Source organism: Neofelis nebulosa, chromosome 5 (assembly GCF_028018385.1).
Source record: "Neofelis nebulosa isolate mNeoNeb1 chromosome 5, mNeoNeb1.pri, whole genome shotgun sequence".
Classification (NCBI taxonomy): Eukaryota; Metazoa; Chordata; class Mammalia; order Carnivora; family Felidae; genus Neofelis; species Neofelis nebulosa.
Window position 1 is genome coordinate 52,821,916 of NC_080786.1, and position 123,193 is coordinate 52,945,108.

At 40.5% G+C, this 123,193-nt stretch overlaps 1 protein-coding gene across 1 annotated transcript; it reads right to left on the reverse strand.

Moving 5' to 3' along the window:
• Positions 1–3,401: 3,401 nt before the first annotated feature.
• Positions 3,402–62,599, reverse strand: RARRES1 (retinoic acid receptor responder 1). Its single transcript, XM_058732514.1, has 7 exons — positions 62,444–62,599; positions 60,413–61,114; positions 42,858–42,920; positions 39,960–40,143; positions 35,798–35,934; positions 4,789–4,851; positions 3,402–4,225 (listed from the first exon to the last, which is right to left on the reverse strand). Exons 1-7 carry the CDS (start codon positions 62,597–62,599, stop codon positions 4,076–4,078), a joined length of 1,455 nt encoding a protein of 484 aa, XP_058588497.1. The 3' UTR covers positions 3,402–4,075.
• Between the last annotated feature and the right edge of the window lie 60,594 nt (positions 62,600–123,193).

The following is a 123,193-nucleotide window of genomic DNA, read 5'->3' on the forward strand; positions in this document are numbered from 1 at the left end:
CCTCTTTTGACCACAATCTAACTGAAATATTCCAGAGGGCCCACGGAACATTTCAGAAGATCTGTTCTCCATATAAAAAAGTAGGTATTAAGCTAATTGGGCTTATTTATCATGTTCAGTTACATTGGAAGAATTGTCAAAGAAGTGATACTAAACCCTCTTAGATTATATTTGTGTAGATATGTTATTAAAATGTTTTAAAAGTTGAATGCAATCTTATATGTGCTAGTATGTTATTATCTTGATGTGTTAGTTGTCACAGCAATAACCAAATTTATTCGTCAAATGCATAATTCATTCTAATCAGATATTTTACCATGGCCATTTTTTTTCAACATTTTTTTAAATGTTTTTATTTTTTGAGAGAGAATGAGAAGGGGAGAGGTGGAGAGGGAGGGAGACAGTGGATCCAAAGCAGGATCTGCACTGACAGCACAGAGCCTGATGTGGGGCTCAAACTCACAAACCATGAGATCATGACCTGAGCTGAAGTCAGACACTTACCAGACTGAGCCACCCAGGTGCCCCTCATCATGGCCATTTTTAAATATTCTCTCATATACAAACAATTCTACTTTTACTTAGATGCTTTTACAAAAGCTTCCTGCAGATGGGTTTCATCTTCAGTGAGACTTGTGGAAACAATTCTGAGTACAGGTTTCTGATGACCTTAAGATTACAAAACTGAACTGGGTAAGAATTTCTGGAACTAGTGGAAAAATTGGATTCAAGCAGAAGAAATAATAAATAACATAAGCCTGAATGAACTGAAGAGGATGATTATAATTTCTATGACATTTTTATTAGAACCATTAGTGATTTTTTTTAATGTTTTGGGGTTTTTTTTTTTTCAAATTTAAGGGAAGTTTTTCTCTTACACTATGACTTACAGCAATTTGATAAATGTTTCAATTTGTTCACAAAGGTATATTTTATCTTTTTTCCCCCTACCTGATTGTTCCAGAGTTCCTAAACTCTCAGTGCGTATTCTTACATTTTCATAATAATTTTTATTTCCATAAGTTCAGTAAAAATCTGTTCTCCTTGTAACAGGACACAATTGGAAACATTGGTTATATTACCAAGGTTTTCACTGAAATGTCATATTTGAGGGAGACATGCATAGACTCAGACATGACCAGAACAGCTTTAAGGTTGACTGTATGGAATAAAGCTCCTTAGAAAAAGCTGGATACAGGTTTCCCAAGCAGTCTTTCTAAGTAAAGAAGGTCACTTCGTTGCAGGTGCAAGAACCTCAGGATTCTTTGGGGACCTCAAGAAGACAGGACTTAACCCCAGACGATAGGTATTACAGGCGAGGTCTGATGGCAAATATTTGGCTTGGCCTCTGGGCCTTCAAAGGCTGTTAAAAGTTCAGTCAGAGATTCCTTACAAAAAGTTTAAGCAAAGCAGATTTAAAAGAGCCTGTATGATCCATCACTATTCTTGCTGTACTTCTGTAAATAATCAAGCCAAGTTTATTGAAACTATATTTATTCTGCAAATAAATTAGCCTTACTCTGGTAAAAATAAGGGTGAATATAGAGGGAAGAATTTTATTTCACTAACACACCTTTGTGTAAATTAGATTCTAATACAGTTCATTATAAACTGGACTAGATCCTGATTCCTTTTAGTTTCCTCTAGTGCCTGGCTACTGCCCTTCAAATGAGCGAATGAATGTCTTCTGTTTTTTTCCCATCCTTTTGACTTGGAATCATTTGAGAATTAAAACTTCTTTTTCTTGAAGCCCTGCCAACTGAATAGCAGATCACCATAACAGCTCATATATAATCTTCATGCCTGTTGTTCTATGGGCCACACAAAACCATCACCAGAAACATGCAAACTACAAAGAAAATCTGTCACATTGCCAGACCTGCCCTAAAAGCATCTATCTGAAGATGCTTTAAGCCTGCATCTAGAAATCCTCTTGACTAGCTACCCTCAGAACTCAGAAATGGGTTCACAATTTGGTTCAATCGTTAACCATTGTTTTTCTTTTATTTCCATAAAAGTGCCTCTTATTACATGATTATTTGAACCATAGGCTTAACGTTGAGAAGACACCTGTGTTCTGAAATGAGTTTAAGTTGGTTGACCTATTGTCAGTATTAAGACACTGATTCAACAAGAAGGAATAGTCTACCAGCTCAACTTGTAATGTGTGAAACTTCTAGGGAAGCTTTGGTGGAAGGAACTGTAGGAGCCAAGGGCAGGCCGCCCCAAAATGTCCTACTGTGGTATATTATTTTAAGTAAAAATTACTTAAGACCATCCAGGAGAGACACTGGGATCCCCTTCTGTCTTCCTGAAAGCAGGAAATAAATTCCCCCATGTGAAAAGGAAATAAATACCCTTCCTATATCACAAGGTAAAGAGACATCCTTATCAGAGATAGGAAATTTTTTTTTAAATTTTTTTTTTTTCAACGTTTTTTATTTATTTTTGGGACAGAGAGAGACAGAGCATGAACGGGGGAGGGGCAGAGACAGAGGGAGACACAGAATCGGAAACAGGCTCCAGGCTCCGAGCCATCAGCCCATAGCCTGACGCGGGGCTCGAACTCACGGACCGCGAGATCGTGACCTGGCTGAAGTCGGACGCTTAACCGACTGCGCCACCCAGGCGCCCCGAGAGATAGGAAATTTAGAGCAAAGAAGTCTGTACAGAAAACGTGTGTTACTTGTTACTGACTACCTGAACCCAAATTGTTTAGAATTCCTTATTAATTGGGGTGCCTGGGTGACTCAGTCGGTTAAGTGTCCTACTTCAGCTTAGGTCATGATCTCACGGTTCGTGAGTTCAAGCCCTGCATCTGGCTCTGTGTTGACCACTCGGAGCCTGGAGCCTGCTTCAGATTCTGTGTGTGTCTCTCTCTCTCTGCCCCTCCCCTGCTCACACTCTAACAGTTAAAAAAAAAAAAAAAGAATTCCTTAGCAATTGAAACTCCCAAAGTTTTCTTTGTCCTGTCAAGTCCTTATAGATTTATACTCTGTCTTTAAAGGATAAAAATTGACTGCCTTCATTTCTTTAGGTCTCAAGTGCATTATTGAGCCTCTCTGCACATGTAGTAAAACTGTTTTATTTTCCTGTTTACCTTCCCCTTTAATTCTTAGACCAGCTGGAAGAACCTTGATGGGTATAAGAAAATTTAAATTCTCCCCCTACAAAGGATAGGAATTTTGAGAGGCAAATGATGGCTACGTTTCCTGGATCACTTCTTCCTGCCTTGGGAGGTACTCCACTGAATTTGATTACGGTACATATTATATTTACTTTTATAAATTAATTTAGGCCAACACTGGGGTGCAAATTGTCATTATAGATGAAAATTGTACATATTTGATAGAATTTCAGTTACATCACTATTCCATTTAATACATTTGCAGACACTCCGCTTTATCCATGAAACACTTTATTTATAAAATTTGAATTAAGCAATATTAAGAGTTCATTTAATTCAGTTTAGCACAAATTTTGCTTATGGATACAAATCTCTATAAACACACACTGAACACATTTTATATAGAAAAGTAGATATCAAAAAAAAGAATACTTGAAATGATAAAAAAAAAATTAAAGTTTGTTCTAAACAGGTATTATTTTCCCTGCAATTTGCTTTCATTGAACTATATTATATTTTTTATATACTAAGTAGAAGGAATTTAGCAACAGAAAATAGTTGGCTTTGCTATGTTCAAAGTAATGAGAAATACAGCTTTAAAGGTAAGACCATCAATTTTTGTTTTGCTAAATACTTACTGATCCAATTACAGTATATACCAATTGATTGTTCTTTTACATTTTAGGGCTGAAACCCTGAGAAACCTGTGGAGTAAACTGTTTAGCGCTGAGCAGAGTTCAGTATGCCTGTGTTCCCAGAATTAACAAAATAAACCAAACCAATCAAAAAACAAAAACCCCAGCATCTTTTAATTGTTAAGTATTATAATTGCAGACTTTCTAAAAAATATTAGAATACTTTATACCTTTCCTATTTTGCCAGAATGATTTACACTATTTAATAGAGTCATTTTGTTTAGAATTTAGTATAAGCAGACCTTTTTTCTTTTCAGAAATTATTGAGCTCTGTTGGTGCCACAGCTGAACCTTCTTCAGTTCCAGAGGCTTCTTCTGGTGTCTGTAGCTCTTGACAGTGGTACTTCACTTTAAGTGGTTTGCCAGGGTACCAGACCAAGTGAATACGACAAGGAATGATTTCCTGGAAAATAAGAGTTCTAAAGTACTATGATCTGCAAAAATTTCTGGCAAAAGCATTTCTGTATCAGAGGAGTGCTGACAATACTGACTCCGTCTTTGACCCTCCGTCTTGCTCATGTCTGTGCACTGACCTCCCTCAGGAACATGTTCCAGGCCCCTTGGAGGTAATATGCCCTGCCCCAAGTGCAGGAAGGCTTGTCTTGATCTCCCCTAATGTTTTGGTAACTAGCAGAGCTTGCCTAGTGCCCATGCCCCCAACCCTGATGGTACCACGAGGTCTGTGAAAATATTAGACCGCTGACCTCACCACAGTGACCTCTGCACATCCCCTTGCTCTATAAAATCTGTGCACTAACAGTCCAGACTTGGCAGAGAACAGCTGCGCAGCGCCTCGGTCATCACCTGCCGATCCTCCCGTCAGTAAGTCACCCTGACTAAAACTCCGTGTAAACTGGGTGCAGCTGCCTGCTGTGCTTTTTGGTCTCCAAGTGCCTTCTCAGTTTGTACGATACTTTACTGTTTCCCTCCTCTACCTTCTAACCTACATACAATTCTGTGTTTTACCTGTGTTGAGAATTCATGGAGTAGAACGGTATAATCAAAATCAATTGCATCGTCATTTGTTTTCTAGAGAAAGAAAAAGAGAATTAGTGTAATAAACGAGATTTATATTAGTTCAGAGTTTGGAGGGCTTCTATCATTATAAATTCTTGTTTGGACGAGTGCCTTGAATCTCCTGCTGCCTCTTCAATCCTAGCCTCAGCTCCTTTAGTAGTAGCCTGCAGGCAAATATGAAAGCCAGGGTTCCTTACTGTTTTGTCACCAAGTTAGATGCAAATCTAGTTGACTATCTTACTATCACTTGTTCTAATATGTATGGCTAAGTCCTGTGGGAGTAGGGAGAATCTTTGGACAGCCTTTGGAGTCTAAATACTGTAGATGCACCTGCATTTGTATGTCAACACCAATATGCCAGACACCTGGACAAGGGGCAGGGGCAGGGCAGGTGGCATTCTAAAATGCCACCATGGACCAAGTTCTGTGCTAAAAACTATACATTCGTCATGTAATTCTCGGTCTTGTAAGAATATGTACTGCGAGCCTGGCTTTACAGGGGAAGTAACTTGAGGTTACAGCTGGTAAGTGAAAAATGGGGATTTGAACCCTGATTTACAATTTTCCTTTTAATTTAAATTCAGGTTAGTTAATATATAGTGTAATAATGGTTTCAGAAGTAGAGTTGAGTGACTCATCACTTACATAAAACACCCAGTGCTCATCCCAACAGGTCCCCTTCTGAATGCCCATCACCCATTCATCCCACCCCACCCCCTTTTCCCCTCCAGCAACCCACATTCCGTACGCACTGCTTCTAAAACCTGTATGCTGGATATTTATAGGTAGGCAGGCAGACTATTTACCAGGTATTTGTATAGTTTAAAAATTGGTTTTACTTATAAACTTGAAGTATTTTCTCAAGCCAATACCTTTTTATTCTGTTTTGGAAAATAGTAACCCTGAAGAAAATCCTAGCAGTGTCTAGAGTTTAGGCAGATCCTGAAACGATGAGTTTCCAACTTAATTTTATAAACTCTATTGCTAAATACACAGTGTTACATATTTTTTAATATAAAAGTTTGGATTATTATAATGCTTTTAAACCCTGTACCATTTAATTAAGACCTTCCTCAATAACATTATTAAACCTTTACAGTTTTGGTTTTATAGATTCTGCCTCCTCCAGGAGGAAGCACTCTTACCTCAAGCCCAAAAGCAGGGCTTATTAAAAAAACCAGAGAACGGGACACTGCACATCCCAGCCTGGCAAAGTATTCCCGGGTTGGGCTGCACCCACCAAGTCAAGCTCTGCCGAGAAGTAGTTATTTTTAATGTTATTCAGATATAATCTCCTTGGCTTCTATTCAAATTATCACAAATGCCAAAGCCTTATAATCCAAATTGATGATTTCCTGTCACATTTTCCAGTAATTCAGCACTTTCATCTTCCTAGAGGCCGACTGGAAGTGTTTTGTTTGTTCCCTCTTCCTTACTCGTGATCTCCACCACAACCAGTGTGGTTTTAGTTGAGTCAGTAGGCTTATATTATTAGTATATGCTATCCAAAGTAGACTTCTTAGTCAAATAAATAAGGTAGATAACAAGGTTTCTATAATGCACCCTTGGCTAGCGGGGGCCTCTAGGTAGGGGAAGGCCTTGGGCTGACTGCTAGTGTGCGGAATAGTTTGGGGTGCTGATAGTGATTGGTATGGACAGATAAGAGTTAGAACAATGCTCACTTTTCCTTTTCTCAATTCATACTTAAAGGTTAAGCGTGTAGGGAAAGTCCTCATCTGTTTTGTCTTCCTAGCCACCAAATACCTCCCTTGCCCTTGGCACGGTCCTTATGGCATTAGGAATAACAGTACTTTGGAAATGAAGAGCGGGTAACTGTGCCAGTCAGATGGGTCTTACTTCGTATCTGTATTTTAGTCATTACCCCCTCTTCTTTCAGGCCTTGTTCATTTGGAACTGTGAGTTTGTAAGCCTGCACTTCCTTACACTGTTGCATTAAAAGGAGACTTTAACCCTGAGTGTAAAGGTAATAATTCCCACCCTTTAAAAAGCTTTTGAAAAACTATAATCTCTATACTTTGCTAAGCCACAGGGCACCTGCAGTCACTTCCTGCCTCTGTGTTGTCTTGGCTTTATCAGCCCCACCACCTTCCTGTAGCTCGTCTCCTAGAACAGTATATAGATCTGATCTCAGTGACTTTTTAAACGCTGTTTCTTGTTTTGCTTGTTGCTGCGTTGCTTCTTTTGTGCATTGCTTCTTTTCCTGAGAGATCATGAGAATCCTTAGTGGCTACCAAACAGCAAAATCCGAACATCTATGTGGATACGTGCATACTTTTCTTTAAGGAAACTGACAAAACAGGAAAGAGTATCCAGTGGAAAAAAGAAAGTGTCTTCAGCACATGGTGCTGGGAGAACTGGACAGCAACAGGCAGAAGAATGAAACTAGACCACTTCCTTACACCATACCAACCTCAAAATGGATGAAAGACCTATGAGACAGGAAACCATCAAAACTCTAGAGGAGAAAGCAGGCAACAACCTCTTTGACCTCACCCACAGCAATTTCTTGCTCGACACACCTCCAAAGGCAAGGGAATTAAAAGCAAAAATGAACTATTGGGACCTCATCAGGATAAAGGGCTTCTGCACAGCAAAGGAAACAATCAATAAAACTAAAAGGTAACCGATGGAATGGGAAAAGATATTTGCAAATGACATATCTAAATGTGTATCAACTTTGAAATCAAATTTACCAAGTGATTCAGTGATTTAGATTTTTGTTAATTTCAAAGACTTCAGTAAATTTGTTAATCCTCACTTAATAGGTCCTAAGAGTTGAAGTCATCTGCCTTGGGTGGCACAGCAAGCCAGTAACATTACTCAATTATTAGTTGTCTAAAACCAAAATCCCACAGGGTAAAAAAAAAAAAAAAAAAGGCTAAATTTCCTACTAAGTGATGGTTCTCCCTCTGCATTTAAAAAAAATTTTTTTTTAATGTTTTTAATTTATTTTTGAAGGAGAGACAGAGACAGAGCATGAGCGGCAGAGGAGCAGAGAGAGAGGGAGACACAGAATCTGAAACAGGCTCCAGGCTCTAAACTGTCAGCACAGAGCCCGACGTGGAGCTCGAACTCACAAACTGTGAGATCGTGACCTGAGCCGAAGACGGATGCCCAACCGACTGAGCCACCCAGGCGCCCCCTGCATTTTTGTTTTCTTAACTCTACAATTACGTCGGTCCCAATTTGGGTGAGTGATATTAATGGACACATGATAGACATCAAAGGCCAGCTACAAGACAGAAATGGAGCTGCTGTATCTGGTGATACTGTGTCCCGGTGGTTGTTAGTTTGGTAGTGTGTTATGTACAATGGCAAATGAAAAGAAAGCACTGACATTAAAAGATCCTAAGGAGCGGGGAAGATGCCAGAGTGGGAGGACCCTGAGCTCCCTAATGTCATGGACACACCCAAGCAACAACCACATGTGTTACAGCTCACTCTGAAAACAACCTGAAGCCTGCAGAATAGAGCTTCCACAGCTGGTTGTAGAGAGGAGGCCACATCAAAAAGGCCAGCAGAGGGGTGCCTGGGAGGCTCAGTCGGTTAAGCATCTGATTTTGGCTCAGGTCATGATCTCACAGTCGTGATTTCGAGCCCCACGTGGAGCTTGCTGCTATCAGTGCAGAGCCTGGAGCCTGCTTCGGATTCTGTGTTTCCCTCTCTCTTGACCCCTCCCCTGCTTGTGCTGTCTTTCTCAAAGATGAATAAATAAAAATAAACAAAAAAAAAGACGAGCAGAGGTGGAGACACAGTTGGGAAGCAGACCTGACATGACTAAGCACAAATGACAGGGATATCACAAGCACAGAAGGGTGAAAGGATCAGACCCCACACCAGGCACCCCTGGCCCTGGGCATCCACCCTGGAAAGAGTCTCCATAACATTTACCTATGAAATAAGTGGGGCTTAACTCTGGGAAAGATGGAGGGGCCACAGGAAATAAAGTTTCTGCCCTTCAAGAGCCAAGATGCTAAATAATAAGGCCAAGACATAGCACAAAATGAGCACTTTGCAAAGCACCTGGCATATATGTGAAGGGGATTTAGTGACTGATTTTAGGACATGGGCCAAAGGGACAGGGATCTACAGAAGATTTCTCCAGGAACAAAAGTGGTGGGTGTCATTTTCTTGTCCTCCTCAGCCTAGACAGTCAGATGCTTGTGGAAGCCAGTTCTGATCCTTTCCATCTACTTCGCCAGGACCATGTGCCCAACCTGGAGTTCCTTTGTAGACCCACCCAGCAGGCAATGCTGGTGAGGACCAGTGCCCCCTCAAAGTGATTCCTACCCTGGGGAGGGGAGGCAGAGATAACCCTACAAACCAGCATACCCACACTTCCTGGGGCTGGGCCTCTCATCTGTGCAGGGAGAAAGCCCCTCGCACTTTGTGTGCCTACAGCTTGTGCAATGGCTAATTGCATACAGCCATGCTGAGGGCCAGCCCTGCCCACTAGTGATCCCACAGCCACTATAGACAGGACTCTCAACAGCATGAAGAGCAAACCTTGACCAATGTGCCCGCAATAGGCAAAACAGGTCACTGCACCAGCTGGGCTGAGGGCCAGCCCGGATCACTGGCATGCCTACAGCAATCACATCTTGGCAAAAAACAGGTGTGCACACAGCCCACACAGGAGGACATCCCTGGAGCATGTGATTCTGAAGATGGGTTGGGGGGATTGTGCTACAGGATATCACAGGACTGCTTCTATACAAGGCCACTACGTTCAAGCCCCAAAAGACTTAGACAAAATGAAGAGATAGAGGAATATATCCTAACTATAAGACAAAAATCACAGAAACTTAAGTGACCATCAACTTAATACAGCTATATATAATGTATGTATAATATATATATTATTTATATATTTATTTATTTATATAATATATATATTACATAAAATATACATTAATACCACGGTAACCACAAATCAGAAACTTGTAATAGATACACAGAATGAAAGAGAAAGCAATTCAAGCATAATACTAAAAAAAAACATTAAACCACAGGGGAAGAGAGCAAGAGCAGGAACACAGAGAACTACAAAAACAACCAGAAAACAATAAACAAAATAGCAATAAGTACATGTCCATCAATAATTACTTTAAATATAAATGCTCTAAAGGCTCCAGTCAAAAGATAGAGAGTGACTAAGTGGATAAAAAAGCAAGACCCATCTATACTCCACGTACAAGAGACTCACTTCAGACCTAAACACACAAGCAGACTGAAAGTGAAGAGATGAAAAATATTAAACGCAAATGGAAGCAACAAAAAAACCAGGGTAGCAATACTTAGACAAAATAGACTTTAAAACGAAGACTGTAGCAAGAGACAAAGAAGGACATTACATAATCAATTCCACGAGAGCATAAAACATTAGTAAACATCTATGCAACGAATATAGAAGCATGTAAATACATGAAGCAAATATTAGCAGACATAAAGGGAAAACACAATAATAGTAGGGAACTTTCACACCCCACTTACGTCACTAAATGTATCATCCAGACAGAAAATCAATAAGGAAACAGGTTTTGATCAACATATTAGACCAGATGGATTTAAATTGTTGAGATTTGTTTTGTGGCCTAAAATGTGGTCTATACTAGAAAACGATTTGTGTACATCCAAATTATGTTTTTGGATGTAATATTCTGTGTACACAGAACAAAGCTCAAAGTCATTAGAAGGAAATAAAGACTAGATGGAAATAAGAAAAAAAAAATAGAAAAGATGAAGCCAAGACCTGGTTCATTGGAAAGATAAACAAAATTCATAAACCTTTAGCCAAGCTCATTAACAAGTAGAGAAGACTCAAATAAATTAGAAATGAAAGAATAAGTGACACCACATAAATACAAAAGTTTATAAAAAAAATACTAAGAAAAATTAAATGCCAACAAATTGAACAACCTAAAAAAATGCGTAAATTCCTAGAAAAATACAATCTTCCAAAACTGAATCAGGAAGAAATAGAAGTCAGAACAGACTGATAACTATTAACAAAATTGAATCAGTTAAAAAAAAAAAAATCACCCCACAAGCAAAAGTCCAGGACCAGAAGCCTTCATAGGTGAATTCTACCAAACACTTGAAGAAGAATTAATACGAATTCTCCTCAAACTATTATAAAAAATAGAAGGGGAGGGACAACTGGCAAGTTAATCTGAGTCTAGAATTATCCTGATGCCAAAACCAGACACTACAAGAAAAGAAAACTATAGGTCAATATTCCTGATGAATATACATAGAAAAATAACAAAATATCAGCAAACTGAATTCAACAATACATTACAAGGATCATTCAGGGGGAGGGGCCAAGATGAAGGAACAGCATGGAAGTTTTTTTTTATGTCTGTCGTCCCTGAAATGCAGCCCAATCAACACTAACCATCTTGCACACCTAGAAAACTGATTTGAGGATTAACACAATCTGCCCAACCTGAACCACAGAACTTGGCAGGTACACACCATGGAGAGGTGAACTAGGGGAAAGAGAAGCCACGGAGGGCAGGGAGCTGTTTTTGCTTGTGGAGAGAGGACGGAGATGGGGAGAGTATGGGAAAAGCTCTGCCCACACACACCCAAAAGCAGCTGGACAGAAAGTGGAAAAGTGGAAATAGCTGCAGGGACTGAACAAAAAAAAAGAAAGGAGAGGGTCTAAATTCCATTAAGACTCTACAAACAGGGGGAGCACAGAGTCTGAAACTCCACAGCTTGATACCCAGTGGTGCTCTGCTCCTGGGGATTCGCCCTTCCCACCAGAGAGTGAGGTCCAAGGGGTCTTTGGGCCACACAGGGGAGAGGCAGTTCCCCTGCTGGGAGGACATTTGGTAAAGGCTGTGTGGCTACCCCAGAGGCAAAGGTCCCAGCGGACCCCAGAGAACCACCATATTCATTGGTGCTAGAAGAAGGATGTTAAGGGGAAAGCCTGGTGCCAGACATGTGTTCTGATTTTCCATAAACCCTAAAATGCTTCTGCTACAAGACCACACTAACTTTTTCTACTGGCACCCAGCTGCAGTCTCTGGGCATTGGCAGCAGTGCAGTCTCGTCAGTGTTCCTGGGGGTGGGCCAGCACCTGGCCATTGCTCAGTGAGACCATCCCCCAAAGGTCTGAGTGGGTCAAAGCCGCAGTCCCTTGGAAGTGAGGGTTTGGGAAACAGCCCATTTGAGATAAAACTCAGGAGAGAGGTGCTGTGTGGCAGGCTGACTGCTTGGTCACAGACAGTATAGAAGTGGGGAGTGGACGGAAGCTGGAGACAAAGGAGGGATGCCCGATTGCCAGTTGTGGAGAGCACAGAGTTCCAATACTAGAGGCTGGGTAGCTGGGTGACGCCATTTTCACTCCTCCCGCACATGCGCATACACACCTACACCCCCAGAGCAATCCACCCCAGTAAGCTGAGCAGTGCCATCTAGTGGATAATGGAGTCATTACACTAAACCCCATCCAACTTGGCCAACAGCACTCTTGACAAAACAAGTCTCTCTGCCTGCTTAGTTTATGGGCTATAAAGTGCTTCATAGCTTGACTTCTACGGGAAACCTGCTGTAATTTCAATTGTATTTCATTGTTTGCTGGTCCTTTTATTCAACATTTTTTCTTATTCTTGAATACAGAAAGAAAAAAATATATATTTTTATTTTCCATTTTTATTGAAAAGATTTTTCTTTAATTTTTTTCTACTATATGTTTTGTAAATTTTTAAATTCTACTTTGCTTTCATCATTTCATTTTATTATATTTTATTGTAGTCATTTTTAAAATTTTTCAAATGTTTTCCTTTTTTCTTTTCTTTTCTCATCTTTCCCTTTATCTCTAATCTATCAAGCTTCTTTCAACAACCAGACCAAAACACACCTAGGATCTAGCATCCTTCATTTGATTTCTTTCTGTTGTTTTTAATTTTTAATTTTTTTTACTTTATTAATTCCTTTTCTTCCTCCAAAATGATGAAACAAAGGAATTCATCCATAAGAAAGAACAGGAAGAAATGACACCCAGGGACTTAACACAGATACAATCAAGCTGTCTGAACCAGAATTTAGACTCATGATAAAAAGAATACTAGCTGGGGTTGAAAATAGATTAGAATCCCTTTTTGTGGAGATAAAAGACATAAAAGCTAGTCAGGATGAAATAAAAAATGCTATAACTGAGCCACAATCTCTAATGGATGCCACAGCGGCAAGGATGGATGAGGCAGAGCAGTGTATCAGCAATACAGAGGACAAACTTATGGAGAATAATGAAGCAGAAAGAAAAAGGAGACTAAGGCAAAAGAGCATGAAATAAAAATTAGAGAACTCAGTGACTCATTAAAAAGGAATAACATCAGAATCATAGGGGTCCCAGAAGATGAAGAGAGAGAAAAAGGGGTAGAAAATATTTATGTGAGCAAATCATAGCAGAAAATGTTCCTAACCTGGGGAGACACAGACATCAAAATCCAGAAAGCACAGAGGAATCCCATTAGATTTAATAAAAATCAACCATCAACAAGGCATATCATAGTCAAATTCACAAAATACTCAGGCAAGGAAAGAATCATGAAAGCAGCAAGGGAAAAACAGTCCTTAACCTACAAGGGAAGACAGATCAGGTTTGCAGCAGACTTATCCACAGAAACTTGGCAGGCCAGAAAGGAGTGGCAGGATATATTCAATATGCTGAATTGGAAAAATATGCTGCCAAGAATTCTTATCCAGCAAGGCTGTCAGTCAAAACAGAAGAAGAGATAAAGAGCTTCCCAGACAAACAAAAATTAAAGGAGTTTGTGACCACTAAACCAGCACTGCAAGAAATTTTAAGGGGGACTCTCTGAGAGGAGAAAAGATGGAAAAAAAAAAAAAAAAAAAAGACCAAAAGCAACAAAGACTGGAAAGGACCAGAGGATACACCATAAACTCCAACTCTACAAGCAACATAATGGCAATAAATTCATATCTTTCAGTACTTACTCTAAACATCAATGGACTAAATGCTCTAATCAAAAGACATAGGGTAACAGAATGGATAAGAAAACAAGACCCACCTATATGCTGTTTACAAGAGACCTACTTTAGACCTGAAGATACCTTCAGATTGAAAGTAAGGGGATGGAGAACCATCTATCATGCTAATGGTCGCCAAAAGAAAGCTGGAGTAGCCATCCTTAATATCAGATGATCCAGATTTTAATATAAAGACACTAACAACGGATAAAGAATGTCATTATATCATAATTAAGGGGTCTATCCACCAAAAAGACCTAACAGTTGGAAACATGTATGCTCCAAACATGGAGGCACCCAAATATATAAATCAATTAATCACAAACATAAAGAAACTCATTGATAATAATATCATAATAGTAAGGGACTTCAACACTCCACTTACAGCAATGGACAGATCATCTAAACAGAAAATCAGCAAGGAAACAATGGATTTGAATGACATACTGGACCAGATGGACTTAACAGATACATTCAAAACATTTCATCCTAAAGCATCGGAATACACATTTTTCTCCAGTGCACATGGAACGTTCTCCAGAATAGATCACATACTGGGACACAAATCAGCCCTCAACAAGTACAAAAAGATCAAGATTATATATACCATGCATATTTTCAGACCACAACGCTATGAAACTTGAAATCAACCACAAGAAAAAATTTGGAAAGATAAATACTTCGAGACTAAAGAATATCCTACTAAAGAATGAATGGGCTAACCATGAAATTAAAGAGGAAATTAAAAAGTACATGGAAGCCAATGAAAATGATACACCACAGCCCAAAACCTCTGGCACGCAGCAAAGGCAGTCATAAGAGAAGTATATAGCAATCCAGGCCTTCCTAAAGAAGGAAGGTCTCAGATACACAACCGAACCTTACACCTCAAAGAGCTGGAAAAAGAATAGCAAATAAAACCCCAAACCAGCAGAAGACAGGAAATAATAAAGATTAGAGCAGAAATCACTGCTATTGAAACCAAAAAAACCAAAAAACAGTAGAACACATCAGTGAAACTAGGAGCTGGTTCTTTGAAAGAATTAACAAAATTGGTAAACCCCTAGCCAGTTTGATCAAAAAGAAAAAGAAAAGGACCCAAACAAATAAAATCAAGAATGAAAGAGTAGAGATCACAACCAACACCGCAGAAATACAAACAATAATAAGAATATTGTGAGCAATTACAGGCCAATAAAATGGGCAATCTGGAAGAAATGGACAAATTCCTAGAAACATATACACTACCAAAACTGAAATAGGAAGAAACAGAAAATTTGAACAGACACATAACCAGTAAAGAAATTGAATTAGTAATCAAAAATCTCCCAAAAAACGAGTCCAGGGCTGGATGGCTTTACAGCATAATTCTATCAAACATTTAAAGAAGAGTTAATACCTATTCTCTTGAAGCTGTTCCAAAATATAGACATGGAAGGAAAACTTCCAAACTCTTTCTATGAAGCCAGCATTACCTTGATTCCGAAACCAAAGACCTCACTAGAAAGGAGAACTATAGACCAATTTCCCTGATCCACATGGATGCAAAAAATCCTCAACAAGATACTAGTCAACCAATCCAACAATACATTAAAAGAATTGTTTACCATGACCAAGTGGGATTTATACCTGGGATGCAGGGATGGTTCAATTTCCTCAAAACAATCAATGTGATACATCACATCAATAAAAGAAAGGACAAGAACCACATGATCCTCTCAATAGATGCAGAGAAAGCATTTGACAAAATACAGCATCTTTTCTTGATAAAAACCCTCAAGAAAGTAGGGATAGAAGGGTCATACCTTGAGATCATTCAAGCCATATATGAAAGACCCACTGGTAATATCATTCTCAGTGGGGAAAAACTGAGAGCTTTCCCCCTAAGGTCAGGAGCACAACAGGGGTGTCCACTCTTACAACTGTTATTCAACATAGTGTTGGAAGTCCTAGCCTCAGCAATCAGGCAACACAAAGGAATAAAAGGCATCCAAATCAGCCTGAAGGAGGTCAAACTTTCACTCTTTGCAAATGACATGATACTCTACATGGAAAATCCAAAAGATTCCTCCAAAAACTGTTAGAACTGATCCATGAATTCAGTAAAGTTGCAAGATATAAAATCAATGCACAGAAATCTGTTGCATTTCTATACACTAATAATGAAGCAACAGAAAGAGAAATCAAGGAATCGATTCCATTTACAACTGCACCAAAAACCATAAAATACCTAGGAATAAATCTACCCAGTGAGGTGAAAAATCTGTATACTGAAAACTATAGAAAGCTTATGAAAGAAACTGAAGAAAACACAAAAAAATGGAAAAATATTCCACGTTCCTGGATTGGAAGAACACACACTGTTAAAATGTAGATACTACCCAAAGTAATCTACATATTCAATGCAATCCCTATCAAAATAACACCAGCATTCTTCACAGAGCTAGAACAAACAATCCTAAATTTAAAAAATTAATGTTTTTATTTATTTTTGAAGGAGAAAGAGAGACAGAGCATGAGTGGGGTAGGAGCAGAGAGAGAAAGAGGGAGACACAGAATTCGAAGCAGGCTCCAGGTTCTAAGCTGTCAGCACAGAGCCCGATGCAGGGCTTGAACTCATGAACTGTGAGATCATGACCTGAGCCAAAGTCGGACACTTAACCGACTGAGCCACCCAGGTGCCCCAATCCTAAAATTTGTATGGAACCAGAAAAGACCACGAATAGCCAAAGCAATCTTGAAAAAGAAAACCAAACCTGGAGGCATCACATTCCCAGACTTGAAGACATATGACAAAGCTGTAATCATGAAGACATAAGATACTGGCACAAAAACAGACACTCAGATCAATGGAACAGAATAGAGAACCCAGAAATGGACCCACAAACATATGGCTAACTAATCTTTGACAAAGCAGTAAACAATATCCAATGGAATAAAGACAGTCTCTTCAGCAAGTGATGCTGGGAAAACTGGACCACTTTCTTAACACCATACACAAAAATAAACTCAAAATGGATGAAAGACCTAAACGTAAGACAGGAAGCCATGAAAATCCTCTAGGAGAAATCAGGCAAAAATCTTTGACCTCAGCCACAGCAACTTAATCAACATGTCTCCGGAGGCAAGGGAAACAAAAGTAAAAATTAACTATTAAGATATTAACTATTAATATAGTTAATATAGTTAATTAACTATTAACTCCTGTGTCTGCGAGTTCCCAAACCCAAGAGCCAGAATTTTCATCAGCCAGCCACCTGGAGAGTTCAGGGTTTAGACTTGTCTTGAAGGGCCACCTTTAAGTACTTCCTACCTGGTTCCGGAACTTTCTGCCGAGCAGCCACCATCTTTCAACACAGCCTGGTGCTGTGCATCTGAGCAGGACCGCTCAGCTGCTTTGTGTGATGTGCCCCCCGATAAGTTAAGATGTTTGAGTCATTGTCAACAAAGACCCCGCGTTCGGGCAACACCAAGACTCTGTAAGAGTAGTGATGAATAAATGTCTTCTGTCAATAAAAAAAAATTAAAAAAAAAAAAAAAAAAGATCTCATCAAAATAAAAAGCTTCTGCCCAGCGAGGGAAACAATCAGCAAAACTAAAAGTTAGCAACTGACAGAATGGGAGAAGACATTTGCAAACGACATATCAGATAAAGGGTTAGTATCCAAAATCTATAAAGAACTTGACAAACTCAACACACACAAAAACAAATTATCCAGTGAAGAAAAGTGCAAAAGATGTGAGCAGACAATTCTCCAAAGAAGACATCCAGATGGCCAACAGACACATGAAAAAAATCCTCAACATTAATCATCATCAGGGAAATACAAATCAAAATGACAATGAGATAACACCTCACACCAGGCAGAATGGCAACATTAACTCAGGAAACAACAGATGTTGGTGAGGATGCAGAGAGAGAGGATCTCTTTTGCGCTGCTGGTGTGAATGCAAATTGGTGCAGCCACTCTGGAAAGCAGTATGAAGGTTCTCAAAAAAATAAAAATAGAACTACTCTATGACCCAACAATCATACTACTAGGTATTTATCTAAAGGATACTGGTGTGCTGTTTTGAATGGGGCACATGTTTATAGCAGCTCTATCAAAGTACAGAAAGAGCCCAAATGTCGATTGATAGATGAATGGATAAAGAAAATGTGGTGTATATATACAATGGAATATTACTCAGCAATCAAAAAGAATGAAATCTTTCCATTTGCAACTACATGGATGGAGCTGGAGGTTATTATGCTAAGCAAAATTAGAGAAAGACAAATATCATATGACTTCACTCATATGAGGACTGTAAGAGACAAAACAGATGAACATAAGGGAAGGGAAGCAAAAATAATATAAAAACAGGGAAGGGGACAAAACATTAGAGACTCTTAAATATGGAGAACAGAAGGTTACTAGAGGGGTGGTGGGAGGGGGATTGGCTAAATGGGTAAGGAGCATTAAGGAATCTACTCCTGAAATCACTGTTGCACCATATGCTAATGAACTTGGATGTAAATTAAACAATAAATAATTTTTTTAAAAAAAGGATCATTCATCACAATCAAGTGGGATTTATTCCAGAGATGCAAGGGTGGTTCAGTATTTTTAAATCAATGTTAACACGTTAACAAGAGGAAGGATAAAAACCATATATTATCACTCCAACAAATGCAGAGAAGATATCTGGCAAATTCAACATCTGGTCATGATAAAAAACCTCAACAAAGTAGGCTTAGAGAGAACATACCTCAACATAATAAAGGTCACATGTGAAAAACCCACAGCTAACATCATACTCAACAGATCAGGAAGAAGAGAAGGATGTGCAGTCTCACCACTTTTATTCAGCATAAAGTCACATGAAGTCCTAGCTGCAGCAATCAGGCAAGAAAAAGAAATAGAAAGCCTCCAGCTTGGTAAGGAAGAAGTAAAACTTTTGATATTTTAAGATAACCTGATACTCTATATAAAAAGACCTTACAGACTCCACCAAAAAACTATTAGAACTTAGAAATAACTTAAGTAAATTTGTAGGATACAAAATTAATATACAGAAATATGTTGCATTTGTCTACACTAATAAGGAATTAGTAGAAAGCAAAATTAAGAAAATAATTCTGCTGATGATTGCACCAAAAGAATAAAGTACATAGGAATTGATTTAAACAAGATTTCAGATATACTCTGAAATCTACAAGACATTGATGAAAGAAATTGAAGCTGTAACAAATGGAAAGATATATATCTTCATGAATTGGAAGCATGAGTATCATTAAAATGTCCCTAATACCTAAAGCAATCTATAAATTCAGTGCAATCCCTATCAAAATACCAACAGTATTTTTCACAGAACTAGAATAACCTTAAATTTTATTTGAAACCACTAAGGACCCCAAATAGCCAAAGCAATCTTGAAAAAGAACAAAGATTTAAATATCTCAATTCCAGATTCCAAGATATGCTACACAGCCACAATATTCAGAACAGTATGGTATTAGCACAAATATAGACACATACATCAATGGAACATGATAAAATGCCCAGAAATAAACCCACACTTATATGGTCAGTTAATCTACAACAAAGAAAGCAAGAATATACAATGGGAAAAAGACAGTCTTTTCAAAAAATGAAGCTGGGAAAATGAGATAGCTACATGCAAAAGAATGAAACTTGAGCTTTTCTACACCATAAACAAAAATATATTCAAAATGGATTAAAGACCCAAAAATGTGAGACCCGAAACCATAAAACTCCTAAAAGAAAACATAACAATTAACAAAACAAAAAGGCAACCTACTGAATAGGAGAATATTTCTACATGATTTATCCAATAAGGGGACTCATTCAACTCAACACCAGAAAACCCCACAAAATACAAAACAAAACAAACACCTCCAACATTCCAATGAAAAAAATGGGCAGAAGAGGGGCATCTGGGTGGCTCAGTCTGTTAAGTGCTGGACTTTTCATTTAAGCTCAGGTCATGATCTCATAGTTTCTGACTTCAAGACCCATGTTGGGCTCTGTGCTGATAGCACCCCCCCTCCCCCAAACATTTTTTAAAACTGGGTAGAGGACATGAATAGACATTTCACAAATAGACCTACAGATGGCCAATGGACACATGAAAAGATGCTCGACATCACTGATCAACAGGGAAATTCAAATCAAAACCACAATGAGATACCACCTCCCACCTGTCAGAATGGCCAGTATCAAAATGTTGGTGAGGATGTGGAGAAAAGGCAACCATCACGCACTGTTGGTGGGAATGTAAGTTAGTGCAACCACTGTGAAAACAGAATGGAAGTTCCTCAAAAATTTAAAATAGAAATACCATACGATCCAATAATTCCACTCCTAGATATTTACCCAAACAATATGAAAACATTAATTTGAAAAGATAAATGCACCCCTATGTTAATTACAGCATTATTTATAGTAGCAAAGATATGGATACAACCTACGTATCCATCTATAGATGAATGGATAATAGAACAGGGAACTTTACTCAGCCATAAAAAAGAATGAAATTGCCATTTGTAATAACACGGATAAATCTAGAGAGTACTATTGTAAATGAATTAAGTCAGGCAGAGAAGGACACATACACCATATGATTTCACTTATATACGGAATGTAAAAAATAATGAAACAGATACATAAATACAGAGAACACACACTGCTCATTGCTAGAGGAGAGGGAGGTGGGGGCAGTAGGGAAATAGGTGAAGACCATTAAGAGGTACAAACTTCCAGTTGTAAAATAAATAAGTCACAGAGATGGAAAGTACAGCATAGTCAATATAGTCAATATTAAATTCTGTATTTTGACAAATGGTTACTATTCTTATAGTGACAAGCAGTAACATATAGCCCTGTTGAATCATTATATTGTTTACCTGAAACTGATGAACACTGTACGTCAACTATACTTGAATAAGTAAATAAATCACTTCAATAAAATAGTGTTTGAAAAAAATTCATTTTTTCCCTCTGTTGTGTCTATATTGCTCTATTATTGTGTTTTTGTCTCACATTCATTAAAATTTGTTCTAAATTATCTTGGCATAATTTTCTACACTGTAAACCAAAAAGTTTCCCCTAAACTTCCAGTTAAGGTAAAAGTCTCTTGTATATATAACCATTGTGAGGAATAAGCTTAGGAATTCCCTGAGCCTGCATTGATGGGTTAATAAGGCATAAAGAATTACAAAGCCATAGGATGCTCACATCCAAGTTTGGGTAAACAACATTAGGTAAATAAGTATAGAGAGGGGGGGCAAAGGCCCCAATACAAAGGTATATGAGGTAAATAAGATTAGGTATTCAGGGCAGATACCCCCCCTCCCCAATTTAGTACTATAGCAGAAAGCTGCTTTCACAGGAAGGAAGAACCAAATTAGGTAAACAGGTAAATAGGGCTATAGACTGCTGAAGGGTGAAGCTGCCCAGAGCAGAGCTAATTAGCAAAAGAAAGGTGCCTTGCTGACCCTGAGGTAGCATGCTCTGTCTTATCCCCTAGGCTAGCTAAGATAAACAGATGAGGTGCCTCATGGCCTCATGTCTGCCATTAACAACCATCTGCCTGGCGCCAGGATTTTGTTATATATTGACCCAATTTTAATAATTAATAAACTGTATTTCTCATTGTCTGTTTTACAAGTGGCCCTTGAACAACACACCAAACTTACCATCGTTAATAATGCTTACTTGACCTTGTGTGAGGGTCCAGTATGGCAATGTGGGAAGACACTGAACTCACCTCCTCCATGGATACACGGAGTCAACACCCATATAGAGAACAATTCCTCTTAAGGAGCTTGAGGGGTGACTGAACAACTTATATACAACAAAAGATAACGGGACCACAGAGAAAATGGCAGGAGACACGGTAACCTTGGGAACCCCAGCTCCAAGGCTGCAAAGTGCAGTGAGAAGGGATAATACTGATGGACTGGGAACAAATTCATCTGCCCTGAGCCACAGGAAAAAAAAAAAAAAAAATCCACAGATAAAGAGTTCAAAGACCGTTCTCTCCAGACTGTAGAGAAGAGTGGATGAACTTAGTGAGATCTTCAACAAATAGAAAATATAAAAATAGAACTAATCATAGTTGAAGAATACAATAACTGAAGTGAAAAACACACTGGGGAGAATCAACATCAGATTGGCAGATGCAGAAGAATGGGTCAGTGATCTGGAAGACACGGAAATGATAAGCAACCAAGCAAAACCGCAAAAGAAAAAAAAAGAATGAAAATAATATCAGGACAGATTAAGGGATCTCTGAGACAACATCAAGTATACTAACATTAGCATTATAGGGATTCCAGAAAAAGAAGAGAGAAAGGAGCAGAAAACTTATGGGAAGAAAAAACAGGTGAAAATTTGGCTAATCTGGGGAAAAAAACAGACATCCAGTTCCAGGAAGTACAGAAAGACCCAAACAAGATGAACACAAGGAGGTACACCAAAACAAATAATTAAAATGTCAAAGATTAAAGATAAAGAGAATCTTAAAAGCAGGAGAAAAGGGACTAGTTATGTCCAAAGGAAATCCCATAGTTATCTGCTGATACTTCAGCAGAAAATGTGCAGGCCAGAAGTGGGTCATTCAAAATCCTGGGAGAAAAAAACCTACAACCAAGAATACTATATCTGACAAGGTCATCATTCAGAATAAAAGGAGAAATAAACAGTTTCCCAAACAAAAGTTAAAGGAGTTTACCACTGCTAAGCTGACCTTATAAGAAATGTTAAAGGGACTTCCTTAAATGGAAAAAAAAAAAAAAAAAGGTACTAAGTAGAAGAAAAACGTAAAAGGAAAATATTCATGAGCAAAAGGAAACTTACAATAAAGTTTGTAGACCAATCACAGGTAACACTAGTACAAAGGTTAAAAGACAAAAGTAATAAAATCAATTATATCAAAAAAAATTAGTTTAGGGACTCGTAAAATAAAAAGATGTAAATTATGGCAATATATACATAAAATGGGGGAATAAGACTATAGTGCTTTTAGAATGTGTGTGAACTTGAGTGACTGATGAGGGAGCAGGAGGTAGGCTGAGAACAAAGCATAAGCTTAGCACACACCCCACCCCCACAGATGGGATATGTGTGATATTCCTTGGACACTCCCAGCTACCCAAAAATGGGAAAGGACAAAAAAAAAAAAAAAAAAGTCAAACTGCAAAACAGTCTCTACCAGTTTACAAGAAAAAGGCAGTATCATCATAGTTTAAAGTCCAGGAAGTCCCTACTGTCTTAATGTTAATGTCTTGCTGGAGGGGAAAACAACTTTAGCTTAACAATAGCTAGACCTCCAGTAAATCTTTAGCAAGTGAAAGTCTCTTTGGAAACTCCCTCTTGATCCGGACTCCATAAAACAGATTGTCCCCCACAGTACAGCTCTTCCTGCCCAGAGGTCCTGTCTCTGTCCTTTAATAAAATCACTGTTTTGCACCAAAGACGTCTTCAAGAATTCTTTCTTGACAGTCAGCTCCGGATTGCCCCTATCACCTCAAAACTTCGTCAAGACCATCAATTAATAGAGACTACTATATATTTAGATTATATATGAATCACATAGTAAACATATGTGAAAAACCTGTACTAGATAGCAAAAAAAAAGAGAAAGGAATCCAAGCATAACACTAAAGAAAGTCATCACAGGGGCACCTGGGTGGCTCAGTCAGTTAAGCATCCGATTTTAGCTCAGGTCATGATCTCAGGGTCCATGGGTTCCAGCCCCGCCTTGGGCTCTATGCTGACAGCTCAGAGCCTGGAGCCTGCTTCAGATTCTGTGTCTCCCTCTCTGCCCCTCCCCTGCTCACATCCTATCTCTCTCAAAAAATAAACATTAAAAAAAAATTTTTTTTTTAAGTCATCACAAAGAAAGAGAACAAGAGGAATAGAGAAGAAATACAAAACAACCATAACAATGAACAAAACTGCACTAAGTACATACCAATTAATAACTTTAGATGTAAATGGCCTAATTGCCCCAATAAAAAGGTATTTTTAAATCCAGATTAAAAAAAAAAACCCATCTCTGTGCTACCTACAAGAGACTCACTTCAGACCTAAAGACACAAGCATACTGGAAAAAATATTCCCATCATTCAGGGACCATCAAAAAAAAAGATATTCCTTCCATGCAAATGGAAGCAACAAAAAAGCCATGGTAGCAATACTTTCATCAGACAAAAAATACACTTTAAAACAAAGACTATATAGCAAGAGACAAAGAAGGATACTACATAAAGATAAAGGGACAGGGGCGCCTGGGTGGCGCAGTCGGTTAAGCGTCCGACTTCAGCCAGGTCACGATCTCGCGGTCCGTGAGTTCGAGCCCCGCGTCGGGCTCTGGGCTGATGGCCCGGAGCCTGGAGCCTGTTTCCGATTCTGTGTCTCCCTCTCTCTCTGCCCCTCCCCCGTTCATGCTCTGTCTCTCTCTGTCCCAAAAAATAAATGAAAAACGTTGAAAAAAAAAATTAAAAAAAAAAAAAAAAAAAAAGATAAAGGGACAAATCCTACAAGATGAGGTAACAATTATAAATACCTATGCAACCAATATAGGAGCACCTAAATACATTCAACAAACATTAACAGATATAAAGGTAGAAACTCACAAATATTAAGACATAAAGGTAGAAATACAGTAATACGGTTGGCCTGAAACACAATATATAATCTTCAGTTTGAAAAGTACCTGGGGCTACATGAAACACATGTATTTACTAATCTAAGAACATGCCCTGGAGGAATAGGGATCTTCAGGAGATTTTTCCAGGAACAAAAGTGCTGGTACTGCCATTTCTCTTCCCCTCCCCCAGGCTAGATAGTAGGACACTTGCAGGAGCCAGTGCTAATACTCTCCATCTATCTTGCTAACATGATATGTCCTGCCCCAAGCAACTCACCAGCAGCAGCAGGTGTCCCTCCAAAGCAGGTCCTGCCCTACCACACCCTGCAAGCAACTCTCAGCTGGGACGGGTACCACCACTCCAAAGTGACTCCTGCCCTTGGAGAGGTGGGGAGACAACCCCACACACTGGAAAGCCTACAGTTCCTGCAGCTAGTCCTCTTTGCTAGCTGCCCATGGATCAAGTCTTGCCATGTTGGGTATGCCTGCAGCTGTGACAGAGAAGCAGACTGAAGACACCTGGTCTGACTACTGGTCCCATCCATCAGTGTGCCTGTGGCGGCCTCAGAGAAACCTCTCAACAAAAAATATGCTGCAGGTGCGGAGCCTGCTTGGGATTCTCTCTCCCTCTCTCTCTCTCTCTCTCTGCCCCTCCCCTGTTCTCTTTCTCTCTCAAAATAAATAAATAAACCTAAAGAAAAAAAAAAAAAGACAAAGGGTGATGGAATGAATAAAAAAGCAAGACCCATCTCTATGCTGCCCACAAGGGACTCATTTCAGTCCTAGACACATGCAGACTGAAGGTGAAGATATAGAAAAAGCATTTATCATGCATATTGAGAGAAAAATAAAGGATAGCAATACTTATATCAGACAAAATACTTTTGAAAACAAAGACTTTAACGAGACAAAGAAGGACAGTATGCAATCAATCATAAAGGGAACAATCCAATAGGAAGTTATAAAAGTTGTAAATATTTATGCACCAAACATATATAAACCAGCTAATAACAAACATAAAGTAAGTAACTGCTAGTAATGCAGTAAGAGTAAGGTACTTTAACACCTAACTTACATAAATGGATAGACCATCCAAACAGATAATCAACAAAGAAACAGTGGCTTTGAATGAAACATTGGACCAGATGGATCTAACATATACATTCAGAGTATTCCATCCCAAAACAGCAGAATACACATTCTTTTCATGTACACATGAAACATTATCCAAAATAGATCACATTTTAGGCTACAAAATCAGTCTCAACAAATTCAAAAAGATCAAAGTCATACCATGCATCTTTTCTTACCACAATGCTATGAAACTAGAAAGCAACCAGAAGAAAAAATCTGGAAAGACCACATACACATGAAGGTTAAATATGCTACTAAACAATGAATGGATCAACCAAGAAATCAAAGAGGAAATAACAAATACATGAAGACAAATAAAAATACAACAGTCCAATATCTTTGGGATGCAGCAAAAGCTGTTCTAAGGGAGAAGTTGATAGCTATACAGGCCTACCTCAAGACGCAATAAAAATCTCAAACAACCTAACCTTACACCTAAAGGAGTGAGGAAAAAAACAAAACTCAAGCCAGTATAAGGAAGGAAATAATAAAGATTAGAGCAGAAATAAACAAAATAGACACTACAAAAAACAATAGATCAATGAAACCAGGAGCTGGTTCTTTGAAAAAAATCAACAAAATTGATAAATCTTTAGTCAGACTCATTAAAATAAAGAGTGAGAAAGAAGACTCAAAAAGAATGAGAATTAAAAGAGGAGGAATAACAACTGACACCACAGAAATATAAAAGATTATAATATTATGAAACATTATATGCCAACAAACTGGTCAACCTAAAAGAAATAGATAAATTCCTAGAAACACGTAACTTCCCAAAACTGAATCAGAAGAAAATAGAAAATTTGAACAAACTGATCACTAGCAATAACATTGAATCAGTAATCAAAAAACTTCCAACAAACATAAGTCTAGGACCAGAAGCCTTCACAGGTGAATTCTACTAAACATTTAAAAAAAGAGTTTATACATATTCTTCTCAAAGCTATTTCAAAAAACAGGAAAGGAAAGAAAGCTTCCAAATTCATTTTATGAGCATTACCTTGATACCAAAACCAGATAAAGATGCTACAAAGAAAGAACTAGAGGCCAGTATCTCTGATGAACATAGACACAAACACCCTCAACAAAATATTACCAAGAAAGAAAGCTTACAAATTCATTTAATGAGCATTACCCCAATACCAACACCAGATAAAGACACTAAAAAGAAAGAACTACAGGTGAATATCTCTGATGAACAAAGATGCAAATATCCTCAACAAAAATTATGGAACTGAATCCAACAATACATTTAAAAAAGCATCCATCACAATCAAGTGGGATTTATTCCCGGGTTGCAAGGGTAGTTCAATATTTGCAAATCAATTACGGTGATTCATCCCATCAAAAGAGAAAGGATAAAAACCATATGATCATTTCAATAGATGCAGAAAAAGCATTTGACAAAGCACAACATACATTCATGATAAAAAGCCTCACTAAAATAGGCTTAGAGGGAACATACCTCAAGACAATAAAGGCCATGTATGAAAAACCCACAGGAAACATCATACTCAGTGATTAAATACAGAGCTTTTCCCCTAAGATCAGGAATAAGACAAGGATGTCCACTCTTCCCACTTTTATTCAACACAGTACTGGAGGGTGTACACAGCAGCCAGACAAGAAAAAGAAATAAAAGGCATCCAAACTGGTAAGGAAGAAGTAAAACTTTCACTATTTGTAGTTGTTTTTTTGTTTTTTTGTTTTTTTGTTTTTTTTAATTTTAGAGAAAGAGCATGAGTTGAGGAGAAAGGCAGAGGGAGAGAAATAGAGAATGTTAAACTCCATGCTCAGCACAAAGCCCACCATGGGGTTTGATCCCACGAACCTGGGATCATGACCTGAGCTGAAATCAAGAGTTAGATGCTCAACTGACTGAGCCACCCAGCCACTCCAAACTTTCACTATTTATAAATGACATGATACTACATATAGAAAATCCTCAAGACTCCACCAAAAAACCCTACTAGAATTGATAAATGAATTCAGTAAGATTGTAGGGTACAAAAATCAATGCACAGAAATCTGTTACATTTTTATACACTAATAACGAAGCAGCAGAAAGAGAAATTAAGAAAACAATTCCATTTACAATTGCACCAAAAAGTATAAAATACCTAAGAATAAACTTAATCAAGGAGGTAAAGTTCCTATTCTCTGAAAACTATAAAGAATTGATTAATGAAATCAAAGATTACAGATAAAAAAGTAAAGACAGTCCGTGCTCATGAATTGGAAGGAACAATATTGTGAAAATTTCCATACCACCCAAAGCTATCTATACATTTATTGCAATCCCTATCAAAATACCAACAGCTTTTTTCATAAAACTAGAACAAATAATCCTAAAATTTGTATGGAAAAACAACAACAAAAGACCCTGAATAGCCAAAGCAATCTTGAAAAAGAAGAACAAAACTGGAGGTATCACAATCCCACAATATATCAAGATATATTACAAAGCTGTAGTCATCAAAGCAGTATGGTACTGGCACAAAAACAGACAATGGAACAGAATAGAAAGCCCAGAAATAAACCCATAATTATATGGTCAATTAACCTTCAACAAAGGAGGCAAGAATATACAATGGGAAAAAGTCAGTTTCTTCAACAAATGTGGTAAGAAAACTGGACAGCTATATTTAAGAAAGAATCAGGACCACTTTCTCACACTATACACAAAAGTAAACTAAAAACAGATTAAAGACCTAAATGTGAGACCTGAAAACATAAAAATCTTAGAAGAGAACACAGGCAGTAAATTCTTTGATATTGGCCATAGCAGTATTTGTCTAGATATGACTCCTGAGGCAAGGGAAGCAAAAACAAAAATAGGGGTGCCTGGGTGGCTCAGTCAGTTGAACATCCAACAGAATCAGGTCATGATCTCACGGTCTGTGAGTTTGAGCTCCGCGTCAAGCTTGTCTCTCTTCTAAATGTTTTTAATTTTAAAAAAAAAAAAAAGCAAAAATAAACTATTGGGACTACATCAAAATAAAAAGCTTCTGCACAATGAAGGAAACAATCAACAAAACTAAAAGGCAACCTATGGAATGGGAGAAGATATTTGCAAATGACATATCGGATAAAGGGCTAGTATCCAATAATAAAAAGGACTGATACCACTCAACACACACACAAAAAACTGAATAATCCAATTAAAAATGGGCAGAAAACATGAGCAGACATTTCTATAGAAAAGACACACAGGGTGTGTGCCTGGGTGGCTCAGTCAGTGGAGCATCCAACTCTTGATTTTGGCTCAGTTCATGGTCCCAGGGTCATGGGATGGAGCCCTGTTTCAGGCTCTGCACTGAGCACGGAGCCTGCCTGCTGGCTCGCTCTCTCTCTTTCTCTCTCTCTCTCTCTCCTGCCCCTCTCCCCTGCTCATGCTCTCTCTCTAAAAAAAAAAAAAAAAAAAAAAAAAAAGACAGAGAGAAAGAAAGACATACAGGTCAGCCACTGTGGAAAACAGTATGGAGGTTCCTTAAAAAAATTAAAAATAGAATTACTATATGATCTGGTAATTCCACTACTGGGTATTTACCCAAAAATATAAAAACACTAATTTGAAAAGATATATATACTCCTATGTTTACTGCAACATTATTTACAATAGCCAAACTATGGAAGCATCCCAAGTGTCCACTGATAGATAAATGGATAAAAAAATGTGGTATATATACATATAGTTGAATAATAGCAATAAAATCTTGCCATTTGCAACAACATGGATGGAGCTAGAGAGTATAATGCTAAGTGAAATAAGTCAGTCAGAGAAAGACAAATATCATATTATTTCACTCATTTGTATAGTTTAATGAATGAATAAAGAACAAAAGAGACCAAAAATAAAAAGATTCTTAACTATAGAAAACAAACAGATGATTACCAGAGGGGAGGAGGGTGGGAGGATGGGTGAAATAGGTGATGGGGATTCAAGCACGTACTTATCATGATGAGGTAACGTACAGAAATGTTGAATCACTATATTGTACACCTGAAACTAATATAATACTGTTAACTATACTGGAATTATAATTTATTTATTATTTATTTTTTTAATGTGTATTTTTGAGAGAGAGAGAAAGAGAGAGCATGAGTGGGGGAGGGGCAGAGAGAGATGGAGACACAGAGCCCGAAGCAGGCTCCAGGCTCTGAGCTATTAGTACACAGCCCTATGCAGGGCTTGAACTCATGGACTATGAGATCATGACCTAAGCCAAAGTTGGACACTTAACCAACTGAGCCACCCAGATGCCCCAGCTATACTGGAATTATTATTTAAAACACACAAAGATATTTCAAAGTAAGCGGACTACAAAGAATGCCTGCATAAACAAACATCTGAGATTAAAAAAAAAAGAGATACCAATTGAATTTACGTTTATTTATTTATTTTGAGAGAGAGAGACAGAGAGAGACACAGAGAGAGGTGGGGGAGGAGGAGAGAGAGAGAGAAGAAAGAGAGAATCCCAAGCAGCTGACAGCACAGAGCTTGATGCGGGGCTTGAACTCACAAACAGTGAGATCATGACCTGAGCCAAAATCAAGAGATGGATGCTTAACTGACTAAGTCACGCAGGTGCCCCCAACTGGTATCTCTTGAATAACTTTTCCTGAAAGAAGGGATTTATTTTGGGGGTTAATAAAGTCAAGTTTGTTTAGTGTTATCGAATGGCATAAAGGAACTAACAAAATGTACAAAAGGAATGTCACATATTCTTTAAAAAGTTTTGTTAAATTTTATTAATCAATTTAATACTGATAATAAAATAACAGACATCAAAACAAATGATGAAAAAAAAAAGAGGAACTTCATATGGAAAATAGCTTTTTGAAGGAACCAATGATAAAAAGAAATACAAATCTCAAACAACAAGTTTATACCTACAGGAACTAAAAAAAGAAGAACAAACAAAGCCAAAGCTAATAGAAGAAAGAAAGAAATATTAGAGCAGAAAGAAACGAAATAGAGACTAAAAAAACACAAAAAAACAAAAACCAGAAAAGATCAATGAAGCCAAGGGCTGCTTCTTTGAAAAAATAAGCAAAATTTATAACTCTTTAGCCAGAATCATCAATAAAAAAAATATTGATCTCAAATAAAATCAGAAATGAAGCAGAATAACTAATGACACTACAAAAATACAAAAGATTAGAAGAGAATATTATGAAAAAGTGTGTGCCAAAAATTAGACAACCTAGAAGAAATGGATAAATTTCTAGAAATACAATTCTCCAAAACTGAACCAGGAAGAAATAGAAAATCTGAACAGACCAATTACTAGTAATAAAATTCAATCAGTAATAATAAAAACTCCCAACAAAAGTCAGAACCAGGCCGGCATTACCCTGATACCAAAACCACATAAAGACACTACAAAGAAAACTAACAGGCCAATATTTCTAGTGAATATAGATGCAAAAATACTTAACATTATTAGCAAACTGATATCAACAATACATTAAAAAGATCATTCAACAATCGAGTGGGATTCATTCCAGGTATGCAACAGTGGTTCAAAATTCTCAAATCAAGCAACATGATACATCACATCAACATGATACAAGGGAAAGGATAAAAACCATATGATCATCTCTATAGATGTAGGAAAAACATCTGACAAAATATAACATCCATTCATGATTAAAAACTCTCAACAAAGTAGGAAACATCCCTCAACATATGAAAAGCCCACAGCTAACATCATACTCAATGGTAAAAAACTGAAAGATTGTCTTTAAGATCAAGAAGTAGACAAGGATGTCCACTCTTACCACTTTTATTCAACATAGTACTGAAGTCCTACTTGCGTCAATTAGACAGGAAATAAAATCATCCAAATTGATAAGGAAGAAGTAAAACTTTCACTATTAGCAGATGACATGATACTGTATGTAGAAAACCATTAAGATTTTACCAAAAAATGATCAAAGTAAGTGAATTCAGTAAACTTGCAGGATACAAAACTAATTACAGAAATCTGCTGCATTTCTATACACTTATAATGAAGTAGCAGAATGAGAAGTTAAGAAAACAATCCCACTGACAATTATGCCAAAAAGAATAAAATACCTAGGAATAGATTTCACCAAGGAGGTGAAATACTTAAACTCTGAAATCTATAAGATACTGATGAAAGAAATTGAAGACAACACAAACAAATGGAAAGGTATACCATGTTTAGGAACTGGAAGAATTAATATTGTTAAAATGTTCATACTGCCCAAAGCAATCTACAGATTTAATGTAATCTCTATCAAAATACCAATAGTATTTTTCACAAAGCTAGAACAAACAACGCTAAATTTGTATGGAACCACAAATAGCCAAAGCAATTTTGACAAAGAAAAACAAAACTAGAAGTATCACAATTCCAGGTTTCAAGATATACTATAAAGCCACAGTAATCAAAACAGCATGGTACTTGCACAGAAATAGGCACATAGATCATTGGAACAGAACAGAGAACCCAGAAATAAACCCACACCTAAATGGTCAATTAATCTATGACAAAGTCAAAACTTTACAATGAGGAAAGGCAGTTTCTTCAACAAATGAAAGCTGGACAGCTACATACAAGAAGGAAACTGGACTACTTTCTTACACCACACACAAAAATAAACTTAAAATGGACTGAAGACCTAAATGTGACACCCGAAACCATAAAACTCCTAAAAGAAAGCACAGGCAATATGCTTTAGACACTGCTTTTAGCAACATATTTATGAATATATCTCCTGAGGCAAGGGAAACAAAAGCAAAAATAAACTTTTGGGACTACACCAATATAAAAAGATTTTACACAGCAAAGAAAAACATCAACAAGACAAAAAGGCAACGTACTGAATGGGAGAAGATATTTAAAAATGATTTCTCAGATAAGGAATAAATATCCAAAATATATAAAGGACTCCTTCAACTCAACACACACAAAAATTCAATCAACACACAAAAAAATTCAATCTGATTAAAATTGGGCAGAGGCCTGAATGGACATTTCTCCAAAGAAAATATATAGGTGGCAAACAGACACATGAAAAGATACTCAACATCACTCATTATCAGGGAAATGCAAATCGAAACAACAATGAAATATCACCTTATACCTGTCAAAATGGCTAAAATAAAAAGACAGGAAATAAACAAGTGTCGGCGAGGAGGTGGAGAAAAGAGAACCCTCACACACTGCTGGTGTGAATGTGAATTGGTGCAACCACTATGGAAAACAGTATGGAGGCTCTTCAAAAAATTCAAAATAGAAATACCACATAATCCAATAAGTCTACTATTTGGTATTTACCCAAAGAAAATGAAAATACTAAGAGGAGAAGATATATACACCTTTTGTTCACTGCAGCAATTAACTAACATACGGAAGCAATCTAAGTGTCCATCAATAGATGAATATATAAGAAAGATGTGGTGTGGTATTGAATGGAATGGAATATTACTGAGCTATAAAAAAGAAGAAGATCTTGCCATTTGCAACAACATGGATGGACCTAAAGGGTACTATAGTAAATAAAAGTAAATAAAATAAGTAAGGCAGAGAAAGACACATACACTTATATGTGAATGTAGAAAAACAAAACAAAGAAAACAGACTCAGAAATCCAGAGAACTGGTGGTTTTCAGAGGTGGGGAATGGGCAAATGGGTGAATTAGGTGAAGGGGATTAAGAGGTATAAACTTCTCGTCATAAAATAAATAAATTGTGGAGATGAAAAGTACAGCACATGGGGTACAGTCAATAATACTGTAAATAACGTTGAATGGTTATAGATGTGCTAACAACAGTTTTTGTGGTAAGCATTAGCTAATGTGTAGAATTGTCCAATCACTATGTTGTGCATCTGAAACTAATATAATATTGAGTATCGACTATAGTGAAATAATAAAAAATTTTTTTTTAAAAATGCTTATTCGATGATGGGCAAATCTTTGTGCTCAGAAGATATTCACTGACGATCCATCCATAGGTGAATCTATGGCTTCATGCATCCATGAAGAAAATGGATTTTAGAAATTTGTACTTAAGGTTATCTGAGCTTGCCTCTCTTGGAGTAGTTGACTTTGTTTACTGTGCAACTGCCCCTCTCTCTGTCTACATCACACTTGCCTGACAGGAACCCCATATTGGGCTACATCCACCTCTGGCCTACTCCATGCCCACACCCAGACATCTCGGCATGACTGATCCTCCTTGAAATTCACAGCCCAGATCTTCAAGGGGCCTGCAGTGGCACACAATGCCAGGTCCATGCATCCCCCACACTTCCAACACCTCCGCTCTTATCCTTCTCCGACCTGATGACTTTGTCTCTTTCGCTGAGAGCACAGAAGCAGTGAGAATTTCCAGGGGCTCCCGCCAGGATATCCAGCCCCCTATCAGCAACTATGCCATTGCTTGTCTGCCCTCCCTTCGGGTGAATTCCTCACATTCCTGTCTAAAAGCAGCTCCTAGATTGATCCTATTCTCTTGCCTACTCAAAGATAGGAACTCCAACAATTCTTCCTTTGCTTTCCTGTAAGTCCTACTTTGCCCCTCTCGACTGGATTTTTCTCAGCACCACATAAATATGCTGTTAAATCTCCCAGCCTAAAAATACAACAGAAAACAAACTCTCTTTCAACCCTATGCTCACCCATTGATCTGGCTGTATTTCATGGATGTGAGACACACAAAAAAACTTCCATGCTGTTCTGCCATCTTGGCTCCTCCGCCCCTTGCTTTCTTATACTCCCCTTTACAGCTAAATTCCTTGAAAGAGATGGAATGTCTATTTCTCTTTTCCCAGTCTCTCCCAACATATTCCGCTCAGGCTTTTGCCTGCAATGTGCCAGTGAGATAGCTCTTGACAAGCTCTCCAATGACTTCTGACAGCCTAAATCAAATGGTCAGTCTCAGGCCTCTTCACACACAATTCTCCAGCAGCACTGGATACAGCCAAGCCTCATCCTTAAAACACCTTCTTTTCTTATATCTTCAACCTCTAAAGTTACAAGTGTAGCAGGACTCTCTCAATACAGACCTTCTTTTCTCTATCTACACATTCTCTGTGACGTCATCCACTTTTGTGGCTTTAGATACTACACATGTGGTAGTTTAGTAGAATTTAGAATGCCCCAAATCAAGCTAATTTCTTCCCAGATCTGTTCCTCCTGCAGTCTTCCCCAGTCAGTAAATGAAGACTCTGTCCTTCCAGTTACTCAGGCCAAAGTTGTAAGACTTTTCTCATTCTCCGTGACTTTTTTCTCCGTGACTTTTCTCATTCTCAGATATACCCACATCAACAAATAGGGTTGGTCTAACTTCAAAATATATAAAGAATCCAAACACTTTTCATCACCTCCATGGCTACCACCCGGTCCAAGGCACCCCCAGACCTTGCCTAGATTTTTGCAATACTTTGCTGGTCTCCCTGACTCCACTCTTGTCTCTGTGTGGTCTGGTGTCAACATAGCAGCCACAATGATGGTATTGTAAGTCAGATCATATCACTCCTGGGCTAAAAACCTCTGAAGAGTAAAATACAAGGTCCTTCCACTGGCCTGCGAAGCCTTATAGGAGCTGGTCCTCTCCATTTGATTTCATTTCCCAGTACCCTCCCCTTGCTGACTCTGTTCCAGCCACAGTAACCTCACTGCCATTTCTCCAACCCATCAGCCACATTGATGCTTCAGTTCCCTCTGCCTGAAAAAAATCTTCCCTTGTGGAGGCTTGGCTCACTCACTTCTCCCAGGCCTCTGCCCCACTGCCACCCTGCTCAAATTAGAGGGGCCTTATTTTAGACAATATAAGTAGTAATTCTAACAACACCTTGCATTCCCTTCTCCCTTACTTTTTTTCTATAGCAATTACTACCACCTTTTGATACATATTAATTATTTATTAGTTCACCATCTTTGTCTTCTCTCACTAGAGTTTCAATGAGGGCAGCTACACTGTGTTTTTTCTTCACTGCTATGTCCACAGTCTCTAAAACTATACCTGGCCCATTGCAGGCACAGAAATATTTATTGAATGAATGAAACTGTTGGCATAAAATTAGAAGTTCACATTAATTTAGTTTTAGAAAACTGCATTGGTTGTATCTCTTGTGACATAAAAATGACTTTCAGTTTTTTTCTTACCCATTGGTTAACGCTGCTGAGCTGTGCCATGTAGTAATGTAAAAACTGGGTTGTCTTTTCCCACATCACATAAGAGCCACCAAGAAAAGCCAAATCCCAAATGGGTCTCAGAGAGGGATCAATATGTCCATGGCTATCTGAGAGAAAGAAAACGAAAACACACTTGTGTTATGACATTTGGGGACAAAATTTCAAATGTTTCAGTACTGAAATAGGGGCGTAACCTTAAGTCACATCCGTCATCTCTTACAGCAAGGCCTTGAGCTGGACACATGACTTGTTCTTACCTGTTTCTACATCATATGAAGATTTATGTGCTTCAATTTGTCCTACTGAGTAAAGCTACTATAAAAATCTTATTTGCTGTACTATATTAATGTACTATATTAGTACACTAGTATAGTATACTAGTACAAATGTATGATATTAATGCAAAGTAAGAGCTATAATGATACTCAAAGTTGAAGTCTTGTTAGTTGAGAAGCATCTTTAAATTAGATGGAAAAGTCTATCAATTATTTTTGCTACATTACCTTCTGTCTGGGTGTACAGTCAATGCGATGGTCTTTGCCAATCTCCAAATATCTTTATCTGATCATTGGCTTTAAAGCTAATCAATGAATTGGTAGTATTTCTGTCAGTGATTTTGAACACATGCAGAAATCAAGAGGGTTTTTTCTGTGGTATTGTTTTTGGAATTGCAATCTTTTTATTTCAGCAAACACTTATAAAAACCTACTTAACTACACTGCTTGAGGTGGGGTTAGTACATTACATTAACACATTACTTTTTGTGACTTTTAGGAACTCAAATTTTAGTAAGTGATTAATTTATGAGATAATTCATGGACCAACATTTCATGAAAAATGGTGGAGATATTCTTAGCTTAAATATAAGCCCAATAATAGTATAATATGTAAGGAATAAGAACAAACTTACTAGGAAACTAATCCTTGGTAAAATAATCATTAGCGTAAATTCTTCTCTGTACTGCGGAACTTGGCTGGTTTGTAATGGTAATCAATTCAAAGATCATTCACAGACTCCAGGGGTGATGGGAGGGACACGAAGATGGGTCCCTACCCTCTACTTGTCAACAGTGCAGAAACACAGCTGATACCTTCCGCAAGAGAAGGAGGATCAAAGATCTGATAGAGCACACGGAAGGGAGAGGGACCTTTGGGCTGGAGAGATTTGGGGCAAACTTCACAGGGATGAGATTTGAGCTGAGCCCTGGATTCCTGTTGTGTAGGTAGGGATGGGGGGGAGACAGTGAAAGCTTCCTTCATCCAGCTCCCCATCATGTGATTCATCTTCCAGTGCCATTGTGAGTTCAACAAAACCCGTTACTAGAAAGCAAGCCGGTTACCCCAAACACTGTGAACAGCGTGGACAATTGAAAGTATAAATGCTGGCAGTGCTACTATAGAATCACTCAGGTGACAGGACTCTGGCTGGTTGTTCCCAGGTCTTCAGTCTTTTCCTTTGTAGAGTACTTGGGCTCATGTATAGGAAGTTCGTAAATTCATCAGAAAAAGTGAAAACTGTACTCATAAAAAAAAAAAACAAAAACACAAATACCTTTTTTGGGGAAAAATAGTTTGGAGCAAGGATATCCTGAAATGGATTTAGATAGCCTCACCTAGCAACTGTAGAGCAAGCTGGACTACAAAACCCCAACGTCCTGGAGGAGTAAATGCTGAATAAAAGCTGCTGGGATTTGAACTGGTGAATCCGAGGAGATTGCCACAGTTTTGACTGACTTTTGTCTAAAACCGAGCCTTTTCCATTTTAATAGTTTTACAGACAAGCTATAAATAGTGCCATCATATGCTTCCGCTGAATTTAAAATGACAACAGAGGGGCGCCTGGGTGGCTCAGTCGGTTGAGTGTTTGACTTCAGGTCATGATCTCGCAGTTCATAGGTTCAAGCCCCATGTCAGGCTCTGTGCGGACAGCTCAGAGCCTGGAGCCTGCTTCAGATTCTGTGTCTCCCTCTCTCTCTGCCCCTCCCCCTGCTCATGCTCTGTCTCTCTGTCTCTCAAAAGTAAACATTAAAAATAATTTTAAATATGCTAACAGAACTTGTAAATTCTGTTAATAAAAAGGTGCCCTCTATTAAAAAAGTTTTTGGAGCTTCAAGCCACATTAAGTTACATTGTTACAGAATGATTCTTGTGGGCACATAGGACTTATTAACTGAACATAATGCAGTTTATCTGCACTATCATAAAGTGTCCAGGTCGCCTGGGTGGCTCAGTTGGTTAGGCATCCGACTTTGGCTCAGGTCATGATCTCATGGTTTGTGAGTTTCAGCCCCGAGTCAGGCTTGCTGCTGCTTCAGAGCCTCTGTCCCTCTCCCTCTGCCCCTCCCCTAGCTGCGCATGTGTGTCTGCGAGTGCACTTTCTCTCCCTCACAAAAATAAGTATTTCCAAAAAAGAAAAAGTGTCCAAAAACTAGGGATCCTGTAGCAAATATTCAAAGAAAAGGTCCTATACAACTTCTAAAATTTGTGTTCTGAGGAAGATATATAAAATCTTATTTCCCCAGCCAATGCTAAAAGAGAAAAAAAAATCCCTAAATAACTGTAGATTTTAAGCATTAGTCATTAGCCCATTTATTTCAGACACTACTAAATACACACAAATTCTACCACAATATAAGATTTGAATTGTTCCTCATAATTCTTTGGAACAGAATTCAAGCGCAGTTGTCAGAGAATTACTACGAGAAACATCCTGAAGCTTCTGAATGTTAGAAAGGTAAGGAGCAGTATTCTGCCTGCAGGTTTTTTTTTTTTTTTTTTTTATGTTTATTCATTTTTGAGAGACAGAGATAGAGCATGAGCAGGGGAGGGGCAGAGAGAGAAGGAGACACAGAATCTAAAGCAGGCTCCAGGCTCTGAGCTGTCAGCACAGACCCGGATGCGGGGCTCAAACCCACGGACTGTGAGATCATGACCTGCACTAAAGCCGGACGCTCAACCAACTGAGCCACCCAGGCGCCCCTGCCTGCAGGTTTTTAAGAACACTTGGTCTCCACAAATGGACAGAGCACGGACGCACTCAAGAGTGAAGACCTCCGTTCCTTCCACGTTGACACGGGTCTGTTGTAGTTGCTGGGCAAATGAGTGAGCTGTGAGAGAGTGTGGGATGGGGGGGGGGGGAGGGGGAGGCGCGGTGCTAGAGCGGTCATATGTCGAGCTCAATACCCAAGCACAAGTCCAGAGATGACTTTTGTGGTTTGGAAAATTGGATTTTCCAGTAAGTGCAGTCTCAACGGCCGCCCACATGCTCTCCTGAGCGCCAGAACAAACGAGCTGTGCTGTGCTTCAGCTGAGTCACTTCAGAGGGCAGGGCTCATTTCTTATTAAAGACGGCACCACTGCCCATTAGCTCTTGACCTAAAAGGAGATAAACTTGATTCCACTGCAGCCTCCGAGCAAGGCCCTGAGACAGGCTGGCTCTCCCAGGCCTGGTGTGGAAGTCTGTGATGGGCACAGTGGGGGTCTGGAATGGTGTCTAATCACTTAAAATTTCCAAAGCCGCTACCAGAAATCTTTACAAACGTTGCCTCAGGCTCTGGGCTCAACTTGGAAAACTGCACCCCTACGTGCATATCCTATTACAAAGACCTCTACCTTTTCTTTGAAGATTCAGCTCTTGCCCTGACCCTTGTCTAGGATGGGAAGTGGGGAGATTAAAGGGGTACTGATAGCTCTTGAGGGCGTTACTATAGCTTCCTGGAGATAAAGAATAGGAAAAGGATACCTCTGCATTTTGTGTCAGTAACAAGATCTACCACATTCTAAGATGAGTTCAAGTGCCACTATGGGGATAAAAATTTAAATGATCATTCTTTTTCTTTTTAATTTTTTTTTATGTTTTTATTTATTTTTGAGACAGAGAGAGACAGAGCATGAGCAGGGGAGGGGCAGAGAGAGAGGGAGACACAGAGTCCGAAGCAGGCTCCAGGCTCCGAGCTGTCAGCACAGAGCCCGACGCGGGGCTCGAACTCACAGACTGTGAGATCATGACCTGAGCCGAAGTTGGACGCCCAACTGACTGAGCCACCCAGGCGCTCCATAAATAATCATTCTTTTTAAGATTTAGCAATTATATACATTCCTTAATATAGAAATTCCAGACACTGATTCATACCAGGTATGCTGACTACATCCAAGGGGGTTTTGAGTTGCTTCATGTGCTTGTAAAGCAGGTAATCCTCCTCTTGTCTTTTGTTCTTCTCAATGAGTCGTGTACAAGTCACATTAATGGCCGGTCTGGGTTTCTGATTCCTGAAAAACACTCGAGCGGAACATTTCCCCAAACGTTCCTCACCTTCCTGAAATAAAGATTTTGGAATTAAACACAATGGCTACTGATCCCTCCCCACCCACTCCAATACACAGATACATAAAAGACTGAGAAATTCCCTATATGTGGCAGGATGCATTGGCATTAATAGATGCAGGAGTCTTGGCTTTGTAGAAAGTGATTTGTGTGCTCACAACTGAATACAACAGTCCTTCACTATTTGCTCTTAAAGTGATTTCTGACAACCCCCTTACATAATCATGCTGGGCTTACTCCAAAGAAATATCATTGTTGTCTATTGAGTACTGCTTGATTCAAACCTCAAGGACAGTGGGTACTTTATTCTCTACCGTGGACCAACAAAATGCTTAGCTGGACCTCAAGCTTGCTAAGTCAAACTAAAAGATGACGCTGTCCCCATTAACAAAAATGACAACAGCCTCATACTGCTTTATGAAGTCGGTCCTCCTATTCCAATTTTACAGAGCGAGACACTGAATCTAAAGAGGAATTTACTCCATGTCTCACAGCTAGTAAACGGTAAGCCAGGAATTGAGCTCCTGTCTGATGCCAGAGCCCTGCCTCTATACTAATTCCATCTCTCTACTCCAGGATCTCATCTGAAAGGAATGTAGGCAGATGCCACCCAAATGGGACTAATTCAAGGGATGTTTTTTGCATTCACATTTAAATGCAGACATCTGAGTATTCTGGGATCATCCCCACTTGGTTTCCAATCCAGAGACATCTGGATCTGGACAACTGGGTGCTGTAAGTAAACATCAAATGTAGGACTCAACTGTCAGACAGTCCTTCTCCATCCTTACAGGTCACAGATTCCTTACCCCAACAACAAAAAAGCCAGGAACCTATTCCCAGAAAATTGTATGTATGCTCAGAGCATCAACACTGGGCCTAGAATTTGAGGAAGTTTGTGGCCACTAGTCATGGCCCCACCCAGACCCATCCATGGGCCCCTAGTCAAGAACTCCTGTTACAGAGTGCTTGGTTGAGCAGTTCACGTCTTTGTACTTTTACAGCTGCTTACACTGGATGGTCATTTAACCAAAAAAGAAACGCCAACCAAAACTATTTTTTGGTTTCAACCAAAAAAGAAACAAAAAAGCACAAACAAATTTCAATCAAAATTGGATCTGCTTAATAAGCCCATTTCTAGCAGAGTGCTAACTCAAAAAAACTGAGGTATGCTTTCCAGTGGTTGACTCCCCTCTCCCCCACCCTGAATCCCCTGAGTGCTAGTTTGAATGAGAAGGAGCTTTGGTGGTACATTAAAATCTGAATTATCGGCACAACATAGAAAAAAAGGTGAAGGGGGCATCTGGAAGAGGCTTATGGAAGGCAGAAGAAGAGAGGGCTGGCACACAATCTCCTTTGATGTCTAAGCCGTTTCCAGGGAAGAGAAAAGGAACCAGTTTTGTTTTCTTTTTACTTTCCTTTTTGTCCCCTCAAAACAGCTCCACAGAATCAAAGCAAAGCACTCTCATCCTCTGAAATGGAACATTTCAATTAGCTAGCTATGCTCTTTACAGAAACCTATTGCCGGTCAAAATGATCTAGGAAATGTTTTCCCTTTAGCTTTAATCTAACACTTGCAGTTTGCAACGCTAGAATCAAAGGGGTCTTCTTTAAGCTTTAAGAAAATGCTTAATTCTTAGGTGAAGTAGCAAAGTCAGAATACATTGTTATTTTGTTACAACTTGTTTCTATAGACTGATAAGCATTCCTCCAGAAGACTCAGTCTGGGTTGCAAGGTGGGGGGTCCTGCCCCCCTCACCCCCCAGGAAGGAAGCTCTGCCCCCCCGGGACACTTGAATGTGATGCCGCCTGCTCTGACTCAGCACCACACAGAGAGCATCTGGGCTGGTCTTCTCTCCACCCATGTTCCAGCTGCTGACGCCCAGTTTGGCCCAGCACATGGAAGTTCATCTGGCTCTAATTTCTGTGTGAGTCTTCTGTTTACTCCCTTCCCAAGAATGGACGGGTAAAGGAAACTTGGCAAACCTGGCCTGCTCAGTCAGGATTGTAGGGACTAATAATGCCTGTGGCATACGTTGGTACTGCTCTGTGTTTTACAGAAGACTTCTGTATGGAAGCTCCTGCGTTGGCCTCGTGCTAAATCGGCCCGCTAACAAGAAATGTCACCAGCTGACAGGAGGAAGGCAGGTTGACATTTGAGAGTGAGTCATTCTAAGCATTCAGAGGTGCTAGAAGAGACACCAAGGGGACTGTGAAATTTCCTCCCAGGGGCAAAGGAAGGAGGTGATGGTGGCTCTGTGGGCTGTTTTAAAAGTAGCCCTGCATAAGGCCATGACGTCGAAGGACTTAAATACTGAGTTCCTGCCCAGCTCCGTTCTCCAGTTCTGGAGAATAGAAAACGAAGCAGAACAAAACAAATGCAAACTTCCGGGGTCACTATATATTCAGATTTTCACCTTTTGTTTTTTAAAAAAAATTTAACATTTATTTTTGAGAGAGGGACAGAGTGAGCTGGGGGAGGGGCAGAGAGAGAGGGAGATACGGAATCCAAAGCCGGCTCCAGGCTGAGTTGTCAGCACAGAGCCCGACGTGGGGCTCGAACTCAGGAGCTGTGAGATCATGGCCTGAGCCAAAGTCAGATGCTCAACCGACTGAGCCACCCAGGCACCCCCAGATTTTCCCCCTTTAAAAAAATAAATCCATAGGAGTTGCTAATTGGATACTTCACCAATTATGGCAGCTTACCTCTGGGTTATAGCGATCTGTGGTAAACACCAGGTCAACCTGACATTCCTTCTTTGGATTAACCTGAAACATAGAAACCGAATCTTAGCCTGTTAGAAGTTCTGTTAACATCTTCCTATCCAAGAATCACTCTCTTGGGATACCATGGCATGCAAATGGCAGCTATAGCATTTATGCTGGAATAAAATCAATGACTTTTTAGAAGGAGAGAATATCTCAAATTTTGGTCTCATCATGACACTCTGGTTGGTAGTTTGACACCTACAAAGGGGGGTTGAGAAAGGGAAACGGTTGTACTGAGGCAGCCAGGTGACTTTGTGAGAGCAGCTAGATGAGAAACAGACGCGTGCATGCGGGTTGGGGGTGAGCACCTCTCCATGGCCTTCCCTGGGCGCAGGGCTGCAGCTGTGAGGCAGGCGGGGGCGGCAGGGGTGGTCAACAGGGGAGCCAGGAACAAGGTGTACCCGGTAATAAATAAGGGGTTTTCTGATGGCGAGAAGTGAAGACAGAGAGGTGGGGCAGGAGTGGCTACTTTCTCTAAGGCGGCTGAGGAGCTGCCCTGAAGGGGGCCTCAGCTGAGCTGGAAGGGACAGCAGGGAAGCAGCTGCCCCCAGACCCAGCAGGCAGACAGGACCTGCCAGCGAGGCAGGAAGTCTGGGACAGGATGGAGTACCGACCCTGACGCTGAAAAAGTCCTCAGCTGTATGCCCTCTCCTTCCCCCAGCAGCTTTCACCAGGAGGCACACTTCTAAACTTTGGGAATGCCTGTTTAGCCTTTTAGACTTTGTAATCACTTCCAATGCCTATTTTTAGAGTATACAAAGCTATATCACTGAGGCAGTGTAAATGGTTTAGAAGAGCTTTATGCTATTTGCCATTAACCTTTTTTTTTTTTTTTTTTCAGAGAAAAATGATCATTCAGTACAAGGAATATTTTCTAGAGGACATTTCTGCTGCATGGAGCTGAAGTTATTTCATATAGTCTTAAGGTAGACTTTGGAAACATTGATTTCCTTTGAATCTTAGCCCAGGAACACAACAACCAAACAGGACTGTGATTTTAAATAGGCAGATATCATCCACTCCTAGTTCAGATCCTTACAAAATTCTAGAAATCTGGAGAATGGAGGGATAGGATTCTCTGGCAACTGTTTGTGTAAAGAATATTTAAACATGTGAAGGTATAGATGTTCCTGGGGCGGAGGGAGCCCCAAGAGCACTACACAGGGGCAGTTTTCTTAGGGCTCATTTTCAACCTTGAACAAGTTCTGGTGTAAGTTGAAATATTGATTTCAGTTTACAGAATTCATACACACAAATTTATCTTCACTCTCTTTCACTGTTTGCCGCAGACCATGCCAATCACAGGGTGGGGGTGGAGTGGGGAATGGGATACAAAGAAATACAACATCCAGTCCAGCCTTACCAGAGACCTACTTCTTGTGTGGGAACAGGCAAGTCAAGAGAGACATAGAGTGCTCATCAGTGTGGCTGACAGCTGCACAGGTGCAGGGTGCTAAGTGCGGAAGGCTTTCTATGGCGAGTAGGGCCTGAACCAGTTCTTTGAGGAAGAGGTACTGGCCAGGCAAGGGTGTGGGAACAGAATATAGGGGCTGCCATTCCAGGGGAGGCAATGAAGCTAGAAAAAAGGCTGTGTGGGGAGGTTGGCACAAGCTCATGGAAAGTCTTTTTTTTTTTTTTTTTTTTTTTTTGAGAGAGAGAGAGAGAGAACATGCAAGCAGAGGAGGGGCAGAGAGAGAAGGAGAGAGAGAGAATCCCAAGCAGGCTCCGTGCTATCAGCACAGAGCCTGAAGCAGGGCTCCAACCCATGAATCGTGAGGTCATGACCTGAGTCAAAATCCAAGAGTCGGATGCCTAGCTGATTGAGCCACCCAGGCATCCCTTACTTCTTTTTTATTTTTTTTAAATGAAGAGAATTTGGAACTTCATCCTGAACTTGGGGGTGTCCCAGTAAACATAACTACAGTAGTTAGAGTGTTGGGAAGCCTAAGATAGGGTATTAAAAGGGCTTAGTGCCTGGGTCAGGGTAAAAGTTTAGTGTATGTTCACTTATCGTTAGTAAAATCTATAGACGTGAAGGAGAGAAAAAAATCTGTGCTAGAAATGAGAGTCTGGCCACGTTCCAGGCTACGGAAGAATGTCAACACGGTCTCAAGGTTGCTTTTACTTTGGTTTACTCCTGCCTGGAGCTCCCTGTCTCCAAAACTCCAGAAGTTTGGGGTCTTTGCTGCCCAAGTTAAAGAAACACAGGGAACTGTGGGCTTGCTGCCTGTGACTCCCACACCACACCGGCACCCACAAAGAACCAGTCCTCACAGAAGGCAGCACCTCTGCTTGCCAGCAGGTTCTATGCCTTGAATCATTTGTCGCACCAGCCCTGGGGCCCTCTCCCCAGCTACATGGGGGACCTTTCATCTGCACAGAGGCCCTCTGAGTGCAGCCCTCCTGTACAGGAGTCAGGGACCCCCTCAGGCTGCTAGTGGGGGGATGGGTGGGATGGGCAGTGAGACAATTCATGAGAAAAGCAGGAGGAGGCAGAGTTGACAGGTACAACCTTTGGTTCCCAGGAACATGGGAGAGGAGTCCGAGGGCAGCTGAATGTTACAGAGGTAGATTCAGTGGAGGTAGAGTGGGTGAAGCCAGGGAATTGGATGTAAACCCCCAGGGGAGACATACGTGTACACAGAGAAGAATCCTGAGGACCACCAACCCTCAGATCAATAATACATTAGGGCATGCTTATTCACCATACACAAGGATTCACAAAGGTCTTTCTTATCCTTGACACAACTGTGCAGATTTTAAATAAACTACCCAAGATAGTATTTGAAAACAATTTTTTTTTTTTTAAAACACATGGGGGCAAAGTGAGGTACATACTCTTTGTAGGGAAAGAAACAACTTGATTAACAAAGGCTGCGAGCTGAGTCAGAATGGAACCTGTCCATTTGAAGAGTTATTTTCCTTGCTGATTTGATTTCCTTAGTTTGTTTTAATGAGGCACTCTTAAAAGCATCTACGTTTTGTCCAAAATAAGATTTTTATATTTTGGGTTGGACTTTATCATTTATCAAGACGCAGCGCTTTTATCTCCCAAAAAGGCCTCTCCCTCCTCCCTTGATGAGTCACGAGCTCCTCTGAGGTAGCTTTGCCGGTCCTCGTGAGATAAGGCCTATGGGCACCAGCAGCAGGAGCCAGTGCCTTCTCTATCTGGGACAGTGTCTCGTGCTCCTCTGGCCTGGCTGCTGCAGGACTGTGTTTCACTCTGGCTGTATTTATTTTTTTGAGAGAGAGGGCACGAGTGAGGGGCAGAGAGAGAGAGAGAGAGAGAGAGAGAGAGAGAGAGAGAGAATTGTTGCTTACCCAAAGTGGGGCTTCTGTGTTACCTGCAGCAGGACTCAAACTCATGAACCGTGAGATCATGACCTGGGCTAAAGTCAGATGCTTAATGACTGAGCCACCCAGGTACCCTTTTTTTAAAAAATATCTTATGTTTTAGGGGCACCAGGGTGGCTCAGTTGGTTAAGCATCCAACTTTGACTCAGGTCATGATCTCATGGCTCATGGGTTTGACCCCCATGTCGGGCTCTGTGCTGACAGCTCAGAGCCTGGAGCCTGTTTCACATTCTGTGTCTCCCTCTCTCTCTGCCCCTCCTCTGCTGGCTTTCTCTTTCTCTTTCTCTCGCTCTCTCAGAAATAAAAATATTAAAAAAATTTTTTTAAATGTCTTATGTTTTAAAGTAATCTCTACACCAAACATGGGGCTCGAACTCACAACCCCAAGATCAAAAGTCGCATGCTCTGACTGAGCCAGCCAGGCGTCCCTACTCTGGCTGTCTTTGATTAAAACTGTTCTGTGGTAACCTGGCCTTGGTTGTTCAACACCCAGTGCAGGATTCATAGTACTGTGTTGGGTGCTGGAACACAGGGGCAGAACAGTGGTAGCCCATGGCCTCAGGGCAATCAGTAAGGGAGAAGGACTTCAAGTGGATCACTGTAGAGCTGGTGATTTGATTACAGAGGACGGAAGAGCTGTGACAGGAGAACTGGAGGGCCGCTCCCGTCTAAGAATCAGGGAAATGAAATCTAAGCTCAACTGTGAAGATTGAGAAGGAAGGGACTTGGTGGGGTGGGGGGCGGTGCAGGCAAATCATTCCACATGGAAGGAACAGTGAGGAGGAAGGCCCTGAGGGACGGTGAGTGGGGCCAGAGGGCAGAGAGACCGGAGCTGGGACCAGGAGGGGCCGCCCTTCCTGGCAGGCTATGCTGAGGACTTCATCATAAGAGAAATGGGAAACCACGGACAGAAAGGAGAGATTTTTAAAAGATCCCTCTAGCTGTGGTGTGGAGAGTTGGTGCTGGAGTGCGGAGGTGTCCAGAGTGACTGCCGAAGGCTGGCGGAGGGGGTGGATGAAACAAGGTGGGGACAGTAGACATGGAGAGAAGTGGACAGTGGACAGAAAGGAGTGCTACACTAGAAGGTACACCATGAATGAATTCAAGGCCAGAAATAACCACTAGAACATAAGCTTCATAATAGGACATTATTAAACCGTCATTTAAATGATGCTTGTATTTACAGAACAACAACAGACACCCTGTTAGGTCTGTGCTGAGTACTGTTCTAAGCACTTCACATGTCTTAACTATGCTAACAGCTCTGAAGGCTGGTTCAAACTCATGAGTAATCAGAAATGCAAATTAAAGAATCAATGAGGTATCACTGTACAACTATTAGACTGACAATAAGTTAGAAAGTGGGTCAGGCTAGCTGCTGGCCAGGTTTAGGGGCTTGCCATTCGGCTGGTGGCAGAGTAGCCCGGCGCAGCCTGGCTAGGAGGCAGTCTGGCTCACTTGGCCAGATGAAGCTTCCATATACTCTACAAGCTAATACCCCACTTCTGGGTATGCATCCCAGAGAAACGGTGATACTGGTTCCAGGGGACTCAGGAGGAGGCTCCTCGAGGCACTGCTTCAAGGGGTAGGAGTTGGGAGGCGACCTGGTGTCTATCCCTGGGGGGTGGGCAGGTAAAATGGGAGTGCCCGCCACAGAGTGATGTTCAGCCGGATGGGGGGGCGGGGACAGGAAGCACACTAGCCCATACAGCAATGTACGTAGATTCTAAATGCTGTGAGTGAAAACAGAAACAAAAACATGTATGGCAGGATACCATTTGCAAATAAATTTTAAATAAAAATTTGCACCCAAACCAACAGTATCTTTTATAAGAATACTTACAAACAGATGAATATACAACCAGACTTTTTTGAGTGGATGCCCGTGGGAGGGTGGGGTGAATGGGAATGGAGATAGAAGAATAAATTCCAGAGGGGAGCCTCCACAGACCAAAGACAAAAACAGACCCTGATCTGAGGCATGATCCTCCCTCAGCTTTGTACCTGGGACCAAGAGCACATGAAATGGCTTTTAAAAAGACTGAAAGTCATTTAAAAATGTTAAGTCCAGGGGTGCCTGGGTAGCTCCGTCGGTTGAGCATCCAACTTTGGCTCAGGTCATGATCTCACGGTTCGTGGGTTCGAGCCCCACATCAGGCTCTGTGCTGACAGCTCAGAGCCTGGAGCCTGCTTCAGTTTCTGTGTCTCCCTCTCTCCTGCCCCTCCCCCACTCACGCTCTGTCTCCCTCTGTCTCAAAAATAAACAAACATTAAAAAAAATAAAAATTAAAAATGTTAAGTCGAGGGGCACCTGGGTGGCTCAGTCGGTTGAGCCTCCAACTTTGGCTCAGGTCATGATCTTGCGGTTCCTGAGTTCAAGCCCCGTGTCGGTCTCTGTGCTGACAGCTCAGAGCCTGGAGCCTGCTTTGGGTTCTGTGTCTCCCTCTCTCTCTCTGCACCTCTCCCACTCATGTTCTGTCTCTCTCATTCTCTCAAAAATAAATAAAAACATTAAAAAATAAATAAAAATGTTAAGTCCAAAGTAACACAGTATGGATATCCTCACCCCATATCTGAAACTTAGGTCTTTGTTTTTCACAGTTAGTGGGATTAGATTTGAGGAGTGTGGTAAACTCACTATACATGGTTTCAAATTTAGAAGTTCTGTTCCCGGCATGGAGCCAACCTCTTCAGGTTGGGTGGTCCTCCCTCTGCAGCTGGCACGAGGGTTGCTACAGCCACATGGTGCAAAGCTAATCCATTCATTCACAGCTATTAAAAAAAAAAAAAAAAAGGAAAAGGCTAAATAGACATTTTTTGAAAGAGCCCCACCTAAAACTGGGACAACAGTTCTGGCTTTTCTGAGGGAAGAAGTGTTCCTGGAATAGCAGGTCACGGTGGTCATACCCTTACGTCCCCACATTGCCCATGTGTCCAAATAGGAGACGCATTAGGAAGTTTTATCTCTGTTTCTTAAAGCACAGCAAGAGGTACAACACACTATTGTAATATTTTCTGGAATATTCTTTCTTTCATGAAAAGTCAGCAAACAAGGCAAACGACCATGTGACTGTATAACCTGAATGAATTAGCAGCTCTTTGTTACAGATTTCTTTTTAATTATGTATAAAGGAGGATTTATGGGCTATAGCCTGGAACAAAATGCTTTATAATCAAGGACGACTAATGACATGGATTATATCTAATCTGGTGTGTGTGTGTGTGTGTGTGTGTGTGTGTGTGTATTTTCTAGGTTTCTTGGTTTTGTCCCCTCTGGCCATGAGGAAAGGCAGCCACCTCCCATATGCACTTTCCACATGCTGAGCCTCACAAGGGCTCTTTAGGGGAATGATTAGCACTTTGACTTTGGGCTTCCCTTTCAGTAGGGAGGGAAACAGGCTGCTTTTAAAGTCCTGTTTGAGAAAGCGTACAAAGGAAAGTATGCAAAGGATGACTGAACTCAGCACACTAGGCTTTTGGGGGCAGGGTAAGAGAAATGCTCCTCGAATCCTTACCCAATCAGTATCAAGTACTCGCATGTGAAGCACCCTGCTAAGCCACCAGGAAAGGACAATGATAAAGCTATAATACATACAATGAGCTCTCACTACATGCTTCTTGTGGTTCTACACAGTGCCTTGTATGATCACATCACAAGAGCCCTTTGGGGTAGATACTACCGTTGCCCGTTTTAAAGATATAGAAATGGAGTCAACCACCCAAAGTCACAGAGCTAGTAAGTAATAAAGCCTGGCTCCTGATTGCTGCTTTTCCCTTATATGGCTCGGAGGTTGTACTAACAGAACGAGCATCCTCCAAGAGAGGGTGGAAAGAAAGCTCTGTAATGTGTGCATGGGGTGGGGAGAGGGGAGGGGGCAGGAGGAGGGTGACTGACTGGTTCCCACAGACAAGACCACCAAACCTGGAAGGGAGACAGCCAGACCCAGCATGTGTATCAGTTTTCCAGGGCTGCTGTAACAAAGAACCACAAATTGGGTACCTTAACAGAAACTGATCCTCTCACAGTTCTGAAGGCTAGAAGTCCCAAATCAAACTGTTGTCAGGGCCATGCTCCCTTGGAGACACTGGGTGGAATCCCTCCATGCCTCTCCCCAGCTGGCTTCTGGTGGTAGCCGTCAATCCCCAACATCCCTTGGCTGCAGCGGCAACACTTCAGTCTCTGCTCTGTCTTTACATGACATTTTCCTCTCTGTGTCTTCATGTGGTCATCCTCTATGGACATCAATCATCAGATGTAGAGCCGACGCTAATCCGGCATGGCCTCATCTTAACCCGACTGCATCTGCAGAGCCTCTATTTCCAGGGAGGGTCATGATCACAGGTAGGCGGATTAGGACTTCAATATATATATTTTTTTGAGGACACCACAACCCACAACAGCATGGAAGTGAAGATGATCTGAGATTTTGCAAGCAGCCCTGGATACACTGTGGCAGGTAAGGTATAAAGGGGTGCACGAGCCAGTGCAGGTGGGGAATTCTCCAGGGAGGAGAGAGACCGAGAGAAAGGGAGCAGGCACCCAGTACAAGGAAGGGAGTGTGAGCCCTGGTATGGAGGTGAGCAGCCAGGTTGGGAAATTGGCAAGTTCATTGAGGGATATACTTGGAGTCAAGGTTAAGAGGGTAGATTGGGGCCAGCTTAGAGAAGGCCTCTTATGGAGACTTTGTTCTGGATTGATGGCTCTAAAACAAGCTGCAACAGAGACTCTTAGAAGGCCTGCTAAAGCACAGCATGCTGGGCCTCACCTCCAGAATTCTGATTCAGCAAACGTGGGATGGGCCCTGAGAATCTGCACATTAATGAGTTCCAGGGGATTCTGCTGCTGCTGCTCTGGGGATGACCATTTCAGGCCTTCTCTCTAGGCGCAGAGTGAAATCACTGGGGCTCTGAGGGAGGGGTAGAAGTGACAAGTACCTCTCCATGTGACAGTCACTAGAATACAGCTGGATGGGGAACTGAGAACAGGACAATTCTGAGGGCCAGAGGCTATCATGAGGACCAAATGCAACGGAGGAATGTGAACTCAAGGTTTGGTTGATGTAGTGCTTCTGGCAATTAGGTCATGGGGCCTTATCCAAAGGGTAAGGATACAAAAGTGCTGATTTGAAGGGATACATGACCCCCCATGTTTATAGCAGCACTATCAACAATAGCAAAGTTATGGAAAGAGCCCAAATGTCCATCAACTGACGAATGAATAAACAAGATGTGGTATGTGTGTGTATGTGTGTGTGTGTATATACACACACACACACACACACACACACACACAGAATGGAATATTACTTGGAATATTACTCAGCCATCAAAAAGAATGAAATCTTGCCATTTGCAACAATGTGGATGGAACTATATAGGGCATTATGGTAAGCAAAAGCAGTCAGAGGAAGACAAATATATGATTTCACACAAATGAAACTTAAGAAACACAAGAGATGAACATAGGGGAAGGGAAGGAGAAATAAGATAAAAACAGAGAAGGAGGAAAACTATAAGAGACTCTTAAATATAGAGAACAAACAGGGTTGCTAGAAGGTGGGGAGTGGGGATGGGTTAAATGGGTGGTGGGCATTAAGGAGGACACTTGTTGGGATGAGTAATGGGTGTTATATGTAAGTAATAAATCACTAAATTCTCCTGAAACCATCAGTATACTATATGTTAACTAACTTGGATTTAAATAAATAAATTAAAAAAAATACTCTAGGGAAAAAAAAAAAGTGAAGATGGTGGGTCTAGCCCGTTTCAGGGAGTGTAATCGGTAAGCTCTATGACAACACAGGATGTGCTCTATTGCAAGCAGGAGCATTCTAAGAAGGCACTCTGGACAGAAATAGTTCCAATTAACAAAACGTTGAAGAAAGTTCATTCCCTGCCTCCTATTACATGGAGAGCTACTTTGACACGTAAAGACATTTACATACGCATCAAGAAGTTAAAACTAGGGGCGCCTGGGTGGCGCAGTCGGTTAAGCGTCCGACTTCAGCCAGGTCACGATCTCGCGGTCCGTGAGTTCGAGCCCCGCGTCAGGCTCTGGGCTGATGGCTCGGAGCCTGGAGCCTGTTTCCGATTCTGTGTCTCCCTCTCTCTCTGCCCCTCCCCCGTTCATGCTCTGTCTCTCTCTGTCCCAAAAATAAATAAAAAACGTTGAAAAAAAAAATTTAAAAAAAAAAAAAAAAAAAAAAAAAAAAAGAAGTTAAAACTATCCAGGGGCGCCTGGGTGGCGCAGTCGGTTAAGCGTCCGACTTCAGCCAGGTCACGATCTCGCAGTCCGTGAGTTCGAGCCCCGCGTCAGGCTCTGGGCTGATGGCTCGGAGCCTGGAGCCTGTTTCCGATTCTGTGTCTCCCTCTCTCTCTGCCCCTCCCCCGTTCATGCTCTGTCTCTCTCTGTCCCAAAAATAAATTAAAAAAACGTTGAAAAAAAAAATTTAAAAAAAAAAAAGTTAAAACTATCCATTCTAATACTCTACGAAGTCATGGCTTATTTTCAGTAAAAAAGCTGCTTAATATAAAACACAAAGGTTTGTTTTCATGTCAATGGATCAAATATTTTTCTTCCAGCGTGTATCTGGACTATCTTTATATTAGATACTACCCCATGTTTGTTTGTTTAAAGTCAAGTCACTGAAATATTGATGTGGATATTAGAAATAAACCTGAGGAACTTAATGAGGGATAGAGAATATTTATTTATTCCATTTTAGAAACCTAAGACTGCCTTTAAACTCACTCAAAACTTGGAGCCAAGTAAAGAGCAGGGATGGCGTCCCCAAGAAGCTTTGCTGTCACCTGCCATGGGGAGGCCATGAAAATGCTGGGACTCTGGGGGTTTTTAAAGACATGATTCTGCCAAAAGCTAATCCTTAGAAAACAAAACCCTGTGCTTTGGAGAAACGCTGTCCTTGTTTTTCCTCTCTTTGCAGTTGGTTGTTAACCACAGTCCCTTCATGTTGCTTTAGAGGCAGTGGTGACAACTTTAAGTGTCATGCTTTCAGGTCAAGGGAGTGGGTGGTGGGGATGCCTCTAGCTGTCAACCAGTTCCCAGGTGATTCTAATATCCCCTCCCACACACACTGGGCCTTGCTGGCCTGAAAGACTCCACTTCTAAATGTCCCCTCCATCCTTCACATTTGGTAAGAAAATATAAATGCCATGCCATTTCAGTAAAAGCAAACTTCTTCATTTTGTAAGGTTAGTTTTATGAGTCAGGCTTAGTTGGAGACAAGCAAACAAATCATTTGTGGATAAAAATTGCTGTGCTGTTCTTATGTTCTGGACAGAAAGAGCTTCAGTGTATTACATTATACTCTGGAATTATTGCATTTTCTGTCTCTTAGGCAATGCCAGATAAAGCAAATAGTCTATGGAGCAAAAGTCAGTGACCTTCAGATCACGCCCCATCCCATGGGGTCCAAGGAGACCTTTGCACGTGGACACTTTGCTTTATTAGGTTAAGTAGCAGTGGATAGAAAGACACAGAATGCTGTTTAGCCAACTCTGGTTACAAGTTCTTGACCCTACTAAAGAAGTTAAAGTGGAAATGGCCAGAGACAGTGTTACCCTTGGTTTCCCCTCTAGCTCAGGGTGTGGCTAATTAGAAAAGGTGGTTGTAAGAGGGATACTAAGTGTTGGGTCCCCCTCATTCCTCTAGAAGGGCTGGAGTAGGTCAGGGCCTGGCCTAGCTTGTGTTCCAGAGGGCCAGTGGTCCCATCACCCTTCCAGTTACCTTTATTTCATTGAACAAATACATAATAATTTGTCTCTTAAAGGACCCTCTGTCAGAAGAATGGAGGAAACAGAGGTTGTCTTCCATAGTATAGAAACAGACATACTCCTGTTGAGGAGCGAGAACAAAGCTGCCTACGGTCAAGTACCAAGACTGTGTGTAAAGGGCAGACAGGTTTGGAGGCGAGGAGATCACCAAGGCTGCAGAGATCAGCCAGACAAGAGGTGTGAGCAAGAGCTGCCATTTCTTGGGGACAGTCCCATGTCCAGCAGTGTGGTAAGTACTTGCATGAGCCCACAGCTACCCCAGAAACAGGGTGAGGCAGGCCGAATAATGGCCCCCAAAGATGCCCACCTCCTAATTCCTGGAACCTGTAAATATACTACTTAACATAGCAAAGGGACTTCACCAACCTGAGGCTTGAGGATCCTCCAGTTAAGGAGCTTAAGATGGGCAGACATCCTGGATTATCCAGGTGGAATATTTGCAAGAGTTATTAGAAGCAGACAGGAATGAGGCACCTGTGTCTTCCTCTCTCTCTGACCCTCCTCTGCTCATGTTCTGTCTCTCTCTCTATCAAAAATAAACATGAAGAAAATGAAAAGAAGCAGACGGTAGTGTTGTATTCAGGAGACGCTTTGCTGCTGCCTTGGAAGATAGGAGCATGAGCCAAGAAACTGGACAAGGCAAGGACACAGATTCTCCCCTAGAGTCTCCAGAAGGAATGCAGCCCTTCCAACACCTTGATCTAGCCCAGGGAGACTCACTTGGACTTCTGACCCCCAGAATTGTAAGAAAATAAACGTGTGGAGTTGTTTAACCTACAAAGTTTGTGGCTGTTACAGCAATGAAACTAGTTATAGATGTTAGGGATTCTTTTTAAGATTTTTTTTAACGTTTATTTTTGAGAGAGAGAGCGAGCGAGTGAGCAGGGAAGGGGCCGAAAGAGAGGGAGACACAGAATCCGAAGCAGGCTCCAGGCTCTGAGCTGTGAGCACAGAGCCCGAAGCGGGGCTCAAACGCGTGAACTGGGAGATCAAGACCTGGGCCAAAGTCTGACGCTTAACTGACTGAGCCACCCACTAATATTAGTGATTCTTTATGTGTTCTGCATGGGCAGGTCCTTTTGTGACCATCGTGGTTTTACATACCCCTTGCACACAGTTACAAGACCCCTTGATAACTTGACTTCACTGGTTAGAAACATCCTGAATAACCAAAAGAAGTCACTTAGATTGCAGACTTGCTATGGCTACTGTTCTCAACCACTCCTGTGGGACCAGCTCTGTAAAAACTCCTTCAATTGAGGCACCACTGCAAAGGCAACTAAATGCCAAGGGTGCATGTGAGAGGATAAATCTCTGGGGTGACTCATTGTCCATACACTGAGATCAAAGGTCAGGTTGGATTTGGGACATTGTGTGTGTATTTAACATTCTGTGCGTCATTAATCAGTCATTTTAGTGTTGAGAATTTATATTCTATCTCCAGCAGAACAGCCTCGGCTGTTCAAGGAAGGATGTGCAACCAAGCAAGACTCCTGGTGGTTAGGTTCATGACCCACCGCCAGTGATCTTTAAATGGGGCCGCTGCTCATAATCTGTGATCACACACATCCCTGGCTATGACACCACATGTGGCAAGACAAGTGGAAAGTGTTGTGGGATGGTAAAAAAATGTTTATGGTTCAAAAACAATTCATTACAAGCTGGTCAAAAGCATTCCTACTTACTAGCTCATCTGGGTGCAGTTGGCTTGGGTGAGTGGGGCTAAGTGCCAAAGAGGCCAAGGCCTAAGTTTATCATCTGGGCCAGATGGCCTTTCCCATCCCATGCTAAACCCAGACTCTGCAGTCAGAGCCTGCAGACCAGATGGGTGCTGTAATGAGAGGATGGGTGGAGACCTTGGGTGCACCTGTGCCTTTTCAGCACAAGGGATGCCTGGGAAAGAAGTTGAGAGTGTATCTCTGTTTTGTGGTCTCAGGATCATTATGTTTCATTTCCCAGAGCAGGGTGAGGGCACTGAGGAACACTATGCTCATCTTGCAAATCCCACCCGGGTTCTTTCGTGATGGCTGTAAAAGCAGTTAGGAGACTTCCTTAAGTGAAAGTATAGATTGGAAAGTGATAAAGGAAGGCTTTTCTTAGTAGAGCAAGTGCTCTCCTAAATGCCTGTGGCTCAGCAGACAGGCTCTGTGGGTGGGTACCCACAGCAGCCTAGCCTGTCTGTCCCACTGGTGGCCCGAGACTTACCGAAAGTCCATTGTTTTGCTCCCAAACTTGCTCCTGCCAGGTGTGCCTATTATCTAATTGCAAATTAACTGTCAGGTAAACTGGAAGCGTGGGTGTGAAACAGAAGTGTCATGTCCACAAAATCCAAGGTAAATTTGTAGAAGGAATTGATGAAGTCTCTAAAACTCTTGCTGTTGAATTGGGTGTGGGTGAGTCAAGACTGAGCAAGAAAGAAGAAAAAAGGGTAAAAGTAGAGGATTATGCGCTGTATCCTTTGCAAGTGCTCCCCTGCACTGTAAGTAAACCAAAATGAAAGACATGGATGATCCATAACGGCTGAGTTTTCTTGCTACAGAAACCGCAAGGGGTGACAGTTAAAAGGCCCTTGCCCTGTACCAAAAAATAGGTGATTCATTTATATTTATTGATTTTAATTTAAATAGAAACATTTGGGCCTAACATATGGGCCCAAATTTTAATTTAAATAGAAACATATGGGCCTAACCTCCCTCCCCCAAACAAATGAACCAAGAAATGTAAGAGGGCATTCACCCTAAGTGACCAATCCTCAAACAATGGCTGCTTCCTGAATGGGTGCCTTTCTCATGAAGTATGTGCACACAAAGATCTTTAAATGTCAGGGAAGGGCTGGCTGGCCTCTCATCAACTGCTAGGGGAAGTGGTCTCAGTACTTGCTGAGACTTGTCTCACTGTAAGGGGCAACCTCTTAAGGGGAGGGAGGAGTCAGGAGTGGGGCTGATCCAGGATATCCTGGTTATCAACCCCAAACTCTCCCACCACTCTGCACTGTGGGTAATGAGGCTGTGCTACATGGTATCAGAAAAACGGAAGTTCCCTTGGTGGTGGAGGGTAGTGTAAAGCCAGAAAAGAGATGCCACCAGGTAGGGCAGTGAGGGAACACAAGCTGTGGTGTGTGGTCTCTCCCTACAATTAGTAAACAAAACAGAATGGCTCTTTCAGCAGCTAGCATTGATTTCGTTTCAAAACTTGGCTACATTTCCTACCACAGCTATCACTGCATTTCACCACGAGAGGGCAACAGTGTTTCTAAAATGAGGGATTTTTGCAGAACTAAGAAATCACTTAGAATCCAGGAAATTTCCAGGCTAGAAGAGATCTTAAAAATCATTTGGTTTACTGGCTTTCAAAATCTTCTTAGCTGAAACCAAAATCAAGAATCTCATTCTCCATAATCACCTAGTTCATACATGTATATTTGAAACACATCTTAGATACTATTTACTCTTACTTTTGCAACACACTCCAGTAGTTTGTATTCTAAACAATTTTGTTAAAACATCTACAACCTACTAAACTGATTTCTTAACCCACTATGGGGGCCATTATTTTGAAAACTCCTGACTTGGTCCCTGCTTCTCATCTTACAAAGGGGTGCAGGGACCTCATGGGTGGAGAGGGCTCCCTACTGGCTACACTTCTCACACATACCCAGCCACCTGCTCACCCTGGGCTCAGTCATGGATGAGGGACATTGTGTAGCAAGTGAGCACTCACTCTGGAAATGCACTGATTGAATCAAGAATGCAGACCCGTTTTGGGGATCTACTATTTTTTACTTCTTGTCCATACTATGACTGTTCTTGTAATTAAAGCAGAAATTCCTTAAGCCACTATGCTGAAAGTTCCATGCAGGTGGTGTCTGTGCTCCTCATTCAGGTAGCTGAGACACTGCTTCAAAACTGAGTGAGTCTCAAAGAGGGTTTCCCCGATGATCCCAGCCCAATCTGAATTGGGGCCATAATGTGTAGCCCAGTGTCTGGCGCATAGTAAGTGCTCAACAAATAACTCATAGATAAATGGATCACCCTCAGACAGTATAATGGTAACTCACATTTTTATACTTTACCACTGGTACTTGTATCATCTTATAGAAAGAACTCTTAAAAATTGCCTAGCATGGTCGGCAGAACATGGATTATTTCCACTCCAAATGAGGGTATAACCAGAGAAGACATGATCTTTCTTCTCTAGGTTGTGTGGCTCACTGGAGGTAAAACAGGGGCTAGAATACGGGTTCCCTACAACACCACACCAACTGGTCACCCACATTCTGGAAAGGCAGCCCATGGCAGCTCCCCAGTAGAAACAGCACACACACTCAAGCCGCCCCCTGCTCTGCTTCTGCTGCCCCGCAGGATTCTGGCAGGCCACTGCCACAAATTTAAGACACACTTTGCCCCTGGCTGCCTTGATCACCCTTGGAGGGGGGGGGGGGGTGTCTGTCTTCACTTAGTGGTGATGTTTCGAGGTGGCAGAGGAATGGAGGGAAAATTTCACCAAATTGCTGGGAAAAACTGAAAACACTTTAGCCTCTGGAAATTCTTGGCCCTGAAAGTCACTGAGCTCGCTTTCCTGGCTCCTTGATTTAAAAACACTTATGGGGCTCCTGGGTGGCTCAGTCGGTTAAGCATCAGATAGGCTCAGGTCATGAACTGGTGGTTCGTGAGTTCGAGCCCTGCATTAGGCTCTGTGCTGACAACTCAGAGCCTGGAGCCTCCTTTGGGTTGATTCTGTGTCTCCCTCTCTCTCTGTTCCTCCCCCACTTGCATTCTTTCTCTCTTTCAAAAATAAAGATTAAAAAAAAATTTTTAAACATGTATAACCATTTTCAGAAGAAATGTAAAGGTAAACCAAATGACAATAGGAAGTTATCCTTTCTTAGGGTCAATGCCCTGGATTCCCCTACTTATTAACTCTTCCTCCCCCATCTCATGCATATCTGCCTCTGATGTGTTGATTTACTCCCCCACCGGTTTTTTTTGTTTGCTTGTTTTCGTCAAAAGGAGAATCTCCTTAAAATTCAGGAACGTTATACTCTTACGGATGAAAAACACTGAGTTCTTTGTGGAAGAGAAGAGGAATTTTTACTTAACTCACTTGTGTTTTGAGAGCTTAGTTTGATTATTTTGTGAAAGATGCCATGTATTTAATCTTTCTTTCAAGGGGATGACTAAATGCATAAAAAAGCAAAGTGTTATTATTTAGCTTTTATGGTTTTGGAAGGAAGAAAATAATTCCTGAATTTGAAAACCGAGCTTGGTTTTCTGTAAGGAACCCTCCTCAATGAAAACCAGGAAGCAAATCTTCAGGGACACTCTTTTTGGGCTCTGGGAGGTGGCTACTTGGATAGAAAGTTCTCAAGCTCTGTTTCTGCACTTCTCTGTTGGACTAGTAAAACTGAACAACTTTCTCCCTGAGCCAGTAAGGATTGTCAAAACAGGTGAGGAGAGTAGGTTGCCTTTTTCTAGGAAAAATTTTATTTCAGCGGTCAATAAATTTAACAACCTCAGGTACAAGATTAAGTCTTTGACGAACCAAGGCTGAGTTTCCAAAATGTCCTCTCCACCTCTGTATCTGACACCAAGTCTAGAGCAATCTAGAACAAAAATCCTACTGCCACTCTTCAGAACTTATAGGAACTCCCGGGTGGCTCAGTCGGTTAAGTCGTTAAGGGTCATGCTCTTGGTTTCAGCTCAGGTCATGATCTCATGGTTCCTATAGCCAGAGCCTGGAAATTAGCAACCAAATAACGAGCTGCCAAATTCTCATTCATTGCATTCACAGGGAAAACAGCTCTGGTCCACTCCCCTTAAAGCAGACGCCAGTATTACCAAGGTTTCTGCCCAGGCCAACGCGTAAATTCCAACCACATTATCCTGAAGCCCTTGCAGGGTCGCCTGCAATTAAAAGGCACTCCGTCCACAGTCCGCAGGGGAACTGGCATAGTTTTTGGAAATCCCGCCCAGGACTTCTGCTGGGGCCATGGTGGGCCGCGCAGGGACCACCCCCTTCACAACCACCTCTGGGTACTCCCAGACAAGATCCAGCCTTGCCTTTGGGGCCGGTTCTTCAGTTTCCCCATGCACCTCTTTCCCAGGAATGGGAGCTGCCCTGTAAAAAAAAATCTATGGTCTCATAAATGCCGAAAGGGCCACCCAGCTTTCTGCGAACTGCGCACAACCACGGACCGCTCCACGGCCTGAACACTTCGCGGCCGCTGATCTCCCCCAACGCCGTACTCCTCACAGACCCACTCTCGGATCCGCCGCTGGGCGGGCAGGCGCGCACACAAGTGTCACAGCCCCTACGGTGCGCCGCCGCGTGGCGCCCGCACTCACCCTGGCGCGGCCCTCCAGCACGTCGGCCAGCACGCGCAGGGTGCTGGGCGAGCCCGCGCGGAAGTTGACGAAGTGCAGCGCCGCGCGCGCCGCCTGCTCCAGGAGTCCGCGCGGGAGCTCCGGGTCCCGGCGCCGAAGGGAGTTCTCGGGCTCCCCGGCCCCCGCGGGTGCCGCCGCCACCCCTTGCAGGGCGAGCGACAGCAGCAGCGCGAGCGGCAGAACCGCGGCGCGCGGGCGCCCGGTCCCAGAAGCGGGCGGCGGTTGCAGGCGGGGCGGCATGGACGCGGGCGGGCGCGGCGTTCGACGGACAGGCTCCAAGTGAGCTGCGCCGGCGCTCGAGGAAATAAGGCCGCGGCGGGCCACTCCCCTCCGCCCTCGGGGCGGCCCGCTGCTCGCTCGGAGCCCGGGTCCATGCCCGGCCGCGCCCTCTCGGCGCTGCTTCCAGCCCCTGGACCCCTCCGCCCCGCCCCACTCCCACTCCGCCCGGGCCCCAGCTTCCCGGCTCGATGCCGGGACGCGGCGGCGCCTCCGCGGCGCGGGGCCGGGCATGTCCAGCCCCGGCTGCGCTGGCAGGGGACGAGGGGGGCAATGGAGACTCCTTCCCCGAGGGAGCACGACTTGCCCGCCGCCACCCTGCGCCGCGCCCCCAGCCCAGTCCGTGAGCCGGCTTCTCTCCTCTGCAGTTGCTGCGATTTCGAAACCCTTCGGATTTTAGAGAGAACCTGCTTCAGTTCTCCAAGGCTTGGAACTTCGGTTTCGCACACAGTGAAATTGGGGACCGTGGAGAGAAGTGGGAGAGACTCAGTCAGCATTGATGGGGGTCCCTGTGGCACAGTGACGTTGGAACTGGGACAGGTCTTCAGAAAGCTGGGGCTGGAGAGGAGGCTGTAAGTGGTCAGCAGGACCTTCACCCCCTGGTCATTGCGGGGGTGGGGGTGGTTCAGGTGAAGACTCAGGCCCCTATTTGGGTGAGTGAGTCAGGAATTGTTGGTGAGATCTTGGAGGGAAGATGCTCCTCTAGAGAGCGAGCCGTCCCCTTGCTGCGCCTTCGAGAGGAAGCCTGTAGCCCCAGAAGGTGCTGGTGCCATCTTGCCACCCTCAGGAAAGTAGGCATCAGGGTGAAGACAACTGGGGGGGGGGGGGGGGAGGCAGGAATGAGGCATGGAAAGAAATCAAGTCCTTGGAGATGATTTCAAGGTGAAATGAAGTCCTGCTGACTCAAGACCCACCTGAAGCCTACCCTAGCTCTAGACTTTAGAGTTTTAAGAACCAATAAACCAAATTTATTGTTTAAGCCAACTTGAGCATGATTTTGTTGTAACAGTTGAAGAATTCCTAATTTTTCTGCTAAGGCGGATACTACTAGCAGGAACCAAAGTTATAAGGCTGCCGTGTGTGTGTGTGTGTGTGTGTGTGTGTGTGTGTGTGTGTGTAAGGGGTCTGCTTGTACCAGCACTGGAGGACAGTCTGGGACTACCTCAGCTACTCCCTACCTTGAGAAGACCCTATTGGCAGATCCCACTAACTTTGGGCTGAGCCAGGCTGGTTAAGGCCAGGCTGGGAGTTACAGCTCCCAGGCTGGAAAACAGCTCCAGTCTCTCAGGCTCTTCTCTAAGAAGAGCAGATCAGGAGGAGTGGGAGGGGCAAAAGACCCTGCAGGAGGAGAAGGAATCCGCTAGAGACTTGAGCCTGGACCGTGGTGAGAAGTCCCATCCAGAGCACTGGGATGGATGGACTGTTTTGTAAAGGCCTGAGTACTCTTTATTGACAACTTAGTTTTCTCCCCGTCCCTCACCCCTGATATCACCAGTTGCAAGCATCCCCACACAGATGAAATCAATGATTAGAAAGCACAGATGATATCAATTAGGAAAATGATGAAAACATTTCCTATTCATACATGAGTGAGGCCACAGAATGTAACACCACAACTCATTTCTGGACATTTGCACAGAACGTCTGGAAGGACAATTGGAAACTGCTAACAGTGGTTGCCTCTGCAAGAGGGAGCTGGGGGTGGGAGGGGTTTACTTTAACTGCAAGTCTTTGGTTCTTTGCCATCATCTCTTGCTGGTAGCGCAACAGTGGGGAGCTTGGACTTGGAGCCAGACCCCCAGCTTCACTAGTGTGAGCTGAGGCATGACTCAACTGCTCTGCACTTTTTTGGTGCCTCCTAATGGTTTGCATCTGCTAATATCTGTACATACATAAAGCGCTTCCAACGGTGCTAGGCACACAGTAATGGCTAAGTGCGTGATTGTACTCTTTAGCCTTCTTAACCTATTATTAGAGCTATTAGCAAGCCAGAAAATGTGATTCTATATCCCTTTTCTGTTCTCTTCAGCAGGTGAAAGTGAAGGGAGGTGGGATTGGGAGGAGTATATGGATAATCAATCCTTGACCACTGAAAGCTGTTTAACCAAAGCTCAGGTGTGACTGAGATGATCCTTTTCTCTGAGGCTTGGAACCAGGGACACTTGTGAAGAAAGTGTGGGTCACCTGGTTCCCTGGATCTGCATTCTGCATGCTCTAAGGTGACATTAGTTTTTGTTTCAGTTAAGTCCTATAGATCTTTACATTTCTCATGCTATGTCCCCAGGCCTGTAATGTAGTAATTGTCCTAAAACCCCTGGAGGAAAGCACTTTGCTGGCAAGGAAAGAAAAGAAGCCCTGCTCGACAGTGAGCTGTTTGCATACAACATTTGGCTTTCTGATCTCTCCCTTGAAGATACCTAGGACTCAGGGAGAAATTCATTGTCCTCAGCATGGGCCCATAAGCTACCTGATGCTCACACCAGCTGCAGCAAGTTTCCAGAGATGGGAACAAGACCCAGGGCTTGAAGCATCACACCTACACCCCACCAGATCCTCGGTAGCCAGGCAGAGGGCACCCGCAGTGCCAACGGCTCTAGAATGCAGGTCTGGGTTGGGATGGCTGTGATAGGTGTCTGAATCTGAGATTAAGGAGGGAGCCTTTCTAGCTTGAACTAGTAAGAATGAATTCTTTGAGATGCAGAACTGGAGATAAGGTTCTTTCTATTAAAGATGTGAGGGGCCTCTGGCGCTTTCTCAGCCTTAGCGCCATCTTCTTGGAAACCTCTGCACCATGAGAGCCAAGTGGAGGAAGAAGTGAATGCACAGGCTGAAGTGTAAAAGAAGAAAGATGAGGTAGAAGTCTGAGTAAACCGCTAGCTTGTACACCCATGGAGCCACAGGAGCAGAAATAAGGAAAGCCAGACGCCAGGGACACTGGTACCAATTGTTGGACTACACGCCTACTTTCTAGAACTTGATTCGGTGGATCTAGAACATCCATTGCCATCTAATTGCAACCACCACCTTTGAGAGACTTGCCTTGCTCCTACCAAAACAGTCCCTTTTGATCCTTTGCTTTGGACCTGTGACCTTTGGGACTAATTCTGTTTTCATTTGTGGTTGAATGTGACCCACGTACAATAAAATCCACTCTTCTGCTGCCTTAGCTGGAGTAAAAATAAAATAAAAAAAATAAAAAGGTGGTGCCTGTGTGGCTTAGTTGGTTGAGTGTCTGACTCTTGATTTCAGCTCAGGTCCTGATCTCACAGTTTGTGAGTTCAAGGCCTGCACTGGGCTCTGCACTGACAGGTGTGGAACCTGCTTGGGATTCTCTCCCTCCCTCTCTCTTTGCCCCTCCCTTGCTTGCTTGCTCTCTCTCTCTCTCTCTCTATCTCTCAAAATAAATAAATAAACTTTAAAAACTAAAAAAAAAATAAAAGAGATGTGATATAAAATAGAGTAGTTGCATTTATTACTGTCACCAAGGAAAGATTTCACATGACATAGTTTAGTTAGAGACTGAAATTGATGTGTTTGGAAGCCTCCAAATCCAAGTGGGTAAGGTAACCAGCACTATCCAAAATAACTTTAGAGTAAAAAGGTTTCTCTATTTGCATTGTCTAATATGGGAGCCATTAGTTACGTGTAGTTACCACGTGTTTGAAATGTGGTTAGTGCAACTGAAGAATGAATTTTTAATTTTATGTAATTTTAATTGATTTAAATATATGTAGCCACTTGTGGCTGATTACCATACTAGACAGCACAGTTATAGACAACTGACTTCACTACAGGGTTGATTTGGGGAAAGAGGGAAAATAGTATTTTGGGGAGTTGTGTTTCAGATATGATGCTACATGCTTTCTGTAACAGAATTACCTCCTTCAATCTCCACAGTTTAGAGGACTAAACTGGAAGCCAGAGAGAGGTTACACGATTTGCCCAAGGTCTCATTACCAGCAAGGGTCAGGAAAGGGGTCCACACTCAGGTGTGGCCCATTGTTTCTCCAAGCACTATTTTGTACATTCTACAACCAGAGACTCAAGGTGGAGGGGTTTGGATTACATAAAACAAAACAAAAAGCCTAAAGAATGATGGGAAAATATGACTTTGTGGTCAGAGGAGTTGGGATTATTTTGTTTTGAGAGAAGAATACTGAAGGAGCCACTCAATCTTCAGTGTGAAATTCAAGGATCATTTTTTTAAAGGGGAGTAGTGGGTTGTCTCTGTTACCACTAGTGAAAGCTTCCTTTTATTCTGGTTTTTCTTGGTTCTGATGTGTGGGCATTTCTCATATCTCAGTGAGCCTGGCTAGACTTCAGGCCCTCAGGAGGAACTCAACAGCTTGGGCCTTAGGATGTTGTATGAGGAGCATTTGGGATGGCCAGAAACTGGTGGCATCTAAAGAAAATAAAAAGCATCAAGCTTTCTATATTCAAATTATTTGGTGATTGCAACACTGGTTGTTAGCTAAGGTACACAGTGAGTGGGGACAACCTATTTGCCTGACCACTCCTGATTCGGCGTCACTGCAGCATTTGAGCAGATTAATGTCAGTACCCAAGGTGTTGGATTTTGCAATTTTCCAAATAAGTCCTCATTTTTGCATGTAATGCTAGTTAGGAATGCAGCATCTTTATAGATCAATTATACATTTTCTAATGAATTTTGCTTGGCATTTTCCATCATTGATCCTTCCATCAATCACTTAGGACAGGATATTTGCCATTCCAAGAATGAATTAACATTCAACTTGATTTATAAACTGTGATGTAAAATAAATGACAAGTTGGGACTGTTTTAATTTTCCAAGCAAAAGATACTTAAGTAAAGCTTGAAACTGTAAAGTTTATTCTTTCTTGAGAAGATGCTATATTCATTACAGAGTGAAATAAAGAATTTTAAAGTTTTTTTTTTCCCCTGGCGGTACTACTTAGGATTTCATGTTTTTCAAAGAAAAATCCCTAGTAATTGTTCATATTTGTATACCATGAACTCTCTGGAGTGATCGATTTTTGAAACTCTGTTTATGACGCTAGTGCTCACCACTAAACTTCATAGAGTATGTTATCAGGGCCAACTAAAACCAATTCCGCATACCGCAGAGGACTGCATCTGCCCACGTATAGCAGCCTAGATAACAGGACAATGTGTTAGAAAACCCACATTGTATTTTTTTCCCTTCTCACCATTCTTTCCACAGAGTACATGACAGGGCATGTGTCTAATAGTAAGAACAGAATACTGATACAGTAAACCACCTGACTGATAAATAGATGACACAATCGCCTAGACAACTTATATATAAGCAGACGTCAGGCAAGTTCCTTGCAATGTAATGATGCAGTAGGGGTAGCTTCAAGTTGGGAAGTTCTTCCAGAAAAGCTGCATTTGTGGTGGGTTTAGAAGAGTCAGCAAGTTGTGAGAACATCAAGTTGGGGGACTGTTCCAGGCAGAAGGGGTGGCCTGAATGAATTGTAGGGAAGGCCAAGCTCAGGACAGCAGTGAAGCTGACTGGGATGGTGCCAGCGGCTACCTGAGGTAAAGGAAACAGACAGAAGACCCTGAAGCCCAGAAAGAGGCATTTTGTTCTTAGAAGTTCCCCCAGAAGTTTCCACATGCCTAGGCTGAGAAGAATGCACAGTACACAGGGGTACCTGGGTGGCTCAGTCAGTTAAGGGTCCAACTCTTGATTTCTGCTCAGGTCATGATCTCATATTTGTGAGTTGAGCCCTGAGTAGGGCTCTGTGCTGGCAGTGTGGAGCCTGCTCGGGGTTCTCTCTCTATGCCCCTCCCCCGCTCTCCCACAGTCTCTCCCTCACAAGCTTTCTCTCTCTCTCTCCCTCAAAATAAATAAACATTAAAAGAAAATTTTTAAAAATTACAAATAAAAGAATCCACAGTGCACAAAGTGAGTTAGATTATATGAACATTATTTTTTTGGAAATAAATAACTAGTTCAAAAATGATTTTCACTGGTAAATAACAGAAATGATCAGACTTTAGGATAAGCAGACACTATTATGGACTATGGGCTATTATTTTGAGAGAGAGAGAGAGAGAGAGAGAGAGAGCATGAGCAGGGGAGGGGCAGAGAGAGAGAGAGAGAGAGAGAGAGAGAGAGAGAGAGAATCCCAAACAGGCTCCATGCTGTCAGTGCAGAGCCTGATGTGGGGCTCTATCTCATGAACCAGGAGATCATGACCTGAGCTGAAATCAAGGGATGCTCCACCAACAGAGCCACCCAGGCACCCCTCTACCTTTTGATTCTTAAAAGACTTAAAGTACAGAAGAGTGCAGAGGGTTCTGGTCTGAGAGGCAGGAGGAAAGACTTCTAGCCCAGCTCAGCCACCCTAACTGGCCTCAGCCTCTTCTGTATAAGATGCTGGTTTGGGGGTAAATTAGATGATAATCAGAAGGAAGAACCAGTATGGAACACTGTGATTATACTCTCCTTTAGCTGTGCCTCCCCATTGCAGAGAGGCTTGCTGGATTGTCCTTCCTTTGGACTAATCTCAGTGACATCTTCCCACCCTCTACAAGAAGCCCTGTGCTCTCTCCCCAGCATGCAGGTATCATACATGGACTTATTACCTATTTTATTTTATTATTATTTTATACTTCAGTAGTTCCTTTTTATTTACTTCACATTTTATTTATTTTTCAGCTTTTTTGGGGTTTTAAAAAATCCAAACAAAAAAAGACTGATAGTTTAATTTTTATGCCTATTTTCTGAATTAAATGAGACAATCAAATGTTTGAAATTTGATAAATGAGATGGCTCATGTTTTAGATTGTGAGTAAAGCAATGTGGCAGTCAGGATGGGCTAGGGTATGCTGCAATAGTGAACAATGCGTCAGTCTCAGGACTTAAAACAGCAAAGGTATATTGTGTTGCTCTCACTACCACTCCATCACAGGTTGGCTGGGGGCTGGCCTGTATCACTTGTTCCAGGGAGCAGGTGAAGGAATAGCCTCTTTGGGAGCATTGCTCCTTGCTGTGGTGGAGGGGAAAAGGACCAGGGGGAATCGTGCTCAGGCTCTTAAAATTCCTGTCACATTTTATTGGCCAAAGCATGGCATATGGCCATGCCTAACTTCTTCAGGGGGTGGGAAGGTACAATATCATTACGTTTCCCAGGAAGTGGCAAGCTGGAAATATTTGGAACAGCACAAAGGTCTGCCACAACAGTAATTATTAGGCAAGGCCCTACTTACTCATAAGTCTTTTTGTATGTCATCTCAGTCTGCTAGGGCTGCCATAACAAAGCACCACAGACTGGGTGAACTGAACAGCAGAAATTAATTTTCTCACAACTCTGGAGGCTAGAAGTCTGAAATTAAGGTCCTGGCAGAGTTGGTTTCATGTGAGGCCTCTCTCCTTGGTTTGCAGATAGCCACTTTTGCTGTCTCTTCCCGTGGTCTTCCCACTGTGTGTGTCTGTCTTAATCTCCTTTTTTTATAGGGACACCAGTCATAGTGGATTAAGGCCTGCCCTAATGACTTCATTTTACCTGAATTACCTATTTAAAAGTCCTATCTCCAAATATAGTCAGAAGTACTCGGGGTTAGGACTTCAACATGAATTTGGTGGGGACACAATTCAGCCCATAATAGATATGATATTAAAACTGGGGCCTGTCTCACTAAGTAAGGCTATAACAATGACGGGAATATGCAAAACTTTTCAGTGCATTTTATCCCTATACTTGGGGCCAAAACTCTAATGAGATCAATTTCTGTCAATAAATCATTTTTTGCTATACCTTTCAAGACAGATAAAAAGACATGTTGTGATTAGAATAATAAAAGAAATAACATTAAGAACTACAAATTTAATTACAGGCCTGTGGAGGGTTTCCCTGATTCATCTCCTACCCTAAACTCTGAATTTATTACATAGTTCAGAGTCCTGATTTAACTTTTTACTGGCTTAAAAAAAATTTTTTTAATGTTTATTTATTTTTGAGAGAGAAAGAGACAAAGCATGAGCAGGGGAGGGGCAGAGAGAGAGAGGGAGTCATAGAACCTGAAACAGGTTCCAGGCTCTGAGCTGTCAACACAGAGCCTGACGCAGGGCTGGAACCCACAAACTGTGAAATCATGACCTGAGCTGAAGCCAGATGCTTAACCGACTGAGCCACCCAGGTGCCCCTTCTTTTTATTGGCTTTAATGGGTCTCTTGTGAAATGTGTTAGAAAGCCATAGAACGATTGCTCTTATTGAATACATCCCTGCTATTGGACAGTGACTTAGGCTAGTGGTTCTCAAACCTGTATATGCATCAGAATCCCAGTAGGTCCAGGATGGGCCTGAGGCTTTGCACTTCTGACCAGTTCCCAGGGGATGCTGATGCTGCTGGTACCACCCCAGGGATCAGACTTCAAACACCACTGGTTCAGGAAGTTGCAGTTGACATGATGGAGAACTACCTTCGTATACATCTCATCTCTGAGTGCCTGTGTGGGGGATGCCCGGAGGCAACCTGGTTAGTGTAGGTACACTTGTTGGCACCTTCCAGGCATGGGCTGACATGGGCTGAGCAAGACAGTCAGAACTGTCAATCGTCTAACCAGGACTAGCTGTTTTGTATTTCTTCATCGCGACACAAGCCATATATTACCCACTCTGCACAAGGCTGCTTCCTCTTAGCCCACTCTTCAATCATTTTGTTTTTGTTTTTAGAACACAGGGTCCTGCGTTAAAGAACATTCTTTTTAATAGTTATGCCAATTCCACCAAAGTCTTGAGAAAAAAAAAGACTTACCCAATCCTTTTTCCATGTCCAACTGGGCTGCTTTTCTTAAAGGAAAATCTCCTGGGCTCAATGTTAACTGTGACCACCTCTGCTTTGGGAGTCACAGAGCTCCTTGCCAAGACACAGCACTACAGCCTGCACTCACCCTCTTCTTGATGTCCGTGTGCCCTCCTGTTTAGGGCTGCATACTCAGGCTGTGCCATTAGGACTAGTGGTTTTTTTCGTTCCCTGAGAAGTGAGGTGGGGAGGTGACGAATGTATAGTGCAGAAGAGGTAGATGGGTGGGGGGGGGGGGACACTGCTTTCTGCCTACCCAATATCCATTCTCCTTTTCTTCCTTACTAGCTAAACCCTAGTATTGTTCAGGATTGCAATGTATCCATTGAATACTGCGCCAGGGCCCTTGCAGCTGGGGTAGCTGTGTGACCTGATCCTGTCCAATGACATCCAAGGGGTTTCCACACAATGATTCCAGGATGGCTTTTAAAAGGGGTTTGGCTTAGGGGCACCTGGGTGGCTCAGTAGGTTAAGTGTCCGACTTCGGCTCAGGTCATGATCTCCCGGTCTGTGGGTTCAAGCTCCGCATTGGGCTCTGTGTTGACAGCTCAGAGCCTGGAGCTTGCTTTGGATTCTGTGTTTCCCTCTCTCTCTACTCCTCCCCCACTCGTGCTCTCTCTCTCTCTTTCTCTCTGTCTCAAAAGTGAATAAACATCAAAAAAAATTTTTTTAAATAGAGGTTTGGCTTAGCTGGGGTGTTGTTATGGACCTTTGCCCTTCACCCCTTTCTTTTTTCCTTCCTGGAATGCAGACGGTAGGCTTGGAGATACAGCAGCCACTCTGCCACCACAGAAGCTATGCACCGAGGGAGGGGGAGCAGGAGAGAGAAGGACCTTGCCTCTCTAGTGGTATCCCCAAGTGGCTGCAGGACTCCAGACTCTCTTATGTGAGAAAACTAACCCCTGACCAGACAGGGCCTCTTTCCGTCAGGTTTTTGGTACTTGTGAGGGCTCTGCCTGCCTCAAGGAGCATGAAGTCCTGGAAAGAAGAGAAGTCATTGGGATGTATGTGAGCATGCTCCCTGATACTGACGACGATGGTGATGACAATTGTTAACCACCTTTTCCTGAGGACTTACTCTAGGTCGGGTACAATGCCATGTCTTAGATTGGTCATTTTACACATGACAGACCTAAGGCTCAGAGGGTATTTAATTTAATAATAAGCCCAAATCACACAGCCAGGAAGTGGTGAAGGTGGGATTCTGGCCTGAGTCTGTCTGACCACTCCACCCTTCATCATGACTCTTGACCCCTCTAACTCTGGTTCCTAGGCTTCTGCCTTCGGTGTCTGGAGGTGGGTATTGAGGTTCATGGCTCTGGCACCCATAGCTTGGTATCTCTCTGTTATGGGCTGAATGTTTGTGTTCCTCACCCTCCAAATTCATATATTGAAGCCCTAGCCCCCACTGTTACGATATTCGGAGGTGGAACCTTTGAGAGATAATCGGGTTTAGATGAGGTTATGAGGGCAACACTATTCTCCATGAAGGGATAGTGTCCTTATTAGCAGAAGACAGACCAGAGCATGCTCCTTCTCTCCACCATGTGAGGACACGGTGAGAAGGTGACCACCTGCAAGCCAGGGAGAGAGACCGCACAGGTTTTAAACCTGGAAGTTCTGTGTCTGTCTGGAAACTCCCCTCAGTCCCAGGCAAACCAAGATGGTCAGTCACCTAACCTGTACCTCTTTACTCTTTTTCAGCTTACATAATGAATTTCCTAAAATGTTTCTGGTAGGGCAGGTATCTACTTCCACCTGATCCCCCTCTCTGGCCGACACTCCACTTTGTCAATGTCACTCTTAAGATGTAGCACCTGTGACAAGAGGAGAGCATCAATGTTGAGTTTAGCAGACTGTCTGTCAATGTGTTCAATTTTTAACCAACTGTACTACACCACTGATGCACAACTGCATGTGTGATCAGTGAAAACCATTGGGCTTCTTTTCTGCCAAGTCAGGTGTCCCCACTCCCACCCTGGATTTGGCAATTGGCTTTTGCGCCTGATGGTAGTTTGTTTTTAGTTTATTCTAGTTTAAGTTTTTGGCTTGGGCCCCATCATTGTTCCTGTTTAGGGGATGTGAATTATGAGTCTCTGGCCCCTCTTACTGGTGGTCTCATCCCTGTGTGTGGCTTCTGAACATTTGGCAAATGCATCTTCTATGCCCTCATCCAAATTGTTGATTAAAATGTTTAAGAACCTTGAGGGTCTGTCAGTCAATAACTTATAGTTTTCCCATTGAGCCACCTCAGAATAGATCTAATTGTGTTTGGGCCCTCAGGGGTAACCCTAGAGGCTTTTGCGCACATGCTCATAAAAAAATTGGGATCCCTTAGGGGCCAAAGCCTTTTCCAGAAAGCCTAGGGTGTCATTGGGTCAACCCCACTCTGAATGAGCACAGATAATTGAGGCGTTGACCCTGTAATTATGTAGGCAGTACACTCCCAGCAGAGGCCTAATCTTCAGTTGACTCCCACTGCTACTCTGAGGTCTCTGACTCACCTCCTCTTACCTTCCATTATTTACCAAACTTCTGGGGGGATGAGATTGATTTTCTTAGTGTTTCAAGATTGTATTCCATCATAAAGAGACTGGTACAATGGGATATACCTTCCAGTGTAACCTTTTAGAATTTGTGTTTTAACTTTTTTATTCCTCTACATGTTCCTGTAAACTCAATTAAAATTGAGTTAATACCTATAGGCAAATGCCCAGATAGTAAGTGTGCAGTTCTATGAGTTTGAAAAATGCATAGATCCATGTAGCCAGCATTCTGACCAGAATACAGATCATGTCTATCACCCTAGAATGGTCCCCTTCCTCATTCCTCACAAATTCTATGGTCTAACACTCTAACAGATCTTAGACACTATGCAACTGTAACGGGAGGAGAATAAATATCCCCTAAAAATAAAATGAGACAGATATATGTGATTTATAAATACATACAGTTTAAAATTTGCCACCCCCTTCCATGACACAGGTGTTTACTATGTTGTTTTACCACATTGCATAATTTTCCTGAAATAGTTCAGTATGTCATACCAATTAAAGCATTTATTTCATGTTGTAACTTGTAGTATTTTTCAAATGTGTATATAAAATTGAATTGAAATGGAGACAATCTTCCTGATCATGAATGTCATTAGGTACGTAAGGACCCACATCATGGTGACTGAGCGGCAGAACTGACCCATGAGGTCTACAACTGGGAGAGTTGCACACAGGTGTAGGGGTGGGTGCTGGCCAGTCTCCACCCCTGGTTTGTGTTGGCTGCTATTTATGGAGACCTGCATGTGTAAGAGCATCACTGACTGCTGTGGCTGACATACCTGCAGGTGTCTGTGGAATGTGAATGATTGGTGCGGCCTCATCTTGCAAATAATGAAGGCTTCTTTTGTTGCAGGAGATGAACTGGACTGGCCCATTCACCATAGGTAGACAGAAGACAACAACATTATGTAATTCCACATGATGAAGAAGGTTTCACATTGATTAGTATGACAGTGAGCTTAGGAAAACCCTGAGAAGTTCTTTAAGCCTGATAGCAAATTATGTTTTAGCTATCCTGTTTAGGTTCAGCTTTGGTGTTTTTGCCCAGCTATGGTTAGGTGACATTTAGATCACTGAGTAGCAATGAAGAAATATTAGAAACAACAATATAACCACCACCACCACAATAATAATAGTAACAATTTACTGACTGGTCATCATGCTGAATACTGCACTGAGGAGCTTATGTAGATCATTTAAATTAATTCCCATGGCGGCACCATTTATAGATGAAGTAATTGGGGTCAGACATGTTAAGTAACATGCCTAATAGGTTAAAAGCAGAATTTGTACCACGTACACCAGTCAGTGTCCCAGAAGAGAGCAGATGGCAAACTTAAATTGAGCAATTAGGAGCAAGTGTAAAAAAGGTGTGGGCAGGGCTTAGGGAAACCAAACTCCTAATATGGGTGCCATTGTACCCCTAGGCTGATAGGACACAGAAGGAACCTGGGGACAGTGAGGCTATGTGGAGAGGGCTCCTTCAGGAGCTGTGGACTTTGGTTGAAAGTCATAGCCAGTTATGGGAACACCCATGGATACTGAGAGAATAGATGCTCTGACTTCATAACATCTGCCTGCCTCCAGTCTGTTGGGCTCTTCATTGATAAACCCTATGGAAGCAAGAAAGTGGGGGTGGGATGGGGCTCTTGATGTAGTCAGTTACATGCCTTGAAAATATCTTCTCTCAGTCTATGCATTGTCTTTTTTTTTCATTTTATGTGTATTGACTTTTGTTCTACATATGTTTTACATTTTAATGTAATCAAATTTTTCTTTGGTGGCTTTTGCTTTTATATCTTATTTAGGAAATTTCTTTCCCACTTCAATGTCATAAAAATAACCTCTTATTTTCTTCTAAAGATATTAAGATGTTGTTTTCCACACGTGAGTCTTTATCATACATAATTTTGAATATGTGTGTGAAAGTGATCTTCTTCCCAAATCTACAGTCAGTTGCCCCAGAACATTTTTTTAGTCTAAATTGTAATACCACCTCTGTCATAAGTGGATTTTCAAGGGCACTTGAGTGGCTCAGTCAGTTAAGCATCCAACTCTTGATTTCGGCTCAGGTTACAACACGGGGTTTGAGCTCATGTACCGTGAGATCATGACCTGAGCCAAAATCAAGAGTCAGATGCTTAACTGACTGAGCCACCCAGACACCCAAGTTTGCTAATATTTTATTAAAATTTTTGTTATCTTTCTTCAAATGTTTGGTAAAACAATTGTGAAACCATCAAAGATTGTTGCTTTCTTCTAAGTAGACTTTCCTTGTTTTTAAACAGCAGTGTTAGGTTCATGGCAAAATTGAGCAGAAAGAACAGAAAGTTCCTTCTGCTCCCTTTCTTTCCCATCAAAGCTCCAGCCTCCCCAACTATCAACATCCCACAACCCAGAGTGGTAAGTTTATTATAAAGTGATAAACCTACACTGACACATCATTATCACCCAAAGTCCATAATTTATATTAGGATTCATTCTTGGTGTCGTACATTCTCTATGGGTTTTGATAAATGTATGATGACATGTATGCACCATTATCATATTATACAGAATACTTTCATTGCTCTAAAAATCCTCTGTGATCTGCCTGTTCATCCCTTCCAATCCCTAGCCCCTGGTAATCACTGATATTTTTACTGTCTCCTTAGTTTTGCCTTTTCCAAATGTCAGATAGTTGGAATCGTACAGTATGCAGCCTTTTCAGATTGGCTTCTTTCATTAGTAATATGCATTTAACTTTTTTCCATGTCTTTTCATGCTTTATATAGCTGATGGCTTGATAACACTGAATAATATTTCATTGTCTAGATGCACCAGTTTGTTTATTCATTTGCCTACCAAGTTTTGGTAATTACTTCCAAGTTTGGGTAATAATAAATAAAGTTGCTATAAACACTTATGTACACATTTTTGTGTGGCTAAGTTTTCAGCTCCTTTGGGTAAATACCAAGAAGCGTGAATGCTGGATCATATGATAAGATTATGTTTATAGCTTTGTAAGGAACCTCCAGACTATCATCCAAAGTAGCTGTACCATTTGAAGGATTGTTGCTGTTTTCAGGGGTTGACTTTTTTTTAAATTACTGATTCAACTTATTTTTATTTCAATTTATTAAAAAATTTTGAATATTTATTTTTGAGAGAGAGAGAGAGAGCATAAGCATGGCAGAGCTGAAGTCAGATACTTAACTGACTGTGCTACCCAGGCACCCCATGATTCAATTTGTTTTTAAACATACAGATATTCTCAGGTTTTTTATTCTCCTTGATTTTTTATATTTTTCTAGAAAATTGTTTAGTATATCTAATTATTATTGTCATATTGTTCATAGTATTCTTTCATGACATTAAAAAGTTTCCTATGCCAATATTTATATTTACTTTCCATATTGTATGTTGATCTATGCCTTTTCTCATTGTAATTGACCAGTTTTGTGAGTTTATCCATTTTACAAGACATTGTAGAGTCAGCTTTTGATTTTATTAAACCTATTTAGTTTTTTTTAAAATTTCTAACTGAATTTTTTTTTTTTTTTTTTTTTGACAGAGAGTGAGAGAGAGAGAGGCAGAGAGAGAGTCTTTAGCAGGCTCCATATCCAGCACAGAGCCCAACTCGGGGCTCAATCTCACAATTAACTGTGAGATCATGACCTGAGCTGAAATCAAGAGTCAGAGGCTTAACCAGCTGAGTCACCCAGGTGCTCTTAGTTATCTTTGTTTTTTAATTTCATTCATTTGTGCTCTTATATTTATTAGTTCTGTTGTATTTTATTTTATTATTATTTCAATAGTTTCTTGAACTGAATGCTTATATTTTAAAGTTTTTAGGGGTAGTTCAGTTAAGCGTCTGACCTTGGCTCAGGTCATGATCTCATAGTTCGTGAGGCCAAGCTCTGCATCGGGATCTGAGCTGACAACTCAGCATGGAGCCTGTTTTGAATTCTGTGTCTCCCTCTCTCTCTGCCCCTGCCCACTCATGCTCTGTCTCTCTCTAACTCTCTCTCTCTCTACAATAAATAAACATTAAAAAATTAAAGTTTTAAATGTTTATTCTTTTCTAATATATCTAATTTCTTCTAAGTTTTGCATTAGTTTCATTCCATATGGGATATAGAATTTGGGGGCATCCACTTCTAAATATTTTATCATTTTTAAGCGATTTATTCTTTAATTCATGAAATATTTAGAAAACTGTTTCTCTCTCTCTTTTTTAAGATTTAAAAGAAAATTTTTAAGTAATCTCTACACCCAATGTAGGGCTTGAACTTACAACCGTGAGATCAAGAGTCTCATGCTCCTCTGGAGCTCTGGAGTGGCTCAGTCCATTAAGCTTCTGACTCTTGATTTTGGCTCAGGTCATGAACTCACAGTTCCTGAGCTCAAGCCCTGAGTCAGACTCTGTGCTGACAGCGGGGAGTCTGCTTGGGATTCTCTCTCTTCCCTCTCTCTCTATCTCTCTGCCCCTCCCCTGCTCTCTCTCTCTCTCTCAAAGTAAATAAATAAACATTTAAAAAAAGGATGCAGGAAGAAAGACTTATTTAATAAATCTGAGAGCCTAATCTCTCAATAAACACTTGGATGATATAGATGTTCCAGTTATATAACACATATAATTATATAGTAGGTGTAATACTTATAACACAATATATTTAGGTTTTCACTTTAGCATTTAACCTAACACCTATTTGCAACACTGCTTTTAAGCTTCATAGAAAGACTTCAATTATATATAATGTTTTAAAATTATCTTTAAAAAGTTCTATCCAATTGGCTGCAGTTACCAGTTAGGTCACACTGAGCTATCCTAGCTAACTTATTCTGTACTTGAGGAATTAGGAACCGAAAGGAATTATTTATTGTCAATTTGTGCCACTGTCTACAGAAACTGAGATCAGCTTTGACTAAGACAGATTGGCTGTGTACCAGCAGTTTGAGAATTTTCTTCCTGTTTTTTTTTTTTTAAGGTTTTTATAATATGTGGAACAGGGACTGTTCAATTTTCTTTACTATGGCATTACTACATCCTACTGGGCTGATTGCAATTTATTGGATCTGCCATCCCCACAGATGGGAGGCCATTGAAGACTTCAGCAGACCTCAGTTTGGGAATATAATCCCTCTGAATGAAGAAACCACAGTAATTAAAGTGTGCTATATCTGGAAGAAGTAGGATTGGGGTGAGGTAAAGTCTTTGTGTGCTAAAAACAAGATAGCCCTTTGGGTTCTTGATGAAGACAAGTTCATTTTAAATGCTTTAGACCATTTGACTTACTACTTAATAAGGATGTACATTTAATTTACTTTACCCTGTCATAGTTCTGAACTCAGTGACTATTTGACTCATTTGGTTTTCTCAGACTGTTGTGTGGGGGTGGAATCTCTCCACTGAAGCACAGCACATGTACCCTGTCTCTCTGAGCTGGCTCACCCCACCCTCTGCCAGCCCATCTTCTTCCTCTAACTCAAAACAGCACCTTGTGACTTTAATCAACATTTTTATCAATAAATTTTATCTTCGAAATAATTATTTTTATTATTTGACAAACAGGATTGTTGATTTATACTAACCCCCAGTTTGCATCAAAATACTGTGTACATTATAGGTGATCCATAGAACTGGCTGGTTCAGACAGAAGTAATACTACTAATGATCCCCAACATTTTTGAATATTTGCTCTATGACAGATACTTTAAGTGGGCTCTTATTTGATCCTCATGCCAATTCTGTGAAGAAAGAGCAGATCCTTTATTCTGAAATTTATAGCTTGGCAAGATTTGAATCCTCATTTACTGTAGCTGTGCTGGCTTGCATTGTTCAGATAATTTCTCTTGTTGTACTCTACTCTTTATGCTGACCTTGACCTTGAAATGTAAGGTAACGACGCCTTGAGAGAATGGTTCTTGAAGGTATAAAAATAATGTTTAAAATAATTACTTCCCACTTTGATGCAATTACAGGAATTTTTCTTCCCTTGATCATTTAGCAGCATGTCCAGAACAGACAGGACATACTTAAGTCACCTTATAACCACATGACAGAGGATAGAGAAGGAAAGACAAGTCCTAAGCTGTAAGGGAGGACTGGTCCATAGAGTAAATTAATAAATGACCAGAACCAGAGCTTCTGTTTCACAAAGTGCTGTGTAACGGAGAAAATATGAGATTTAGAAATAGATCAGGTTTGAAATCTGCTGCTTACTGATACCATCCTGGACACGTTACATAAGCTCTCCTAGCCTCAGCTATCTTGATAAAGGTATTAAAAAAGATATTTAAAAGGTTAATATAAAGTGAACAAAAGGAAGTTATAGTAAAAGAGTGAATGCAATCATGCATGTTTAATTTTGTGTTGATAGTAATGAGTAGGAGAACAGTAATACATGCAGGCTTTTATTTCTTCACCTGGCTACATTTCCTTACCAACACTGAGTATGGATGTATGCTTGTTACTGACTGTGAAGAGAGAGAGTGAAGGGCACCACTGAGTTCAGCTCTGGTACTGACGGGGTGGGCTCTGTGTGTTGGTGGGAGGGGGGGCTTCGGGTTTCCTGCAAGGCGGTGGCGGCAGCAGGGGTGCTCCGGAGCCCTGGACACGCAGTGGTTGTGCACCCTGGTAACACCACTTTCCTTTTGCTCTTCTGGTAGCTGGAGGGTGATGGTGTCCTGCTACTGCCAATGTCTGTGTTAAATTTCCTATGTCTGACATACCCGAAGTGGGTTTGGTTTTCCCAACTGGACACTGAGTGATACGCCAACCTTTTCTTTCGACCTGGGATATTGAATGGTCCTTGGAACGTATTTAAATAAGTAATACTGCATTTTGTACAAACCTGAGAAGGCATAAGAAGTGTAAAAAGTACTTAAGAGATGGGGTGCTTGGATGACTCAGTTAAGAGTCCAACTGTTGATTTGGGCTCAGGTCATGATCTCATGGTTCATGAGATGGAGCCCGCATTGGGCTCTGTGCTAGGAGGGTGGAACCTGCTTGGAATTCTCTCTCTCTCCCTCTCTCTCTGCCCCTCCCCTGCTTGCACGTGCTCTCTCTCTCTCTCTCTCTCTCTCAACAATTCTTAGGAAATAAGTTGGGTTATATTTTAGAATAGTTTTAAGTCTTTTGTGGTCATCATGTTTATGTTTGAACTGTTCAGAAATTAGTTATGCTAAAATGTCATTGTAGCTTAAATAACTTAAGGTAATTTAAGTAAATGACCAATGCTTGAATGTAAAGGAAAATTTGATTTTCAAAGTTTTGATTATTAAACTTATAGGTTTTAATAAATTGAGCATTAAGCGAAATACAAAAAATGAGTGTCTTTCTGTGGGGAAATCTTAAAGATAATGAATGTGATCATCTTTTTTGTGGGTGTGTTAGAGATATTTATGGGTATTAAATGGATCATGGTCTGAAAAGCAGGATATACATTTTCTCTTTGAACAAATACTCAAATTTTATTGTCTTTTTCTTTCCAGATGGTAAAGAGTTATTCAGTCCATTCTGGATGTGAAGATAACTTTCTCCAGGGCTGAGAGGCAACATTCTCTTCTCTCTTTGGAGTGAAGATCAGACTGTTGGGTTTGATGAAGAATGAGCACCATCTGCCCTTGAGAACTGACGTGGTGAGGTCAGTCACTAACAATTGGGGTTCCTCACTGATCTGATTGGGCAATAAGTAGTCTTCCCAACAATAGGCCAACCGCAGATATTGTGAGGGAAGAGAAGAGATGAAGCTTTTGGCTCAGAGGATAAAAGGGATAATGGCCAGAAGATGAGAGAGATTCAGAAGTTATGGGAAACCAGGCAACCATGCTTCTTAAACAGGGGCCTTGGCCTAGAGGCAGCCTCAAGTGGGTCAAGTGAAGAACTATTTCCTAGGAGCCACAGTGGATCACTGCCTTGACCAGGCAGTGTGCAGGATTTACATCATGGGTCTCTAATTATTGTTACTTTTCTGGTGCCCAGTGGATCTTGGCCACTGAAACAGAAGTCTTGGCACCAGTCACAACAGTATCACAGCCTTATAATGTATCTAATACTTGGCAGAGCTGGCTTATCCCTGCTATTCTTTTCAGACAACATTGTGTTTGACAGCTCCACAGAAGTTGAGAAGAAAAACCACTTTAGATAAAAGAATTAAACTGGAAATTGGGGTGGCTTATTTCAGAGGAAAGAGGTCTTGGAACCCATCGGCTGCATAGAGAGCTCTGAAGAATGAGCACGTACACTGGTTGATTTTCATTTCCCGATCAGTCAAAGGGATAGTACATGAAAAGCAAGGAGAAATTTCTTTGTCTAATAGACTGAATAAAGATTCAAGTGTCATTTCACTAGATTTCTGGGGCAATGAGAGGGTCTCTAATGGTAGAAAAAATTAGGAAGCTCAGTTATGTTGACTTGACTGCTCAACATTTGCCTGATGTTTAAAATGTCCAGGCACACCTGTCAGAATGGCTAAAATTAACAACTCAGGAAACAACAGATGTTGGTGAGGATGTGGAGAAAGGGGAACCCTCTTGCACTGTTGGTGGGAACACAAACTGGTGCAGCCACTCTGGAAAACAGTATGGAGGTTTATCTTTTGTCTTTTTAATTTTTTGTAACGTTTATTTATTTTTGAGACAGAGACAGAGCATGAACGGGGGAGGGTCAGAGAGAGGGAGACACAGAATCCGAAACAGGCTCCAGGCTCTGAGCTGTCAGCACAGAGCCCGACGCGGGGCTCGTCCTCACAGACCGTGAGATCATGACCTGAGCCGAAGTCGGCCGCTTAACCGACTGAGACACCCAGTCGCCCCTGGAGGTTTTTCAAAAAATTAAAAATAGAACTACCCTAACACCCAGCAATTGTGCTACTAAGTATTTATCCAAAGAATAAAAAAATGCTGATTCGAAGGGGCACATATACCTTGATGTTTATAGCAGTGCTATCAACAATAGACAAATTATGGAAAAAGCCCAAATGTCCACCGACTGATGAATGGATAGAGATATGGTATACATATACAATGGAATGCTACTACTCAGTGATCAAAAAGAATGAAATCTTGCCATTTGCAACAATGTGGATGGAGCTAAAGGGTATTATGCTAAGTGAAATAAGTAAGTCAGAGAAAGATGGATATCATATGATTTCACTCATATGTAGAATTTAAGAAACAAAACAGATGAACAGAGGGGAAGGGAAGGAAACATATGATAAAAACAGAAAGGGAGGCAAACCATAAGAGACTCTTGAAATTTTTTTTAATGTGTTATTTATTTTCGAGAGAGAGAGAGAGAGAGAGACAGAGCACCAGTGGGGTAGGGCATAGACACACACACACACACACACACACACACACACACAGAAATTGAAACAGACTCCAAGCTCTGAGCTGTCAGCACAGAGCCCAACACAGGACTCGAACCCACGAACCACAAGACCATGACCTGAGCTGAAATCAGATGCTCAACTGACTGAGCCACCCAAGGGCCCCAAAGAGACTCTTAAATACAGAAAACAAACTGAGGGTTGCTGGAGAGGTATTGGGTGGGGGGATGGGCTAAATGGGTGGTGGGTATTAAGGAGGGGACATGTTGGGATGGGCACTGGGGTGTTATATGTAAGTGATGAATCACTAAATTCTACTGCTGAAATCATTATTCCACTATATGTTAACTAACTTGGATTTAAATAAAAATAAAAATTTTTAAATATATAAATAAATAAATAAAATGGAAAAAAATGTCCAGTGAAAATAACTGAGTCCCTTTTAGTACCATGAGCTTATGATCATTTTCTTTCTTTTTGAAGGATGGAGATGCATGAATTGAAGTAATCAATATACTATTAAATTCCAGAGAACAAGGTATATAAGTCAACCTTTACAGTATAAAAATACAGATAAAAATCTGTATGTTGATTATAGCTTGTGCTGCAATGGTGGGTAGTGAACCCAAATATTACGTTTATAAGGGATGGAACAGCACTCTACCATTTATTAAGGCATCAAGCAGTTATTGAGTCTATGATGAACCTGTGCCAGGCATTAGGAAAAAACATGGTAAGCAAAACATACGTGAGCTTTGCCCTCATGGAGATCACATTTGAATGGAAGAGGAAGATGTTAATCAAATAATCACGCACATGACTGCATAATTACAATATGTGATACATTCTTGAGGAAAAGATACTTGGTTCTGGGAGAGGTAAACTAATCTGGGGCAGGAAGTTCATTAAGGAACAGACCTTTCAGTTTTGATCTCAAGTACTAGTGTGAGCCATGAGCCAAGGCAAAGGGTGGGTGGGGCTGGAAGGTAGGGAACAGCCTGTACAGAACTCTGTGACAAGAAGTGCCCTCAGGGGATGCCTGAGGAGCTTACAGAAGACCAGTGTGCAGGAGGAAAAGTAGAAGGTGATGGTGAAGTGGGCAGGAGTCTATACCAAGTCCTGAACACCCTATTAGGATTGGTCTTTGTTTTAAGATTGACAGGAGGCCTGAGTGTTTAGCAGAGGTGTGACACAATCAGACTGTGTCTGGAGAGAGTCAGTCTTGCTGCCCTGCTAGGAACATATAGGAAAAGGCACCCAGGAGCTCAGTGAGGCGGGTGTTACTGCAACATGTGGCACTCAGGATTGGTTTCTTCCTCTCCCCAATTTATTCATCAGCGAGAAGAACATCGGGTTACATGATACTTGTAGCAATAACCTTTCTCAGCAACTCGGTGCCCTGGGCCTATGGTAGGGCTTTGAGGGGCGTCCAAGGTTTCAACAGCACCCCAGGAGTGCTAAATATTGTTATTACTGACTCAAGGGGCATGAGGCCTCCTAAATAATAACTACCATGTCCTGCTGTACCCCATGTGCTTTTGTCCTGTTTGAATTCTCTCCAACCCTAACTCCACTTTGCCTGAGAAAATGATCCTACAAAGCCCGAGGGGGCATGGCCATGGGCCCTACCTTAAGCAATCTTAATACTTCATGAAATTAATTTCTCTTTTCCTCTTTACTGACCCACAGAACTTTTACTTACATCATTTGGGGATTAATTATGAATTTTGAGGCAATGTCCACGTAAACTGATATGCTCTTTTAAACCATAACAGGGAGAAGTGAAGTTATTTTTCTCTGGTGTAATTATTAGTGGAACTATTACTTTTTTTGTAGTGCTAATTTCTCATCACAAAATAATAAATAGTAACAACAAGGTAATATTGTACCAACCTTCTATTCAGCAATCAACATAGTTTATTTTGGGACAAATGGTATTGAAAAAGTACTTTGTTCCTCTCCAATTAGAGAGATTCTTATCTTATCAAAAGAGATCAAATCTCCTCTGTCCATCATCTTGGAACCCATGGAAGGTTGCCGGGAATAGGACTTCTAAAGCAGTAACTATGTCGGGGAGGCTGTGGTCCAGGGCTATTTTTGCTGGCAGTGTCTCCAGAACCAGATAGAATACACAACTCTTTTTAAAACTGAAGTTGTTTGTTTATGCCTGACATGAAGCTGAATTCCATTTGGGCAAGAAATGTGTGTATGAGCATAAAGTACAACTCAGTGACTCCTGGCAGGAAACCGGGAGGAATCTGGAGAAAGACAACTCATGCCATGGAAACAGTGGCATGGTTTTTGCCAAACTGTGAAGCAGCCTTCCTGCTAAGGCCATTGCACATAGATTCCTTGCCATGTTGTACCCCCGAAGAATTTAAGCTTATTGAAAAGTAAATAAAATTGTGCATTTTTCTCTTGAAAAAACAAAGGATCAAATTCTGATGTGTTGGGAAGGACAAACAATAGAATATGGAGCTTTAAGGTGAAGGAAACACATTAGGGTCTTTCCTTCTGACCGGCCGTTTATGTCACGTAGGCAGTCTGTCTGGAATGTCCTTCCACTTGCCATCTGCTCCATTTCCCCAGTGGGTCACTGATAGGCTGCTCTGCTGTCCCCAAGGGGCCTTTTATGGGGGCCCAGGAGAGTCCTTTCTAATGTGATGATACTGGTAGAGGTAAGACCCATTCTCGGAGAAAAAGCTAATCAGATGAAAATGTTGAGCAGCTTGAAGTCAGGACAGCGAGAGTAGGTCATGAATTCTATGGAGAATCATTAAAAGAGCTGCCATCCGCAAACTGGAGATCCAGGCGAGCTGGTAGTGTAGTTCTAGTTCAAGTGCCCAAGTGGACCGATGTTCCAGCTGGAAAACAGCCAGAGGGAGCGAGCAAATTCTCCCTTACTTCACCCTTTGTTCTATAGAGACGTCCAAAGGATGGGATGAGGCCCACTTGTACTGGGAAAGGTAATATGCTTCACTCAGTCTACTGATTCACATGTTAATCTCACCCAGAAACACCTTGACAGTCACACCCAGGAATGATGTCTGACCAAATATCTGGGTACCCCATGGCTCAGTCAAATTGGCACATAAATTATCACACTCTGATATTTTTAAGGTTAAAGAAAAAAGTAAGTTACAGAAAGTATATAGAGGTAAGATTTCATTTGTGTGAAATACATACGTGGGTTCATATAGACATGACCCACAGGTGACTGCACTAGTTCTTAGGCGAGAGCCCTTGAGTGATATGGGGGGGATACCATGACATGGGAGTGGATTGTGTGTAGGTATACATACACACAGATATATTTTTTTGAGGGGGGGGGAGAGGGAGAGAGAGAGAGAGAAAGAGAGAGAGAGAGAGAGAGAGAGAGAGAGAGAGAAAGAGAATCTAAAGCAGGCTCCACACTCAGCACAGAGCCCCACTCAGAGCTCAATGCCCGGCCCAATCTGACAACTGGGAGATCATGACCTGAGCCAAAATCAAGCTGGACGCTTAACCAACTGAGCCACTCAGACACCCCTACACACGGATATATTTGCAAAAGACAAAACTTATGAGATCAGCAGTGTCATCCTGATCAGTTATGCCAGTTTGTGTAAAACAAGGTGTGTGTTGGAATGAATAGAAAATTTCCATAAGGATACACAGGAAGTTGTCGACTGTGGTTCTCTCTGGGAGGCAGAAAGCTGGAGGTCAGGAGCAGTGGGAAGAGATTTTACTTTTCATTTTACATACTTCTATACTGTTAGAACTTTTTAACCACAATCACATTTTTAAAAATGAAAACTTCTTTAAAGTTTGTGTGTGTTTGTGCATGTTGTTTGTTTGTAACAGGTCCCTTTAGTATGATGGGCTGCAGCAAACCATGCTGATAGTGTGAGCTAAGGTTACAGACCTTGGTTTGGTCAGCTCTGTGGGCAGTTTTGGATGGACATATTTCAACTAGAGTATTCAAAAAACTGCCAGTAAGGCCCCCCCCACACTCACTAGGATGGCTGCTCTAAACAAAAACAAAAACAAAAACAAAAACAAACAAACAAATAAACACAAAAGAAAAGATGGCACGGATGTGGAGAAATTGGAACCCCTGTTGGTGGGAATGTAAAATGATAAGCTGCTGTGGAAAACAATATAGATGTTCCTCAAGAAGTTAAAAATAAAATTACCATATGGCCTAGCAATTCCATTTTGGGTATATACTTAAAATAATTGAAAGCAGAGTATCAAAGGGATATTTATACACCCATGTTTATAGAAGCATTATTCACAATAGCTAAAACATGGAAGCAAATCAAGTGCCCACCAATAAATGACTGGATAAGCAAAATTTGGTATATACATGCAGCGGAATATTATTCAGTCTCAAAATGGAAGGAAATTCTGCAACATGCTACAACATGGATGAACCTCGATGATATGCTAAGTGAAACAAGCCATTCACAAAAAGACAAATATTGTATGATTCACTTCCATGAGGTATGTAGAGTGTCAAAATTATTAAGACAGAAAGTATAATGATGGTTGGCAGGGGCTGGGGAAAGGAGAGATGGGTAGTTATTGATTAATGAGTATAGAGTTTCAGTTTCACAAGATGACAATAGCTATGGGGATGGATGGTGATGACAGCTGCACAATGTGAAGGTATTTAATACCACTGAACTGTGTGTGCACTTAAAAATGGTTGAGATAGTAGGGGTGCTTGGGTGGTTCAGTCGGTTAAATGTCCGACTTCGGCTCAGGTCATGATGTCACAGTCTGTGGGTTCATGCCCTGCATCGGGCTCTGTGCCGACAGCTCAGAGCCTGGAGCCTGCTTCAGATTCTGTGTCTCCCTCTTTCTCTGTCCCTCCCCCACTCATGCTCTGTCTGTCTGTCTCTCTCTCAAAAATAAAATAAGCCTTAAAAAAATTTAAAAATGACTGAGATGGTAAAGTTTATGTTATGTATATTTCAATACAATAACAAAAGAAAAAAATACAGTCAGACATGACTATGTCTTAAAAAATGAAAAGGAACAAATAAATCAATTTTAACGACAATAACAAAAGCTTCCAATACAATGGTTAAAGAAAAGTAAACCATTTCATCCTTTCTAGTGTGTGGAAATTCCAGAGAGGCTAGTCCTTGTCTAACTTAAGGAGACTTACTGAGGAGACATAAGTAGGATTGTCCTTTGGATGACCCTTTTGGGTCCCTTTCGGTTCCTGGCAACAAGCCACAGGGTGCAGGAGTCTCTCTCAGGACCTTCATGACTCAGCTTCCTTCCTGGCCCCCAGGACAGGGACCCCTAGTCAGCTGGTAGGAATTTATCTCCACTACTAGGCTTCCTGGCCATAAAAACCTCCAGTTACACCTTTAGTCAGGTTCTACCACCTGCTCTCAATCTCAAAGTCCATGGCAAAAGGGAGGGCCATAGGGGTTCTCTCTCTGGAGCATAAACCAGGCTGTGTCCAGCTGTGTCTGGCCTAAAGCATCTTTCTCAAATGACACGTGACTTGGGAATGACATGCATTCTCTTGCTGACCTTCCCCTATTCATTGAAACTGTACTGTGTGACACTGTGGGGTTTGTAGCAGCTCTTCACTTGACAACCACTTAAATAACTCTGGGGCAGGGTTGTTCAACTGACCTTCCTGTGATGATGGAAATATTCTATAATCTGTCCTGCCTAATATGGTAGCCACTAGCCATTTGTGGCCGTTGAGCACCTGAAAGCAGGCAAGCGTGAGTGAGGAACTGAATTTTAAATTTTACTCAAATAATTAATTTATATTTTAATAAGTACATGCAGCCAGTGCCTACTTTACTGGAGAGTGCTGCTCTAGGGACCTGACCAGAATGGATGTGTTAGCTTGGTTAAACTCTATCCTTGGAATGTTAAACTGACCTTCTTGAAATATGCTCTGATTCTTCAGTCGGAGAGCTATTAATGACTAGTTGTATCACTTAAAATTTTTTTATTTATTATTTTTTATTTTAGAGAGTGAGTGCATGCATGCATGCAAGCTGGGGAGAGGGGCAGAGGGAGACAGAGTGAGAATCTCAAGCAAGCTCCATGCTTAGCATGGAGCCTGACACAGGACTTGATCCCATGACCCTGGGATCATGACCTGAGCCAAAATCAAGAGTCGGACACCCAAGTGACTGAGCCACCCAGGCACCCTGTATTACTTTTAAATCAACTAACTAGTCCAGCAACTAACTAGTCAACAACACCCTTTCATTAACCCACAGCTTCCTCCAGGTATCACCGTGTTTTCTCTTTCCCTTCACAGACAGAATTTTAAAATCATTAAACATTTTTTAATTTATTTAATTTATTTTTTTTTTTATTTTAGAGAGAGAGTGTGTGTGAATGGGGGAGAGGGGCAGAGGGAGAGAGAGAATCTCAGGCAGGCTCCATGCTCAGCATGGAGCCCCACATGGGGCTCAATCCCACGACTCTGGGATCACGACCTGAGCCAAAAATCAAGAGTTGGATGCTCAACCAACTGAGCCACCCTGTGGTGCCCCAGAATTTTAAAATCATTTTCCATAACTGTTGGACATTTCCTCATTCTTGCTCACTCCTCAGTCCCTGCCACCTGACCTCCCATGACGCTCCTCTCAAAGCAGCTCCTCTCATCAAAGTCACCACAACTGCTGTGTTCATTTTCAAGAACAAAGTACCATAGACTGTGTGGCTTACACAACAGAAATTTAGTTTCTCATTGTTCTGGAGTACCACCAGTTCAAAGTACCACCACAAAGTACCATAGACTGTGTGGCTTTCACAACAGAAATTTAGTTTCTCATTGTTCTGGAGGTTGGCAGTCTGAGATCAAGGTGTTGGTGGGGCCAGTTTCTTCTGAGACCTCTTTCTTTGGCTTGCAGATAGCTGCCTTCTTGTGTCTTCACATGGTCATCCTTCTCTGTTTATCTATGTCCTAATATCTTCTTTTTATAATGACAGAAGTCATATCAGATAAAGTGCATCCATATGACCTCATTTTAACTTAATTAACTCTTCAAAGATCCTATTTCCAAATACAGTCACATTCTGAGGTACTAGGGATTAAGACTTCAACATGTGAATTTTGAGCACACAATTCAACTCAAAACAACTGCTTTGGTGCTAAGTCCAACATATACTTTTCCACCCTTATGTTGCTTAATCTCTCAGCATCACTAGACAATGTTGTCCACCCACACCTACAAGTCTAGCTCCCTTGTTTCTGTGACTCCTGGTTTTTTCCCCCACCTCTCTGGCTGTTTCCTCTTAATCTATGCTATAGATTCCTCTCTCTCTCACTCTCTCTCTCTCTGCTTATTTATTTATTTTGAGAGAGAGAGAAAATGTGAGCAGGGGAGGGGCAGAGAGAGAGAGAGAGAGAGAGAATCCCAAGTAGGCTCCATGCTGTCAGCAGAGAGCCTGAATGGGCTCCATCCAATGAACCATGAGATCATGACCTGAGCCAAAATCAAGAGTCAGATGCTTAACTGACTGAGCCTCCTATGCTCTCCCCATCTCTTTTTTAATCTTGCTTTTAAATATTGGTGCTCCTCGGGGGTTTGTCCTTGAATTCTCTTCTCCTTTTACATCTACTTCCATGGTTTTTGTTACCTTCTTTGTGCTGATGCTGTCCAAGTCCATGTCTTCAGCCCAGATTCTCTGATGAACTCTACACCTAAACACACAGCCATCTAATGGACATTTACTTGTCTCTTCTTGGCTGTTCTACAGGTAACTCAAATTCAACAGGTTCAAACTGAATCTATCATCTTCCTACCTTCTTCAAATCTGCTTTTCCTCTGTGAGCTCTAGCTCAGGGAATGGCATGTCTGTTTATCCAGCTGTTAATTCTAGGAACCTGTAGCTTCATCGTGAATCCCCCGACCTCTCATCCACCATATCCATTCTCCTCACAACTATATATTCTGTCTCCTAAAAGACTTAAATTCTGCTGTTTTTCTTCATCTCCACAGCTTCTCTGTTGGTTTGATATTTCTAAAAAAAATTTTTTTAACGTTTATTGCTTTATGAGACAAAGAGAGACAAAGCATGAACGGGGAGGGGCAGACAGAGAGGGAGACACAGAATCGGAAGCAGGCTCCAGGCTCTGAGCCATCAGCCCAGAGCCCGACGTGGGGCTCGAACTCATGGACCGTGAGATCGTGACCTGAGCCGAAGTCGGACGCTCAACCGACTGAGCCACCCAGGTGCCCCGGTTTGATATTTCTAAAATGCAAATGTAATTATGTTCCTAACCTGCTTAAAATACTTCAGTGACTTCCCATTTCTCTCAACATGAAGCCCAAACCTCCTAACATGCTTCCTCTGTGATGTGCCCCCTCTGTGATGTGTCTCTCACCCTCTCTCATCTCTTTTTCCTCCTTTTGCTTTCTCTGTTCCAGACTTAGCCCCAATACGTGACAGCATCTCTTACCTATGAGCCTTAACACATGCTGTTCCCCTGCTGGAGCTCTCTCCTGGCCCACCTGCTTTGGCCAGGTTTTAGTTCTTAGAGGACACTGTCCATGCTTGTCTGGGCCAAGTGTCCCTCTGGGTGCCCCACAGGACTCTAACTTCTAGACTCTTCCATGAGACTACAAGTTCCTTAAAAGCAGAGATTGTGTCTGTCTTGTTTCTCACTGACACATAGTAGGTGCTCACCCCCCAGAGCAGAATCCTTAAATGGAGCATGGTGGTGGCTGACCTTCTTCCAATGAAATCTAAGGGGAGAAATCCAGCTGCTTTCTCCCACACAGAGATTTTCCTACACCACAAACCATGCTAACGAGCCTGTGCAGTTCACGGAAAATGGTAGCTGGAGCCCCATCCTCCTGGAGCTGGCCTCACAGAGGAGATTATTTGGAAGAGCCAGGAGACAGGCTTTTTTCCTTACACTTGAGACATACAGGCACTAGATTAATCAGCGTAAGCTGGTTCCCAGCCTCAAACAAAATAGGTAGAGTCTATGTAAGCTTGCAGGACGGCCAAGTATATTTGAAGAGAACACAAAATAGAACTCTCCAATGTTTTTGTATTGTGGTAAGATAAGCTTATGGCAATCAGATGAATCATTCATCTAAAAATAATTATCCAGGGACTTTTTTATGCCAGGCTCTGTTGTGGATGCACACAGAAGTGAGCACTCTACACACACAAAAGCAACCAGATCCTCAGAAATAACCATCCTATAGAGTTCAAGGGCCTTTTAAAGGTTCAGCTCCTCTTGTAATGATCTTATTTCCCAAAGGCAGGGACATTTAAATGCCAAGGGTATGCATTTTGTTAAAATGAAATATTTATAAAACTTAAAGGTACTGTATCTCTGGATATTTCTGCAAAAGTAAATAATAGTAAAGTAGCCAGAGCTAAGGAAATGAAGACTTTATGTTTTGAGGTCTGAACCTCAAGTTCTAAGCCTCTAAATCTGAAGTGCAGAGTGAGACAAAGAATTCTCCTTTATTAGGTTATTCCTCCTAGGACATGGAAGGGGCTACTCTCGTGGGACCTGGTGGGGCTGGCAGTGGATGTGGTGCCATGGGAGGACACAGGAGTTGAGGCAGAGTTCCAGAATTTAGAAAAGACCAAAATGAGCTCAAAGCAGTGAAAGTTCTCTTAGTTACTCATGTATAATGGTTTGATCATTGTTCCATTGTTTCTTTGGGAAGAAATACCCCAAAGGGGAAAATCAATTGGCATCTGCAGCCATGGAGTAAGCAGAGCTGGAAAACAGCAACACCTCTGTCATTGCCCTCCTGGCAGCAAGACTGGTGAGATTTCATCACCAGAGGAACTGTTATTTTCCTGCTTTAAAGAGAAAGCACTAAGGCAAATATGAGAATGATTGTAGGGCGCCAGCCAAATCTGTGCTTTGTTGACTTTTTTTTAGTATTTATTTTGAGAAAGAGAGAGCACTGAAGGGTCAGAGAGAGAGAGAGAGAGAGAGAGAGAGAGAGAGAATCCGAAGCAGGCTCTGCACCATCAGTGCAGAGCCCTATGCAGCCTCAAACTCAGGATCCATGAGATCATGACCTGAGCCAAAATCAAGAGTCGACACTTCACTTAACTGACTGAGCCCCCTAGGCGCCCCAACGTGCTTTGTTGACTTTTGTCAACTTTGTTGACTTTTGTGACACTCTCTTCCCATCTTCCCATTTCCCATCTTCAGTGTGAGCAAAATACTTGGAAACAACTCTTTTCAGCTAGTATTGGGAAATTCATGCCTCCTTGCATCAGACCCTCTTTCAGGTTATGAGTTCAAATCCCATAGTAACATCTCCTCTTGCACCCACTGTCTGTGGCTAATTATTTAAACCCATCTATTTACATTTTGCCTTCCCAAACAGATTGTAATATCTTTGAAAGCAGGAGTGTTCTTTGCACATTAGGGGTGCCCACTTCATATATAACAAAGCACACAACAGGCCATTAAATCTGAGTGAATCAGAAAGAAGCACAGAGGCAAAATAGTGTTGGTCCTAGTTTGTTAGGCATTCACAATGCATGAAAAATAATGAGTTTTCTTGTTCATTCATTCTTTTTTTCATTCATTCAAACATGTACTGAGTGCCCGTTATGGTGGGTGGCTAGTGAAGCCACTCATAGTTCTTCATGTTGATGGGAAACACAGATGTGAGAGGCTCAGGGAATAGACCTGCTGTGCTAACACCCCAACTATCTGTGTGGGCTCTGGCTCTTTCCCTATTTGTTATGACACTTTTGGCTTAGAAAAAAAGGATGAACAAAGTTCAGATGAAGTTCATTGTGTGTGTTTGTGTGTTCCTTAGGGCTTCTACTTGGCAAATCTCAAGGGAGTACTTTGGCTGAACTCAGTGAACTAGAGAGAAAGAATCACTAAAATCTGGGATTTTTTGACCAGAAAAATCCCCTGTGGTCTGACAGACTACCATTTCCCACATGGCCCTTCTCATCAGAGACACGGAAGTGTCACTTTCAACTAGCTAAGCTGTTTCTTCTGGATCTTTCTTCCATGTGTCTAAATAATATGCTTCCCTATTGATTTTTAAGATTTAGATATAAACTCTTGACTTCCTCCTATGAAAGATGAGGATTTAGCACCCTTGTTCTCCTCCTTCTTCCAATATAAATATATCATAATATTTGGTTAAATCACTCTTCAGTTAACACTGTTGTGATTATTGTAAGTATCTTCCCCAGTTAAGGCATGCAGCAACTAATAACAAAACATTATTATACAAAGGAAATCCCTGGATTTCAAAATAATCTTATGTCTTGGTTAATACCTGTCCCTAATGCTCTTCCAACTCTTTGTCAAAACCATTAATCTCGTAATAGTTCAAATATGTCAAATAATCTGGTTATTTTTAAATTTTTATCATAATCCCTCTGGAGCCCACTGGCCTGTTCTGATGTATTATCTAACTTCCCTGTGTTGGATCCCTTATTCTTGGATCCTGTGTCTTCTTTTTTCCTGGTTTATTCCCTCATTTTGGTGGAGTACATTCTCAGGTAGTTTCTTTTAAAACATGGTTGGATTCTATTGAAAAAAATTTTCTTGTTTTTACATTTTTTTAAAACTGAGAAACATTTTTTCTACAAGCCAGTCTATTCTTTTTTTGTTGATACAATTATCTTTTATTACCTCTCTGAAGATACCGTGATTTTCCTGACAGTTTATTCTGCTCTTTGTGCTGTCTTGGTTTCCTCTGAATTTCTATATTTGATTAGGATTCCCAATAATCATTGCCTGTAAGTTTTTTCTTTGAGGAACTCAGTTTCCCTAAGAAGGAAACTTTGAGGCTGCTGCCTCAGGTGTCCAAGCTGGGCCACCAAGATTCTCAGAAGCAATGGGGAAGAGTTACTAGTGATTGTCACCATTCATTCAGCATGCCACCTTGCCCTCAGTCTCCTTCTCCAGTATGTTTTCTGTTGGATGAGGGAGATGCCTGGTTGGTGGGGTGAAGAAGTGATCTAGGGATCTCCTTGCATTTAGTACAGGCTTTGAACCAGGACCCCACTTCCTGAGCAGTTCCTGGTGCCTCTGATCCTATGCCTTTCAGGGGCTCTATGAGGCTGATCTGTTAGCTTTCTGCCTCCTCTCTGCACCCCATGCCCAGTCTCTGAGTCATTCATCATTGGCTATCTCTTTTCCAGTTGCCAACACTGTGTTCACATCTCTCTTTCCATTCTTGTTGCCTTTAACAAAATCTTTATATTGTAATGAGGTTTGGGGAGGAAATAGAGGCAAAAAAGTGTGTTTAATGCACCATGTTTACTTGGATGGTTACCCCATCCTTCCTCAATGGAAAAAAAAAGTACTTAAAATAGATTCTATGGAAATTCTACCCACTTTGAGAATGTTATTAAACCTTCATGTTTCGGGGCGCCTGGGTGGCGCAGTCGGTTGAGCGTCCGACTTCAGCCAGGTCACGATCTCGCGGTCCGTGAGTTCGAGCCCCGCGTCAGGCTCTGGGCTGATGGCTCGGAGCCTGGAGCCTGTTTCCGATTCTGTGTCTCCCTCTCTCTCTCTGCCCCTCCCCCGTTCATGCTCTGTCTCTCTCTGTCCCAAAAATAAATAAAAAACGTTGAAAAAAAAAATTAAAAAAAAAAAAAAAAACCTTCATGTTTCTAGTGCCCAGTTCACAACTCTCACAGAGCTGGTGTCTGCCATTTAAAAGGTGAGCAATTACTTTGAATGAATTCATTTGAATGAATAATATCAGGTGATCACTGATAGTGCTGCTAGTTCCTGGGGAAGCTAAAGGGCTCTGAACACTCAGAATAGGGGAGAGCATAGCAGGTGCAGTAAACTAGGGAACAGTGGCTTCCACATTTGGTTGCAAATTAGGATTGCTTGGGAAGATTCTAGAATTACAAATCCCTGGAGATCATTCCAGAACTAACTGAATCCTGTTCTCAGGGACTGGTTCTTGGGGAATCTGAATTTTTATGAAGCAACTGCCCACCTCTAGCCTTTTTGTTACATGAAAAAACAAACCTCTGATGTTTAAGGTACTGTTGATCACATTTTTTTTTGTTGCTTAGAGCGGAGAGTATTCCTAACATATACAGTAAAACCTTGGTTTGTGAGTGTAATTCATTTCAGAAACATGCTTGTAATTCAAAACACTTGTATATCAAAGTGAATTTCAAGAAACATTGGCTCAGTTGTGATCACGTGACATCCAGCATCAAGTATTACTCATATTGCAAGACATCACTCATTTATCAAGTTAAAGTTTGTTAGAAATCCTTGTTCATCTTGCAGAACACTCACAGAACAAGTTACTTGCAATCCAAGGTTTTAGTGTACATGGGTCTCATGAGAATCTCAAAACACTTAGTGGAAAGGGTGACCATTCAGGGGAGTATGAGAGCAAACATCTCCAGGGATATGCAGCCAGCTGAGGGCCTCCTGGGGGAAGGGGTGGTAATGGGAAATGCTCCAAGATGCTCCCCAGGTTTTGAGTGCTGACCTACTCTTTCCTGTGTGCTCCTCCCTGTCCCTCCCCTCACCCATCCAGGAGACCTACACTAGTGCCTCTAGAGACACCGGGATGTGGTTGTTTGACAATTCCTCTAGCCTCTCTCCTTGTTCCATGTTTCTTTATGTGCTTCATGACCCAAGCCCCACCTTTTGATTCTCAAAAGCTATTTCAGCATTTTGAGAATGCTGAAGTCACATTTGTAATGCTGAGTCACAAAGCTCAGCATTAACCATTCTCAGCTCTTCTCAGTTCCTCTCTATGAACTTTACTCTTCCATGGGGTCACTTGCTCACTGTACAAGGAAATGGGGAAAAAACTCCGCAGATGAATATCTCAAGATAATATCTAGCCATGTTTATTAATAGCCTGCCCACTGTTGCACCCACCCCCCAGACCTACCCTCAGCAAGAGAAGCTGAGCTTACTCCCTGAACCACTAGAGGAAGATTATGCAGGATCCTACAGAGATGGCAGAAATACAAAAAATTCTGGGGAAAGGGGAGTGGCTAGAACCCAAGGGAGGTCCCAGGGACTAAAGAATAGTAAGGGGAGGAGGCTTTTTTTCCTTGGGTGAAAGGAAGTAGGTGAACTCCAGGATCAAAGCCCCATCTCAGAGAGACAGTGGGAGAAGGGATACCCCAAAAGAATGGTCCCCATCTTTGAAGATTAAAGTTAGGCAAATGTAGCAGAGTAATTTACTCCTCCTGGGGAAAAAAGTTTTGATGCAGACATTATGACCAATCACTTGAGAGTTTGCCCAAGTGGGCAATGTATATTAGGGTCATATGTGTGGGGTGACCACAGACAGGATCGAGAAGTCAAGGGATCCTCATGAAAAACAGCTCTTGGGGCAGAAATTACTGATGACACAGGGAACTGAGTAATGTGCTCCTTACTGGGGAAGAGACCCACATTTTAAAATCCTCTACATATTTATGATCCTTTGGACCATAATCCTGGAGCTCTTCACTGTTATGAGTCTCTGATGAGGACTCCTGACGGGCCAGGTACCAAGATGCAACTGCACATTATGTTTATCTTTTGACAATAAGACCAGGACTGGAGAATCCTAAGGCTGGGACCTGGCCTGGTGATCTGCTGATATTGAATAGAATTCACTTAGAAAATTGCAGATGGAATGTAACAGTCTTGGTAAGGATGTAATATTTGCATAGTGTTTTATTATTTTATTTTTTTTTCTTCCTTCATCTTCAAATAACCTAATCTTTCATTTGTTAAATTTCAGAGGATCTCTTTGAACAAATTTTGTGTTTAAATTTCATTTTTTTGAGGAATGTAAATTATTTATTTATTTTTTTTGATGTTTTTACTTTTTTTATTTTTTTCTCTCTGTATATGTTTTTTATTTATTTATTTATTTTTTTCAATATATGAAATTTATTGTCAAACTGGTTTCCATACAACACCCAGTGCTCATCCCAAAAGGTGCCCTCCTCAATACCCATCACCCACCCTCCCCTCCCTCCCACCCCCCATCAACCCTCAGTTTGTTCTCAGTTTTTAAGAGTCTCTTATGCTTTGGCTCTCTCCCACTCTAACCTCTTTTTTTTTTTCTTCCCCTCCCCCATGGGTTTCTGTTAAGTTTCTCAGGATCCACATAAGAGTGAAAACATATGGTATCTGTCTTTCTCTGTATGGTTTATTTCACTTAGCATCACACTCTCCAGTTCCATCCACGTTGCTACAAAGGGCTGCATAGTGTTTCAACTGAAGTGCTGGAGATGTTTCCTAGAGATCTCACTAAGCAAGAGATCTAGCAGGATGGATACAGCTCACTGTCCAGCTGCTGCCCCTATCCAACTGTCCCTGAGGCAACTTCATGGCTGACTGGTGCTTAGGCAAGTCATGTGCTTTGTGATAAAGAGTTCAGAATTAGTAGTAATTCACTCAGATCAGTTTTGAACTTAATCAGTGATTTCCCTCAGTGGATTTCAGATCTGTCAATTTTTCAATTTTTGTATTTTGAAGCTAAGTTATTGGATGTTCAAGGATTTGGGATTGTGTTATATTCTACTGGATTCACTCCCTGATCATTATAAAGTGTCCCTCTTTCTTTGGGGTGTGGCTTCTTGCCTCACAGTTTACTTTGTCTGATATTAGAATAGCTATACTAGCTCCTTAGGGTGAATGTCTGCATGATGACTCTTTTTCCAATATCTCAGTTTCAATATTTCTGTGTTATTGTATTTAAAATGTGTCTAGGGGTGGCTCAGTGGTTAAGCATCCAATTCTGGCTCAGGTCATGATCTTGCAGTTTGTGAGTTCAAGCCCCGCATTGGGCTATCTGCTGTCAGCACAGAGCTGGCTTTGGATCCTCTGTCCCCTTCTCTCTCTGCCCCTCCCCTGCCCATTCTCTCTTTTAGTCGCTCTCAAAATAAATAAATGAATAAATAAATAAATAAATAAATAAACTTAAAAATGTGTCTATAGTTGAATGAGAGGGTCCAACACAGGGATGTATAAAGACCCTGAACTCACCTCTCACTGACACATCAATTCTACACCTATTTCTAAAGCAATTCCTCCTGAAAAAGAACTGAGGTCTGACTGAATAGATTGTGCACAACAAAAGGTAGAGAGACCACATAGACAATGGCAAGAGAGATGGAGACACAGTAATGAAGGGAACCCCCACCCCTGATGCTATGAACTGCAGTGGTGAGGGATAGTACCTAGGAACCTTGAGTAGGTTCATCTGCCCTATAGCACAGGAAAAAAGAGCAGTTTAAAAGAGTAACTACAGTATAAAAGAACCAGCCCTAGAACCTTGCCAAATGGCAGGGGAGGTGCTGGAACTCTCTTCAGGCTCAGAGGGGCTGGCGAACACCAGTTTGTGTTCCTTCTCCACCTTAACAGTACACATGGGAACAGGGTCCAGGTGCCAAAGTCAGCCTGTCACCTCAGCAGCCCCTAGATCCGCAGTCTATACTAGCCCGGGTTGCTCTGGGGCACAAGGAAAAAAAAAAAAAGCCATGGTTTAAAAGAGCAAGTAGACCCAAAGCAATCTACAGATTTGATGCAATCCCTATCAAAATACCAAACAGCATTTTTCGCAGAACTAGAAAAAACAATCCTAAAATTTGTATGGCACCACAGAAGACCTCAAAGAGCTGAAGCAATCTTGAGAAAGAAGAACAAAACTGGAGGTATTATAATCCCAGATTTGAAGATATACTACAAATTTTTAGTTATCAAAACTGTATGGTACTGCCATAAAAAGAGACAAGCAGATCAGTGGAACATGATGTATAGTCCAGTCATAAACTCACACTTACATGGTCAATTAATCTACGACAAAGGAGACAAGAATACACAACGGGGGAAAGACAATCTCTTCAATAAATGGTGTTGAGAAAACTGGACAGCTACATGCAAAACAATGAAGCTGGACCACTTTCTTACACCATATCTAAAAACAAATGCAAACAGAGGTGCCTGGGTGGCTCAGTCGGTTGAGCGTCCACTTAGGCTCAGGTCATGATCTTGCAGTATGTGGGTTCCGGCCCTCGTCGGGCTCTGTGCTGACAGCTCACAGCCTGGAACCTGCTTCCGATTCTATGTCTCCCTCTCTCTCTGCCCCTCCCCCACTTACAATCTGTCTCTCTCTCTCAAAATAAATAAACATAAAAAATGCAAATAAAATGGTTTAAGGGCCTACATATGAGGCCAGAAACCATACAACTTCTAGAGGAAAACATAGTCATCTCTTTGACACTGGCTTTAGCAACATTTTTCTAGCTTATCTCCTCAGGCAAGGGAAACAAAAGCTAAAATAAACAAATGGGACTAAATCAAACTGAAAAGCTTTTGCCCAGAGAATAAAGCCATCAACAAAGCAAAAGGCAACCTACTGATTGGGAGAAGATATTTGTAAATGAGATATCCAATAAGGGGTTAATATCCAAAACATATAAAGAACTTATACAACTCAACATCAAAAAAACAAAGAAGCAAACAAACCCAAATAATCCAATTAAAAATGGGCAGAACACCTGAATAGACATTTTTCCAAAGAAGACATACACAGATGGCAAACAGGCACATGAAAAGATGTTCAACATCACTCATCATCAGGAAATGCAAATCAAAACCACTATGAGATATCACCTTACACCTGTCAGAATGGTTAGAATCCAAAAGAGAAGATATAACAAGTGTTGGTAAGGATGTGGAAAAAAAAAGGAACTCTGGTGCATTGTTGGTGGCAGTGTAACCTGGAGAAAAGTATGGAGGTTCCTTCTCAAAATTAAAAATAGAAATATCATAAGATCCAGTAAGTCCACTACTGGATATTTACCTAAAGAAAAAGAGAACATTAATTGGAGAAGATATATGCCTCCCTCTGTTCATTGCAGCATTATCTACAATAGCTAAGATATGGAAGCAACCTAAGTGTCCACTGATAGATTAATGGATAAAGAAGAGTGATGGATAAAGAAGTGTATATATACATATATAATATTATGCAGCCATTAAAATGAATGAGATCTTGTCATTTGTGAAAACATAAATGGACCTAGAGGGTGTCACACTAAGTGAAATAAGTCAAACAGAGAAAGACAAATACCATATAATTTCAGTTATATGTGGAATCCAGAAAACAAGACAAATGAACAAACAAAGCAGAAACAGATCGATGAATACGGAAAGCAAACTGGTGCCTGCCATAGGGAGGGACTTAGAAGGGTGGACAAAATGGGTGAAGGGTAGTGGGAAGTACAAGCTTCCAGTTACAGAATGAGTAAGTCATGGGGATGAAAGGCCAGTATAGGGAATATAGTCAGTGGTGCTGTAATAATGTTTTATGGTGACAGATAGTAGCTATACTTGTAGTGAGCGTAGCATAACGTATAGAGGTGTCCAATCACTATGTTGTACAACTGAAACTAATGTAACATTGTGTGTCGACTCTACTTCAATAAAAAGAGTGTCTATTGCTTTTTTTATCCAGTGTTGCAGTTTGAGCTTTTTAACTTGGATTTAGAGAATTTATATTCATTATTGACTTAGTTGAGTTTATAGTGACTTATATTATTTTCTAATTAACCCACCCGCTTTGTATTACATTTTTTTCCTTCCATTTTTTTGGATTAGTACGTTTTTTTATTATTCCATTTTGCCCCTTTACTAACTTGTGATAGTCCTCTTTATTGACTATTTTCATTTCATCAGTGCTGATGTCTGACAACATATTAAGGCATTAGTTAGAATCCATGTTCTGGATTCCACAGATTAAAGAGGAAAAGTAGCAGACTTTCCCAGTTCTAAAAGGTGAGCAGTAGATGGTTTAAGCTTAGAAATTAATGGCTGGATGGATAAATAAAGATGGAGGGCTGAATCTGGTAATTCTTTGGAGGGATCCGTGAGATACACGGTTTTATAATGGAGGGGACTGCATTTGCAACAACAGAAAACACTATCAATGGTGCTTACTACAATTGATTCCTTTAATTTGTATTTTGGTCTTGATCCATATAACCAATTGCTACTGGAAATTGCCACCAGATTACCTATGAGCATCTCAAATGCAACATATCCTCCGTTACTCACTGCCCCAGCTCCCTTTCTCTCTCCTCTTCTCTCAGGCAACAGCACCACCATCCGCCAAGAACCTGGGCATCATATCTGACTTCTCTCTCTTACTCACCCATTTTCAACACCAACTCTGACTCCTTCTGTATCTTAAAGGTTCCTCACAGTTACTCACATCTCTCCATCTTCACTTCCTCACCGACCCCACCTCTTCTCTGTTGCTTAACCACAGAATGCTGTGAAGTGGAGCGGTAACTCCATTTGCTAAATGAAGGAGCGTCCATGTCCACTACTGGCAGAAAACAAACATTTTAAGATACACAATGAATACCTTCTAGCTCTATCAATTGGCCTTTTTTCAGATGCTAAAGAGGCGCCCACAGGGACTGGGGCCGAGGGGTGTTGGGGTGGGGGAGAGGCCAGATTGGGCAAGATGGAGTAACAGAAGAGCATTGTAAAGGATTCAAGGTTTTAAATCTGTGGGTCCTATGCTAGCCTGTGCTCCTCTCTTCATGTTAGGAAACAGAAGATACTGTCTCTGGAGGTCATAATAACCAAAGTGAGCAAAACTCTGAAAGCCAATTTGCAATTCCCAAGTATATTGGCTATCTGGAATTTTCAGTGGACTTGATGGATCAGAGTAATGCAAAAATCAGGACCTCCAGCCTCAAGATTTTATAGCACCTATAAAACATGTTTTACAGTTTCGGCTCAATTTTATGCTGTTAAGCTAAACATTTGATATCATATGGCACTTTAAGCACATTGATTTATGGTAAGCCAGCAATTGCATCTGTAATAAAAAGTCCAAAGTGTGGGTTTTAAAAGTAATCTACTGTATTTATTATTGACATAAACAGTTACCTGCAGTCCATTTGAACATCATCTTAGATTTAACTCATGTATTAAAGATATTATGTTTTCCACCCAGCAAGGTCATCACCAAGGTGAAAACTATATATGGTTGGAAATGAAAAAGATCAAATGGGTAATGATAAATATTTTAAAAATAAGTGACATATAGGATTTCATCTTTCTACATTCCTGATTAATAATCATATTCTGTTTATTTTATTTTTTTATACCCACCTCCTTCCCCCATACCCCAGCTCTGGCAACCACTAATCTTTTCTTCATCTCTGTAATTTTGTTATTTCAAGAATGCTGTATAAATGGAATTATACAGTCTGTAACTTTTGATATTGGCTTTTTCTTTTTTAATTCAACACAATTCCTGTGAGTTCTGTTTAATTTTATGTGGACTGTCTCATTCTTATTTCAGCATCATGGTTACAACTAGGGTGGCATAATTCAATTAATTTAAGAACTATTTCAATATATACCAAAGTAGAAGAGTCTAAATTCAAACTAATTTCATAACAGGGAACATTATAGTTGAGTCCACATTAAAGAGTGAGAGATGTTTACTTTTAGGCAGTGTCAGAGCAGGTCTGGACAAAGTGCATCTGGTTCATCTAAAGGACAGTTGGCAGCATAATTAAAAAACACACACTTTCCCTAATGTGAATTTAAGAGCTGTTTTAGTTACACATTTGGAAAAATTTATGAAACGATTCCATTTTCACTTTACATTTGCAGAATATATGTTATTCAGTTTGTAAGCATTTATTGAGTTCATCCTGTGTATACAGAGTAAGCCCAAAAGTCATGGAAAAACAAAACTTGCATCAGCTAGTGGCACAGATTTGTATTGCCTTCTATTTTTTTAAGTTTATTTATTTATTCTGAGAGAGAGAGAGAGAGAAAGACCAAGCAAGTGAGGGAGGGGCAGAGAGAGAAGGAAAGAGAATCTCAAGCAGGCTCTGCACTGTCAGCGCAGAGCCTGATGTGGGGCTCAAACTTTGACCTGAGCCAAAATAAAGAGTCAGGTGCTTAACCAACTGAGCTACCCAGGTGCCCTGTATTGCCTTCTTTGAATATTGTTCTTAAGATACAGTATGTGGGTTTATTTTATTTTGGGGGGGAGGGTTATTTTTGTTTTCACACACAAATTGAAAGTTTGACAAAGGCTCTTTCTTTTCAAATAACCCAACAAAGGGAAGGCTGCAATTTGAGGTAAGCTTATGTCAAGAATTTTTAGCAGGCCATGTCATGAGGTCCCCAAGACCAACCACGTTCAGTTATTCTCTAGAAGGACCCATAGGACTCAGCATAAGTCAGAGACATGGGTTTGACTTATTACAGAGAAAGGATAGACAGCACAATTAGCAAAGCAAAGGGAAAAGGTGCATTGGGTGAAGTCTGGAGGAAACCAGGCACAAGCTTCTAAAAGTCCTCTTCCAGTATAGTCACACAGGACACTCTGAATGCTCCCAGCATCAAGTTGTGACAATACATATATAATGTTGCCAATGAGGGAAGTCCATTAGAAGTCAATGCTTGGAGTTTTTCTTGAGGGCTGGTCACACAGTATTCTTTACCTAGCATATATTCAAATTCCAGACTACCAGAAGGAAAGCAGATGTTCAGCGTAAGCTACATTATTTGCACAGTTGGGTTCAGTGAGGCACATTTATCAGTTAATGGGTGGGAACCCTCCTGAAATCTAAGTTCTAGATGCCAGAGAAGGAGCAACCTTGCAAGTTGGAGTTTTTCAAGGATAGTAGCTTAGGCCTGCCATGTTGACTCTTTTCTGTACATACTACTTATCATTCTGATCTCCATATGTCTAACTGCTATATCTTAGAACACAGGTGGGTAAGAGACAAAGGTTATCTGTTGACTTTCAGCTAAACTGTATAGCAGGGACAAATGAACATGTAAATGGCTAGGCAGACATGCCTCTTTCTCCCAGTGAGAGAAAAAAGAAAACCCGGCAACAAAAACTGACACGAAAACTTTTAGGTTAAGAATACTATCTGAAAAATGGACTGACATTTACTATCCTTATTGACAAAGTCTATACTGTGACTTGAGATACTGATAATGATACAGGAGGTATCCAGCTAATCAGACATTTAAAATATTGTTTTCATTTTAAAATCTCATCCTTTAAAATTTTCTTTTTTTATTATTTTGAGAGAGACACAGCATGAGGGGGGAGGGGCAGAGAGACAGGGAGTGAGAGAATCCCTCTGCTGGTGCAGAGCCTGATGCAGGGCTTGAACACCCAAAGCTGTGAGATCATGACCCGAGCTGAAATCAAGAATCAGACGCTTAACTGACTGAGCCACTCATCCTTTAGAATTTTTCTTATGTATTTGTTTATTACTATGAGATACCATAGTACCTATGAAATACCATTCAGCCTTACAAAAGAAGAAAATCCTGCCATTTGCAACTAGATGGATAAGCCTGGATGACATTATGCCAAGTGAAATAAGCTAGATACAGGAAGACAAATACACATGATCTCACTTATATGTGGAATTAAAAAAAAAGTGGAACTTACAATAACAGAGTAGAAGTGTGGTTATTAGAGGCTGGGGTGGGGGTGGGAGAAAATGGGAGATATTGACCAAAGGGTACAAACTTTCAGTTCTAAGATGAGTGAGTTCTGAAGACCTAATGTACAGCATCGTGACTATAGTTAATAATAATGTACTGTATACTTGACATTTGCTAAAAGAGTAGATTTCAAATGTTTTCACCACACACATACAAAACGAAAACTACGTGAAGTGACAGATATGTTAATTAGATCAATCGTATTAATACGTTCACAATATACACAAAATTCAAAACATCACATTGTATACCTAAATATATATAGTTAGCCAAACCATAATTAAGCTTGGAAAAAAATAAGGAAATTGAAGCCTAAAGAGGTGAAGTTGACTTGTCCAAGGTGATGTAGAAGTTAGTTGTAGGGACAGGCTAGAACCTGGATCATCCTTGAGCCACACAGGAGTATTTGACAAGGTGTGGGAAGCATGACAGCCACAGTTCTTTTGGGGAAAAGAATGAATGAGCTACATTTCTCCTTGTCTCTATTTTCTTGTGTCATCTTGCGTTGACATCTTCTTTTTTTATATTCTTCCTCCCAGGGGTACTGACCTGTCACAGTTTGTCTTTTCTGGAGAGAGGGGACAGGGGGATTTATGCCTCCTTTTTTCTCTGGTGAGTGTACATGGGATATTGCTGGTTAGACAATGGTCAGGAATATGTTAGCTCAGAACATTTCATACTGCATTGTGTTAGATGTTATTTTACTCCTTTCCAAGTTAATAGGCTAGAATTAGAAAAAATTAAATTCGTCTGGATTAAAATTTTTTTTAATGTTTTATTTATTTTTGAGAGAGAGAGAGAGAGAGACAGAGTGCAAGCGGGGGGCGGGGGGGGGGGGGCGGCGGGTAGGCAGAGAGAGAGGGAGACACATATTTGGAGCAGGCTCCAGGCTCTGAGCTGTCAGCACAGAGCCTGATGCAGGGCTCAAGCCCACGAGCCATGAGATCATGACCTGAGCTGAAGTTGGATGCTTAACTGATTAAGCCACCCAGGTGTCCTGGATTAAAAAAAATATCAGTAGTAATAATCTCTTATGTTTTCACAAGTCTTCCCCAAAGTATTTCTCTCTATAGTATAAATGGGTTATTGCTTAAACTACTGAATTTTGGTATAGGTTGCATAATCAGAAAAGAATGGAGGGTGCCTGGGTGGCAGTTGGTTGGGCATCCTGCTCTTGATTTCAGCTCAGATCATGATCTCATGGTTTGTGGGAAGGAGCCCAGTGTTGGGCTCTGCACTGACAGCATGGAGCCTGCTTGGGATTCTCTTTCTTCCTCTCTCTTTCATAAAGAAAAAAAAAAAAGAATGGATAAAATTATTGATTCTGTCCAGGAGAAATCAAGACTCAGAGATTTTGTTAAAAAAATTTTTTTTCTTTTTCTTTTTCTTTGTTTCTTTCTTTCACAGAGTGTGTGTACAAGCTGGGGAGGCACAGACAGGGAGGGAGACAGAGAATCTTAAGCAAGTTCCATGCCCAGCATGGAGCCTGATGTGGGGCTCTATCTCACAACCGTGAGATCATGATGTTAGCCGAAATCAAGAGTCGGACACTTAACTGACTGAGCCATCTAGGTGCCCCAAGATTCAGGGATTTTAAATGATGAATGTAGCAGAACTGAGTCCCAAACAAGGGCTTCAGATTCCACCCCACCACTACACTACAATACTTCTATGATTCTGCAGTATTCGTCTTTACACAGACTCTTACCAAAAGGGTGAAGGACTGATTCCAGGTAAATGATTTTATATCCCTCCTTCCTGTAATTTCAGTTTGAATTTTATGGTATTCTTATAACATAGGCATCTTTTGTATAATTTAATGAGCTGATTCTAAAATATATGTGGAATATCAAAGGATACAGAATAGCCAAAACATTTTGAAAAAGGAGAATAAATCTGTAGAATTTATGCTCCTAATTCTAGGATGTACAAAAAAGCTTCATTAGTCAAGATGGAATGGTTTTAGAATAAGGATAGACTTACAGATAAATGGAATACAATAGATAGTCCAGATGTAGACCCATGTATATATGTCCAATTAATTGTTTACAAATGTACTAGGGTAATTCAATGGGGAAAGGATTATATTTCCAATAAATAATACTGGAGCAATTGGATGTATAAAAAGGAAAAAAAAAAAAAGAACCTTGGCCCTTACCTCACTCCACATATAAAAAAAAGTTAACTAGAAATAACCCAGATAGATCTAAATATAGAGGCTAAGACAGTAAAACTTATGAAAAGAAATAAGAGGAGAAAAGTTTTGTGATCCTGAGTAAAGGGCAAGATGTCTTAGATAAGATACAGAAAAGCAGAAAGCATAAAAGAAAAAAAAATAGATTAACTGGGATTCATCAAAATTAAAAATATATATAATCTTAGAATATAGACGATGAGACTTCTGGAAAGGCCATGTGAGGAGGGGAGAAATAAACAATTCAATAATTATAGTTGGAGACTTTAATACCCTTCTTTCAATAATGGATAGAAGAATTAGGCAGAAAATCAAGAATGACATAAAAGATTTGAACAATAATATAAATCAACTAGATCTCGGTATCTCTAGAACACTCCCCCCAGCAACAGCAGAATACGCTTTCTTCTCAAGTGCATATGGTGCATTCCCCAGGATATATTATATAGTAGGCCACGACGAAAGTGTCAGTAAATTTAAAAAGATTTAGGTCATACCTAGCATGTTTTCTAAGCACAATGGAATAAAATTAGAAATCAGTAACAGAAGGAAAGTTGGGAAATTCACAAATATGTGTAAGTTAAACAACATATTCCTAAATAACTAACAGGTCAAAGAAGAAATCACAAGGGAAATTAGAAAGTCCTTTGAAATAAATAAAAAACATAATACAATATGTAAAAGCTTATATGAATTCAGTCAATGTGATACAGCACGTCAATAAGAGAAAGGATTAAAACATATGATTATTTCAGTAAATGCAGAAAAAGCATTTGACAAAGTACAACATCCATTCATGATAAAACTCCCCAACAAAGTAGGTTTAGAGGGAATGGACCTCAACATAATAAAGTCCTTATATGAAAAGCCCACAGTTAATATCATACTGAGTATGATATATTAACTCTCAGGAAAACTGAGTTTTTCCTCTAAGGTCAGGAACAACACATGGATGTCCATTCTCACCACTTTTACTCAATGTAGTACTGTATGTCCTGGCCACAACAATTAGACAACAAAAAGAAATAAAAGGCATCTAAATCAGTAAGGAAGAAGTGAAACTTTCATTATTTGCAGATGACATGGTACTATATACAGAAAATCCTAAAGACTCCACCAAAAATCTGCTAGAACTAATAAATGAATTCAGCTGCAGGATACAAAAATCAATGTACAGAAATCTGTTGCATTCCTACACATTGATAATGAAGCAGCAGAAAGTGAAATTAAGAAAATAATCCCATTTACAATTGTACCAAAAATAATAAAATACCTGGGAATAAACCTAACCAGAGGTGAAAGACTTGTACTCTGAAAACTATAAATCACTGATGAAAGAAATTCAAGAGGACACAAAGAAATGGAAAGACATTTCATGCTCATGGGTTGGAAGAACAGATGTTGTTAAAATGTCTCCATTACCCAAAGCAATCTACACATATAATACAATCTCTATCAAAATACCAACTGAATTTTTCACAGAAGTAGAATAAACAATCCTAAAATTTGTATGTAACCACACAAGATCCCGAACAGCCAAAGAAATCTTGAAAAAGAAAAACAAAACTGGTGGTATCATAATTCGAGACTTCAAGTTATATTACAAAGCTGCAGTGATCATCTCCATTAACAAAATAGTTATTACATTGTGTTCATATGTAAATTACATACTAAAATATATTGGTGTATATTTAAATGGAGCAACAACAAAAAAAGAAGACTCAACTACCTGCTGTCCAAAGAAACACAAATCCCAAGTGTGACTATTTTTTTTTTCAATATAGGTTCTTCAGCTTCATAGGCTTTGAGTGCTTTAAGTAGACCCTCCAGGTTTTCAGACTATCATGGTGCATATAGTTTTCTTCACTCAATCAATGAAAATACTTTTTTGTTAATAAGTTAACATTGTTTTATCAATAATAACTATATCTTGATTTAAAAAGGCAATGTGAACCAAAAAGATTGAAATGATCTCTTTTTAATAGAAAAATGTATTTCATTATGTACTGTAGCAAATTATCAAGGGCATATCTCATCTACATGACACAATGATCAGTCACAGAAGACTGAATTCTGTAAATATGTGATTTTAAATATGAACTGCTTTAACACTAATAATTAAAGAGTCTGGTTTTTGTTTTTGGGAATGATGGCATTTGCTGATAGATTAAACTATTACAACTTTCCAAGCATTAAAAAAACTCAAAGCTATAGTAATCAAAACAGTATGGTACTGGCACAACATCAACACAGCAGAATAGAGAGCCCAGAAATAAATTATTATATGGGCAATTAATCTTTAACTAAGTAGGAAAGAATATCCAATGGGAAAAAGACAGCCTCTTCAACAAATGGTGTTGGGAAAAGTGGACAGCTACATGCAGAAGAAATAGGAAGAAATATAAGAGGATACCTTAAAAAACTGCATGCCAATGAATTAGAGAGATAAAATGGAAAAATTCCTAGAAAGACCCAAACTACTGAAACTAACTCAACAGAGAAAATCTGAATAGACTAACAATAAATAAAAGCTTAGTAATTAAAAAAATTTTTTAATGTTTATTTATTTTTGAGAGAAAGAGAAAGAGAGAGACAGAGCACAAGCGGGGGAGGGGCAGAGAGAAAGGGAGGCACAGAATCCAAAGCAGGCTCCAGGCTCTGAGCTGTCAGCACAGAGCCCGACGCGGGGCTCAAACCCATGAACGGTGAGATCATGACCTGAGCCGAAGTTAGACACTTAACTGACTGAGCCACCCAAGCGCCCCAAAGCTTAGTAATTTTAAAACTTCCCACAGGGGTGCCTGGGTGGCTCAGTCAGTTAAGTGTCCCACTATGGCTCAGGTCATGATCTCATGGCTTGTGAGTTCAAGACTTGCATTGGGTTCTGTACTGACAGCTCAGGGCCTGGAGCCTGCTTTGGATTCTGTGTCTCCCTCTCTCTCTGCCTCTCTCCTGCTCACACTCTGTCTCTCTCCCTCTCTCAAAATAAATAAACATTGAGTAAATAAATAAACTTTTCACAAAGGAAAGCCTAGGCCTAAATGGCTTCAATGGTGAATTCTACCAAACATTTAAAGAGTTAATAACTATCCTTCACAAACTTTCAAATAAAAAAGGATGGAATATTTTCCAATTCATTCTATGAGGCCAGGATTACCCTGATACCAAAAACAGACAAAGACATCACTAGATAACTATAGACCCATATCTTTTATGAATACAGAGGCAAAAATCTTCAAAAAAATACTAGTGACCTGAATCCATAAACATATAGAAATAATTATAAATCATGTACATATGGGATTTATTTTAAGAATTCAAGGTTAGTTTAATTTATGAAATTTGACTAATGTAATATAATCTATCAATTGGATGAAGGGTAAAAATCACATGATTCTCTCAATAGACACAGAAAAATTTGACAAAATTTGTATCCTTTCATGACAAAACATGATAAAACATGATAAAAACACAACAACCAGGAAAAGAAGTAAATTTCTTCACATGATAAAGGACATCTACCAAAAAAATCCTACAGCCAGCATTATACTTAATGGTAAAACAAGACAAGGATGTCTGCTCTTCCCACTTCTATTCAACATTTTACTGGAGGTTATAGTCAGGGCAATTAGGCATGAAAAATAACAGGCATTAAGATTAGGAAGGAAGAAGTAAAATGATCTCTATTTGCAGATGACATGATCTTGTGTATAGTAAATCTTAAGTAATCCAGTAATACACACTAGAACTAGCAAATGAGTTCAGCTAGGCTGCAGGATAAAGTATCAGTTCTATATATAAAAATCAATTATACTTATATACATCAGAAACAATCTGAAAATGAAATTAAGAAAACAATTCTAATATCATCAAAAATATCATCAAAAATAATAGAATAGTAATAAATACATTTAACAAGAGTACAAGATTTGTACACTCAAAAGTATAAAACGTGGAAAAAATTAAATACAATCAAAATAAATAGAAAGATATCCCATAATCATGGATCAGAAGACAATATTGTTAAGATGTCAGTATTCCTCAAATTGATCTACAGATTCAGTGCAACCACTACTAAAAATCCCAGATGGCTTTTTTTGTTTGTTTGTTTGCTTTACAGACACTGACAAGCTGATACTAAAATTCATACAGAGATACAATAGACCCAGAACAGCTAATACAATCTTGAAAAAGAACCAAACTAGAGGAGTCACACTTCCTGATTTCAAAATTTACTACAAAGAGTATATAGTATTGGCAGAAAGATAGAAATGCATATCATTGAAATAGAATTTATAGTCCAAAAATAAACCCTTACATTTATGATCAATTGAGTTTTGACAATTCAATGGGGGGAAAATGATCTTCAACAAATGGTGCTAGATAAGCTACATATAAAAATGCAAAAAAAAATTAAGTTATGATCCTTCCTTGTATCACACACAAAAATTAGTTCAAAATAGATCAAACACATAAATGTAAGGGGTAAAATTATAACTCATAGAAGAAAGTAAATCTCTGTCACCTTGTGTTAGGTAATGGTTTCTTAGATATGACACCAAAACTTTAAGAGAAAAGATAAAAAGTTTATAAATTGAATTTCATCAAAATTTAAAACTTTTGTTCTGCAAAAAGTATGAGTAAAACCTACAGAATGAGAGGAAATATTTGCAGAGCATATATCTGATAAGGGTTTTATATCCAGAATATATAAAGAACTTTTACAGCTCAATAATAAAAAGATAATCCAATTAAAAATGGGAAAAGGCTCTGAAAAGACATTTCTCCAAAGAAGATGTATGAGGTCTAATCAGCACATGAAAAGGTGCTCAATTTCATTTGCCATTAGGAAATGTAAAGCAAAGTAATATGACTTCATGCCCACGAAGATGACTTAAAATAAAAAAGACAAGATAATAACAAGTATTGGCAAGGATGTGGAGAAATTAGAACGCTTATATATTACTAGTGATAAGTGAAAACATATGTCCACAAAAACTTGTATAAGAATGCTCATAGCAGGGTTATTCATAATAGTCCAAAAGCGGAAACAACCCAATGTCCATAAACTGATGAGTGGATAAAGAAAATGTAATATGTTCACGCAATGGATTATTATTGGCAATTCAAAGGAATGAAGTACTGATACATGCTACAACATGGATGAAACTTGAAAACATTTTACAAAATGACAGGAGCTAATCACAACATATTACATATTACATGATTCCACTTGTATGCAGTGTTCCAAATAGGCAAATCCAGAGATACAGAAAATAGACTAGGGATTACAGAATCCTGGGGTGGGGGTAATGTGGGATCAGTAAGGGGAAATGGGAGAGTGAATGCTAATGAGTACTAGGTATTTTTTGGAGTGTTGAAATATTCTAAAATTGGATTGTGCTGATGGTTGCACAACTTTGTGAATACACTAAAATCCACTGATTTATATACTTTAAGTGGTAAATTGTAGGATATGTGAGTTATATTTTAATAAAGCTATTTTAAAGGACTTCATTAAGAAAATGAAAATGCAAGCTACAGACTGGGAAACATTTACAAAATATAATCTGATTAAAGGACTTATATCCTAAATAAGTAAAGAATTCTTACAACTAAATATTGGGAACACAAACAACTCAATTTTTAAAAATGGGGAAAAGATTTGAACAGATACTTCACCAAAGAAGTTACATGCATGTCAAATAAACACATGAAAAGTTGTTTAATTAATATCAATGATCATCAAGAAAATATATAGTAAAATCACCATGAGCGCTTACTACACATCTATTAGAATGGCTAAAACTAAAAGAAAAACACCTGACAATATACAGTGTCCAAGAGGATGTGGATTTCTCATACATTCCTGTTGGAAATGCAAAAGACACAGCTAGTTTGCATAGTAGTCCTGCACTTCTTAAAAAATTACATATATACTTACCACACAACTCAGAATCCTACTCATAGGATTTACTCAAGAAAAATAAAAACATATGTTTTTACTAAGTTTTTTCCAAGAATGTTCTTAGCAAGTTTATTCACAACAGCCCAAACTGGAAGGAACTCAAGTGTTCATCAACAGGTGAATGGATAAACAGACCATTCTATATTCATTCAGTGGAATACTGCTCGGCAATAAAAAGGAGTAAACTACTGGTGCTCACAAAAATATGGGTGAATCTTAAATGACTTATGCCAAGTGAAAGAAGATAGACAAAAAAGACTACATATTTTATGATACCATTTACATGAAAATTTAGAAGAGGTAAACTATAAAGAAGGAAACCAGATCAGTCAATGTCTAGTATTTGGGCTAGGGGTAGAGGAAAAGATTGACTGTAATGGATCATGAAGAAACTTTTTGGGGAGATGTCTATTTTGTCTTGATGGGGATGGTGATCACATAATTGTATAAATTTATCATGAATCATTGATTTGCACATTGACAAGGGATAAATTTTATTGAACGTAAATTATACCTCAATAAAGGTAATTACAATTTTTTAGAAAAAAATCAAAGAAATATGAGGTTTATTATGGGAGAGGATTTCTGTAGATTGTTTGCTTTCCCTCTAAAATTCTTATGTTGAAATCTAGTCCCTAATGTGATGATATCAGGAGGGAGAGCCTTTGGGAGGTGCTCAGATCAGGAAGGCAGAACCCCCACGAATGGGAGTAGTATCTTTACAAAAGATAACCATGAGGGCTCGCTTGCCCCTTCTGCCATGTAAGGCCACAGTGAAAAGAACCATGAGGTGGACTCTAACCCAACACCAAATCTGCTGGCACCTTGATCTTGGATTTGCCAGCTTCCAGAACTGTAAGAAATAAATTTACATAATTTTTAGCTACTTCATCTACGGCATTTTGTTATAGCAGCCCAAATGAATGAAAACAGGAATTAACAAGGGGTCTTTGGTGGCAACAAACTGAAATCCATTGATGTTAGCCAATCCTTATGTGAGGCATGAAAGGACTAAAGTCAAGATCCCTACTCCCAGAATAGAGATCTATCCATTATACTACATTTTCAGTTCTTTTTGGTTTGTATATTATTATTATATATGAATCCAAAGAATTTTTAAAAAGAGTGACACATTAGTAACTTTCAAAATCAAATATATTGAGTTTACGACATGATTACTGCCCAGTAATCTCAGAGGAGGAGCATACTCCAGGATTAGTATGGATTAAGTGAACGCTGACACAAAGATCTGAGGACAAGAAATTTACTTGGGATATCTCTTGTCCTCAGATCTTTGTATCAGGGTTCACTTTATGTGGATAAAAGCATTAACACACCAGGCCTAAGACTGCTATTCTGCTTGCAAAGTTGGCCCTTGCCTGGCATCAGGGAACTAGGATTTTGAGACGGTTCCCAAAACCCTGATAAGTGGCTCACTGTGCCTAAGTTGCATGCAAACAATGTGATTTGTGCTAAACACCTTTCCTTTTGGGAGTCTGGGATTTGGGCACATAGCAAGCAGAGGGTGTCTATATGATCAACTTTTGTTAAAGACTTTGGGCATGGAGTCTCTAGTGAGCTTCCCTGGTAGACAGCTTTTCAAACACACTGTCACAATTTGTTGCTGTGGGAATAGAGCACATCCTGTGTGATTTATTGGAGGAGACATTTTGGAAGCTTGTTTCCTCTGGGCTTTATTTCACGCACCTTTTCTTTTTTGCTTTTTGTCCTTTAGCTGCATTAAATCATAACCATTAAGTACGACCATATACTGAGCTGTGTGAATCCTCCTAGAGAATTACTGAACCTGAGAAGGGTGGTCTTGGAGACCCTCAACACAGGAGGTGATCCCAGAAGACACTAAGAAGGGAAGAAATGATGGCCCTTAAAAGGATATATTATCATATATTACTAGAGTGGGCAATCAGAGCAAAATTCTTCTGGGGAATTTTGGAACAAGTGTAGAAGATGTACTTCAGAGTTATCCACTCAAGTGGCAAGAAGGATGTGATATTTATCACCCAACTAAAGAACTGGTATTAATTGTCTGGAATTTCCAGTCCACCCTTTGCACAGGCCCAGTGGGCTCTGGTGTCCATAACCAGCCCTGAAGCAAAGAGCTGCAGTTGGAGGTTGGATTTGCATGTATGGAAACTGTATACTCTTGTGGAGAATATGATGGGACACTTCTCCCACAGCCCCTAAAAGGCATGAAATCGAACATGAATGTAAGACTACTGCCCAGTTATTTCACATGTGGCCCATTGCTTTCCCTAGGATGAGTTTCTTGTACCTTATTCCCATGAGGGAGGCTTTGCCTCCCAGGAGAGTCCTTTAGAAGCTGCAATCTGGCCCAGTATAGTGAGAACATAAGGGAGAGTTTGCCTTATCCATAGAAGACAGAAATAAGGTCTCTATTCTCCCCTCTCTGCTTTCAGGTCCTGGTCATAGGAAGTTCTGCTAGGGTTTCTGTTTCTTTTGTTTTACCTCTTTACTAGCCCAGGCTAATTAGTAGGGTCAATCGGAGGCTTTTTCTCCCATAGAAGGGGCACCTAGCATGAACCTCTGGCTTTCTATCCTCAGAACATAGGCTCCTCCATTAGGCCACATACTCAGGGATACTCTTTTATCTGGGTATTGTGTAGGTCCACTGGGCTGATCCATCTTGCCTGCTCTTGGTAGAGTCCCTACATTTCCCAGAACCTCTGGATTACTTAGTTTCCTCATTCTACCTTTTATTACTTACATAGCCAGAAATACATCATTTATTTAAATTCTTTTTTTGAGTATAATTAACACAATGTTATATTAGTTTCAGGTGTACAATATAATGATTCAGCAATTCAATATATTGCTCAGTGCTCATCGGTAAGTGCATTCTTAATCTATTTAAAGTGTACCCCTTTATCTATTTCATCCATCCCTCCACTCACCTCCCCTCTGGCAACCACCAGCTTCTCTGCATTTAAGAGTCTGTTTTTTTTTTTTTTTTGGTCTCTTTTGAAAACTTTGTTCATTTGTTTTGTTTCTTAAATTGAACGAAATCGTATGGTATTTGTCTTTCTCTGACTTATTTCACTTAGTATTATACTCTCTTGGTCCAACCACATTGTTGCAAATGGCAAGATTTCATTCTTTTTGATGGATGAATAATATTCCTTGTGTATATATATTATATATAGTAGTATATACTATATATAGTATTATATATAGTAGTATATAATATATATACTACTTCTTCATCCGTCTATCTGTGGATGGACACTTGGGTTGCTTTCCTATTTTGGCTATTGTAAATAATGCTGCAATAAACATAGGGGTGCATATATCTTTTCAAATTAGTGTTTTCATTTTCTTTGGGTAAATAGAGGAATTAATGGATCATATGATAATTCTATTTTTATTTATTTTTAATTTTTTAAAAAGTTTGTTTGTTTAATTTAGCGAGACCACAAACACGAGTGGGAAGAGTAGAGTGAGTGAGAGAGGGCGGGAGAGAATCCCAAGCAGGCTCTGTACTCTCAGTGCAGAGCCTGATATGGGGTTCAATCTCATGAACCATGAGATCATGACCTGAGCTGAAATCCAGAGTCAGACTTTTGACCAACTGAGCCACCCAGGCTCCCCTGGTAATTCTATTTTTAATTTTTTGAGGAAATTCCATACTGTTTTCCACAGTGGCTACACCAGTTTGCATCCCCACCAACAGTGCATGAGGCTTCCTTTCTCCCCCCACATCTTCACCAATATTTGTTATTTCTTGTGTTTTTGGTTTTAGTCATTCTGACAGGTGTAAAATGTTATCTCATGATGAGTTTAATTTGCATTTTCCTTATGATTACTAGAAATTCATCATTTATAATATGAAGATATTAAAAGTACCTATCTCATAGGGTTGTTGTGAGGATTATGTCAGATAATACCAGTAAAGTGCTTAAAACTGCCTGGAACACAGTAAGCACTTAATATTATTATGTATGTATAAATAGTTGGCATATGCGTATTTATTAGAAAAACTGGAATGTCTAGATTGCTTCAACCTGCTCATTGAAATGCATTCGCAGACTAGAAAGGCAATAGATTGTTCAGGAACTCAGCTGATTTTCAATTTCAGCTTCTGAAAAATTTCAAGAGTTCTATGTAAAATACTATTCCTCTCAAACAGTTGTGAATGATTTAGCAGTTCAACTTCTAAATTCAAGGTTGCTAGGTAGACTTAGTGAAATTCTTGTTCAAGAAATGGAAGGTAATAAAATGGTAACTCTTCTAAGCTCACTGTCATCTTCTACCACCTATACAATTTAATCTTCCCTTTAAAAAAATAGCTCAACATTTACAGAGCAGAAACTCCTCCTTCTTTAACTGCTTGTGGGGAGAACATAGAGGCCATGGCCAGAAAACTGAGAATTCTCAAATTAGACACACACAGAAGCCACAGGGCCACACACAGACAAGGAGATGAGCCACTCCTGTGGTCATGTATGATGAGCAACAGACATTCAGCAAGCACAGTGGAAGGAAGAGGACACTCCTGGGAATTCCTTTTTGAAAACTGCACTTCAGGTGACCTTGGAATAAGAGCATAAGCAGGAACTCAGGACTGTGTGGCAACTGGAACACAGGCTGTAACACCCAAATGGTACTAAGCCAGCAGGTGACAGCGTGTGGCAGAACTTCCACAGTGCAGAGAAATTCAGAATGGAGATGATTTCTTAGGCACGCTTGGCTGAAGGTTATAAGAGATTTAACTGTTGGTATTAGAACTCAGTGTGTATCATGTTGCCAGTTTTATTGATCATGGTTCTGTTTACTGAATATTGTGCTTATTTTAGGATGGGGAGTTTGGCTATTCTCAACTCATCTTTGGCGATCTTTATTAAGACTCTTAGAACCTTTTTTTGATATATCCTCTAGTCCTATGCTCTCATTTTTCTGGTGGGACTCTGCTGATAAAATATCTATTTAAAAATACAATCTATATGACATGTGATTAATTTTGATAACAAATATGCCCGATAACAGCTCTAATCTGTGAACTTATATCTTTTCTTTTTGATTTGAAAATTACCTGCTTTTTGAAGTAATGAATATTCAAAATCTATAGTTTAACATTCTAGATTTGCTAAGATTTCTCTCTTCTCTTAGTCCACCAAGTAATGCAAGGATTCTCCGGTCCTTAAGATCATCCTTGCCAATTTTTCTTAATGCATAAATGCTTTAGGAATTCACATCAAGATCAATTTTATGAAGGCAGTGTTAGCAGAGGGAGTGCAAGAGCTAAGAAATTTGCATTTCATGTTTGGAGACTGTTCTAAGTGAAAAACCCATTGTGTTCGGCTGGAGAGGAGTCTGCTGAGTGAAGGTAAGGCCACCCTCTAGTTTTTCTGGACCTGTAGAGGTCATTTCATCAAGGACAAAACCCTCAAATCTGTTAATATTTATATGTATTAATGAGCCACATGATCATGGTTTAGTTCTCATTGCCCATGAATTTTGTTTTTAATTTAGCTAATTTTAGTTATTAGATCAAAACTTACCACACAGTTTAATCAGAACATGCTAAATTATTTTTCTTTAGCTCTTCAGAAAGCTTTTTCCTGCTAAGCATATTAATCTTGGGTTTTTATAAAAGACTTATCCCTTGGAAACTCTTGCCTAGTTTATGTAGTGAATACATGCAGTGGAGTTTTAGAGTTACTGTCCTAAGATACCTGAACTGAGAGGGCTGTACCAGAATCTATCCTTTAAAGTAGCACTACAGTGACCCCAACTGGCCAAACAACATTAGTGGCTGTGAGAGACAGCTTATCTCTGATGAGCAACAAAGAAAGAACATTGGGAGACAGATGCTCTAAATAGCTGAATATGCCAATCCAAAAGCAAATGATTTCTGCCTTTAAGAATTTATATCTACTACTGTATACATTTATTCATATTATTTTTATAAGTCTTATGTTGCATACACTGAACCAGATAGGCAAAAATTCAAAAGCTTGACAGTATACTCCCTTGGTTAGGCTGTGGGAAAACACATATTTTCACAACACAAAATGTTACAACCCCTCTAAAGGGAAATTTTGAATATCTAACAAAACTATATATACACTTATCCTTTGATCAACAATTTCATGTTAGCCTGAACACAGACTTCCAACACACACTTCCAACAATATGAAAACATACACGCACAAGATTATTCATTGTAACATGATTTGTAATTGCAAAATATTGAAAGCTTAATAAATAACAAATACAGAATAGTGGTTGAATAAACTACAGTACGTATATACAATACAGTGTTATGCAGCTATAAAAAAAGAATAAGTAAGATCTTATAAGAACTGATATGGAGGACTTTTCAGGACATGTGGTTAGACAGGAACAACTTTTACCAATTGACATCAGTATCAATGCTGTTTTTTTGACCTAACCCAGGTATAATTTAAATTTTTAGTAGTAGAAATTTGTGGTGAATCAGGAATGGTAGAGATGGATGAGGAAGGCATTTTAAGACAGGTATACCTGTCTTTGCCTTCCATGGGCCAGCCCTTCTGACATATTCACTAATGTACTCTATATGTGGCAGGTCACTTTCTTGCTCTCTCTCGCTCTCTCTCTCATTGTGATTTTCCCCCATATTTTTATTTAAATTCTAGTTAGTTAACGTACAGTATAATATTGGTTTCAGGAGTAGAATTGAGTGATTCATCACTTACGCATAACACCTACTGCTCATTATCACAAGTGCCCTCCTTAATTCATCCCCTCCCATCAACCCTCAATTTGTTTTCTCTATAGTTGAGTCTCTTATGGTTTTCTTCCCTTTTTTCCTTCCCATATGTTCATCTGTTTTGTTTCTTAAATTCCACATGAGAGGAATGATAAGGTATTTGTCTTTCTCTGACTGACTTATTTTGCTTAGCATAATACACTGTAGCTCCATCCATGTCACTGCAAATGGGATGATTTCATTCTTTTTGATGGAGATCGCTTCTTTCAAAAAAGAGATACATACACACACACACACACACACACACACACACACACATAGGGATCTGAAACAGATAATAAAAGTGTGTTTAGGCTTAGATGTATGAATTGAACCACACATGGACTCTGCCAATGTTGCAGTATTCACAGACAAATCACACTTGAATAGATGACAGCAGATGGTCCAGTGTCTAGTAAGTTTGTTCATTCTAAGATTTTACAATGATCTCTTTGACATAGGTGTGTGTTGATTTAAATTTCAACCCTAGAGAAGACCTTATTACCTCCCAAATTATAAAATCTTCCCTGATTCTGTACTGGTATGCTAATATGTCCTTATTGTTCTTCTAACAGGCTGGTTAATTTTTACTCATCCTTTTTTTCTTTTTCCTCTTTAAATTTCAGAGGTATCTTTGTTGTATACTTTTGTTACAGTAATAATTTTATAGATTTGTTCTATTAAGCTGTAGGTTCCTGGATATTTTTACCTGCGCTGCAGGAGCCAGGTGCTGGAGAGGCTATGCACACACCAAGCCCTGAAAAAGCACATGCCAACTGCTGGCTAAATCCTTCCAGCTTGAGATGTCTCTCCTGCGCCATCTACCGGCAAAACTTCACATTGTGCGAGTTGAAATGGAAACGTTTTTCTTTAAAAAAAAAAAACTTTTTTTAAAATGTTTATTTATTCTTGAGAGAGAGAGAGAGAGAGAGAGAGAGAGAGAGAGAGAGAGAGAGAGAGAGACATATTGTAAGTGGGGGAGGGGCAGAGAGAGAGGGAGACACAGAATCCGAAGCAGGCTCCAGGCTCTGAGCTGTTAGCACAGAGCCCGACGCGTGGCTCTAACCCAACACCATGCAAGATCATGACCTGAGCCAAAGTCAGATGCTTAACCGACTTAGCCACCCAGGCACCTCTGCAATGGAAACCTTTAAATTATCACAGACTAGGTGAAGACAGTAAACCCACAACCTGTGTAAGGAAGGTCCGTATACATTTCCTATGGCTATTCCTCCAATAGCTTAATTTTTAAAATATTTTCTCATTCTTTGTCTTTCTCTTCTCCAATATGTAATTCATAATTATGTGCAAAGTTCTTGTTGCTTAGTATGTATGCATGTATATTTTCCCTGGTTCTTTTGAGTTTTTCCCATGATAAAATTTAATATTACATATTCTTTCCTGAGCCCTTTCACCTGTTATGAGGAAAGATACGGTGAGTTAATGTTTGCAATTAGTCTATAAAACAGACTTCCATAACCATGGTAGATAAATAGATAGACAAATGTATAGGAAGAGGTAGGCATATGGATGAATGCATAGCTGGAAACATACAGAAAGAGGAGAACATAGAAATAGGTTGAAAGAGGAATACATACATAGATTAAAGACAATTACAGTAAGATAGACATATTTTTATTAAAAATTGAAGTCTGTAGGGGATAAATGTAGTCATTGGCATTAGAAATTTAGGGAAATTTAGGATGGTCTCTCATCTTGGGCATGGTACCTATCTGTGTTCCCAATATGCCAGCCTTTCTCTTCATCCTGACATACTTATGAATTTTGTATCTTAAGGGGAGGTCCCTTCTCTTTAGTTTTCAAAACATAATAAGAATGTACCCAATTGAGGGTCTTCATGTGAATAGAAACATATTTTTACTCTTAACACTTCACACTCCTGCACATGCAGCTCTAACAGTCACACTGGGATCTGAGGGTCAGTGGCTCTGACCTCTTAGTGTAAGAGCTCTCTCCTTTCCATTTTCTAATTTTCCCAGCAAGAACTCTCTTGTGCTTCTTTAGGGGCATGCTCATCTTTACTTTCTAATGCTGTTTTTCCATGGGACTGGTTTTGTTGTTATTAATTTCTTATCTTTTCCTCTTATCTTGTTATTCTTTATTGCATTTCTCTTTATTATTGTTTTGTCATATTGCCTCATATATTTCCAATATTTCTATAATTTTTATATTTTTAATAAATATATTCATTCAGTGGAATAGCCATAAATATTAACACAGTAGCTTTTGTAATCTCTCTTTTTTTAACCAGTTCTTTCAAGATAGCAATTTACTATCTAATTTTTGTTTACTTACTAATTTGTGTTGAAGCCCCAGTGAATTATGTATTCTGCTCTTTCAGGACTCAAATTTGCCATAAACAAATGAGGAAAACAACAGAATTATTCCATCGGAGGTAATAAAATAAATCTAAACACTTTCTAGGTGTTTTCCTATATGATAAAAAAACATTATTTATTGAGCATGTTAGCATTCTTTCAGATCTTTTTTTTTAATATTTATTTATTTATTTATTTATTTATTTATTTATTTATTTAATATATGAAATTTACTGTCAAATTGGTTTCCATACAACACCCAGTGCTCATCCCAAAAGGTGCCCTCCTCAATACCCATCACCCACCCTACCCTCCCTCCCACCCCCCATCAACCCTCAGTTTGTTCTCAGTTTTTAACAGTCTCTTATGCTTTGGCTCTCTCCCACTCTAACCTCTTTTTTTTTTATTTTTTTCCTTCCCCTCTCCCATGGGTTTCTGTTACGTTTCTCAGGATCCACATAAGAGTGAAACCATATGGTATCTGTCTTTCTCTGTATGGCTTATTTCACTTAGCATCACACTCTCCAGTTCCATCCACGTTGCTACAAAAGGCCATATTTCATTCTTTCTCATTGCCACGTAGTACTCCATTGTGTATATAAACCACAATTTCTTTATCCATTCATCAGTTGATGGACATTTAGGCTCTTTCCATAATTTGGCTATTGTTGAGAGTGCTGCTATAAACATTGGGGTACAAGTGCCCCTATGCATCAGTACTCCTGTATCCCTTGGGTAAATTCCTAGCAGTGCTATTGCTGGGTCATAGGGTAGGTCTATTTTTAATTTTCTGAAGAACCTCCACACTGCTTTCCAGAGCAGCTGCACCAATTTGCATTCCCACCAACAGTGCAAGAGGGTTCCCGTTTCTCCACATCCTCTCCAGCATCTATAGTCTCCTGATTTCTTCATTTTGGCCACTCTGACTGGCGTGAGGTGATATCTGAGTGTGGTTTTGATTTGTATTTCCCTGATAAGGAGCGACGTTGAACATCTTTTCATGTGCCTGTTGGCCATCCGGATGTCTTCTTTAGAGAAGTGTCTATTCATGTTTTCTGCCCATTTCTTCACTGGGTTATTTGTTTTTCGGGTGTGGAGTTTGGTGAGCTCTTTATAGATTTTGGATACTAGCCCTTTGTCCGATATGTCATTTGCAAATATCTTTTCCCATTCCGTTGGTTGCCTTTTAGTTTTGTTGGTTGTTTCCTTTGCTGTGCAGAAGCTTTTTATCTTCATAAGGTCCCAGTAATTCACTTTTGCTTTTAATTCCCTTGCCTTTGGGGATGTGTCGAGTAAGAGATTGCTACGGCTGAGGTCAGAGAGGTCTTTTCCTGCTTTCTCCTCTAAGGTTTTGATGGTTTCCTGTCTCACATTCAGGTCCTTTATCCATTTTGAGTTTATTTTTGTGAATGGTGTGAGAAAGTGGTCTAGTTTCAACCTTCTGCATGTTGCTGTCCAGTTCTCCCAGCACCATTTGTTAAAGAGACTGTCTTTTTTCCATTGGATGTTCTTTCCTGCTTTGTCAAAGATGAGTTGGCCATAGGTTTGTGGGTCTACTTCTGGGGTTTCTATTCTATTCCATTGGTCTGTGTGTCTGTTTTTGTGCCATCTTTCAGATCTTTTAAAAAAGTTTGACCACAGAGGGTCAGATCCACGAAGACTACTGTTTGGCTTTGGTTATTTTATGATTTTATTATTATTTTTAAAATATTTATTTTGAGAGAGAGAGAGCGAGAGTGCACACATGTGTGCACAAATGGAGGAGGGGCAGAGAGAGAGCGAGAAAGAACCCCAAGCAGGCTCCACGCTGCCAGCACTGAGCTGGATGCGAGGCTTGATCTCACCAACTGTGAGATCATGACCTTAGCCAAAATCCAGAGTGGGAGGCTTAATTGACTGGGCCATCCGGCACCCCTAGGCTTTAATTATTTTAAATGCAAGACTCTGTATCTAAAAAACATTAAGATTAGTATTTACTGCTCATTGTCATTCATATTTTTTCCATATGAAGACGTTAACATGCTT

What these genes read in the sequence shown, in the direction of transcription:
- RARRES1 (XM_058732514.1), bottom strand. Translation starts at nt 62,599, where the DNA reads ATGCAAACCATTAGGAGGCACCAAAAAAGTGCAGAGCAGTTGAGTCAT. An exon ending in TGCTGGAGGGCCGCGCCAGG is followed by an intron (nt 42,921 to 60,412) that starts GTGAGTGCGGGC and finishes TCTATGTTTCAG; the next exon opens with GTTAATCCAAAGAAGGAATG. An exon ending in TCCATGAATTCTCAACACAG is followed by an intron (nt 4,226 to 4,788) that starts GTAAAACACAGA and finishes CTTATTTTCCAG; the next exon opens with GAAATCATTCCTTGTCGTAT.